Source organism: Lygodium microphyllum, chromosome 21 (assembly GCF_053477565.2).
Source record: "Lygodium microphyllum isolate KBCC chromosome 21, Lygodium_microphyllum_v1.1.10, whole genome shotgun sequence".
NCBI classification, from domain to species: domain Eukaryota; kingdom Viridiplantae; phylum Streptophyta; class Polypodiopsida; order Schizaeales; family Lygodiaceae; genus Lygodium; species Lygodium microphyllum.
The window spans coordinates 25,821,233-25,965,411 of record NC_141155.1 but is presented as its reverse complement, the minus strand read 5'-3'; the positions used below and the strand labels follow the sequence as shown (position 1 = coordinate 25,965,411).

The window sequence follows — 144,179 nt, the reverse complement described above, 5'->3', positions numbered from 1 at the left end:
GCAAAAGAGAATCACGCATCATGAAGCGAGTCATGGTGTTGCTGTCTATGGCGTTGGGGACAAAATAGAGGGGTGGGAGGTGGCATTCTTGGGGTGCGGGTTCTTGGTGGACTAGGATCCTAATTAACCTAAGATAATTACAGGTGGTGATGAATGCGGGGTCGGGGCAAGAGGTGAATTCGCTAAGAAATTTGTCTATAGAGCTATATAAGTCGGGGAGGGTGAAAAGGAGGGCATTTCTATGGGAGGTGGTATTGGCATTATAGATGATGGGGAAATCGAACCTGTCGTGGATGGACGGGTTGAAGTCCACCACTCCTACCCTTCGAGGATACGGCATAAAAGTGGGGTCGTTTCTCTCTGAAGGGAGGGTGCTGCAAAATGCCATCCACACTTCTAGGTTGACGTAAAAAATGTGCCTCCTCTAGGTGGGTTGGCAATTATAGCCTTCCACTGTTCGAGGCACCTGGAGGACTTTATCTTGCCAAAACTCGCGGTCCTCGGCTCCCCAAGCAGTTGGGTGAGCCTCGCGCTCTGCTAACCATTTGGCTTTGAGCCTGGCCCCCATGGCAATGACATCCTCCACCAGCTGAATGGGAAGCACCCTATTCAAGGTAGTGGAAAACTCAAAGCGCAGGTCGAAGGGGTCGCGGTTATACTCCTGCTATTCCCAGATAATCATTTCGGTGTGAAATTCAGCAGGGGAATCTTGGGTGCACAGTAGGAGAGGGGCAGGCTGTCTCTGGACAGGTCTGGCATACAGCTTTCTTCTTGCCTTCTCCACCATCTCCTTCCTATGGTTGGTTTGGGCCACTCTTTGCTCGGCAGATGTGTTAGGGGGATGTACTTCGGCTTGTTGTGGTTGAGGGGGTGGTGGGACATATTCCTCCTCTTAAGGTCCCAGATCGAGCTCCGGTTCACCCCCTTCTGCTTGCTCGTCTTCTTGTGTTTTCTCCTCTGTGAAACCGAGGTCGTCCATCTCCTATGCCTCAGGCCTACCTGTGCCAGATATCTTCTCTGCTCTTTTAGGCTCTACAGCGGGCCTCCTAGTTGCAGCGGCACGTGCAGGCCTGCTGTGAGAGCTCTGGGCGCAATGGTTAGTTTCCTTTGCAGTTGATCATTGGCTTCATCTCCTTCTGGTCGGGTGGCGTGGAGCAGCGTGTTGAGAAAGGTGTGCTGCTGAGCTATCATGGAGAGCTGGGCTGCTTCTGCCTGATTCTCAGCCAGCACCCTGTCTCCTTCGGCCTTGGCTAGCCGGCGTGCTAAGTCCCGTACTCTCTGCTCATTATGATCGGACCATTCCTTTGCCCTTCTCTCCATATCTTCCAGGCTCTCCCCCTGATGGAGGGTCATTGCCATGAGTTGTTGTTGCTGGGCCTCGAGCTCACGGTGCAGGCAGGACTGCTCCTGGTGTTCCTCTACGATTTGCGCATTGAGCTGGTCAAGCTTCACCTGCATCCTACACACCTGTTCTGCCCTTAATTGATCCAGCTCTGCAGCCTCCTGTCTGATTTTGTCAAGCTGGCTTTGCGCTTCTAGGTTGGCTGCAGATAACTGATCATTCTTGCGCCGAAGGTGGGCATTTGTTTCCCTCTCCCCGTTGAGACACTCCATCAGGATTTTCCTTCTTCCCTCCCAAGCAGCGTCGCGTTCCTTCAGGGCTCTTAGTTCTTTTGCCTCCTTAGTGCTGGCCTCCTCCCTAAGCACAGCGATTTCCTTTTGATATTCTGTTATCTGCTTCACTCTGTGCAGCTGGAGGGCGGCTTGTGATTCGCGTTCCGCTGCCAGCTCCTCCACGGCTATCCTCCTTTCCTACCTGGCTCTTTGCAACTGTGCGAGCAGCTCCTTCACATACTCGTCATAGTGGCCTACTGGAGGCGGGGGTGGGCCATGGTTGTAGTGGTGGCAACCTCTTCCAATTTTTGTCTTTTCACTTCCGACCCTGGCCGTGGCTGCCCTTTTGGCACCTGAAGCTGGGGTGGCCCCGGCCGCTTCCCTTGCCAGCTCCCTTTCCACCAGAAACTGCAGCCAGGTGACCATGTTGCTCACATCAATTTTTGGGGTGTGACCTTGGGTGGCGGTGGCAGGGGGTGTCACCATGATGGGGGTGGCTTGCATGGGTGGCATGAGGAGAGGGGAGGCTGGCCTGATTGGGTCTTTTCCTTTTCTTTCTGCAGGAGGCAGGTGCACAGTTTCCGACACACCCGTGCTAGGACCGGGTGCCTCAAGTTGGTATGGGCCCCTTGCTCCTTCCTCATCTCTTCTTCGCTGTTCCTCGATGGAGCGACGAGTCGCCAGCTCCAAATCTTCTTCTAACCTCCTTCTCAGCTCCTCCTCAGCCCTCTTTTGTCTTTGCTCCTCTTCCCTTACCGACTCCCTTTGGGCCCATTCGAGCTCTTCCTTCTCTTTCCTCCTTTGCTCCTCCTCTCTTTTTCCGTGTAGGGCCTTAGTCCGTTGTTCCGCCTTTCTTTTTGGTGTAGCCTGGGGTTCTCTCTCCTCGTCGGTGTCCATTTCCGTTTCATCAGACTGCTCTTCCGCATGAGGCTGGTACTGCGACGACAATTCGCCACTTTTCTCGTCACCTCCTTGGTTGTCTTCTCTTGCTTGTCCCTGTCCCATCGCTTCGTGGATGATCGCGGTAAGGGCACCTCCAAACCCTATCGTGGAGGCCTTGGAGGATGAGGCTTTGCGGGTCGATCGGGGTGAAGGGGATTCTCCTGCCACGACCCTTCCTCCTGTCGCCAGGGCCTTTGCCGAAGCCTCAATTGTCTTTCTTATGAACCCATTGAGGTTCATCTCATCCAGCGATTGAGCAGCAATTCTTTCGAGCAGAGGTACATTGATTCTGGACATGATGCTGTTGTACCACTGGCTCGAGAACAGGGTATGCATCATCTTCACCTTTCTGCAACAGCTGAATCTCTTGAATGGGGATGTTTGTCAGGCTAATTCCGTCGTTGGTGTGGACCTTCACTTTGTCCATCCCCAACATGGCATAGACGTCCCTTTTTGGTTTCTTCTCCACCTTGTTTGGAAGCCCTAGTGCCCTTTCTATTAGTTCGGGGGTTAGTTCGCCGTAGTGAATCTCTTGAATGGGGATGTCTGCCAGGCTAATTCCGTCGTTGGTGTGGACCTTCACTTTGTCCATCCCCAACATGGCATAGACGTCCCTTTTTGGTTTCTTCTCCACCTTGTTTGGAAGCCCTAGTGCCCTTTCTATTAGTTCGGGGGTCAGTTCGACCTGCACTTGTCTCGTGGCTTCCCTGTCCCACACCGTGACGGTGCCCTTGTTTCTGTTGAAGGTGCGCAAGAACTCGGCGCACAGGGTGTAGTTTATCCTCTAGCCCACTGCGTCCAGGTACCTTTGTAAGTGGCATTGCTCTATAATTTGTCGTACCGCCAGTTCCTCGATGACCACGTCTTCCAGGTTGAATATGTGGCGGAACTTCAGCTGGTTGAACGCCCTTGTTTCCACCGTGAGGCCGTACTTCACTTGTTCTTCCTCCGAGAAGGGGAGCTTGCCTGCTTTGTCTTGGCTTGCCATGGTCGCCACCTGCACATTTAGCCAATTCCCTTTTTAGTATTTTTTTGCAACCAATTTGCTGGACGACCACAAACATAGCAGATTTTATTGTCCATAGCCCTAACTTTTCCTTTCAGACTTCTATCACCCCTTTTTATATGGCATTTCAATTTTGAGCTTTTCACGCTTGGTTTACTTTTTAGTTTTAACTCCATTTATCCCCTTACTTACTGCCCCTTCCTCCTTGTGGAAAATAAGAATCCGTCCCAGGATTGGAGGTTGTGGGGCCAAGGCGTGCATGTCTATTTGTGTAGGAGCCAAGCGTAGAAGTTGGGGTTATATTCTAGGTGTGCAGCGCAGTCCAGGTCACAGGGTTGAATGCCTACATGTGTGATGTATGTGAGGACATCTGTGAGCAAATCACCGGAGTCGACCCGACTTGCGATGTGGAGCTCTTCCTCTGTCAAGAGGTGGTCGAGATAGGGGTGCCCTGAGATATGATCACCGACCCTGAAGAGTGGTTAACACTCTATACGAGGTAGGCACGACGTAGGTGGGATCATACTCGGCCGTTTTGATGGCTCGGCGTTGTTCGGCGTTGGTCATTATGCGGCATCCGTCGACTTCCCATTTCAACCTAAGAGCGTACCACCGCTTCAGGAAGGGTGATCCCATATCCACCAGGTGGGACAACCTTGCTCTCTCTTGGCCAGTGATGGCAAACATTGTCCATGGGTCAAATGATGTGATGAGGCGTTGCTTAATGGCTTGCTCTTTGGAGACCTCGCTAGCGAGCAGCTCGGCGGCAGAGCGAGAAGCTTGTGCAAAGGCGAATTCAAAAGTCTCCCAAGAGCAAGGCATATTGCGCACGTCGGTTTGCAAAGGGTTCTGCTAATAGTCCCAAGTCTAGGCTATCATAGCTGAGGGCCAGTGCAACAAAGGTGGCATCGAGCTGTTTGATGCAGTCCACCACATCATGTCCAGTGTCCTCTGCGAGGTCAGCGGGGCCAGCGTTAGAAATGACTTTCGTTCATAGGAGGGCTTAAGGCCGGCGGGTGGTTGGGGTTTGCTAGAGCTGGAGGTTCTGACAGTACAGAGCTGCGGGCTGGGGCATCCGTTTGAGTCGGGTTTGATCTTAGGGGCTATGCTGCTGCAGTCAGCTAGGCTACTGAGCAACGGGTTGGGTTGGTTGGATGATGCCACTTGTGGTGATGGCCGTTGTTTGGGCCGATGGGCATGTGCGACACTCGTGGGTTGACACGCAGAGGAGTCGGGTGAGTGGGGTGAGCCCTGCGATTCGTGGTCTTGAGGCATCGGGGAACAAGGAGTGATTAGACTTGAGGTTGACGTAGAACTAGTGCGTTTGACAGTTGGGATTTTAGGGATCCACAGCGAGGAATTCCCCTCATAGTAGCCTTGTGCACGCAGGAGGACTTTAGGGACCCATATTTTTTTAATCACGTGGCACTTGCGATGATGGCGTCTTGGTTTCCTAGATTTAGATTTGTAGGTCTTCCACGGACATGCGCGTCTAGTTCTAGGCAGTTCTCGAGGCTTCTTAGGTACCCATTGCAAGTGAGTCTGTTGGGGTTTTGCTTTGGGTGCGGCGGGCCGCGGTTTATGGGGATCTGGGTGTGGTAGATATGCATGGCCCCCCTCCTTAGTCCTAGCTACGGCTGTTTCTATCGGTGGCCCTGTGAGCGGTGATAGGGTTACGAGGCCCTTACTGAAAGTCGTGACAATAGGCACGTTCCCGATCGTTAAGTGGATGCGTTGCGACTCATAATCAACATTGCAGCGGGTCTACTTTTTAAAAGTTTGCCCAAGCAATGACTCTGTGCTTGCATCCATGGTACTTGGCAATACATAAAACATCATGGGGATAGTTTCAGACTCGATAGAAACGGCGACTCGGCATGTGCCGAGGATCGGGTAGGATTGAGCCCCGTATGGACTTAATTTGGCTGTTGTGGGATGAAGTATTGGCGCGCCAAGCTGGGTCCAATGCTCGTGTGTTAAAACGTTAAAATCCGCCCCCTCATCAATCAGGGCGTCGAAGGAGCACGTCTGCTTGACTGTGACCGTGACACGGAGGTAGGCGGGTTCTACAGGCTCCTCCTCATTTTCGCAGATTTCCGTAATTGTGGCTACTCGTATTTTGACGGGTGGTTCTACCATTGGTGGCTCATGCAGTGGATGAGTGGGCGGGTAGTACTTCTTGACCCGACTGCCATTGAAGAAGCCCATTGCCTCACCATCCAGTGTTTCCAGCTCGACATTACCAGTTCGGCTGATTGCCCGGACCTTAAAGGGTCTGAGACCTTTGAATTTCATCTTTTGCTTATGTCCTTTAACTGAGTAGAGGAGTACTAGGTCACCCTGCTCAAACTCCCGTTGCTTGACATGTTTGTCAAACTAGCTTTTGAGTCGAGCTTTCTCCCAGATAAGTGCGTGGGTGGCTAGGAGACGAACTTCTGACAGGCGTTCTAGCTCAACCAAGCGTTGCGTCCATGCCTCCTTCCCTTCCCATCGTTCTTGGAGTGCTATCCTCAGGCTAGGGACGAAGAATTCTAATGGGAGAATGGCTTTGGTCCCATAGGTTAGCCTAAAAGGAGTTTGACCGACGGCTGTTTTATAAGCTGTTCGATAGGCCCACAAGGCTGCCATCAACTTGTTATCCCAGTCACTTCGTGAGGCTGAGACTACTTTAGTCAGGACATTGATGAGAATTTTGTTGGTTGATTCAGCGTGACCATTAGCCTGAGGGTAGTATGGTGAGGATTTGCGATGGATGATGAGAAAGGTGGATAGGAGATGGGCTATCACTTCGTTGATGAAGTGCATTCCCTGGTCGCTGACCAGTTCGATGGGGCAACCAAAATGCGAGATTACTTGCTCCCATAAGAACTTGGCAGTCGTCCTAGCATCGTTTCTCCACGTGGCTCTCGCCTCTGCCCATTTGGTGAGGTAATCCATGGCCACCACGATGTATCTGGCTTGTGAGTATTGTGCCGCGGGGCTGATGGGTCCTATGAAGTCGATCCCCCATTTTTCGAAGGGTTGGCGAGCAATAACAGGGGTTAACTCCATCTGATCTTTACGAACCGGGACTTTTGTCCGTTGGCACTCATCACAATGCTTGACGAATTGTGTGGCATCGCGGAAGAGTGTGGGCCACCATAGCTGGGACTGCAGCACCTTCCGTGTTGTAGTGTCCCCGCTAAAGTGTCCTCCTACAATACCATTGTGCGTCTCTGAGAGCACATCGTGCATCTCATGCTCACATACGCATCTACGTAACAATCCGTCTTGCCCCAGCCTATAGAGCTGGCTTGCAATCAGTTAGTAGGGCTGGATTTTCAGGATTAAGCGCCTAAGCCATGCCCATTCTATTGGTCGTTCGGGCAGCCCATGCTCGAGCACTTGGACTATGTCGTCTGCCTAGTATGGTGTCAAATCGGCCCTGAATAGGTCTCCCTCTCTGGACATATGGAATAAATGGCTGTCCGGTAACTCGTCCATGATGCCTTGTCCAGCAGCCTCTCCTGTGGGTATACGGGACAGATGATCAGCCATGTAATGTTGTTTTCCCTTTCACACCACCACTGAGAAGTCGAAATCTAGGAGCAGGAGAAGCCATCAAGCTATACGTCTTGTAGCACAAGGTTTGTTCACTAAATAGAGCAGGGCTTGATGGTCTACGAAGAAGGTGAAGGGGGTGGCCAGTAGGTAATGCCGGAACTTCTTCACGGCGAACACCATGGCTAATCCCTCCCTTTCCGTTGTCGAATAATTCATCTCCGTCTCAGTGAGTTGCCTGCTAGCAAAACTCACTGGGTAATCTAGGTTATGCTCACCAGGTTGGCACAACACTATCCCCACAGCAAATTTAGAGGCATCAATGTGTACGTGGAAAGTAATGGTCCAGTCTGGGGCTCGTAGAATAGGTGTCGTTGTTAGGGCTTTTTTTAATTCTTCGTACATCCGTTGGCATGCTTCAGTCCACTCGAAGACAATTAGCAGTTTGTACAATGGCCTAGCGATCAGCATGTAGTTCAGTACAAACCACCGATAGTATCCTGTGTGACCTAAGAAGCATTGAACTCCCCTGTAATTACCTGGGGGTGGAAGGTCCACGATAACTTTGACCTTCGAGAAGTCCATGGCAATGCCATTCTTGGACACCACGTGTCCCAAGATGCATCCGTGCTTCACCCAAAACTGACATTTCAGGGGGTTCAGGGAGAGACGGTACAAGCGACACGTTCAAAGACTGCGCGAAGTTTGTCTAGATGTTCGATCCAGGTTGAATGGACACACACGTCATCGACAAAGACCTCTAACTCCTTGCAAAGCATGTCCTTGAATATGGTGCACATGAGGCGTTGAAAGGTGGCGGGGGCATTGGTTAGCCCGAAGGGCATGACTACGTACGCAAAGACGCCCCACTCAGTGGCGAAGGCGGTCTTGTGCCTGTCTGCAGGATGCACTTGCACCTGATTGTACCCCGAGAAGCCATCCAGGAAACTGTAGGCTTCCTTACCTGCCACTCTCTCAAGCATGTGCTCGGTGTATGGTAAGGGGTAGTTGTCTCTCTTTGTAGCGGCGTTTACTTTCTTGTAATTGACGCACACTCGAATCTTGCCGTTTTTCTTCATCACAATGACTATGGGTGACACCCAGTCTGTGTGCTCAATTTCGTAAATGAATCCAGCTCTCATCAGCTTGTCGATTTCCTCCTTGACAGCATGAGCGTGCTTTGGATTCATGGGGTATGGTCGCTGCTTGACCGGCATTGCATCCATTGTCATGGGTATGTTGTGAGTCACAACACTTGGATCTACCCCTCGTAGCTCTTCTAAGGACCAAGCAAATACGTCCCAGTACTCCCACAAAAGAGTGACAAGACTGGACTCTTCTTCCGTGGTCAAGTCCTCGACAATGAACACTGGTCGGGGTACTTCCCCTTCCAGGGCTAGGTTTACCTCCTTGACCTTGGCTAGCCCTTCGATTGGTTCGTTGGTTTGCCCTTGGCGCTTGGCACTTAGCAGAACCACCACCCTGTCCTCTTTTTTGAATTTAGAAAAGCGTTTAGGGAGGTCTTGCGGCTTCCTTTGTCCCTCTGATCGTGCATCGTTGGGACGCTTAGCCTCATCCTGCCGTAACCATCTGCACCTCAGGTGGACAGGTAAGTCCCCCTTGGTGCATCTGGTCATGGGTGGCCTAGGGATTTCTGGGTCACCATCCGAAGTAACTTCCGACTCAGAGTTAAATTTCCCATTTTCACTAGAGGAGGTGGTCTCCCCTGACGGCCGCAGTTCAGATGGCGATTCGGTTCTAAGAAGTGCTGCCGTTCCTAGTTGGGCTAGGCCTGCTTGCTCAAGGTCTACTGCTCCCATCCGTTCCAACCAAACACGATCACATTTCGTGCACATAACTCCTTGGTTCAATCTAAGGGCCGGTCTCGTCTGTGGCTTAGCATCTGCCCGGATTTGCTCAATTTCTCACCCTTCGGTGCCGTTTTCTATGGTATCTACCTCACCCTCACTTTCATTATCGAAGGATTGGCAATCTTTGTATTCATCACAGGAATCTTTATCGCTCGACTGCTCATCGTCCCCCAAGGCCTGCTCTGCCTCGTCTTGTTGGTCGGGAACCAAAGCCCAGTTATACCTGAGGTTTAGTTCATGTACCCTGGTCCACTTCCACTCGGACTCTTCCAAGAGGTCCTGGAGAGGCTTGAGATTGGCGGTTGCGTTGCCTGCCAGTCGGTCCATTAAGTGCTCCAGTATTCCCTGGAGTTCCCTCTTGTTGGTAGGCACTTGGAAGATGACAGGCTTAGGCCCTTCATGGAGGCTTGCTGCCATCATGTAGACAGGTGTAGGGAGTGTTTATTTTGGCTTGCCAATTGTTTTGACAGCCTGCTCGTACGCCTCATGGTCTGAGAACGGCAGGTCAAGTGTAGCGAGAACGTGCATCCAATCCCGCTCGTCCTCTGGGCATGGGATATACTTAGTTAAGGACCCATAGGGTTCCTTGTCCTGAGTGTTTCCCTTGAGCAGAGTAGAGATGGCGTCTAGGTTGACTGGTGAGGTCTTCCAAGTGTCCATCTATATTCTCACAGCGTTAGTTCAGTTGCAAAGGAAGATCAGGTTGTTACCCCAGTCTTCGATAACTCTAGCATTGCGCATCCAGGGTCGACCCAATAAGATATCATAGTCCACTCCCTTCATGACTATAAAGTCAACAGAGAACTGGACTCCTGCAATCTTCACCGGCCAATCCTTCAAGACCCCGAATGGCTTCACTCGCATACCATTTGCTACCGTGACATTAAACCAAGCAGCTTCGACAGGCGGGTTTCCCCATGCCTATAGCACTGCGTGGCTAAGCACACTAACCCCAGCTCCTGTGTCTACAATCCCCTTCCTCGTTGCATCTCCCAAGGCTAGGACCGGCAGGACTGCGTGCATCTCCAAGCCCTCCCAGAAAGCGTTGACGTGCAAGGATTTAGGCTCGGAGTGTAGCGTCAAACTTGGCAAGTGTGTTTCCGCATCCTGGTCTTGAGGATCTGCTGGGGCCTGCTCTTGCAGTCTCTCGACCCACTGCTTGAGGTCCTACCATAGGGCAGGGTGCTGCTTAAGCAGATCTCCCAGGCCAAACGTGACAGGGGTGGTTACTAGTGTGGTCAGGAGATTGCTAAACACTCGTCCTTCCCTTAGCCCAGACTGTCCGGGCCAATGGCCGTGGCTGCTCTGCAGGTCTGTTGCGTCTAGGCTTGGCCTCGATGGCACTGCTTGTGGCATAGTAGCCTCGACAGACTTAGGTTAGGGCGGTGATATTGGCGTGCTTATGCTGGAGAGATCATCAATCTCATCCTCCGTAATGGGTTCAACATCCTTGAGGTGCTGTTGAGCCTCCCTCACCCATTCCTTCACCTTTTCTATGGCTTCTAATTGCCGCTTGGGGTGTGGGTATTCCCCTACCTTAGCGCTTCCCTTTTGGGTTGTTTTAGGGGCTGAAGTCTCTGCCTCCGCGTCTGAGACTTTCTTCCCTTGGGGTAAGGTCATAACACTGTCGGTTTTTAGTGTGACCTTAGCCTCTGATCTCTTCTTTTTCCGCCTGCGGCTTTTCTTTCCTACTGGGGTCGCGTCAAGATTGCTAGGTCCTAGCAGAGAGATGCCTGCCTGCTTCGTTTGTGCTTGGGTCATAACTCGCAAGGGAATAGGTATGGCCTCCCCATCGGGGTTTTCAACACCAAACAGCCCCAGCGGGATGGACAACAAATTAGTTGAACCGGAAGGTGACTTCCATTTTGGGCAGTCTATGAAAAGATGGGTGATTCCGCACTCTGCGCACCTTTGGTCAGCTTTGTCCCTGTTTTGCTGCTCTCTTTCAGGGCAGTGCGATGAGACGTGACCAGGATGTCCACAAGTCCAACAAGTGACCGGATCCTGTGGTGGTTGCCCTCCTAGGCCTCTACCCCGTCCTCGTCCTAATGCCATCACCGGCACGGGTCGGTAATCCATGAGGACCGCATTGCCCTCGTCGTCATGCGAGACGTAAGGGTATATGTAGGTCTCTTCATCACTGGGCTCCTCTACGTTGTGTACGGGAGCATCACTCGATGGGTGGGTCACATAGGGACCAGGCGGTCTAGGAATGCCGGTAGGATTTATGTCCAGCCTAGGGACCACTGGTTTCATATTGTTAGGCGTCGATAGGGCTAGCGGGGCTCCCCATCCGAAGAATGGCTGCGGCCTATTAGCCGGATAAAGCTGGCCGTAGGGTTGCGCATATGGTAGTCTTCGTGGTAGTCTACAGTGCGCGGCATCGTGGCCAAACCTACCGCAGTTAGCGCAGGGTCTTGACCTAGGGTCCTGACACTCTGCTGGCAGGTGGTTTCCTCCACAGTACACGCACTGGACGTGCGGACGCATCGGTCGCCTCAACATGTCTTGTATTTTGGCAAATTCCGTCTTGACCTCGGCCAAGCAGTGGTCCGTCTTGGTGGCCTTTCCCTTATCTTGGGATGATGGGTTTGATCACTCGCTAGAGGTTGACGTTCGCACTAAACTCCTTGGGTTGGTTTCTTCTAGGTTTGAGCTTCTGGAGCTCCGCTCTTTCAGTTGGTCATCGACCCTAATGGCTTCCTCAAACACCCTAGCCACCACATCTCGTTGCAAGCTTGAGTTACCTGCCAGTAACTTATACAATTCCTCATCTCGAATCCCGCTTATGAATACGGTCGACACTGCCCTATCAGTCGGTCTCTCGCCTAAGGGGATTCTTTTAAGGAGGCTTCTCACGTGGGTCACATAGTCGAGGATGCCCTCCTTCTCCTTCTGCTTGACGTTCATCAGGCGTACTAGCAAGTTGTCAGAGTATTTGGGTTCAGCAAACTCTTGACAAAAAGGTCCTTGAGGTTATTGAAGTTGGCTCGTTCTATGGCGTCTAGGCTTGTATACCACGTCCTACCTTTATCGCTTAAGCAAAGTCCGAATGCTTGCGAATGTTGAGCCTGGTCGTTGAGGCCATTGGCTTTGCAGACTTGCTCAAACTGCTCAACGAAGCTGTACGGGTCATCCAGTGGTGGCTGGTACTTGTCGAGTTGCTTGGCGACAATAGGTATTTTGGCTTGGCTCTTTGAGCCCTGGTTTGGCCCCAGCCCTACAAGTAGCGATGTTGCTAGCGCAGTGGCACTCTGTTCTACTGCGGTGTTATCGAGCAACCGTTTCATAAGGAGCTCGCCCAGCGTCAGGTCTTCCTCTGGTGCTCTTTCCTGGTCTGTCCGGTTCCAACCAGCCAATTTCAGCACTCGCTGCACATCATGCATCTCCATGCTTTGCCTTAGGCTCCTGGCTTGTTGGTCTCTATTATACTCGGCTATGCCCTGCAATGCCTTGCGGGCTAGCCTTCTCTCCTCCTCTAGGTCCGCAATGATTGCATCTGCCGTCCTGCCATGGTGCTCGTAGCGGGCATGTGCATCGTAACTGCTCACCATCTGCTGTATAGCGTCAAGGAATGCGCTCACATCGAGCTCCCCTGTAAACCGATGGTCTGAGCCTCCCTCTGTCATGGTTGGATTCTTGTGCCCGCTCGTACGATAGATCCTTGTCGTTGACGCTCCTTGCTTGACTCTACCCTGTGCTTCGCGCATTTGCCTGCACCTTGGGTCTTCTCCTATTGGTGGGTTTGTTGGGCGATTTATCTGAGTGAGTGTTAACCCCAACACGAAGAAAGCAAAAAGAAGTGGAAAAGGCGCAGGGCAAAGGCGGAAAAAGGTAGCCCGACTGAAGAAAGAAAAGGAGAAAAGGCCAAAAGCGCAAGGGCAACCTTAAAAGTCCAAGGCAAAGGCAAAAGGGGAAAGGCGCGTTTTAAAATAAAAAGGCGCACCCTGAAATCTTGTAAAAGAGCGCCGGGCTCTCACCTGTGCAATTTGTAAATGAAGACGGGCGGGGGAAAGGAAGCTAGGAAGATAGAAGGACAATGGGAAAAAGGGCCTAGGCTACGGCCGCAGCCTTGTAAAAAGGGAAAAAGGGGATGACTGCCCAAAAGGGATTTAGGGTTTTGTATATAAAGTTGAAAAGTGAATGAGAAGCTCATTCTTGTGTGTGACCAAAAGTAGCTCTCCTCTTCTTCTTCTTCTTCTTGTTCTTGCTTGCTTGAGCTTGTGCTTGAGAGGGAGTGTGAGAGCGTGAGGAAGTGAGTGTGTGAGGGTGAGGGACCGAGGAGGAGAAGCTCTCCATCTTCTCCTCTCTTCTTCTCTTCTCTTCTCTTCTCTTCTCTTGCTCGCGGCGATGGAGCTTGGAGCGTGGAGCTTGAGGATGGAGCTTGCTTGAAGCTTGCACTTGGATCGTGGAGCCACCGGAGTGCGCGGGAGAGGTGGTAACTCGAACGGCACGGAGGTAAGCTCACTACACCCGTAGATATGCATTGTGCGTCGGCTATGTGAGAGGCAGCCATTAGTGCTCGGCTTGGAACGCTTGAATCAATAAGCGGTTCCTAGGTCTTGGCGGTTGAGTGAAAGCCCACATTTTGGTTCCGTTGCCAGGACACACGGATTCAAGCCTTGAGCGCTTGCGCGCTTTGAATCGAGCATTGGAGTAGGGTTTTCCCCGAACCGGTGCTTGAGGTAGATAGGTAGGAAGCTAGGGGGTTGAAGAGGGTATTCGATCTCCTTGGCAAGTAGGTTTTTTGCTTTCTGAGATTTATGTTGTGGAATGGAGTAGTATAGGTATTTATTTTGTGATTTGGATGCATTTAGGGTAGGAAAAAACAAAGAAAAAGAAGAAAAAAACAGGCAAACAGTAGGGTTTTCTGTTTGCTGGATAACAGGCTAAAACAGGGAAACAGGGCACCAGATTCAAGTTCTAGGTAAGATAGGGACAGGGAACTAGCTATGAGGTTCTGCAGTGTTGGGAGATGACCTTAAGAGGCCTGGGAGGCCAGGACAGACCTCATTTCCTTGGTTTGCCTTGTGTGTGAGAGAGAGAGAGAGAACTTCTGGTTCACAGGACGAGGAAGCGCTGCACAGATTTCTAGGTGCCGGTGATTCGTGCTGCTCCAGGTGAGTCTGGTGTTTTCCAACAAGTGCCCTGATCAGATCTAGAAAGTCTGTGGTGATTATGTGCACCAGACAGTGAGGAGGGGTCAAATGCGCGGGAATCGCGCCCACCGCCAACGCACTCGAACCAACTCGCTGTGGTCCGATTCCCAGAATCGGACCACCCGAGTTCGGGAGTCAAACCATCCAATTCCCAGAATCGGACCAGCTCGATCGGACGTGCCACGTGGCACTCGGACCAACCTGTCAGATTTTGAGAATCAGACGCTCGAACCAATCCGTCCGACTCGGACACTCAGACGAGTCCATAATCGGACCACTCACGAGTCCCAGAATCGGACCAGCTCAGAATCAGACCACCCTGTCCGATCCGATTCCTAGAATCGGACCACTTGAAAATCGGACCACTTTTTGATCCGACTCCTAGAATCGGACGTGACCAAAATTGGACCACTGGTCCGATCGGACCAACCCAAAATCGGACGTTCGATTCTGATAATCGGACTCCTGAAAATCGGACATCTTAGAATCGGACCAAAAACTGTCAAAATCAGACAGGTATCCAAAACACAAATTCTGACGCATCTAAATCCCAAAATTGACCCCAAAGGCTACGTATAGCTAAAGTCACATCACAGATCCATCATTGGGTTAAAATTTAGAGCACGTCGTTCAAAATTTGGCTATAAACGGTCCTCCAAATTGCATATGGCGTCTACCGTAACGACCCTGCAGGCCGAGGGGGACTGCCCCCCCGGACCCCCGCAGAGGGTCTGCCCCCTCCGCACCTCCCCCGAGTATGTTGGAGAGAAAACACGCACCATGACAGGTCCTCCAAATTGGACCCTAGTATAGCAAGGGCTCTACACGAGCAAGGATTCTCACTTGCAATAGAGCAACCAAAAGCCCATACCCGAATAGAGAGAAACAGAGACCCTAGAACATCAATGGGCTAATCTAGCCATCAAGGGCAAAAAGGCCACACCACGAGAACACAAAGACATTGTGTTCAAGCCGTCTAGTCAGAGCAAAATGCAACTTCAGCAAGCTACAAATGCGAAGATGACTAGGCATGACACTCTTGACGAGAGATATACCTTGAATAGCACTGCACTGACGATCCAAGACAGCAGTGGAGAATCCACATCTGGTCGTGTAGTCGAGAACTCAAGGGCATCTGTCAGAAGGCTTAAATTTACAAGCCAAGACCCGAAAGATGAAGACATAGTACCACCTGCTTATCTTAGGGTCAAGCTCACCGCGAAAAGAGAGCATACTATCGATGCTCTGATTGATGAAGGAGCAGATTTTAACATCTTGACCTATGAATCATGGACCCTACTAGGCCAACCAGAGCTCACACCGACTAGTGCAACTCTTAGCCCTTATGGGGGACACCCACAAGCACTCATAGGGAAGTGCAAAATCCTTGCGACAATTGAAACAGAAAGCTTGCCTATCCTATTTCATGTTCTTCCAAAAAGTGCTAGCTGCAGGAAAGAAACCCTCCTAGGAAGACCCTTCAAAAGGGCGACCAAATGTGAGGCGGACTATGTAGCACAGAGGATACACCTGACAGTACCGGGTGTGAGGATAGTCACCACCTTTAGCAAGGATGACCTCATCGAACCTCAAGGGAAAGGCAAGGAAGGTGATGACATAACAATCACGCCTACAAACGAGGGCAAGGACTTGTTGGAAGAGTTGATACAAGCACAGGTCGAACAACGAGAACCAGTGAGTGAGGCCATGCTGGAAACAAGAAGGTCAAGAGACAAGGCCAAGGACAGGGTTTGGACTCACAAATATCGTAGAAGACCACGAAGGAAGCCCAAGCTTATAGGCGAAGGCATCGATGGAGAGCTAGCACAACGCTGCGATGGATATCCAAAGCGTTGCTTCGTGCTCAAGGGTATTATGCAGGCAACCAATGGATTTGGGTACCAAAACCCCTTGCTAAACCGCTTCTATCAGCTGAAGGCCAGAGTGCCTCAAAAGCATGGCACTGGAGGAAATCTAAGAGAAACTCTAGGTCTCAAGGCAAGAAATCAGGCATGACTATTCGAAGGAAAGAGCCCCTGCCTAGCATGCTAAATAGACAGATGTCATACGTAGCCATTGAGCAGGCACAAAAATCATTCGCGCCCAAGGAGCCTTTGATTCCCCAAAGGGAGAACAAGCATCATAGGCACAACATTGCTCAAGGCAAGGCTGATCGCTCAACAAAGCAAATGGCACAATCATCTAGTAACCTCGAGCAGATCATTCAGCGAGTGCCAAGTCCACCCAAGAGTCCTAGATCTCCTACGCCCTCTTCTCCCAAACAGACACAGGAAGCACCGCAGTAGTTGTCAAGGGCGACTGCTCAATTCCAATCTCTATCTCCATCTAAGCTTCCAATCGTCAAAGAGGTGGGACATGATGCCATCTGTAGCTCTCGACCCAAGGATATGCCTGAGCCACCTAATGCGACTAGATCAGCTCATGTTCGATCTACACAGATGAGTGCTCAAAGGCCAACAAAAGACACAACCACTTCTGATCGCCCTAGGGACTTGACACCGCAATCCACCAAGGGTAGCCAGCCCACTAAACTAGTTGCTACTACTTCCAATCAGGGACCACAGCAGTCACAGCCCTTGGCTGTGACAATGCCCCTTGTGGAACGTGTTCTTAGTAGTTTACCTATGGAGGAGGTGTTGCAACCAAATCCCTCGACAACTCCAGCACCTTCAAAGTGCCTAAAGCCTAGGACGGGGGAGTTCAACGCAGGGGAGTTAGTTGAAAAGATAGACTCTCCGAAAAAGGCGACAGTTGTGCCCTCACAACTGGGCAAGGCTATTCAGCAAACCACAGCTATGTCCCATAAGGACACACTAGAGAAGGGAAATGCTGAGGCCCGACCAAGCACATCAACGGTCGATATAACCCAGGGTCCTGAGTTGTTGAGAGAGGCACCTTCATTGACCAAGAAAAAGAGGAGAAAGCAGAGAAAACATCAATTCATCAGCTCTCCAGCGCCCTTCGTCTCAATGTTCTTTGGGTCCATCCACCAATGAACCCACTGATGCCTCTCCTAATAGCGGTGAAACCCCAGACACATCCGTGTGTTCTGAGAAACCAAAGCAACCGTTGCCATCAACAGTTGCTTGCAACACTCTATCCACTGACAATAGAACTCACATTGATCAATCAAGAGTGGATACAACGCTGTCACAACAAGGTGACAAATCTATACCAGTCACATCCGAGAAGAACCATGACGAAATAGCAGCAAAACCTCAGGAGAAACGTGAGAACCCCAAGAGCATAAGAAATCCTAGCGTTGACCAATCTTGCTCATCTAGGCCTGAGCCCCCAGCCATGCTAAAGCCTAAGGAAACTCTTAGAACTTTGCATGAGATAGCAACCGAGCAAGCCGTCGTTGAACATAGAAGTGTCGCAGAATGCTTAACCAAGTTGGAGGGTAAGCTCAAAGTGGTCGCGCGTGTCTATCCCCAAGGAGCAGCTTGGAGATTACTTGACCTTTCCTCTATCATGGGAAGAATAGGAACATCTTAACGGGCACTACGACAGGCTCCTGCATGAACACATGCGACTCATCCTTGACAAGGAGGCTGACGAACTGCGCTTAACCGTCACATTCAATGAAGTGCTCTGCCGATCGAATCTCGTAGATATAGAGCTACTAAAGTGACTGTCAGTAGGCTAGAGTCAATTTGAGCAGCATTGGTGCGAAAGCTGCATTGTAATGGCCGAACTAGGGGCTCGGATCATGACAGTCTCTGAGGAGCGATTGGCCAAATGGCGATCCCAAAGGGACCCAACCTATGTGGCACCAACTTCCCTTCGAGTGCTCACTGACATTCGGGGTACGGACTTTGCTAGGACTAGGCTTCAGGGCCCTTTGATTGATAAGGTTCTCACTGAGGAGGAGTTACATATTGCCAGTAGACTCGGTCAAGGTTCCATGCTACTCAACGTGGCAAAATATCTATCAGTATTAAGTCAGCTGCCACGAATACTAGATGTGTGTGCCACGCTCTGGTACAACCTCGAGTTCTACACTTGGTTCTTATCCTCGTGATGTGACATGGATTCATAGATATGTATATAAATAAACACTGATTTTTGTGTCACCATGTATAAACAATATCAACACACACAAGCAATGATAGTCAAGCGCAGGGAGAAGAGTCGGGGTGGACAGGCTAAGCTCTCCAGGTCCTCCTCTCATCACACTTTTGAAAGTCGTGTGACCAGCCCCACCTCCAAGTGAAGGGCATGCAACCCACATTACCTCCAGAGGAAGCCTTGACCAACAACTCTGATGGTGTAGACAGGGTGGAATCTCTTTCTATACACCTTTCTTCCCTTTTTGGTCTATCCTTTCGAGGATGTGCCCTGTCCCACTCCATGACAACCAGACCACACAACTTAGCATAAGCCAATATCTGCTAATGACTGGAGAAAAAACGAACATCATCATGGGGGCCATCCCTCTACAACAAACACTGCATGCCTCACCCCTCCCCTTCTTGTCATATGCACCTGATAAACCACACTAAAATCCCATCCATGCGAACAATTGTATCCTGTATCAAGGTCTAACCCTTGGTTCGGTTTCCTTTTTTGGCGGAACGCATGGAAAATCATGGAGATTTGGCTTGCAAAGATGCTCTTCGCAAGAGACAGGAGCATGTGGCACGTGCCCCTCCACCGGAGCGCTACGTGCCCACCATCAAGAGGTATGCCAAGAAGCGAGGCCCTAAGCGACATTGCCCATGGTGAAGGCCGAAGAATCCTCGAGTCAAGAAAGTCGGGACTCGAAACACACAACAGGTGGCAGCACTAGTGGTACGCACTCCCAGCTCCCCCTCGGGCCCCAGGCGCTCAAAGGCAGAAAGGGCAGCTCGGGAAAGAGAAGAATTTAATGAATTATTTAAAGATATTCTAGAGACGGTAGCGGGCTGGGATTACACCATTCATGTCCCGGCCGACATGTTCCCTGCTCACCCCCACGGGAGTCCCACACCAGTAGAGCCCCAATCACCCGGTCATCCAGACTCGCCCCGCCTTGTACAAATCGAGTAGCCCATAATGCACAAGGGGCTTATCAAATGATAACTGGCCAGGACTTTTTGTTTTTAAATGGTTAAGTGTTCCCAACTTGTTAAGTGTTGACATGTTCCTGACTTGTATGAACTTATCATATCTGCGTTTAATATATGCTACGCCTTTAGCAAAAGAAAAAGCTAATCAAGCGTAGGTGATAAATATCTAGTCAACACCATAGAATTCAAATAAGTGATGTCTCCTTGCATTGCACTGGTTTATTATAGTTGCGGCATACACAATGCATATGCTCTCATAAAGCGACAAGTGGATGCAGGATAATACAGGTCCTTGTGCGAAAATGCTCAATGCCCAATCACTGCAACACCCACAACCCCACAACGAGCCGTGGCAAAGCCACGCTGTCGAAAGCACCCTTGCCAATAGCCCACATTGCATGGCCCACAAAACATTCCTGGTCCACGCCCCCTTTCTGGGTCAGGCTCCATAGTTGGCTCACGGCAATCATTACCTCAATTGTATCAACATCGCATGTGCCGCAAGGAGGGTTGCAATATCTCAAGTGTATCTCCCCCTTTCGCCAATTGCTTCTCTAACAGCGAGGCTAGGGCACCATCATCATTGTACTATTCATTTTCTGAGCCTTCGAAGCTTGACATTTTCCAACCCATTGAAAGGTTGATAGCCTCAACATATTGTAATGGTTGTACTCAGGCAAAAAAAAAGAAAAAAAAAGAAAAAGAAAAACAAATGAATGGAAAAATAAGAAGCACCCACGATCACAGCACAGCACCTAGGGGTCCTCAAATTAGGTACGTCTGGTGACCTTGGTCGACCAGCTTCGTCCCTAGTCCCCTATCCCCTTACAATCACCCACAATTGTTCAGGGCACATCAAGGGCAGGACATACCTGAGGAGCTTGTCTCGCCTAGGGTTAGACCTGTCACCCTGACCCACTTGCACAATTTTCTTTTGCACTCTGCCTTAGTACCATTGCAATCAGTGGTGATAAGCACCGCACGATTGGCCATGAAAAGTACACTGTACTCATCAAGAAAGTCCAATAGTTTCCAGCTACTGAAAGTGCGGTGTCCTTGTATTCCATTATGCTACATCGTGCAGTCACAATGCAAAGGATGTCTCATATGCCTTCACACATACTCCTCCTCCACATGGACAACTTTGCTTCATCCACGAATTGTTATGAGAAACTAGCCCGCGATCTTCTAACTATGTAATATCTAAGTATGCACGAGCACTCACATAATAATTTCACTAAAGAATATCCACAGTTTGGGTCCTCAAGTGCAGGACAATACTCTAGGCTTGCTTAGAATTCGACCTGTCTCCCAAACTAATCAAAATATGTCTTGTGCACGATGAGAAGCCTAGCACTACCCCTTAAGGAGAGATCACATGTGAGGTTTTCCAACTGCAGGTATAAGGTGTTGATTGCTCTTCATCAACACTCAACTTTGATACTTGTCCCTTACCATCCAACAAGCCCGCAAGGAATCGTCATGTGCAGAATCCCCAACAAACCAACACTCGTGCTGGCCATCAATGCAATCCCCAACACAGCATAGCCCTACCACCAACTCCAACAACCTTCCACCTGCCACCTTGGCCACCAATAGGCCCCCAGGACCTTCTGCCACACCACCACCAACACTCCTCCACGGAAACCACAGGCGTCTTTGGTGCATGCTACACCCTGCTACCTACGACGGTGAGTGCCATGGGACTGGCACTCGTTTAGGAGGGGGGTAATGTTAACGCCAACACGAAGAAAGAACAAAGAAGTGAAAAAAACGCAGGGCAAAGGCGGAAAAAGGTAGCCCGACTGAAGAAAGAAAAGGAGAAAATGCCAAAAGCGCAAGGGCAACCTTAAAAGTCCAAGGCAAAGGCAAAAGGGGAAAGACGCGTTTTAAAATAAAAAGGCGCACCCTGAAATCTTGTAAAAGAGCGCCAGGCTCTCACCCGTGCAATTTGTAAATGAAGACGGGCGGGGGAAAGGAATCTAGGAAGATACAAGGACAATGGGAAAAAGGGCCTAGGCTACGGCCGCGGCCTTGTAAAAAGGGAAAAAGGGGATGACCGCCCAAAAGGGATTTAGGGTTTTGTATATAAAGTTGAAAAGTGAATGAGAAGCTCATTCTTGTGTGTGGCCAAAAGTAGCTCTTCTCTTCTTCTTCTTCTTCTTGTTCTTGCTTGCTTGAGCTTGTGCTTGAGAGAGGAAGTGTGAGAGCGTGAGGGAGTGAGTGTGTGAGGGTGAGGGACCAAGGAGGAGAAGCTCTCCATCTTCTCCTCTCTTCTTCTCTTCTCTTCTCTTCTCTTGTCTTGCTCGCGGCAATGGAGCTTGGAGCGTGGACCTTGAGGATGGAGCTTGCTTGAAGCTTGCACTTGGATCGTGGAGCCATCGGAGTGCGCGGGAGAGGAGGTAACTCGAACGGCACAGAGGTAAGCTCACTACACCCGTAGATATGCATTGCGCGTCGGATATGTGAGAGGTAGCCATTAGTGCTCGGCTTGGAACGCTTGAATCAATAAGCGGTCCGTGGGTCTTGGCGGTTGAGTGAAAGCTCCCACATTTTCACCAACACTCCTCCACGGAAACCACAGGCGTCTTTGATGCATGCTACACCCTGCTACCTACGACGGTGAGTGCCATGGGACTGGCACTCGTCTAGGAGGGGGGTGATGTTAACGCCAACACGAAGAAAGAACAAAGAAGTGGAAAAGACGCAGGGCAAAGGCGGAAAAAGGTAGCCCGACTGAAGAAAGAAAAGGAGAAAATGCCAAAAGCGAAAGGGCAACCTTAAAAGTCCAAGGCAAAGGCAAAAGGGGAAAGACGCGTTTTAAAATAAAAAGGCGCACCCTGAAATCTTGTAAAAGAGCGCCGGGCTCTCACCCGTGCAATTTGTAAATGAAGACAGGCGGGGGAAAGGAAGCTAGGAAGATAGAAGGACAATGGGAAAAAGGGCCTAGGCTACGGCCGCGGCCTTGTAAAAAGGGAAAAAGGGGATGACCGCCCAAAAGGGATTTAGGGTTTTGTATATAAAGTTGAAAAGTGAATGAGAAGCTTATTCTTGTGTGTGACCAAAAGTAGCTCTCCTCTTCTTCTTCTTCTTCTTCTTCTTGCTTGCTTGAGCTTGTGCTTGAGAGAGGGAGTGTGAGAGCGTGAGGGAGTGAGTGTGTGAGGGTGAGGGACCGAGGAGGAGAAGCTCTCCATCTTCTCCTCTCTTCTTCTCTTCTCTTCTCTTCTCTTCTCTTGCTCGCGGCGATGGAGCTTGGAGCGTGGACCTTGAGGATGGAGCTTGCTTGAAGCTTGCACTTGGATCGTGGAGCCACCGGAGTGCGCGGGAGAGGAGGTAACTCAAACGGTATGGAGGTAAGCTCACTACACCCGTAGATATGCATTGCGCATCGGCTATGTGAGAGGTAGCCATTAGTGCTCGGCTTGGAATGCTTGAATCAATAAGCGGTCCGTGGGTCTTGGCGGTTGAGTGAAAGCTCCCACAGTGAGTTCCTTTAATTTTTGAATGCAGTGCTCAACTTATGGTCACTCGTGAGTGTGTTGTTCCTCGTGCACTTGTGCTCAATCAGGCTTTCAGCTTTCCTAAGTGTACTTCAAGTGCGGAAATTCAACCTGAGTGCTGTGAGAAATTCCCCGACGTCTCACTCACTCTCGCTCGTTTCAGGCCTGATAGGCTTTGCTACTCCAGTTCTGGCCATTCTACGGGTTCTAGGGTCCTGTGCTGCTTCCTGTTGTTCATGCGGGGGTGGGTCGCTGGGGGAGTGCCCCAGTGTGTCCCTGGATGGGTCAGGTTTTTTTTTGGTTTGACTCTGGGAATCGGACGTCCGATTTACCAGTGGTCCGATTTACCAGTGGTCTGATTTACCAAAGGTTCGATTTTGGGAATCGGACCAGGTGTATCAGGGCTGACTGGCAGTCTTAAAGTCCGCGTGTCCGATTCTCAAAAATCGGATTGGCAAGTATTTGAAGAATCGGTTAAGGAGGTCCGATTCTGGGCTGGTCCGATTTTGGGTGGTCCGATTCGTCCAAATGGTCCGATCGGACAGGGTAGTCCGATTTCTAGAATCGGGCAGACTGGTCCGAGTGTCCGATCCTAGCGGTCCGATTATGGGCGGGTCCGATTCTGGGAATCGGACTGGGCAGGTGGTCCGATTGGTGACGTGTATTAATTCATCCGATCGGACAGGGTGGGTCCGAGTCAAAGCGTCCGAGTCGGATGGGTTGGTCCGAGTCCGAGTGTCCGAGTGGTCCAAGCGTCCGATTCTCAGAATCGGATGGGTTGGTCCGATCCTGGTAGTCGGATAGGTTGTTCCGATAGGACGGTTGTCCGAGTGTCCGATTCTGGGAATCGGACACTGGGTCGGACATCCGAGTCCGTCGATCCGATGAGCTTGCGCACGCTGATTTACCCAACTATCTTCAGATGTTTATTCCTATTGACCACGAGATTCACCAGCGATGGAGTTGAAGTGGTGAGGGGAAGATCGGTTACCTGGGAATCGTCGAACGCAATGTCCTCCGTGCCCTGGTCGATCGGACGGTTGCCAAACTCGCTCTCTCTCTCTCTCACTCTCCGTTGGTTGGAAATGGGGGTTCTCTTGCCCTCCCAGAGTTTATACCCTGCTGGTTCTTCCCTGAACACTACAGATCCCTTTCCTGGCGTTTCCTACGCAATTACCTTCGCATTTACTCCATTTTTCCCCTTGTTTCCTGCGATTTTCCCCCTGTTTCATTGTAGCAGTCCTCTGCCTCTTCGTGTGTGATTTCCTACTGTTAATCTATCCTAAACACAACATAAATCGAAAGCAAAACACTGAACTAGTTTCTCCATGTTTTCTAATCATCAACAACCAGAATATCCCAAAATACTTACCTGTTCTGAGGATCGAAAACACCCAACTTCCTACCTATCTCAAGCTCTGGTTCGGGGATGAATACCCTACTTCGATGCTCAATATGAGGCGCGCAAGTGCTCAAGCTTGAATCCATGGTCCCAGCAATGGAACCAAAATGTGGGAGCTTTCGCTCAACCGCCAAGACCCACGGACCGCTTATTGTTCAAGCATTCCAAGCGAGCTCTAATGGCTATCTCTCACCTAGCCGACACGTCGTCAATCCTACGAATGCAGTGAGCTTACCTTGATGCTCGATCGAGTACCCTCCTCTCTCTTGCACTCCGATAGCTCCACGATCCTAGATGCTAGCTCAAGCATCCTCAAGCCTCCTCCATCTCCAAGCTCCATCCTCCATAGCCGCACATGCAAGAGAAGAGAAGAGAAGATAAGAGAAGAAGAGGAGAGAAGATGGTGAAGAGCTTCACCCTCTTGATCCCTCACTCTCACACACACTCACTCCCTCACACTCTCACACTCCCTCTCTCAAGAGCACACACAAGCAAGAAGGGGAGAAGAAGAGAGGAAGAAGAAGACTATTTTTGCCACACACCAAAGAATGAGCTCCTCATTCACTTTTCAACTTTATATACAAAACCCTAAATCCCTTTTGGGCAGTCATCCCCTTTTCCCCTTTTTACATGGCCGGTCATAGCCTAGGCCTTGTTTTCCATTGTCCTTTTATCTTCCTAGCTTCCTTTTCACCGCCCCTCTACATTTACAAATTGCACGGGTGAGAGCCCGGCGCTCTTTTACAAGATTTTAGGGTGCGCCTTTCCCCTTTTGTATTTGCCTTGGACTTTTAAGGTTGCCTTTGCGCTTTTGGCCTTTTCTCCTTTTCTTTCTTTAGTCGGGCTACCTTTTTTCCGCCTTTGCCCTGCGTCTTTTCCACTTTCTTTTGCGTCATTTCCACTTTCTTTTGCTTTCTTCGTGTTGGGGTTAACAACTATGGAAATCATAATTGTTTTTCTTGTTAATTTCTCAGTCAAAAAAGCACTCTCTATATCTTTCAATTTTAGCCCATTAAGTCTATTGGTATAGATCGCAGTGCAAAATACATCCCAAGACTCAAGTAAAGTGCCAAGCAGAAACAAAGGGTGCATATTGTCTTCAAACTCAATATCCCGGTGAAGTAGATTCTTCATGATAAAATGAAACTAGCTAAAGTGAGTGGACAATGGGGTCCCCTCCTTCATGTGGAGATCTATCAACCGTTTAAGCCAACACATTTGCAAAGCAGGGCTCTAGTTTGCATAAAGTTCCTGAATCTTTTCCCATAGATTCCATGCACTCTGATCTTCATCTTCAACAACATTATTGTGGACCTCTTTAGAGAGTGATAAAATGATAGTGGACTTCCATAATGTATCTAAATCAGCCTAGATGTCATCATCCATGTTCTCGAGTTTAATACATTTGTTTCTTAGTGGCTTAATCTGTATTTTTTGCACTAAAACATGTCATATTTGAGACTTCCTATAGCCATTGTTGGTGCCATTCAACTTGGCAATGTTAAACAAAGCTGTATCTTTAAGATGGCTAGCCATAATGAGTCAAACAAAGGTAGACTATGCAAAAAACATGCTACTATAATTAGTAGTAAACATGCCAAAACCACTACCCAAGCTAAAAATAAGAGAAATTGCTAAAATTATCAGTTGTCCATCAAGTATGACCAAAAGGGTGTCAAACAGTGATGATTGCCCTCAGTAATGCTCACAGTTTGCAATTTACAGCTTGCTATAATAAATCATAGTAGTAGGTAAAAGAAGCTAAAAGTAGAGCTATCATTGATACATGACCAACTGCAACACTGCTAGGAAGCAAATACATCTAACATTGAGTGAAAAAGAGAAATGGGCACCAAGAACTGTCAACCAAGTAGGGTGTCAGACAAGATACATCTCATAGAAAAAAAATTCATGCATGTATCAAGTCTTAGGGTAACAAAAGAGACTAAGCACATGCACAATTGATAGAGCAGTGTAAGTAAAGCTCAATACAAATCCATTCAAGATGCATATATAACTAAAAACACCATGACAGAGATAGGTGCCTGCCCAAGAGTAGGGTTAGATAAGCCTATTAAGCATGGTGTGGGAGCTCTCGCTCAACCGCCAAGACCCACAGACCGCTTATTGCTTCAAGCATTCCAAGCCGAGCACTAATGGCTACCTCTCACATAGCCGATGTGCCATCGGTGTAGTGAGCTTACCTCCAAGCCCGATCGAGTTACCTCCTCTCCCGAGCACTCTGGTAGCTCCACGATCCAAGTGCAAGCTTCAAGCAAGCTCCATCCTCAAGCTCCACTCTCCAAGCTCCATTGCCGCGAGCAAGATAAGAGAAGAGAAGAGAAGAGAAGAGAAGAAGATAGGAGAAGATGGAGAGCTTCTCCTCCCTAGTCCCTCACCCTCACATGCTCACTCCCTCACACTCCCACACTCCCTCTCTCAAGCACAAGCTCAAGCAAGCAAGAAGAAGAAGAAGATGATGATGATGATGACGACGATGATGAGAGCCACTTTTGGCCACACACAAGAATGAGCTTCTCATTCACTTTTCAACTTTATATACAAAACCCTAAATCCCTTTTGGGCAGTCATCCCCTTATCCCCTTTTTTACATGGCCGGTCGTGGCCTAGGCCCTTTATCCCATTGTCCTTCTATCTTCCAAGCTTCCTTCCTACAGCCCATCCACCTTTACAAATTGCACAGGTGAGAGCCCGCACTCTTAAAATAAATCACCTTGTGCTTTTTTACAAAAGTATAGACTCAAGCTTTTTCTCATGCACCTTTTTCCTTGATTTAGGACTTTTTTGCACTTCTTGTGTTTCCAAATTCTTCTTGGCATGCCTTCATCTTCTGTTTCACTTTTGCCTTGGCCTTGTCTTTTGCTTTAGATTTTCCAGCTTTTTCACCTTGTTCATTTGAGGGTTAACACATAGACTCCATACATGAAGCACAAAGAGAACATATACATGTCAATGTCCCATGATCTCAAGCTCAACTACAAAGTCAAAGCTCTAGGCACATCTAAATAGGCTAGAATCTCCCACTGGAAGAAAAGTCAAATGTAGACAAAGCAAGCACTACTCAAATACATCAAGTACATATCATTAGACATCCGACATCCAAGTAGGATACATCCGGAGCATGAATCCCAAAGTAGCTCAAGCCCATAAAGCATAAAGCACTGAAGCTTCCAAAGTCAAGTAGCTGGCAACCAAATAGAGTGTCCAAGATCTCCAAAATTCTCAAATGCAATCAAAGATGAAGCTCCAAAATTCAGTTAGACATAAACATTCCAAGTAGCATCCATTTTTGACATAAGCATCAAAGCATGAGGCCTAGATATCAAGCATAAACAATAGGCATAAACTGTCACAAAGAATGCCAACTATAGTCTAATGCCAATTAGTGTAGACCAAAACATAGCTTAATCACTACTCAAAAGCATTCTAGAACCAAAACAAAGCATTTTCCAACCTCCATATACATCCATATGGTCAAATGAATCACTCTGGAAGCAACTCTAAGCAATATGTAGAGCATACACTGACCAAATAGGCTTTAGCCTTGGTTATTACTGAGAGCTGGATTTTAAGACCCGATTTGGACCCGTTCTTGAAGCGTTGAAGCTTGTTTTGGAGCTGGAAAGACCCGAGAGGTGTTAAAGAGCCAATTTTCATGAAAAATCAAATGGTGGTGGATGGCTAAGCTAGAGTTTTCCTAGATGCATTTCGACATCAGGAATCCAACACAAGTCTCGATTCGTCAATCAGAGGTCATTTGACCCTCCATTTAATCCCTGCAAACTTTGGCATTATAAAGCAGCTACCGGATTGCGAAGCCATAAAGTGCTTGGGAGAGGCCAGGTTGATGGAGTTTGATGCCACGAAGCCACTGTCCAATCGGATTGCAAATCGGAGTTCATTTGGGCCTTCAAAATTGAAAAATCCACTTATGGGACTGTGTGAACACAAAAAGATGAACCGGTTATTTTAATGTTTTAAAGCTCAAGCTTAATAAAAGCCTTGAAAGTAATGCAAAAATTGTCAAACCGAGGGAAGCGTCAATGCGGCTCCTCATTTTTGCTCGTTGCCTCTCTAATTCAAACCCGTTTTTGCAGAGAGAGAGGGAGATTCTTGATCAGGGCAAAGAGAGGAACAAGATGGCTGCAAGCTTGCCCATTTTAATGGAGGATTTAAAAATCTCATTTTTTAGTATTTCTCTCTCCTCCCTCTCTCTCCTGCAAGGGGCAGTTCCTGTGTGTGAAGAAGAATGAAGCCTGGTTGGTGAATGCTCGTCCAGCATGGTACTGGATTGCTTCCAAACTGAAGGTGGGCTGAAGATTGCAATGTGGAGGCAGGCCGGGCATCAAACGGGCCCTAATTGGTAGACCCGCAACAAGTTTCAAAACCCAAAATAATAAAAAATACACGGTAATGACATTTTTACAAAGGAAATGGCTCTTTTTTCGCATTTCATGAGGTTAGCAATGTTCATATAGGCTGAAAATTGATAGACATGTTGTTTGCTGTTGGTTTAGCCTTTCATAATAAAAAAATCAAAAAATATACACTTAAAGTGTGGGAAATAAATGGAAAAAATCCGAAAAGCATTGGGTTTTAGAGTAAAAATGGGGTTTTTGGGCTTAAAATCGAGAAAGCATGAAACAAAACACCAATAAAATCTACATGTTTGCTATTTAAAGACTCAGGAGCCACAGCTCTGAAATAATGCTAGTTTCTTTCCATTTTTATTGATAATAAATAAGGAAAAATAAGAAAAAATAGGAAAAATGCTCTTTAAAAGGGGGGAAAAATAGGGAATGGACGAGGAAAATTATGGAAAATTATGGATGTGTCTGTGGGTGTATAATGAGGATAAAGTATGAGGATTTGCCTCAGTTTATCCCCATTTATATGTTTTTTTGAGTATTTACTACTTATTTCGTGTGAAATACACATAAAATCACCCCTTTACCTATTCAATGAGGCAAAACCTTAAACGGTAGGGGAGGATGGAAGTTTGAGCATTGAAATATGTTATGAAATCTAATTTATTTGTTACATTATTCATATAGGATGACGTTAAGTTAAATAAAGGGAAGTACAACACGAGTGTAAGGCTCGGTGTCTTCTCTCATCGTAGCAATTACGCATTAGTGTATGGAAACATGAAAAGAATGGATTTGCACAATGCACGAGGTTGTTGTTCAATTGTTTGAGCACTTAATCTTATACACATTTTCATCAAGCATCGTTAAATGGTATCAATTACAAGGTCTTGGATGCATAGCACTTGGTTTCTTTAGAACTTGATCCACATAGAGAGAGTGAGCAACCCGGCTGTAGGTCTAGACGGTGGGTCAAAAGGGGATGGATAAGTGAGGATAAGTGCATTCCTGGAACGTTAAATATATTGGCACTAAGAGGGGAGTTTGTTTTGAATGTGTCTATGTGTGGAAGCAGCACATCGAGGGGCCAATCCCCAAGATGTAGGAGAGCTGCAGTAGGGCCATGACAATCAGCGGTGGGGTGCCCTTGTGTGTGTAATACATGGCATTTAATGCCGATATATGTATAATCTCCCTTTGAGGAGATGGGGAAAGGGAATATCCGTTGGATTACAAACTATAAACGCACAATAATTAGTGTTTAGGATAGTGTATCCCTCAACATACGCTCTTGGTCTGCGAGGTCGTGTGGTGGGATTGTCTGTTGAGAGCATGAGATCCGGCTAGTGCCTTAGCCAGTGCCGGCCCATTTTAGGTCCCATCAGTGGTGCGTGTGCCAGGAGCTACCTATAAGTGACGGTCTCCAAATCTAGGTTGTAAAGGGACATAAGTTTATAATTTCCATTAGGAGTATGCTAAGCTAACCATAAAATGGGGTTTGTTCAAGGATGGAAAACCTTGGCTTTCCCTATACAAAATTTACTGATGGACTTAGTTAGTTATGTAGAGCATGAGTCCTCTACAGAAGATAATTTAGGTGATGAGAAGAGTAACCAGTTAGTGGTTACCCCATCCTCTAATGCGATGGCATGGGCCAAGGTTTGCCTTGGTGTGGTCTCTACCCAAGAGAAATCATGTATAACCATCCATCAACCTAGAGGGCATGGAATAAGTATGTTGGAAGCTATGGCGGTCATGGCATCAACAAGTGATTATGCTAAATCCGTAGTGCCATGGGAAAAACTCGACACACACTGGAGTGTAGTTATGGCTAAAACATCCCATGTGGTGGGGCATCGTGCCAAAATTTTAAGTATCACAAGGATGTTAGAAGCCCTAGATGTAAAGGGAAAATTGTTGCTTAAAAGACATGGTCCCCATGTCCTAAGTTCTAAGGATAAGTTTTCTTTTAATGAGGGGCAGAAGCTCCTAGATAAAGCCATCATGAAACTGCCTAGGAAGGGGCAAGATATGGAAGATCCTCTAAGAAAGGATCGAAATGACATGCTAAGAGCTATAGGTCTCCCTAGACCACTTTATGAGTTGGCAAAAAGGGACATTAAGGATAATATTAACCTTCCTACACTAGTAAAGGTGGAAATGGAAGAGGTTGGAGACCCTAAGACACTAGGGTTAGGCTATGATTACGAAGATTTTAATGGCCCAGTGCTGATCCCGAAGGAAAGGACTAAATGCCCTCCTCCTTATAGGGATCTCCCAGTGTTTCATGGGATGATTAATGAGGATCCGATGGTGCATTTACGAGAATACGGCCTAACTTACCTTGCAAGTTGGTTCAATGATATTCATCGGATGCTCGTATTCTCAAGTACCCTAAAGGGAGAGGCTAGAAAATGGTACTGGAGCCTCCCAAGGGGGTCTATTAAATCCTTTGAGGAGTTGAGTGATCGATTTTTAGATGAATATGAGAAGAAGGTGCCTATGATCCAAGTTTTAGGGTAGCTGATGCAGATTAGGCAAGAGTCCTATCCTTCTGTTAAAGAATACACTAGAGCCTTTGATGATATTCTGAGGCTTTGGCCAACAAGAGCTACTTCATTGCCAGGTGATGTGCTATGTGAGCTCTTTTTTAGTGGCTTAGAGACTAACATGTAAATCCAAGTGGGACTATGGAATCCTAAGTCCTTAAGGGAAGTAACGATGCATGCCATTGATTATAAGGGACATATTCAGAGATGTTGGGAAAACTTTTGGAGTTTTCCCCGCTCAGTACAAGTGCATCCTAGCTTCCAATCATTTCTACAAGGAGACATCTCACTTGTTGATACCAAGGTAGCCTATGAGAGGAACCTTGGTAGCCAAAATCTCGAAGCAGAAAATGGCAATACTAATAGGGATAATATACCCCCTGGGGACAAAAAGATTCCAAGCCCGGTAAGTCCCATCAAGGCTTGCAACACTTCCATGAGAGGTAGTTGTGACGGTGGAATTGATAGAACCATTAGGTCTACAAGCTTAGATGAGTGTTCTATGAGTGGTTCTAGTTGTGCTCCTAGTAAGGTTCTTGAGAGACCTTTCCAATTTATAGATGAATCATGCTTTCGAGTAGATTCTATTCCTTTTAGTAAAAGCATGGTTCCTGTGGCTATGCAGTTGTTGCAGAGTGGACAAAGGCAAGTAAAGACATCTCGTGTAGAGAAGATGCGGCATGCCAAAGGTCCACCTGTACTAAATAGAAGCCATAAGGCTATGAGGCCATCTGGTAATGGTGATAAATCCACAGTGAGTCCATTGGACCAATGTGGGTAGATGAGACAATCTAAGAATATGAAAAGGAATATGAGATGGGTTTGGAGACCCAAAACCCCTAAAAATACTGTTGGTGTGTCAAATGAAGGGCCAGGAATTGCATGTGGACATGCTTCGATGGATTCCCAAGAGGATGCGCCTAAAGGCCATAATGTGACATCTGACAATAGGGACTATCGCCCTGAGATGCATCTATGTGATGGGTCTAGGCTTGAAGCTTTGTCTAGTTTGGATCATATCATTGACATATGTAATGGTCCAATTAGAGAAGAGCTGAATGATCATAAATCCATGATTCTCCCTGTAGGAGGAGTTACTGGAAAGTTGGGACAAGCGATCCGTTTGAATGATGACCAAGGGTATGAGATATATCAACCTAATGATGTCATTCATTCAGCTCATAGTACCCAAGAAGAGATGGCCATTATTACTGAGATATCAGTAGAAAGGCTTGGGATAGTGGATCTACAAAGAGCGTAGATCAAGCTTTTAGCTGACTCACATGAGTAGCATGAGGCTAGTCCTCCTATTTTATGCTATCCTTGGTATCCGGATTAGTTTGATAGGATGTGTTGTATATGCCAAGGAGATCATATATTGCATGGATTAGAATGAACTATCCATTTTAGGCCAAGAGGGCCAACTAGTTTGCAGTGAAATGTTCTATTTCTTTAGGCCAAGAGAGCCATTCATCTATTTGATGCAGGTATAGTTAATGGTTTTTTGTTGTAGTGATTGCATCATACAGGTTAACAAAGTCGCTGGAGGGAGCCTTTGCTGCGAAGGAGCTTCTTGTGGCCATTCCAGGTGGTTTCATCCCCGTTTCGAGTCTTTTCCCTTAAGCGATTAATGATATATGTGTGCGTAAGGGTTACTTTCTTTTGTTTGGTAGGGACCAGCAATCGAGGCATGAAGTATCAGGATTAGGCTCTATATGTCTGGGGGAGGTTTGAGTAATCATTGCCTCTTGCAAGGCATTGTTAGGCATTATAAGACCTGTTTTAGATGGGAATTCTAGTGGCCCTATTCTACTAACCTGCTAGACATCCATTCTAGGAGTTCCTGCTAGTTGTGAAGCAGTTAGAGAAGCCTACTAAAATAATGATGGAAAGAGACAAAGCCCCTAAATATCTGAAAGACAATATATGAATATACGGCGGTGTGTAAAAAGGGGTTCTAACCTCTATAAAAATAGAAATGGAAAGAAAGAAAAATCTTTGAGTTGTTGTTTATCGCCTTGCGAAGGCTTGGTAGGTTCCTGGGGACGAGTCAGACCCAGGGTCGATGCCTTGTCTTCCTAGTAGGGGTGGCTTCTAGCAGAAAAACAAAGAATAAAATACGATTGGAGCGAAAATAAAAGTGAGTGTTAGAAAAGGATTAAGTGACGCCTTGCGCGGGCTTGGTAGATTCTTGGGTACTGAGATAGGACCTAAGGCCGATGCCTTGCTCTCCTTGGGTCACTACGCTCAGCTCCCTCCTTTTTACACGCTCGAGTATGAAAAATAAGAGGCTAAAGACCCAATGTGCTAAAAGACAATATTTGTTGATTTGGCTATAGGAGTCCTCACCTAGTAGGAGCTCCTAGTTGAGTTGGCCTTAGTTAGGTAGGTAGTTCAGACCACCACTGAGGATGACCTCTTTGATAGATCTTTTTAGCTTGACTGTGTTGGAGCAGTTGGTTAGTGACTAGCTTTCGACTTTTTATCAAATTATGCTAGGCCTACTTCTTGTGGATTTCATGCCTTGGTTTTGTCAGGGGGTAGGGTGAGAGCTGTGATGTGTTTTGTTGTGTATCTATTTTGTATCAGCTTGATGCTCTTTGTGGTTGTGTTTATGTGCAGATTCGTTTGTGGGATTCGACGGGCTGAGTCGCCCTATCCTATGGTCGCCAATGAGAGCTCAATTTTAGGACCCGATTTGGACCCATTCTTGAAGTGTTGAAGCTCGTTTTGGAGCCAGAAAGTGCCCCAGAGGTGTTAAAGAGCCAATTTTCATGAAAAATCAAACGGTGGTGGATGACTGAGCTAGACTTTTCCTAGATGCATTTCGACATGAGGAATCCAACACAAGTCTCAATTCATCAATCGGAGGTCGTTTGACCCTCCATTTAATCCCTGCAAGGTTTAGCGTTATAAAGCAGCTACTGGATCAGGAAGCCGTAAAGTGCGTGGGAGAGGCCAGGTTGTTGGAGTTTGACGCCACGAAGTCGCTTGTCCAATCGGATTGCAAATCGGAGTTCGTTTGGGCCTTCAAATTTGAAAAATCCACTTGCAGGACAGTGTGAACACAAAAAGATGAACCGGTTATTTTAATGTTTTAAACCTTAGGCTTAATAAAAGCCTTGAAACTAATGCAAAAACTGTCGAACAGAGGGAAGCATCAATGCGGCTCCTCATTTTTTCTCGTTGCCTCTCCGATTCAAACCCTTTTGGAGAGAGAGAGGAAGATTCTTAACCGGGCAAAGAGAGGAACAAGATGGCTGCAAGCTTGCCGTTTTAATGGAGGATTTAAAAAACTCATTTTTTAGTATTTCTCTCTCCTCCCTCTCTCTCCTGCAAGGGGCAGTTCCTGTCTGTGAATAAGAATGAAGCCCGGTTGGTGAATGCTCATCCAGCATGGTACCAGATTTCTTCCAAACGAAAGGTGGACTGAAGATTGCAGTGTGGAGACGGGCTGAGCATCAAACGGGCCCTGATTTGCACACCCACAACAAGTTTTAAAACCTAAAATAATAAAAAATACACAGTAATGATATTTTTACAAAGAAAATGGCTCTTTTTTCGCATTGGATGAGGTTAGCAATGTTCATATGGGCTGAAAATTGATGGACATGTTGTTTGCTTTTGGTTTTATTCTTTCATAATAAAAACTCAAAAAATATACACTTAAAGTGTGGAAAATAAATGGGAAAAACCCGAAAAGCATGGTTCTTAGAGTAAAAATGGGTTTTGGGCATAAAATCGAGAAAGTATGAAACAAAACACCAATAAAATCTACATGTTTGCTGTTTAAAGACTCAGGAGCTACAACTTTGAAATAACGCTAATTTTCTTCTATTTTTATTGATAATAAATAAGGAAAAATATGGAAAATTGCTCTTTAAAAGGGGAAAAATAGAGAATGGACGAGGAAAATTATGGATGTGTTTATGGGTGTATAATGAGGATAAAGTATGAGGGTTAGCCTCAGGTTATCCCCATTTATATGTTTTTGTGAGTATTTACTGCTTATTTCGTGTGAAATACATATAAAATCACCCCTTTACCTATGCAATGAGGCAAAACATTAAACAGTAGGGGAGGAGGGAAGTTTGAGCGTTGAAATATGTTATGAAATCTGATGTATTTGTTGCATTATTCATACAGGATGACATTAAGTTAAATAAAGGGAAGTACAGCACGAGTGTAAGGCTCTGTGTCTTCTCTCATTGCAGCAATTACGCGTTAGTGTATGGAAACATGAAAAGAATGGATTTGCACAATGCACGAGGATGTTTTTCAATTGTTTGAGCACTTAATCATATACACATTTGCATCAAGCATTATTAAATGGTATCAATTACAAGCTCCTAGATGCATAGCACTTGGTCTCTTTAGGACTTGACCCACGTAGAGAGAGTGAGCAACCTGGCTGTAGGTCTAGACGGCGGGTCAAAAGGGGATAGATAAGTGAGGATAAGTGTATTCCTGGAATGTTTAATATATTGGTACTAAGAGGGGAGTTTGTTTCAAATGTGTTTATGTGTGGAAGCAACGCATCGAGGGGCCAATCCCAAGATCTAGGAGAGCTGTAGTAGGGCCAAGGCAATCAGCCCGGTGGGGTGTCCTTGTATTTGTAATACATGGCATTTAATGCCGATATATGTATAATCTCCCTTTGAGGAGACTGGGAAAGGGAACATCCGTTGGATTACAGACTATAATGCGCAATAATTATGTTTAGGATAGTGTACCCCTAGAAAAACGCTCTTGGTCCGTGAGGCCGTGTGGTGGGGTTGGTTGCTGAGAGCATGAGGTCCGGCTAGTGCCCCGGCTAGTGCCTTAGCCAGTGACGACCCATTTAAGGTCCCATCAATTACAATAGTAAATTCACTATCAAAATTGAGTAAATCATTCCTCAAATCAGGCTCAAAGCCACCTCAAATCATGGGCATATGATATACTAGTGTACTAGCATCAATGGTATACATCAGTAGTGCATATAGAACACTCGAATCATAACTAGGAGCAATAGGCATATATAATCCCTGTTAAAAGAGGTTCAACTTTTTTGTGTACAACAATGAATACACCAAACCAAGCTATTTGAGTACCAAAATTAGCTCCAAATCCAACCCATACACTCGCATAGCATTCTCATACATGTAGACATCACCCCAACATAATTGGGCATCATAAGACCAAAAAAACTGACCATAGAAGCATCAAACAGGGTGCTACCCTATATTTCTAGCCAGTAAACCTCAGCCAAAACAGAGTAAATGAAGTGGTTAAATCAATCCAAAATCAACTCCAAGCAATGATATAGCATCCCCGAATATATAAGCATCAACCAGGCATAACCAAGCATCATCCAACCAATGGCAATGAGTGTAGACATCAAAGATAAGTGTTGCCCTATTTTATGACAGTCTATGGACTGTTATAATAATCCAAAACTAAAGCTTAACCAAGAATGGAAGGATCAATGCCAAGCACCAAAACCAAGTGTATAAGTGCTTGTATAGCTGCACAATGAAGAAGATATGCTGTAGGAGATGAAAAAAGTAAGCTGCTGCTAAAAAAGGACATGTTCCATGTAACATGATGCTCCATCAGTACGGTGAGGGCTATGGGGGGCTGCTCCAACTTGCTCGAGAAGGCTCAAAGAGTGGCCAAGAAGAATGCAACTGATAGGAAGCTCGAACGGAGTGGCTATGGCTACCAACAAAGAGATGACTACTGTAGGTATTCGAATGGAAGCTGAGAGTGTGTTGGATCATGCTTAAGCTTACGAAGAAGAAGGCTCTGATATTAGTTGAAGGGAGGTGAGCCCTGAAGTGAAAGCACGAGCGAGAGCAAGAGCTATGGTGGAAGGAGTATGAGCAAGAGAGAGAGAGACTCCAAATGTGGGAAATCCAATAGTCACAATGTGTGACTAGCTTTCCCTTTATTTAAATGTCACTGAAAGAATAAAGAATGAAGTGACAGTGATAGGCGCCTGTTGCCTCACCTGTAGTGTGCAAGTTGTGCGGGTACTGTCAGTGTAGTAATACATGGGTGGCTAGGCAGAGGCGCCTTTACCCCCAACAAACAAGAAGCAACCAAAGAAGCTATCTTCTATACTTATACATTAGCTCTATGCAAGCACATGCACTCATGTAATTGTTAGTGTTACATGGATTGGGTCCTCAATGCGGGATATATCTAAAGAGTTCCAACTTACCTAGTGTTGAACATGTCTCCCAACCCAATAAAATATTGCATGTGCATAAAAAGACTAGGACTCCCCTCATGAAGCAACTACATATGATGTTTTAATCATAGGTATTGAAGCTCATGTAGAATCCTAGATCTTTACCTCTACTTTTAAAAACAAGTTCTTTATTCTTCCACACCTTGCAATTCCTCCTTTATAGCACTTCAAGTCACAAGTATTATGAAAGGACTCATCAATCAAGCATATTGACATCAATAATGGCACTATCTTCAACAAAGCCTTATCGTTCAACACACTTCTTGACCTTTCATCTAGTAAGAAAGGCAAACTACATTCCTTATCCTCCATAATTTGAGCCACCTAACCTTGAACATCAACCATTTCTCCTCCATTTGCCTTTAGCACTCAAGTCCCAAAATTCCACATCTACAGTGTATGCTACATCATGCTATCTTTGATAAAGATCATCTAAAAGGAGGCACATGTTAGCCAATTTCAATAACGATAAAAGAGTAATAGTTTTTTAAAATAATACTTATGTTAAACTGGAAGAAGTAAGCAACATGCAATGTGCAAGCAAGCATAAAGAAGGATCCTAATTTTTTGAATTATTAGCCACAACATAATGTGCATGAAGCACTTGCCTATTTTGAATTGCCAAAAGGTTGTAACAATTGTATCAATTTATCATGTAAATCTACAAGGTGGGTTGATCATGTGTAATATATAATTTTAGAGTAGGCTCCCAAGGAAAAACTGCAAAGATTCTAGTTCTTTCTCACCTTAGGAAAAGTATATAATAAGAGATGACTGGACTTAAGGCCCAAAAATTGGGCTAGATGTCCAAGAGGGATGGGAAACCCCCCCTAAAAAAGTGTATAAAAAATATGAGAATGAATAGGACAAGATGTTCATGTGTGTTCAAACTTTGTGCACTTACCTTCTTACTTTCTTTGTGAGAGAGAGTGAGGGTGAGAGTGAGAGATTGAGAGAAAGAGACTGAGGGTGAGGTTGAAGCTCTCCTATTCTTCTCTCCAAAAACTCTCTTTCCATGCACATGCTTCCTCTCTCACATGTGGAGGTCATAGAGGGTTGAGGGATGAAAGAGCACTAGCTTGGGTCATGGATCTTGAATGTGCATCCATCATGGTTCGTGATATACTACACAATACTCACTATCAAATGGGTTTCAAATCACACGTGAGTGGCTAGGTGAGAGGTAACCCAAGGATTTCATGTGTTCAAGCTCATGAAATAATAGGATTGTGTTCAATGTTCCCAAGACATTGAGTGTGTGTTTCCCAACAACTTGTAAAAAGTATTGTTGGAGATAAAGGCGCCTCTACCTAGCTGCCCATGTATTACTACACTGACAGTACCCGCCACTGCACATTGCAAGTGGTGAGTGCCTATCATCGTCACTTTATTCTTTATTCTTTTAGTGATAGTTTGAATAAAGGAAGACCCGGTCACACATTGTGACTGTTGAAGTTCCCATTTGGTCTCTCTCTCTTTCTTGCTCTTGCTCTCCTGCCATAGCTCTTCCAAGAAATCTTCGATCCTTCTCGCCTTTCAACTCTAATCAGAGCCTTCTTGAGCCTTGCTTTGGTTTGATTGCCCGGAGCTTACTTTGACTATTTCTCGGCTTGCCAAAGTTATAGTTTGGATGTACTTGATATCTATGGATGCTATGTACGATTGCTACATGACCTATATGCTCATGAGGTCTTATTGATGCTTGATCTTGGATCTTCTGGCACTAGTGCTATCATATGCCCTTGTTGAGCTTCTTTGCTTGATATTTACGACTTTTTTGCCAGTGGGAGTTTCTTGATATGCTTGACAAACATTGAGCAGGTGATTTATGCTACTTGAGGATTCAAATAGTTGAGACTAGGATCTTCACTTGGATGTTGCATGGTTGATATGCGGTGGTCCTCACAGATGTACTTGGGCTAATTTGGGCTTTGCACTCCCTAAGCATACACCTCTGTGTGTCAGGTCTTGCCAGTGTTGTGTACACTTTGCTCTATTACACAAGGGGTGTACCAGCTTACTACAGATTCATTTGACATACTTAGGTGTTTGCTCGATGTGCATATGACTGTCACATGCTGATTTATGCCCACTTGATGCTTGTTATGCTTTGACAGTCAGTGGTTGACTTGGTGCATTCATTTTGCCTACAATTTTCTCTCATTGTACCTAGTTGTAATTTATTACAGCAAGCAATTATGCATGTACTGACATGGAATTTTCATGCTAAATCATTTTGATTTTATGTACATTTGATGGTACTTGGTGGGCATCATCATACGCTATCAATTAGTGTCATTTTGCCTTGGTTTTGGTGGTATTTTGATTGTTTACAGCAGAAAACAGCAAGGAGTTTTAAACTGTCTACACCGTTTTGGACTATAGTATGGAATCTTCTTCCACTAACCGTGCCATCTTCAACATCACTAAGCTTGATGGTACGAATTATGTCTATTGCAAGAGCCAATTTTGATAGGTATTGGTGCGGAAATCGCAAATAAAGCCATTAAGGATGCACGGCGAGTAGCCTGAAGCTATGACGGATGACGAATGGGATGAGCTTGATGAGTTATACACATCCACCCTCATCTTATCTCTCACTAAATAGGTGCATTACAATGTGGCTGAGGAAGCATAGAGTGCTTGGCAGCTTTGGGATAAGATCAAGAACCTCTATGACAAGAATAGTCAGGCAAGTCAGATGTATTGGTTGAAGCAACTTATGGACATACGCATGAAGGAGAATATGACGATGTCTGCTCATTTGAGCCAGTTCCATGCTATTCTCAAGAACTTGACTTTGCAGGGCATTACGTTCAATGATGAGGTTACTCCATTGTTTTTTATTGGGACTGTGAGTGAGTCATGGGATGTATTCCGCACTGCCTTATGTGCTCCTCCTATTGTTTTGAGCTTGCATGATGTAGAGAGTGCTCTTCTGCGCATGAAGAGATCAACCGTAAGAACTTGGATGCCTCTCGTGTGTCGCATGCTTTGACAATTAGAGGCATAGATGGTAATGAAAAGAATGACCGTGGGAATGGCCGTGGCAGAGACTTGCAAAAGTCTAGGTCTAAGTCACATGGTAAGTCGTGTAGTAAGTCTCCTGGGAGAAATGCTAATATGACATGTCATCATTATGGTAAGAAGGGTCATATACGCCCACAGTGTCATGAGTTGCGCAATGAGAAGCACAAAGAGAATGGGAAAGACAAAGTACAAGAAAAGTCCTCTGATCACAGCATGGTACCTGCAAAATCTAGTGTGTGAAAATAGAGGAGATAAATGTCATGCAAACTAAAGACTTTGATGGGGAGTACATACTTGTAGTTAGTTCTTGTGATTCTACACCGTTGACCAAGGTTCATGCTATGTATGTGTAGTTCTGGCTTTCGGATTATGTGCTTCATTCCATGTTACACATGTAGTGAGTGGTTCCATGAGAGCGGAATTTAGGAGACGGCAAGTGCTTAAAAATAGCTAAAAATTATGAATATCAAGGGAAAAATATTCACTGTCAAAGGCGGCGGCTCGATCTAGGACGATTTTAAGCGCCAAAGTGCTTTAAAGGCGCCCGAGTGACACTTGGTGATTTTTCATAATTTTTCAGACAGTCGTACGGGTTGACACGAGCTACTGGCCAATGCGGGATGCTAAGCCGGACGCCCAGGATTTTTCAGAGCTTGATTCCGAGTCCGGACGGGGAAATGGCCAAGAAACCGGTCAAGATGCGAAGAGGTGGACAAAAATTGGCCAAAATGGGCAAGTGACCCTTGGGAGCCCAACATTTAAATGAAGCATGACATTTCACATGAAATGTGGGAGATGAAATCGTGGAAGAAACGTGAGCAGACAGGCGCCGAAATTTGCGCCCCATGTTGATCATGGCTCCTCCCTGCCTGCAAACAACCCTCCTGTTTGACATTGGCCCTTGCCTACACTCTGCCTGCTGATCATATCGCCGCCCTTCGCTCGCGCAATGGTGGCCTGGTTTGAAATTTCTGATTCTAGTCTTTCTCTCTCCTCCCTCTCTCTCTTCTAAGAGGCAGTTCATGTGTGGGAAGAAGGAAGAAGAAAGAATGATGGAGACTTGTCCGGCATGGACTGGATTGCTCCACGGGCTGAGAATGGTGATTTGTGATATTGCTGGACATGAAGTGTTGCTGTTTTCCAAGTCTACAGCCATGGACACAAAACCCGAAACACGCGTTTAAGCGGTAAACCAAAAAATTTACAAAGAAAATTTAGTGTTTTATGCTTTTGATTGATGGAATGCCGTTCATATGGACTAAGATTTGATTATGCTGCTGATTCTTCTGAGTTCTTACTGTTTATAACCAGAAATTATGAAAAACATGCATTTCATGGCCCGAAATAATGTCAAGAAACCCGAAAATGCATGAAAAATGGGGAAAAACAAGGGTTTTGGGCATATAAATGGGGAAAACCGTCGATACACATCAACTAATCTTTCAATTTTGTTGCAAATGAACTAAGGGACACAGCCCACAAACTGGTTTTAATTTTCAGCAATTTAAAAAATACAAGAAAATGAAGAAAATGGGGAAAAATGATAAAAAAACCATGAAAAATAGGGGAAAAATACATTTGAGGCTACGAAAAATATAGAAAAATAGGATTTATGTTTGTTGATGTATAGCAAGGCTGGGGCATGAAGTTATGCTTCAGTTCAGCCTTGTTTATATGTTTTAGTGCGTGTTTCCTTCCTTTCTCCACATAAAATGACAAGGAAACCCTAAAAGAAATGAATGTAATGATGCACTATCACCGGGGAAGGGTAGAGTTGTGGAAAAAATGGTTAAATGCCGCTGAGCATGATGAATAATTTGCTGATTTTATATGTATTGCATCTAGGACGGAATAATAATGATAAAAATTAAAACCTAGTAGCACGAAGATCACTTCGGTGCTAGGTGTTGCAGCGAAGCACAAAGCGGTTAGAAAGAAAAGCATGAAAGAGATGTTTTGCACTTGCACGCTGCTGGTTTTTAAAATGTTTGAGCACTAGGCATCCACCTCTTTGCATGATCATTTAGAGGAAATTAGAAGTATCAGAGTTAGCTCCTGGATATGCATAGCAATTGTTTTCAGTAGGCCTGTGACCCACCGTTGAGAGCGTGAGGTTCCTATGCTGTAGGCTAGTCGAGGGTTATAGGGGAAGTCAAGTAAGGACAATGGTACATTCCTGGATACGTTTATTTGGTACCTTGAGTGACGTTTGTGCGAAATGTCTAAATGTTGAGCGACGCATCGAGGGGCCAATCCCCAAGGTGTAGGAGAGTCGCAGAGGGTTGACGGCATTCAGCCGTAGGAGGAACCCCATGTGTATGTGATTCGAGCCTTTTGGCTATGTGAAAGGGACTCCCTCTGAGGAGCAATATTGGGTTAGGATCAGTTGGACTACAACGTATTACAAACGCAATGTTTAGGAAGGCAGAGATTTTGATAGACGCTCCTGGCCGCGAGGCCGAGGGGTTGTCTTGCGCATAGTGACGAGGTCCGGCTAGTGCATGAGCCAGTGCCGGCCCGTTTTTAGGTCCATCATTCCATTCCTACGACACTGTCTCTAGTTCAATTTGCGTAGGTGATGACAGGTCACTTGCTATTGTTGGCATTGGAATGTACGTCTGCAGTTCTCTACTGGCGGTACTTTTCTGTTACATGATGTACGTCATGTACTTGCACTTACACCCAATCTTATATCTGCAAGGCAGCTTGATGATGTTGGGTTTCATGTCTCTTTTGGGGATTCTACTTGGAAGATCACCCGTGTGGTAGATTTATGCTTACTAAAGGTGCTAAGGCTAGTAACCTCTATCCTCTTGTAGTTGATGGGTCCTTTGTTGACCATGTTTTGTCTATGGGTTCCATCCCACATGTATCTCTTTGGCATGCTTGTTTGGGCCATATGTCATTGAAGGGAATGAAAATGCTTTCTAGTTTGCAGTACTTACCACCCCTTGACTATGCATGTTTTGATTCATGTGAGCATTGTCTTTATGGCAAACAGACTAGAAATACGCATAAGAAGTCTGGTAGGACACACATGAGTGAGCCCTTGGCATTGGTACATTCAGATGTCTGTGGGCCCATGCCCTGTGAATCTATGGGTGGTACAAAATATTTTGTGATGTTCACTAACGGTTTTTTGCATAAAGTCTGGGCTTATCCCATTAAGCTTAAGTTAGATGTCTTGGTTTTGTTTCAGAGATGGCTTGCATTGGTTGAGAACCAAGAGGCTAAAAATCCTTAGGATTGACAATGGGAGAGAATATGTGGCATGCGTCTTTGAGCATCTATGTGACGAGAGGGTATTAAGCGTCGGTGGTGGCTGCCCCCTATACCCCACCCCAAAATGGTTTGACTGAGCGGATGAATAGAACCATCCAGGATCGTGTACGCAGTATGCTTAGCATTCAGGCCTACCACAGAGCTCAAGTAAGTTACTCATGAATATATGTGTGCATCACGTGGGTTCAAAATAATGTATTTTTAAAATACCATTTTTATATAATTTTTACACACAGAAGGGTGTAATTTAAAGGGATTATTTACATATTAAATAGAAAAGGGTTATGTTTTATTTAGAAAAATTTCACATATAAAGATATTTATAAATAGGACATGAACGCATGTGATGTAGGGGACATACATATAGTAACTTCCTCGAGCCACAAAGCTTTTGGACTGAGGTAGTCATACAGTTGTGCATGTCATAGATAGATCACCTTCCAGTGGTTTGGATTTCCAGGTTGTAGAGAGGAGGTATGGATTGGGAAACCTCCGTCTTATGTGCATCTACGTGTCTTTGGATGTGAGGCATTCTGCCATGTGCCCAAGGACAAGCGTAGTAAGTTGGATCCTAAGAGTGTCAAATGCATTTTCCTTGGCTATGGAGATGCAAGCGAGATGGGTTACCACCTCTGGGATTCGCAGGTGCAGAAAGTCATCCCCAGCCATGATGTAGTCTTCCATGAAGACAAGATGCATAGGCAATCTAAAAAGGTGGTAGAGATATGCAGGATTATATTTCAAGAGGAGCCACATGCTCCTGCACAACCAGTTGGATAGCCTACAGCAGCAGTTGGTACACATGGACAGGGTGTCGGACAGGATGCTAGACATGCAGTAGAGCCTGAAGTTCTACTAGAGCTAGATGTCCACCTGATAGATTTGAGCTCTCGATGCATTATGTCTTGGTCACAGATACAGGAGAGCCTCTCACCTTATGAGGAGGCTATGCACAAGGGTGACAATCACTGGAGAGGGGTATCTAGTCTGAGATGGACTCCTTGTATAAGAATATGACTTGGGATTTGGTTGCATTGCCTAACAGTAATAAGAAGGCTTTGCCATGCAAATGGGTGTACAAGCTAAAAAGTACCTTTGGAAACCCCAAGCCGGCTTATAAGGCAAGACTTGTTGCTAAGGATTTTAAATAGGAGCATGGAGTTAACTTTGATGAAGTCTTTTCTCTTGTGGTCAAGATGACCACCCTACGCTTGGTTTTGGCCTTAGTTGCGTAGCTTGACTTGGACATGTATCAGATGTCAAGAATCGTGTGGTGGGGGACTTTGCTTGAGCTGCTGTGCCAAATACACACTGTATACACAAGAAGAAGCTCACTCAAGAACACAAGAAGAGAGATGGAGGCCAAAACGTTTTCTTGCTGATTTTTTCTTCTTCTTCCACACACTATATAATGCACACAAAGTATAGACAAGATACAACATAAAGGAAAGTGGCCTTCTAAGTCAAACAGTGCATAATCGACTACAGTAAAAATCGACTGGCGTTATATCTTTGCTAGTTGTAGGTAGGTGTAACAACCTAAATACAATAAGTGATAAGTCAGTGGACATGTGAGTGTCATAATGACCACCAACGTGCTAAGTGTAGACGTGCGGACCCATCTAGCCAAGCAGTCCATCATCAACGTCCGCACATGTTGAGCTTTCCATCTCAACACTCCCCCTCAAGCTCAACTCTATCTCTGCAACTCCAAGTAAGCTTCGAAACTTTCGAAGATTCTATGCACCCAATGCCTTTGTGAAAATGTTAGTTATCTGATCCTGTGTGCTGAAATATACCAAGTCAATCTCTCTTGCAAGTACCTTCTCTCTCACAAAGCGGTAGTGCATCTCAATGTGTTTTGTCCTAGCATGGAACACTTGATTCCTAACTAATTGTATGCTGCTCATGTTATCACAATGAATGACAACAACTAGACCATCTCCCTGCACATTCAAATCACCTAATAACTTTTGCAGCCATACCGCCTCCAATATTGACAAGATACTCTTCAATCTTGTCAGACCATGATCTAGGTGCTTGCTTCAACCCATAGAGCGCCTTCTTTAACCTGCATACATATGTGGAATGCTCTAAATCCTCAGAACCTGCTAGCTGCTCCATATATACTTCTTCTTGAAATTCACCATGCAAGAAGGCATTCTTAACATCTATTTGTTGCAAAATCCAACCTTTGGCTGCTCCCAAGGCAATCACACACCTAACAGTTGCCATCCTAGCAACAAGACTGAATGTCTCTTCATAATCTATGCCATATGTTTGAGCATAGCCTTTTGCAACCAGCGTAACTTTATACCTACTAACTAAACCATCTGCATTATTCTTGACTTTGTAAACCCACTTACAGCCAATAGCTTTCTTACCCTTAGGTAAGGGTACCCAATCCCAAAGTCTTATTGGCTTCTAATGCATCCATCTCCTCATCCATTGTTGCATCCCAATGAGCATGACCAACAATATCCTCAAAACAAGTGGGCTCAACCTCCTCAACTAGTTTCACCATATAAGCATAATGGTGAGCTACATAACCTTCAAAACCAAATCTTTTAATAGGGTATCTGACCATGCTAGATCTACGTACCTTTGGATCACTCAATGGAGCCTTTACATTACTATGAGCTCTCTGTACACTTGATGTCCCGACTGAAGGAATACCAAGCTCATCATCCAAACTCTCTGAACCACTAGAATCTCTGTCAATCCCAAATGACTCTAGTAGATGCATCATTGATATCCAACACTTTCTTCTTTCCTTTGTCCTTCCCTGCAACACTTATAGATCCACTTGAAGATGTGGGGCTACTCCTTAGTCTCCCAAACAAAGGGCTCACTGTAGGTATAGTACCAAATGACATTTCTAGTTCACTAAGACTCTGTGATTCTTGTTTTTATTTCTACACATAGTTATTCTAATCATTATCATCATCTAATACATCACCATTAGGTACATACCAGCTGCCCATCTCATCAAAGATAACATCCTTGCTCACTCTGAACTCACATGTGACAGGGTTATAACAGCGATACCCTTTCTACTCTAAAGAGTATCCAATAAAAATATTTTTTTCTGCCTTTGGATTAAGTTTCTTCCGTAGCTCATTTGGCACATGAACATATGCAACACATCCAAATACCTTCAAGTGCAATACATTGGGCTTCTTGCCAGTAAAGCATTCTTTAAGAGTCATCCCATGAACTGCAGTTGTGGGGGTTCTATTCATAATATAGACAGCAGTATGGACAGCCTTAGACCAAAAATGTTTGGGCATATTCTTTTCAGCCATTAATGCCCGTGCGACTTTTGCAATATGCTTATTTTTTCTTTCTGCAACCCCATTTTGTTGTGGGGTATACCTGCAAGTAAATTGCATCTTTATCCCATGAGTCCTCAAGAAGTCATTAAACTCATTAGAGAAGTACTGTCCCCCTCCATTTGATCTCAAGCACTTCATTTTTAAGCGTGTTCTGTTTCAACAGCTGCCTTAAAAGATTTGAAGTGCTCAAACACATCACTCTTTTTCTTCATGAAGTATATCCACAACTTCCTTGAACAGTCATCAATAAATGTGACAAAGTATTTGCTGCCACCAAGAGATATATTCTATGTAGGTCCCCAAATATCGTATGCACTACATCAAGTATTTTTCTACTCACTTCTCTGTCATGCGAGAAGGGTTGTCTTGCCTGCTTACCAAATTAGCATGCTTCACAGACTTTATCCAATTCTGCAACTCTAAATGAAGGAAAATTTGTAACCAATCCTCTGGACTGCATTAATTTCAGCTTTTGCACATTTGCATGTCCAATACGTTTATGCCATATTTCAATATCTGCAACTACTCCTTTTCCTTTAGCATACATATCAGCATCCATTGCAGGAATTCCAACATCTAAAGTGAACATGTGGCCAACTCTACTTCCTTTTGTGACCAACCGGCACTTATCATTAAAGTCTTCTACAAAACAACATTTTGCATTGAGTCAGACCTGCAACCCTTGCTCTACCATTTGGCCAACAGACACTAGATTCTTTATGATTGATGGCACATGTATTATATATGTTAGAATCTTTGTCTGGCCATCATACAAGGACAAGGGAACCTTTCCAATGTGTGGAATTGGATGGCATGAATCATCACCCGTCTGCACATAACCTGGATTTTGTAAGTCATGCATCTCTCCAAACCATTCAATATGACTGGTCATATAATTAGATGCACCTGAATCTACATACCATATATCATCATGTGTCCCCTTTCTTGTAACTGCATTCATCATATGCTGCATAACAAACAAATGCTCATTTTTGTCTTCATTCTATTGAGATTGTGAAGACAATGCATAGTTTCCTTGCTGTAATTTACCACTGTGAATATCATTCTTCTTAGCATAACAATTGGCTGCAATATGACCTGTTTTGCCACAATAATGGCAAACAATAGCAAAATTTCCAGAACCTCTGTTCTGCCATCCACCTCTTCCTCTAGAGCTCCCCCTGCCTCTAAAGTTTCCTTGGCCTCTTGAAACCTGCATTTCACCAAATTACTTATGGAACCTGTTTTGCTGGTTATCGCCAGCACATCCCATACCATGGCCTCTCAAAGAGGATCTACCACATTCCCTTCCTGAACTTGAGTAAAATGCTTGAACCTATTCATCATTTCTTTCAGATGAGTCACCCTGCACATTGATCTCTTCGGTAATCATGAGAGAGATCAGCTCATCAAAATATGGAAATGGCTTTCGTATGTATACTGAAGTAACAAATGATTTCCATGCCTTCTCATTATTAAGACCACTCAAAGTGGATGAAACCAAATCATCATCATCAGGCATTGCATGAATCAGTACTAAAGCATCTACAATGCTCCTCATCTTCAACACATACTCATTGATAGACATTTTTCCTTTCTTCAAGGAATTCAACTCTTGCTTGAGTTGAATCTTTCGTGCCTTTGCATTTACTAAAAACATATTCTCAAAAATTGTCCAAGCTGCATGTGAAGTTTATGCATTCTTGATATGTCCCAACATTCTATTATCAATGATTGCAAATAACCAGTACATCATCTTTTTGTCTTTCTCATTCCATTATTTCCATGCTTTTAATTCATCTGCAGTCGGAGGGATACCCAGCCCTGGCTCCTTTTCTTCACCTGAAACAAACTCATAAAGGCCCTTTCGAATGAGGAAGTTCATCACATGGAGCTTCCATGAAGGGTAGTTGTTCTTGTCAAGCTTCTCAATAATGGGATTTCCACTATTCTATGCCATTATCACAAACAAGGATATAACACAATAAGCTAGTCTTCTGCAATCTTTCACAACACGTGCACATCAATACACCAAGTAACCTTTTTTACTAATTGCTCAATAGTACAGGTAATCTACAACCTGTTTGCAGATAAACCTTATGTTTGTTTCCTGCAAACACCTCAAAAATTACAAATTCAAAATCTGTAACCTGTGCACCCACTTTCGGCCAATATAGCCGAAATCACAATGTACCTTAAAACTACTGTCCGCAACCTTGCGGCTCTAAAATGGGGCTTGAAACGGCCTCAGACACCCAAAATAACTATGGGCAAGCCCTAAAGGCCCTTAACTACAAAATATATAGTGCTTTGCTCGCACACCAAATCTAATAGCACTCTGAGATTTTTGCTCTACCCTGCTTCTAGTGGCTCCACAGGCACTATCCAAGAGAGAGAGAGTGGAAGAATGGGAGAGCTTCTTACCCATTGCTTGCTTGCTCAAACCTTGCATCTTCTCCTTCACTTCAGCCTTCAAAATCAGCCTCTCTTAGTGGGATGGCTCTGATACCATGTCAAGAATCATGTGGTGGGATACTTTGCTTGAGCTATTGCACCAAACACACACTGTATACACAAGAGGAAGCTCACTCAAGAACACAAGAAGAGAGATGGAGGCCAAGACGTTTTCTTGCTGATTTTTTCTTCTTCTTCCACACACTATACAATGTACACAAAGTATAGATAAGATACAACATAAAGGAAAGTGGCCTTCTAAGTCAAACAATGAATAACCAACTACATTAAATCGATTGGCACGATATCTTTGCCAGCTGCAGGTAGGTGGTAGGTGTAACAACCTAAATATAATAAGTGGTAAGTCAGTGGCCATGTGAGTGTCATAATGACCACCAATGTGCTAAGTGTAGACATGCGGACCCATCTAGCCAGGTGGTCCATTATCAATGTTTGCACGTGTTAAGCTTACCATCTCGACATCAAATGGATGTTGCATTCTTGCATGGATATTTGCATGATGAGATTTACAAGGAGCAGCCTAAGGGCTTTGCAAAACTTGGCAGGGAGCACCTAGTGTGCAAGTTGAAGAAAAGTCTCTATGGCTTGAAGCAGGCACCTAGGGAGTAGTACCATAAGTTTGAAGCCTTTATGTAGTCATAGGGCTACAACAGGAGTGCTATGGATTCATGTCTTTACACTAAGATAGCCTGTGATGGCTCATTGCTTATTTTGGTACTTTGTGTGGATAATATGTTGATAGCAAGGAAAGCTCATGATGAGCTAGATGCTCTTAAATCTCAGCTGAAGAAGAGCTTTGAGATGAAGGATTTGGGATAGGCCTCTCATATTCTTGGTATGCACATTAAGCACGATTATAGGTATCAGGGACTACTCTACCTCTCATAGAGGGAATACATTCATAAAGTCCTTGAGGATTCTACATGTAGACATGAAGCATATTGGATGTCCATTACCTTCTTATGTGAAGGTTTCACAGGACGATTGTCCACAGACAGACGAGCAAAGGACCGAGATGGCCAAGATCCCTTATGCATTAGATGTGGGTAGTTTGATGTATGCCATGATAGCCATTCAACCAAATATTGCCTTTGTAGTTTGGTGTTGTGGCGTGCTATATGGCTACACCTGGCAACAAGAAACATTGGGATGCCGTGAAGGGTATCATGAGATACTTGAAAGGCACAGCAAATATGTGCATTTGCTATGGCAGCTAGGATACAGGAGTTGTGGGGTACATAGACTCTGATTATGCAGGACATGCAGATAGTAGGAAGTCCAATTCTGGCTATGTATTCACCTATGTTGGAAGTGCTGTCTCTTGGATGTCCAGGGTTCAAAAGTGTACGATTCTCTCTACCACTGAGGCCGAGTATGTTGCAGCCCTGAGGCTTGCAAGGAGCCCATATGGTTGGGCCATTTGGTTCATGACCTTGGGGTTGATTCTATACCTACGCTGGACTCGGATTCTATGAGTGCTATTCAGCTAGCCAAGAATTCGATCTTCCATGCGAAGATGAAACACATTGAGGTGAGGTATCACTTCATACATGGGGTTGTGGAGGACAAGTCTGTTGACCTTGTCAAGATCTCCACTGACAAAAATCCTGCTAATCTACTCATGAAAAGCCTCACTACTGAGTGATTTGCCTTTCTCAGGAGATTGATGGGCGTTGGATGAGATGACATTTTTCATCATCCTGTTGTACATGTGTACATTGTACTGTCTTTTCTTTTTCTTTTTCACTCCTCACTAGGACAGATTCGCCTTTAAGTGGGAGGTTGTTGGGGGTAAACGCACCTCTGCCTAGCCGCCCGTGTATTACTACACTGACAGTACTCACCACTGCACATTGCAGGTGACGGGTGCCCATCACCGTCACTTATTTTTTATTCTTTTAGTGACAGTTTGAATAAAGGAAGGTCCGGTCACACATTGTGACTGTTGGAGTTTCCATTTGGTCTCTCTCTTTTTTGCTCTTTCTCTCTCACTATAGCTCTTCCAAGCAAGCTTCGATCCTTCTCACCTTTCAAGTATCCCACTAAACTCATCATGAGCTTGTAAAGCCATTATTTTCAAAACCTACAAGGCCTTCCAAGCCCAGTTTAATGAGTGTTATATGTCTGTAAGGGCATAACCTCAAGGAAGATCATTAGATGTGACTATTGCAAAGGGAGAAACCTCCAAAGTAGCAAGCTAGAATCTCATAGAGAGTATAATTGGTTGGACCCATTAACAACAAATGGCTAGAAATAAGATAGATTAGGACATGGATGAAATGAAGAAAATGAGCAAGCTATCAAGAGTTGCTTGAACCTCCTTTGAATCCTTAGCTAATTTATACCTTAGAAAGCTCTTGTATATGTCTATAACTAAAACTAGCATCATCATGCCAAAACAATGCTAAATGGCTTTAGGAATTAAAGAACAAGCAAATATTCCTGTTATATCTAAGTTGCTAGAGATATATATGGAGCTAATGATGATTCTTATAGTTTTCTGGTGCAATTCAAGAAATTTGAGTGGGTAGCCTTGATGATAAGTAAGAAAAAGCTCTCAAGATGTGCTTAATAGGAAAAAAAGACAAGGACATGGTTTATGATCTTACATGTTGTAGAAAAGAGTAGCTTTAGTATGCTCAAGTACTTATTCATTTGGAGGTTCTCAAAAGCTATTTATGAAAACACTCTCTTAGTCAAGCTTTTGAATGTAAGTGAAAAAGAAAATGAGAAAATTGGATAGTACATGACTAGTGTCAATGGTCTATACACAAGTTTTTCCATCCTAAAATACCAATGCCAAAGCTATAGCGATTGTCATCATCAATGGGATCAAAGATAAGGAAGTATAAAAGTCCTTAGCTAGAAAGTCAAGCTTAAATCGGAATGATCTTAAAAAAGTTTTGGAGTAGTGTACCTAGTGTAAGAACTAATGAAGATAAGTATCAAACCTAGGTCGGCGGAGCTATAGATCCAATGTCTATTGCATCCATTGTGATAGCGATTTGACATTACAATTCTAAGAGCCTAGAGAGAACCTAAGGAAGAGTCTACAATAATTGTGAGTAATTATGGGTGATATAGCCATGATGCAATTTGGCTACCTTCAAAGGATGAGCACCATCACCATTGTCTACACCTAATGACTAAAGACCTATAATACCTAGCTCCACTAGCTTTGTCTACTCCTAATGACTAAAGACCTATAGCACCTAGCTCCATTAGCTTTGTCTATTCCTAATGACTAAATGCCCATGGCACATAGGTGTAAATTTAATCCATCAAATAACCCAAGACCACTCAACTAAATAATTACATATCCACCAAGATAAACAATGTCCCTACCCCCACGACCATGTTGAGGAACCACTAGAAGAGGAAGATTACAAAATCCCTTATATCATGTACAATAAAAATGGTAAAGACTAGCTCCAATAATGGTTCTTGGGTGAGGTGAGGCCATGAGATCATCTAGCCTCTAGAGAAGACAGATCTCACATTAGTGTTACAATCAAATATGGCACATCGCACCTCAATATCTAGAGAAGTAGGAGCAAAAAAAGTTAGAGTAATGATACCTTTAATATTGTATCATGCATCTATTTGTAGATTTTCATAAATGGAAAGCTTAAACTAGTAAGGCAATCATGCTTGGGCGCCCTTGAGCCTAATTGAAATTGAGACACTACATGAGAATGTGGATCCATGCTCCTATACATAATCACAAAAGATTAAATCGAATGGTTAAGTATCAACGTCCCTAGATCCTCAAGGATGGATAGTTTATCAATCTTGATGAAGAATCACAAGAAGAGGTTGATGAGATAAGCTAACAAGGTCAACCTAAAGAATAAAAGTGAAATAATTTTAACATTTCAAAAGCATGTTATATAGAATGAGAAACTTACACCACTACATTGAAAATGGAGAAACCTAAAAGCATAAAAATAGATATGTATCTTGATCCAAAACATCAACTCCAAGTGATTGATAATGTCAAATGTTGGATCAAGGAAGATCAAGAGCAATTTAAAAGCAAGAAGTGGAGTTGGACTTGAACACTCGAGGATTGTTGAGCATGGGGCCTCAACCAGCCCCTAAAGAGGGCATGGAACCTTTGGGAGACTTTTTTCCAATCCACAAGTAGAGGATGAGTTATCAATGATGTCTTCCTAAGGACTGATTTGAATGACTCACAAAACCAAGAAAATTAGTTTCAAACATATGGATCCAAGAATGATTGCAAGATTCCCACACACATATAATTGCAAATAGGACTTTTTCTTAAATAAACCACTACTTTAGAGAGCATTTAAATATTTGATAGAAGGATCCTACAAGCTTGTAACAATATAAGTAGCATTCAAAGATCTAACTTCAAATAGAAATATTCCAAGTATAGTACCCATAAAAAACTCTATCCTACCAATAGAGAGGGTACATTGATAGTGATTGATGGGTCAGATGCAAAATGTACTAGATCCTAAAGGACTAATCAGTCAATATTGGAGGATTTCAATTCTTCATTAACTTTATGATGAAAGGCATAGACTATGATCTCTTTTAGGATGTATATGGATGAGAAACACTAGGCTCATAGAGTATTCAAGTAAAAGACTATCATTCTTCATGAACCACACACATGCAATTTATGTAGGGATGGAAACTTGGAAGACCTCTTGACTCTATCTTTATGATGCTTAAACTTTACTTCCAATCATCAATCCACCCTTCTTAAATTTTGATAACTAGAGGTAAGCAAGCGAGAGAATAAGTATCAATTATGTGAGAGTAAATGCAAACCAAGAAGAGCTTGACTTCATTACCTTTGTGTTTGTTTGTACAATGCTTTGTTCTTCATAAAATACCAAACTACCAAGTTATCATATAAGACACATCAAAACTTATTTGAACTAATTAAAGTACCCAAGTTCATGAGGGAAGATGAAAATAAAACCCCTTAGCAAGCATGAAGCCGTTAGTTCGAAACTATGGAATGGAGCTAGACTAAGATGCATGACTTGAACTTCATGTATAATTTTTACACTCTTAGTAGCTCAAGACCTTGTAAGACTAATGATGAATCTTCAAAAAAAACCTATAAAGAGGATGAGACTTATGAAAAACTAAGAATAAACTCTTCAGAAAAACCTCAATATTATGGAATATGATACCAATGGATGGATCATAGAGAGCACATTGTAATTGATCTTGCTATAAAAGAAGCAATATGAATGTTGGTCCATGGCAGAGTGGCCGATTTAAGCATACAATGGGAATGGCTAGAATTCCTTGATGTCCTAAACTATGCAACATTCAAACTTGAAGTGCTTGATCTGCCCACCCTCTTTGATGTTGGAGCACATGAAGAAAATGCCAAACTTAATGAAAAAAAGTAAGCATACAATAGGAATGGCTAGAATTCCTTAATCTCCTAAACTATGAAACATTCGAACTTGAAGCACTTGATCTAGCCACCCTCTTCCAATGTTGAAGCACACGAAGAAAATGCCACTCTTAATGAAAAAGATTCAACAAGAAACTTTTTGAATTCTTTCTTAGATTCTAAGGTAAGTAATGATAAGGGCCTAGAAATATTTCAATCTACTAAGGATAAATGCATGAAGAGAGACCTACCATGTCACTTACAGTGGAGAAATTTGCAATAATTGAGGAAGGGACAAAACTCTAAAGTAGAGGTATAAATGATCTTCAAGATCTCCCAAAGTGATTTGTAAATTTCAAGAAAAGAGACCAAGTAGTAATGATGTGAGTGGAAAAGTGAATGGTGACAACAGTGAACTAATACTAGGACACACCAAGGTGAAGGAGTTAAGTTAGTCACATTTAGAGAAACCATGACCTATGATAATTGCTAACAATCTGAGTAAGGAGGAAGATTTTGAGCTATTGAATCTACTCAAAGAATACTTTGACATGAGAAGAATTCCTCCTAAAGTCATTATCCTCACAATACTAATATGGATATTGATACCATATCTCTAAAACAACGGCCATAGCTAATGAACCTCAAGTAAAAGCATGTAGGAGTTGGACAAGCTCCTCAAAGATGGGTTCATTTATGACATTGAGTAGATAGAATAGGTATAATCCATGCTAGTTGCACTAAAGAAGAATGGTAAGATTCAAATGTGTGTTAATGACAAGAAGGCAAGTGCCACAACAAAGCGAGACAATTGCACACTTTTGTATGTGGAGAACATGCTAGAATGTGATAGGCAAGGAAGCCTACAACTTACTTGATGGATTTCTTTTTTCTATGGGGTAACTCTTCAAAGGTCCGGGTTATTGTGAATCTTCCCCTCCAACTGCTACCAAGAAGTTCAATGCTTTCTTATCCATATGGGATACTATAGGTAACTTTTCTTGAATTATGTAATTAATGGTAGACCCTTTTATAGTTCGCTTATAATATTCTAATTATTACCACACCCTTTGTCACTAAATTGATTGCTTATTACGTATTCTCTATTTAATAAATTCATGTCAATAAATTAATGACTTGCTTTTCTTTAAGTGTTGATGATGATCTAGCATGGCCATGAGACCATTTAGAGACCAATATTCCTAGTGCATCACTTAATGGGGTGATCAAAGCACTGTGACAGCGATATTTGGTACATGCAGTACAAGTTATGAAGGGGGGAAGAAGTGTCTGCCAAGTGTAAGAGTGTACACAAGAACCAAGGAGTTACACATAAATGAAGATGGATTGAGTTCTAAGAAGAGGAAGTGCATTAGCATTGTGTTATGTATTTATGTGTGCATCTAGGGACGCCTAGGAATATTTCACTTATGTGTAATTAGCATTGGATTCATTTGGGGTCATCCTCTCCCCTACAAGGCAAGATTTAAGGCCTTTTCTTTCATTAAGAAAGATGAGAGAGGGAATTCTCTCATTAAGAAAGACGGGAGTCGTGATTCTTTGGAGGATAGAAGTGATTTTCTATTTCTAAGGTCTAAAATGACACAAGCTTTTGTGTGGAATTCAATCTTAAGGTTGAGGCCCAAGGCAATCTAATGAACTCTCCTTATCTATGACTCAAGGTGGTTGCATGGACCACAAGTTAAGGGTACAGTTTAAAAAGCTGTTTTTTGGAAAATCCATTTTTAAAATATCTCGCAATAGAAAAACGATCTCTAAAACCGAGCCGCGCGGGTTTTCGGAAATACGAGATCTACAACTTTTGTGTTGGACATTTTTTCATCCAAACAACACACAAAGAGATATCTCAAAATCAGTGTTGTAGAGTGGAACAACCACATCTTGCATGAAGAACAACTCAACTCTCTCTCCAAGAAGAGAAGCTCTTGAAAGCCTATAAAAAAGGAGGCTCTCTTTGGGTGTAAGGGAGGGGGTGAAGGAAGCATCACTTTGCATGTATTCAAGAGGAGAAGAGAAGGTGCAAGTGCTACGGAAGCCCTATTGGAATCAAGTGTTGCGGAAGCTCTGCTGAAATCAAGTTCCAAGAGGAGAAGAGAAGGTGCAAGTGCTGCGGAAGCTTTGCTGAAATCAAGTGCCTAGAGAAGAGCCCTACACATATTGTGTAGGAGAGAAGGAGACTCAAGAAGAATTAAAAGGTGCCAACTTCCAAGTTGTGCAAGTGTTAGCCGGTTGTATACCGTACAAGGAACAATGATCTTGTTTCCAAGATCTACAAGTAAGAACTGGCTAATGTGTAATGGAGGAGCTTGCTCCTTGTCAATAATATAACTCCACAAGGGGGGGGGGGGGGATGGCCCATCTTCCAATCCCTAGTATGTTCCCAATTTCTCTACCTCTCTCTCTACATCTTTCTTTTCTCTCATCTACTCTTCCTTTGTGCCAACATAATATTCGCCATATATATTTTAAGTATATAAGAAAGTCGAGCGTGTATCTCGGATTTTATAATAGTGGTATCAGAGCAGGTCTCTTTGCTTTTCTCAAAGTAAAGGCAATCCTTGCAAGAAGAAGGTCAAGATGGCAACTGATGAAGCACCTACAAGTGAGCAATTACAAGCTCAATTGACAGAGTATCGTAGCTTATTGGAGATTCTTGAAGTATGTCAATTGACTGACAGCTTAAGGGCAAGGGAAGAAGCTACTTATGAAGGACCGAATCCTCCAAAGATGATGATACTGGAGGAAACACCATTGCACCAATTGATGGTGAAGATGCAAAGCATCCAATTGCTGAGAAGCTTCTTAGAAGGAAGAAGGATTCTCGGGTTAAGAAGAGTAAAAAGACCTCACCTCGAGTGAGGCGGATAAGGAGGGACTCATCTCCCTCCCGTCCAATCCACAAATGGACAAAGAGGGACCATAAGAGGAGCAAGCTTAAGAAGACTAAGACTTTCAAGTCTAGGGATAAGGACATAAAGTTTGACTCTTACTCCGGTAAGAGAGATCCTGCTAAGGCATTAGCCTTTGTCAAGCAATTTGAAGTTGCTTTTTCTAATGGTAATTTCTCAGAAAAGTCCAAGCTAAGGCATGTAGGCATGCACTTGAAAGACATCGCTAGTAATTGGTGGTTGACTCTCATTTTGGAGGGAAGGAAACCTACAACTTGGAAAAAGTTCAAGAAGAAGTTTTATGCTCAGTTCTTGCCTCCTGATTTTGAGAATGATGTCAAGAAGGAGTGGGATTGGCTACGCGAGAAAGAGCATGAAAAGGTCACTAGTTATGTGGACAAGTTTTGCTCTACTCTTCTCAAGGTTACTCCTTTCATGGAGATCACAGATGAAGAGAAGAAAAGGAAGTTTGAAGCTGGCCTACTCCCTCATTTACACAGAACCATGAAGGTGTATCCACATGAAACCTTATCATGCATGATGGAGTCTGCCATCATAGCTGAAAGTTTGCATACACTTGATACATCTCAAAAGTTGGAGATGAGTTCTTATAGAGCTAGACAAGAGCAGCTCTATGATCAACCAAGAGACAGGACTAATTGAAGAAGACCTGCCTTTACCCATTACCAATATTCAAAGCCAGGGGGTAACAAGAAGAAGCGTAAGTATCTCTCACACTCTGAGATACAAAAGTACAAAGAGGAAGAAAGGTGCTTTCTTTGTGGTAAGTTAGGGCATATGAAGCCTGATTGTCCTCACAAAAGGAAGGAAGCAAATGTGGTTAAAGATCCTCCTCCTCCATCCTCAAATTCTATTCCGAATGTGCAAGCTAACACTCATTCAAATGAGAAGAAAAGACAACTCTTAAAGGGTTGGGGAACACTCAACAATCAATGAGTTTTGATACTCTTTGATCCAGGTCCACAGATAATTTTGTGTCATCAGATACTGTTGAAAGGCTACAAATTCCACTGGATTGATTGGGAACACCAATTGGATCATGTTTGGCATTTGAAGGACTTACAACCAATTCTACTCCTATTCAATGGAAGTTGAATCTTAGAATTGGGGATTATCATGACCAAGAATCTTTTCTACTTGCACCCATAGGTAACTATGATGTTATCTTAGGCATGCCTTGGCATTACAAAATTAGATCTCTCCCCGATTTTGTTAAGAAGACCCTTGCATTTCAATTCAAGGGTCGGAACATAGTATGCATTGCTGATGCTAGAGATTGGCGTGTGCCAATGGTTAGTCATGTTAGCATTTCTAAAGAAATGAAGAAAGCTATTTCTGCGTACATGATTTTTGTGAGAGAGTCAAAAGAAACTAATGATTCAAGGGCACTTAGTGCCTCTAATGAACACACATACCAACTAATGCTTCTAAGTCTCAGACTTTAAAAGAACCCCTCTCTTTAATGATCAAGCTAGACATGATTTTGTTAAACAATACGAAGATTGTTTTAGTGATTCACTCCTAGGAGAGTTACCTCCTAAGTGCCCGGAAGATCACACAATTGATCTTATCCCAGGCAATTCACCACCTAACCAACCACCTTACCGAATAAGTGCAAGTCAACAAGAGGAGATCCTAGCACAAGTAAATGAATTGTTGGAAAAAGAGTTGGTTCAACCTAGCTCTTCTCCATACTGCTCTCCAGTCTTACTTGTTCAAAAGAAAGACGGTTCTTTCCGTATGTGCATAGACTACAGATCTTTGAACAAGATCACAATCAAGAATCATTTTCCTATCCCAAGGATAGATGATATCTTGGATAAATTGCAAGGGGCTAGTATCTTTAGTCGCATTGATCTCAAGAGCGGCTACTATCACCAGATACGGATAGCACCTGAAGATGTTCATAAGACAGCTTTTCGTACAACATTTGGACTAACGAGTTCTTAGTCATGCCATTTGGTTTGACTAATGCACTCACCACATTCAATCGAATGATGGAGAAAATATTCAGACCTCACTCAAAGTTCACATGTGTCTTCTTTGATGACATTCTAATATTTTCACGGTCTAAAGAAGAGCATAGAAAACATATATCTATTGTTTTTCAAGAGCTTTGCAAGCATAGATTACATGTCAATGCTAAGAAGAGTGAATTTTTTTTGTTTCAAAAATTCATTAGGCCATATTGTTTCTCACAATTTGGTGAGAACGGATCCTAAGAAGATTTGAGCCATTGTTGAATGGCCTACACTTACTTCTGTATATGAAGTTAGAAGTTTCTTGGGCCTATGTTCATACTATAGGAGGTTCATACGAGGTTTTGCATATGTTGCATCTCCTCTACATGACCTTACTAAGAAGCGAATGCCTTTGTGCTGGGAATCAAGGCAACTACAAGCCTTTGAAAGAATTAAGTTTCTTGTGACTCAAGAACCAATTCTCATAGTCCCGGATCTTCAAAAACCTTTTGAAGTTCACTGCGATGCTTCTGGGGATTGCATTGGAGTTGTGCTTAACTAAGAGCATCATGTAGTAGCATTTGAGAGCTGATGCCTCAAGGACCATGAGCTACATGCTCCAGTATATGAGAAAGAGCTTATGGCGGTGGTACATGCTCTTCAAGTGTGGAAACACTATTTACTTGGTGCATATTTTGTTATTAAAACAGATCACCAAAGTCTAAGATACTTCCTCACTCAAAAGAAGCTCTCAGAGAAACGGATGCATTGGGCCAATTTCTTATCTATGTTTTGTTTTCAAATCCTTCACACATCTGAAACTAAGAATGTGGTAGCAAATGCTCTATCACGACGACCTCGAGTGAATGCAATCACAACTGTTTACCATAACGAGTTCATGGATTTACCCAAAATGTATGCAACTGATTTCGACTTCTCAACCATATGGGATCAGCTTAACTCAAGTCAGTTAATTACACTTTACTCGATTCGAGATGGTTATTTGTATCATCATCAAGCAATTTGTGTAGCATTACCATTGCAACATAAGGTAATGGATGAAGCACATGCATCTCCATATGCTGGACATAGGGGTATTCTACCCACTACTCAAGCATTGGAAAGATATTTCTTTTGGCACACTCTTAGAGCTGACATTGAAAGATATGACCACGAGTGCAAGATATGCCAAAAAGTAAAGTATGACAGGCATAAACCACCTGGTCTACTGAAGCCATTACCTATTCCCAATGAGCCTTGGGAAAGTATAGCCATGGACTTTATCATGGAGCTTCCTCGCACACAAGTAGGCAATGATGCAATCTGGACTATCATTGATAGATTCACTAAGCAAGCTCACTTTATACCTGTGTGAAAGACAATCAAAGCTAATCATATGGCTAAGCTATTCATTGCTCATATTTTCAAGCATCATGGCAAGCCTAAGTCCATTATAAGTGATGGAGATCCCCGCATGACCAGTCTCTTTTGGCAAGCTCTCTTCGAGAACCTCGGGACAAAGTTAAAGTTTTCATCCTCAAATGGATGGGCAGAGTGAAAGTGCTAATTCTATTGTTTTGGACCTTTTGAAATCCTATGTCTCTAATAATCAAAGAGACTGGGAAAAGTATTTGCCTTTAGTAGAGTTTGCATATAATAATATGGTGCACTCTAGTACTGGTAAGGCACCCTTTGAGATCATCTATGGTAAGCCTCATTTACCACCCATTCTTCTTACGAAGGATAAGATCTTTGCAAGCGGATGAGTTTGTTAGAGACATTGATACAACTTTTACTCAAGTAAAAGTTGCTATCCAAAGGACACAAGAAAAGTATAAACGCGAAGTAGATAAGCATCGTCATAAGTTAGATCTCAAGTTGGGACAGTATCTTCTTCTTAAGTTTGAGAAGGCTCGCTTGAAGAAGTAGAAAGGTCAAAAGAGTAAAGTGGTTAAGCTTTATATTTGCTATTATGGCCCTTTCAAGATCACAGATAAGATAAACGATGTGACTTTTTGTTTGGATCTACCAAGTCATTGGAACATTCATAATGCTTTTCATATAAGTTTGCTACGTCCCTATATTGGAGAACCTCCAATGGAACCAATCAAGATTTACCTGACATAGAAGAAACAGAAGGGTTCCTTGTGCCTGAAAGAATCTTACACCATCAAGACAATACTCTAAGGTTAGGTAAGGTATTACGAAAGTATCTGGTTAAGTTTAAGAATTATCCCCCATTGGACGCTCAATTTATGACTGAGAGAGAACTATAAGACTTTCCAGATCTTCTTAAGGACTATGTATCCCCTCTACATTTGAGGTCAACTGTTTAGAAGCCAGAGGGATGTTACTAAATTGATTGCTATTACGTATTCTCTATTTAATAAATTCATGTCAATAAATTAATGACTCACTTTTCTTTAAGTGTGGATGATGATCTAGCATGGCCATGAGACCATTTAGAGACCAGTATTCCTAGTGCATCACTTAATGGGGTGATCAAAGCACTGTGACAGCAATATCTGTTATAGGTAGTACAAGTTATGAAGGGGGAAAGAAGTGTCTACCAAGTGTAAGAGTGTACACAAGAACCAAGGAGTTACACATAAATGAAGATGGATTGAGTTCTAAGAAGAGGAAGTGCATTAGCATTGTGTTATGTATTTATGTGTGCATCCAAGGACGCCTAGGAATGTTTTACTTGTGTGTAATGAGCATTGCATTCAATTGGGGTCATCCTCTCCCCTACAAGTCAAGGTTTAAGGTCTTTTCTTTCATTAAGAAAGACGAGAGAGAGAATTCTCTCATTAAGAAAGACGAGAGACGTGATCCTCTGGAAGTGAGGAGAGAAGTGATTTTCTCTTTCTAAGGTCTAAAATGACACAAGCTTTTGTGTGGAATTCAATCTTAAGGTTGAGGCCCAACGCAATCTAATGAACTCTCCTTATCTATGACTCAAGGTGGTTGCATGGAACACAAGTTAAGAGTACAGTTTAAAAAGCTATTTTTTGGAAAATCCATTTTTAAAATATCTCGCAATAGAAAAACGATCTCTAAAACCGGTTTGCATTGGTTATCAGAAACAAAGAGATCTACAACTTTCATCCACAACTTTCATGTTGGACATTTTTTCATCCAAACAACGCACAAAGAGATATCTCGAAATTGGTGCTGTAGAGTGGAACAACCACATCTTGCATGAAGAACAACTCAACTCTCTCTCCAAGAAGAGAAGCTCTTAAAAGCCTATAAAAGAGGAGGCTCTCTTTGGGTGTAAGGGAGGGGGTGAAGGAAGCATCACTTTGCATGTATCCAAGAGGAGAAGAGAAGGTGCAAGTGCTCGGAAGCCCTATTGGAATCAAGTGCTGCGGAAGCTCTGCTAAAATCAAGTTCCAAGAGGAGAAGAGAAGGTGCAAGTGCTGCGGAAGCTCTATTGAAATCAAGTGCCAAGAGGAGAGCCCTACACATATTGTGTAGGAGAGAAGGAGACTCAAGAAGGATTAAAAGGTGCCAACTTCCAAGTTGTGCAAGTGTTAGCCGGTTGTATACAGTGCAAGGAACCGTGATCTTGTTTCCAAGATCTACAAATAAGAACTGGCTTATGTGTAACGGAGGAGCTTGCTCCTTGTCAATAATATAACTCCACAAGGGGGAGGGGATGGCCCATCTTCCAGTCCCTATTGTGTTTCCAATTTCTCTACCTCTCTCTCTACATCTTTCTTTTCTCTCATCTACTCTCCCTTTGTGCCAACATAATATTCGCCATATATATTTTAAGTATATAAGAAAGCCGAGCGTGTATCTCAGATTTTATAACACCCTTATATAAGTTGCTTGTAATATTTGAATGGACCTAAGAGTGTTAGCATGCATACAAAATATTGAAAAAATGTCTTATACCTGTATCAATTTTATGAGCCCTATATTGGTTGCTTATATTCCATATTCATACTGATGCTTCCAAGATTGGAATTAGAGTAATATTGTGCTTGCTTGGTGAACACAACATGAATTTTTCAATGAACTTTACAAATAAGTAAATCAAAGATGCTAAGAAGAATCGTTTTATCATAAAATGAGAAGAATTGGAATGGTGAATAGTCTTAGAAAGTTTAGACACCATCTTTCAACTATCCCATTCACATTCTATGTAAACTGTTAGGCATTTTTGTATCTCGTGAAGAGATGTGTGCAATTGGACACAAAGCTTGACGACACTTTCTACTACTTGAATTTGAATTCTTTACGGGTGTGCATAAATGTAAACATCATCATGTGTAGACCACGTAAGAACTTCAAGCGGGAAACTTACACAAGGCAGAATAGTTGATGTTTTGGATGCCTTTTTAATTTTCATGTCATGTAGGTTCCCCACTTGGAGTTCTTCATATGTACTCACTATCCAAGGGAAAGGGAGAGAATGGGGGAGAGCTTCTTATTGCTTACTTGCTTGCTTGAATCCTTGCTTCTTCTCCTTCACTTTAGCTTTGTAAACCAACCTATCTCAGTGGCACCGCTCCAAATACCATGTCGAAAATTACGTGGTGGGGGGACATGCTTAAGCTACTATGTCGAATATACACAATACACACAAGAGGAAGCTCACTCAAGAACACAAAAAGAGATATGGAGACCAAAATGTTTTCTTGTTGGGTTTTTTTCTTCTTTCTTTCTCTCACAATATAATGTACACAAAGTATAGATAAGACACAATTTAAAAGAAAGTGGCCTACTAAGTCAAAAAATAAACTAACTATACTAATCATTGGTACTATAACTGCACTAACTATGAATAGGTGCAATAAACCAAATATAATAAGTACTAAGTCAATGGCCATGTGAGGATCATAATGACCACCGATTAGGTCCATCATCAATATCCACATGTGTTGAGCTTGCCATCTCAACACAAGTCATTTTTCAGTCTCACAAATCCTATCATGCTGTAATAGGATTGAAAAGAAGCCCCTGAATCAAGTAGTCAATACTAAGAATAAGTAGATGAAGCATTGGTCAACTAAGAAGCATCATGAGAAAATCCATATATGTGGTAACATATATGGATTGAAACAAAAATCCATATATGTGGTAACATGAAAAGAAGCCCCCGAATCAAGTAGTCAACACTAAGAATAAGTAGATGAAGCATTGGTCAACTAAGAAGCATCACGAGAGGAAGTTGCCAAGATGTACTCATCATTTGACTTAACCTATACTACATTTATCTCTTCAATCTTTACATTGGACTTACTGGGGACAATGCTATGATCATTAGAATTTTCCTACACTTTGCCCTTACCTTTCTCTTTGTGCTTATCATTGCACATCTTATGACACTATAGCCAAATATGACTCTTCTTTCCACAGTAATGACATTTTAGAGAGGCCTAGGACCATTGGACTTACTACGAGACTGCCCACGAGACTAAGACCTTTGTGAGTCTTTAGTACAGCGGTCATTACTGCTCTTATAATCATGTCTGCCCCTAATAGTCAATGCATGAGAAGCACGAGCTGCATCTACATTCTTTTTGTTTATCTTCTCTGTGAGTAAATCACCCTCAACATCTCGGAGTTTCAAGCCATCCTTAGACATATCAGCACACATGGTAGTATGGAAAGTGTCCCATGACTCCATAAGTGTCACAAGCAAGAACAAGGGGTATATATTATCCTTAAACTTAATACCCTGTGAAGTCAAGTGGCTGAAAATCAATTGAGATTCATTCAAATTGCGCAGACACACTGGTCCCTTCTTTTATGCAAATGTCCATGAGCTACTTCAACCAATACATCTATGATGCAAGACTTTGCTTGTCATAAAGATTTCATATATTTTTCCAAATTACTAGATACTATCCTTAGGTCCAACAATATTGAAATAAACATGTTTAGACAATGATAGTATAAGAGTGGATTTATATAGCTCATCCAACTCATCCCAATCATCATGATCCATGCCTTTGGACTTTATACTCTTGGTTTTCAATGGCCTCTAACTTGCTTCTTTTGGACCATTACCCTGCTATACTTGTATGTTCCAATAGGTGAAATTTTGTGCCATTAAACTTTTCAATATTGAAAATAGCACTATCATTCAATGAACTAGTCATTATGACAATATACCAATGCAAAATCCAAGAGAATGGGCTGTTGTAAATGATTGTAAATCAACCCCAAAACTCAATCAAAAAAGGGGCAAAATAGGAGGGAATACCAAAGTAGAGAGTTTCCACCAATTGCAAGCAAGAGACTACTAAAGTACAATATCTACTCTCCATGACAATGTTGAAAACTCTAATTATAACACTACTGCAAGAAATATAGTATGACCAAGACCATGATGGAAAATAATCAAGAAATACCAAGCTTCCATTGTCAAGAATATTTGAGTAACAATTGGGATATATAAGAGCAACAAGCAGTGAATAGGCATACAACTAGTACTAAAATCTATCATAAACTCAAAGAGTCAATAACAAATACATCCCATAGGCATAAACATTGTGTATGTAAGAGATCTCAAGATCAAGTGCAAAGATCCGTTAAATACACAATTGACTGAGAAAAAAGTAATGAAGCTCAATACTTAACCAAGAAACATGTATACATCAGTGAATCCTTCTGACAAAAATAAGTGCCATTGTCCAAAGCATATAAATCAAATCAACCCACTAGTAGGTATAATTGCATCTAAGGCTATCCAAGAGAGTAAGTACATAAGGAAAAAATCCCACTATCTCAATAGACCAAGCTCAACTGCATTGAAAATCCAAAGCTCTAATGCAACGTATCCAAGTAAATGCCAATAGCTCAAATGTGCATCCTAAAGCATACCAGGAGTGTTAAAGATAAATATATGGCTCAATACATCAAGTATATAACTTTTGGGTGCCCATAGACATCAGGCAATACATTTGAGAGCACAAAAATCAAGTAAGTCTTCAAACCTGTAATGTCAATCAACTGTAATTATATAGCCAAAGCTCCAAGACATTAACTACAACTCAAAGCAGAGCCTCAAATGTCACCATGTACATATCCAAGCCCATACATTAGTGCCAAGTATGCACATAAGCATATGGTATAATTAAAAAGCATGCAAGCCTTTAATATATATAAGTTTTTTTCAGTTAAATGCTTACTGCCCAAACAATGTACAATAATAAAACCCTGCATAAACTAAGCTACTGTTGGGGTAAAGGCGCCTCCGCCGTGCCGCCCCGTGTATTACTACACTGATAGTACCCGCCACTGCACAACACTGCAGGTGGCGGGTGCCCGTCGCGTTACTTTATTCTTTACATTCATTTTAGTGACTAGTAAATAAAGGAAGGCCCGGTCACACATTGGTGACTGTTGGAGTTCCCATTTCTTGTCTCTCTCTTTCTTGCTCTTGCTCTCCCGCCATAGCTCGCATGCAAGCTTCGATCCTTCTCACCTTTCAACTGGTATCAGAGCTTGGCTTCCTCTTGCTCGAGCTCAACTTCGTGCTTCTCTACCTTCTCATTGACTCCCTTCACGCATTGGATCTCCATCTCGGCAGCCATATCCGATCTCCCCGAGCTCCCGTCACTCCTCGGCTTCCCGAGCACCTTCCCGGCCTATTGAGGCACCTTCAAGGCATTGGTACTGAGGTATTTGATCATTCTTTTAGGGTTTTATTTTAGTCTATAGGTTGCAAACAACAAGGGCAGCCATGGCTTCAAACCCTTGAAGCTTATTCCCCTCATATTGTGCCTTACACTTATCAAGGCTCAAAGAGGCTTGTCATAGGCCTTTGATAGGCCCTTCTTGAGTCCCCCCATTACCCCCTTTCAGCCCATGTGGAGCAGCAGCAAGTTCAGCACCAATAGGGCAGATTGCGCCATTTTTTCCAGGCTATTAGCACTCGTCTACTTCAGCTCCACACTTGGCCATTGCTTCTTGCTCTCTACCTTGATCAAGAGGGCTATTAGACTTCATGTTTGATGTCATTCAAGTTTTGGGCATTGGTCTTGATCATTCGGGGCTGATTTCTTCAGATTTGGGACTATCATAAACTGTCATAATAGGCTGAAAACAGGGCAGCACCATTGGCATTAGCAATTGTTGCTTATATTCCATTCCGGTTGTGCTATTTGATGCCCGTATGTGGTCTACTTGATGCCCGAATGCCTTGGGAATGTATGCACATGATTATGCCATGATTTTGGCCTGAAATATTGGCTGATTTGGGACTGTCATTTACTATTATACAGTGCTGGAAACAGGGTAGCCACACTTGGCATTGGCATTTGATGCTTATACTCTACTCCGGTTACCTTGTTTGATGCCCATATGCGGCCTACATGATGCCTAGTGCCTTGGAAATGTATGCACATGATTATGCCATGATTTTGGCCTGAAATATTAGCTGAAATTTCTCAATTTTGACAGTCAAACTTGGCTGTAATAACAGTGGGCTGAAGGTACTTTGGATGCTTTGTCACTTACCTATTGGTACCGGATGTATGCTTTGGGATTTGCCATCATGTATCTGACATTTGGGGACGACTTTGAGCTCATGTTTGAATCTATGGAATGTATTTGAGCTATGCATAAGCTCTGTCTTGGTTGGTATTCACTAGCATTTGGACCGACTTGGCATGCTCTTGGACTACTTATGCCTCATGTCTATGCTTGACAGTTAGGCTTCATACATTACATGCTTTGGTTCGTGATATATGCCGCTTGGTTCGTCTATGCTTTACCGACATTGGGAGCTTTGCCTTGGATGTATTTGAGCATTTCCGACTCAGTTTGATCATTTACTTGGTTGCTATCGGATGTCATTGAGTTGACAGAGATCTTATTTTGGAATTATGTATTGCTCGTTGGTTGCTTCCATCAGTTGCTTCATGTATGTCATGCTCTTGGGATGCGTATGACGCATTGACTTGGTCACTTGTCACTGGTACTTTGTCTTGGGTTGCTTGAGCCCTTGAGCTCGTTTGTACGCCTTTTGTGTCAGTGGGAGCATCTTGCATGCTTACTTGACCTTGAGCAGGGATTACATGCTATTGGAGCAGTTACATGTATTGGAGCAGCCTATGTCATTGAGCAGATGTATTGAGACTTTGAGATTATACTTCGACAATTGGATGTTGCATTGAGTATATGTCTTGGTTCACAGGATGCTTATGAGCTGAGTCTTAGTTTTGGATCCACTTTCTTTTGAGCAGACGCCTATTTGTGTCAGGTTTTGGCAGTTGCAAGTACATTTTGCCTAGATTGTCTGGGGGTGTGCCTCTTACTGGAAGATGCTATTTGACATCTCTCGGTGTTATGCTCATATATTTTCACTGTCATTTAGCTTTTCTTTGTCCTCTTTATGCCGGCTTTGGACCTAGCGTTGTTTAGTTGACATTAGATCTAGTTTTGGGACAGTTTGCTCTCATTATTGCAATTCTGAAATTTATTACAACAAGCATTTATTGGTGGACTGAGCAGTATTTTTTATGCTGAAATATCCTGATTTTGTGTACTGCACCTAGTACTAAGTGGGCAGCATCTTTTGGCACACTTTTCTCGCCATTTGGAGCTTATTTCAGTGGATTTTTGGCATTTTCTGCAGTAAAACAGCCAACAGTTTTACATTGTCTATGCATTTCGAGCCTGCATTATGGCGTCCTCTTTGACTGATAATGCCATATTTAACATCACAAAGTTTAATGGTACCAACTACTCCTATTGGAAGAGTCAAATTTGGCAGGTCTTGGTGCAGAAATCTCAGATTAAGCCACTTCGGTTGAGCAGGGAGTAGCCTGAAACTATGGACAATGACGACTGGCTTGAACTTGATGAGCTATGCAAGTCCACGATTGTATTGTCTCTCACTGAACAGGTACGTTATAATGTATTTGAGGAAGCACAGAGTGCATGGGATCTATGGAATAAGATCAAGAATCTTTATGATAAGAAAAGTCCGGTGAGTCAGATGTACTAGTTGAAGCAACTTATGGATCTACGCATGAAGGATAATGCGACTATGTCTGCTCACTTGAGCCAGTTCCATGCTATATTGAAGAACCTGACTTCGCAGGATATCACCTTTGGAGAGGAAGTAACTCCTCTTTTCTTGCTTGGGACTTTGAATGAATCATGGGATGTATTCCGCACTGCCCTATGTGCCTCTAGTGCTACTCTAAAATTGAATGATGTTGAGAGTGCTCTTCTGCAGGAAGAGGTTAATCGCAAAAACTTGGATGCCTCTCGTGTTTCACATGCTTTGACAGTTAGAGGCAGGAATGACAGGAATGATCGTGGTCATGGCCGTGGCCGTGACTCGCAGAAGGGTCGGTCTAAATCTCGTGGAAAGTCGCGTAATAAGTCGCGTGGCGCAACGCTAATGTCACTTATCATCATTGTGGGAAAAAGGGCCATATTAGACCACAGTGTCATGAGTTGCGCAATGAGAAGCGCAAGGATAAGGGGAAAGAGAAAGTGTAGGAGAAGTCCTCTGATCGCAGCATAGTACCTGCGAAGTCCAGCGTTAAGATTGAGGAAATTAATGTCACGCAGACCGAGGATTCCGATGGTGATGATGAGTTCATACTTGCAGCTAGTTCTTCTGATGCGTCACACTTGACTGAGACACCTAGTATGTATACACAGTGCTGGTTATTGGATTCAGCTGCGTCCTTCCATGTGACGCCTTACCGTGAGTGGTTTCACTCTTACCGTACTATATCTGGATCAGTCAAACTTGGAGATGACAGGTCTCTTGATATTGTGGGATGTGGAGATATTCAGTTGCAGTTTTCCACTGGCAGTTCCTTTTTGCTCAGGGATGTACGTCATGTACCTGCGCTTACGCACAGTCTTATGTCTGCAGGACAGTTGGATGATACACGGTTTCATGTCTGTTTTGGGGATTCTGCCTAGAAGATTACCAGAGGAAAACTTGTGCTTGCTAGAGGCACCAAGGCTAGCAACCTCTATCCTCTTGTTGTATCTGAGTCTTCTGTAGACCATGTTTTGGCAGTGGGTTCTATCCTACATGTATCACTTTGGCATGCCCGTTTGGGGCATATGTCTTTGAAGGGAATGAAAATGTTATCTGGTTTGCAGTATCTTCCGCCTTTGGACTATGCACATTTTGACTCATGTGATCATTGTCTTTATGGTAAGCAGAATAGGTCTACGCATAAGAAATCGGGTAGGCCATGCATGAGTGAGCCCTTGTCTTTGGTGCATTCAGATGTTTATGGGTCCATGCCGTGTATGTCTATGGGTGGCGCGAAGTACTTTGTTACCTTCATTGATGATTTTTCTAGGAAAGTATGGGCTTATCCCATAAAGCAAAAGTCCGATGTCTTGGCAGTCTTTCAACGTTGGCTTGCTCTTGTTGAGAACCAGACTCGGTATAGGCTAAAATGCCTTAGGACTGACAATGGGGGAGAATATGTCTCACGTGCTTTTGAGAAGTTTTGTGATGACAGGGGTATTAAGCGTCAGTTGACTGCCCCTTACACCCCCGCCCAGAATAGTTTGGCTGAGCGCATGAACAGGACTATTCAGGAGCGTGTCCGCTCTATGCTTAGCCACGCAGGCCTACCACAAAGCTTTTGGGCTGAGGCAGTTAGTACGGTAGTGCATGTCATAAACCGATCGCCTTCTAGTGGATTGGATTTCCAAGTTGCAGAGGAAGTTTGGGCTGGTAAGCCACCCTCTTATGCGCATCTCCGTGTCTTTGGATGTGAGGCATTCTGCCATGTGCCCAAGGACAAGAGGAGTAAGTTGGATCCAAAGAGCATTAAATGCATCTTTCTTGGTTATGGTGATTCAGGAGAGATGGGCTATCGCCTATGGGATCCACATGCGCGAAAAATAGTACGCAGCCATGATAGGCTTCCATGAAGACAAGATGCACAGGCAGCCTGAGAAGGTGGTTGAGGTCCACAGAGTGATCTTTCAGAAGGAGCCTAGAGCTCCTGCACAGCCAGTTGGACAGCCTACAACTGCAACAGATGCTCATGGTCAGGGTGTTGGGCAGGCAACTAGGCAGGCAGTAGAGCCTGCAGTGAGATGATCTACTAGAGATAGACGTCCACCTGATAGATTTCAGCCCTCTATGCATTATGTTTTGGTTACAGATGCATGAGAGCCTTTAACTTATGATGAGGCTATGTGCAGGGGTGACAGTCACTCCTGGGAGAGGGCTATGCAGTCTGAGATTGACTCCTTGAATAAAAATGAGACTTGGGATTTGGTTGCCTTGCCTAAGGGCAAGAAGGCTTTGCCATGCAAGTGGGTGTACAAGCTGAAAAGTACCCCTGGACACCCCAAGCCGGCATACAAGGCTAGATTGGTAGCAAAGGGTTTTAAGCAGGAGCATGGTGTAGACTTTGATGAGGTCTTTTCTCCTGTGGTTAAGATGACCACCCTGCGCTTGGTCTTTGCTTTGGTTGCTCAGCTTGACTTAGATCTATATCAGATGGATGTCAAGACGGCTTTCTTACATGGGGACTTGCATGATGAGATCTATATGGAGCAGCCTAAGGGCTTTGCAGAACTTGGCAGGGAGCACCTAGTGTGCAAGTTGAAGAAAAGTCTTTATGGCTTAAAGCAAGCACCTAGGGAATGGTATCATAATTTTGATGCCTTTATGCAGTCACAGGGCTACAACAGGAGTGCTATGGATCCGTGTCTTTACACGAAGAAAGCCCGTGATGGTTCATTGCTTATTTTGGTACTCTATGTGGATGATATGCTGATAGCAGGGAAAGCTCATGATGAGCTAGATGCTCTTAAATCTCAGCTGAAGAAGAGCTTTGAGATGAAGGATTCGGGACATGCCTCTCACATCCTTGGTATGTGCATTAGACGCGACAGGCATCAGGGACTCCTCTACTTGTCACAGAGGGAGTATATTCATAAAGTCCTTGAGCGCTTCCGCATGCAGGACGTAAAGCCTATTGGCTATCCATTTCCTTCTTATGTGAAGATATCACAGGCCGATTGTCCGTAGACAAATGAGCAGAGGGCCGAGATGGCCCAGATCCCTTATGCTTCAGCCGTGGGCAGTTTGATGTATGCCATGATAGCCACTCGTCTAGATATTGCCTTTGCAGTTGGTGTTGTGGCACGCTATATGGCTACACCTGGCAGGAAACATTGGGATGCCGTGAAGGGTATCATGAGGTACCTGAAGGGCACAACAGATATGTGTATTTGCTATGGCAGCCAGGATACAGGGGTCGTGGGGTACACTAACTCCGATTATGTAGGACATGCAGATAGTAGGAAGTCCACTTCTGGCTATGTATTCACCTATGTTGGAGGTGCTGTCTCTTGGATGTCCAGGATTCAGAAGTGTATGGCTTTGTCTACCACTGAGGCCGAGTATGTTGCAGCCACTGAGGCTTGCAAGGAGGCCATATGGCTAGGCCGTCTAGTTGCTGACCTTGGGATTGATGCTATACCTACACTGCATTCGGATTCTATGAGTGCCATTCAATTGGCTAAGAATCCGGTCTTCCATGCGAAGACGAAACACATTGAGGTGAGGTATCACTTCATACGTGGTGTCGTGGAGGACAAGTCTGTTGACCTTGTCAAGATGTCCACTGACGAGAATCCTGCAGATCTGCTCAGGAAAAGCCTCACTACTGAGCGCTTTGCCTTCCTCAGGAGATTGATAGGCGTTGAATGAGATGTTGCCTTTCCTCATCCCTTGTACCTATGTACAGTTGTACTGTCTTTTTCTTTTCTTTTCTCTCTCACTGGGGCGGATTCGCATTTAAGTGGGAGGTTGTTGGGGTAAAGGCGCCTCCGTCGTGCCGCCCCGTGTATTACTACACTGACAGTACCCGCCACTGCACACTGCAGGTGGCGGGCGCCCATCGCGTCACTTTATTCTTTACATTCATTTTAGTGACTAGTAAATAAAGGAAGGCCCGGTCACACATTGGTGACTGTTGGAGTTCCCATTTCTTGTCTCTCTCTTTCTTGCTCTTGCTCTCCCGCCATAGCTCGCGTGCAAGCTTCGATCCTTCTCACCTTTCAGCTACTTGAGCTCAAATGAAGCCAATAAACACCTCAATACATCCTCATGACATCCCCACCAATGTTATAGGTACTACTGAATAGGCATAAGTAAGAGCATATATGGGCTTCACGCTCTAAAGTAAAACTATCTCAGACATGTATACAACAAGTCTGTTGTATTTAATAACAATGATAGAGGTTGTACCACTCCAAACGACCAATAGATGGAAACAAATGATGAGGGGAAATGTCAAGATGTCTGCCTAAGTACTACAGAGTTTCCAAGAGTTAGAAGTGACTATTGCAAGTCGAGAGAGGGAGCCAATGGATAGCCAAGCATAAATCACATTGAGATGGCTAGCATGCTTACTAGTCTTGCTGCTCAATACTGAGACTCAAACACTAATGAGGAAGACCTTTTGCATCCTTGGAACAAGCCTCAATTGGTAGGAATAAGTTGAAAAAAAGAAGAAGCAAAATGCATACCTCAGGAAAAAGATGACTAAACTACCATGAAATCTTCAAGCTATAGATATTTGAATCCAAGCTAAAGCAAATGATGAAGATGCTCCTTGAATGGTTGGCTCTAATATCAATTGAAGGAAGAAATCCAAGTGGAAATACAATCAAGAGGAAACAAGAGAAATATAAGCTATGGAGAATGGAGCAAGAGAGCGAGACTCAAAATGTGGAAACTCCAACAATCACAATGTGTAACCAACCTTCCCTTATTCAATAGTCACTGAAAGAGTAAATAATCAAGTGACAGTGATAGGACCCCCCCCCACCTACAATGCACAGATGTGCGATCCTGGTGTATGTAGTAAATACAGGGTGATGTAGGCACAAGCGCCTTTATCCCAATAAGAACTAATATTGATTTGTTTAATTAGTCTTTTACATCATTTTTAAACATACAATTTTGGAGGTAATGGTGTTAGAAGTGATGCAGAAGCATAGATAAGTGTTGAAATAAACTATTGAACACAAGACAAAGAGAGAGAAAATAAAAGAACATTGCAAAAGAAGAGAACTCAGAGGTGTGCTCAAGAAATGAAATCCATATACCAAACAAGAGAATGATGCATACAACAATGAGTCATTAACTGCATGGGCACTAACACTTACTCCTTTCTCCAATAGGAAGACCCCTTGATGATTGAATGAGGAGAAGGAGGAGCCCTTGAATAAATAGGCCCAAAATATGCCAAATATATCAACTGGTTGGCTAGCACTTAATGCTGGCTAGCTTGCATAAAATGCCACACAAAAAATCACTAAAATAATGCCTAAAGAATGACTAGTGTGGCCAGTCTGGCATGCACAAACTCACACGAGTTGACAATCCTATTAACATCCTCTCTTAAATCATGGGTTTTCTGATACAAGACAATGGTAATGATTCATCACAATCCATACAACATAGAACCACTAGCGAGCAGAACCATGGATACCCAAGCAATGGGTGCTATCAAGCCACCACCAAGGTGCCTTAGAGATAACCTAATGTCGATGTTGATGTCGATGTCCATACAACATAGAACCACGAGAGTAGAACCATGGATACCCAAGTAGTGGGCGATCAAGCCACCACCAATGTGCCTTTAAGAGAACCTAATGTTGATGTCAATCGTATACCAGTTCCTGAAAAAACTAACCAACTTGTCATAAACTTTGATATCAATCCCAACTCCAGGATTTGAACCTGGTAGACTTCGGTTGATGTGTCAAGGATGTCCCTCTAGGAACCTATGCACCAGTATACATGTATAGATGAGGCTTGGCTACCCCATCTCACGACCTTCTCACACTCCCTCTCTAGAATTAGAGAGTTGTGAGGGATGACCGCATCATCTAGATTAGAAAGCACTAAAGGAAGGGGCAGTTAAGCATGTCCCTCAGTTTGAAGAAGTGGATCCCTGCCACACCATGGACTTCTCCCTGGCTAGAGGATTGGAGTCAAAGTTTGAGGAAGAGGATGACTCGTCGAAGGAGTCCGCATCTCTCTTCTTCTTCTCCTTCTTTTTCTGTTAGATTGCTAACTCATTGTAGTCCTTTCACAACAAGTGTCCCTTCTTACCACAATGAAAACATTGGGCCTTCAACTTATTCTTCCTTTCACTGCTCTCGAAAGCTGTAAAGGCCTCACTAGAATCTCCATAATGAGGCAAAAGCCTCCCTTGTAAATGCAAAGATGCCTCATGCTCAAGCAGCATGGAAGACATATAATGTAAGCTCACAAGTGTAGAGGATGTTTGCACTTGCAAAGCATTCACCACTCCATTAAACTCTGGGGAGAGCTTGTAGATTATCGTGTCTTTGGAAGGGCAGACTGCATGTGTCAAAGTTGGTCTTGTATCTATGTAACACAGAGAAAAAATGACTGAATGGTATCTTTCGACTCAAACTTCATCTACTGAAGCTATCCATAAAGGGTCACAACACACATGGGGGAAGGTGCATCGTACAACATCTGAAGTTTCAACCATATTTCTAATGATGTTCGGAAAGAGGTAACCACCAATAGAACTTCTTTAGAAATACACCAAAGCAATGTAAAATACGTACGTATCCAAATCACATGTAAGCACAACTTTCTCATGGTTGTCCTCATCAAAATCTTCGAGAAGAGAAAAAAGATGCTGATACCGAGAATAGCTCGACATACAATGTACCAAATCTACTTCTGCACAAACTAGGCTTTCATCACAACACTCCATGTAAGAGAGTTAGGTTCATGTAACTTATCATATATGTAGAAGTTCACGCAAGAGCCATCTGGAGAGGAGAAGAAAAGAACATAGATAATAGAAGGTATATAGAAAGAGAATACAACCAAACCAACAAAGACTTCACAAAATGAGAGTTCACATGCAATGTAACAAAAAATTTGATAAAAAAGAAGGGCCAACTATTGCAAAATAAAGAAAACCCAATAAAAAATTTGTTAGAAATAGCAAAAATGGTATGTACAAACAATCACCCAACCATGGTTAGGGGCAGAACATGAAACATGCTAGTCGAGGGAGCATTTAATGCAGCAAACTGATGGTTGCAAGCTGGAATCCAAGCACACGCTGAAAACGCAAGTTGTTATTTTGAAAAATGCCTACTTGATCAGCACGAAAAAGAAAGACCTATAATCAACAAAAAAATCACAATAGGAACCTAGATCTTACAATCTAAAACCAAGTCAAAAGTGATGCAACAATGGAAGCATAGACAAGTGCTAAAATAAACTGTTGAACACAAGACAGAAGAGAAAGAAAATAGAACACTGCAAAAGAAGAGAACTTAGATGTGTGCTCGAGAAATGAAATCCATACACCAAACACGAGAATGACGCATAGAATAGTGTCACTACTTGCATGGGCATTGGCACTGGCTCTTGTCTCTAATAGAAAGACCACCTGATGACTAAATGAGGAGCCCTTGAACAAATAGGCCCCAAATATGCCAAATATGGCAACTAGTCATCCAACATTTAATGCTAGCTAACTTGCATAAAATGCCACATAAAAATTCACTAAAATAATGCCTAAATAATGACTAGTGTATCTAATCCAACTGCCATGCACAAACACACGAGCTGACAATCTTGCTAACAAATGGCACACTTAAGAGCCAATAATGTAACATTGTTTAGTAAATCAATGAGTGACACCTAAGTAAGATTCTCCATATATTCCCTTTTTTTTGTTACATTACTAATCCCAAGGTGTTTGCCTTGTGACACCACAATTGGCCTTCTTACCCTAGTCCATTGTGTTTCTATTTGTTTAAGTGAATTGAACTCGATCTAAATTGAGCCATCTCAATTACCTTTAGGCTTTTGGATCTTTAAGGCAAAGCTCCCTGATAGTCCCTCTTGGTTGGCATTGGAATACTAGCGATGATACATTTTAAAAGTCACTTGAAAGCTAGAAACAATAGCTTTCCAAGAAAAGATGATGCATAATGGTTAGTCAAATAACACAACATGTGCATCATTGATGACATTACATTTTCCAACCTTTGTGCATACAAGGTCATCATGCCCAAACTTGTATGGTTCAACTTCTTGTTGCTCTAAAATCTTGTTTATATACACATTTCTCCCCACAATGAACGAGTCCAATAATTGTTATGTGTGACTTTTAACTCAAATTTAAGAATTTGGTAAATTGAACTAAAACATTACTGCAAGTTATAATTACATAGTTCCTAAGCATACACTTGACACTTCAATATCTTACTTAAAAGATTGCATTGATATTCATAGGGAAAATGGAATTTGTTAGATGTATAGATAATCCACAATCAAATAAATATTTGAAGTGATTGGCGTTCTATTGTCTAAACAAAAGAAAATCAAGATGGCCCAATTGCCTATTGGATTTTCTATTTGGAAAATACCAAGTGGGATGATCCTCTTTGCTTCAATGTATTTGGACCTTCTCTAACGCTTGTGATCCTCCCTTCTCTCCTATACCAACCCATCCTACGGTCTCCAAAGAAATTTATGGCAAAGGGTGAGAAAATGGTTGGATATTTGAGATGCTGATCAGCAATAACTTTTACCCCTCCATAGAATCTGTTCTCAATGATGAATAAGAAAACTGGTTTTTGGAGGCTCTTAATAAGTTGGAAGGTGGCTAAGTTTCTAGTCTCTTCTATTGGAAAAACTCTTTGGAATCTCAAGAAGAAAAGGGGCTTTCACACAGGGAAGGTAAGCTGTGGTTGGAGAGCTACACCTTCAGCAAGGCTGAACCTGGTGCTGTGGAAGGTTCTAGTAAATAAGGTCCCTACCCAAGACAGGGTTATCAAGAGGATGAGAATCTCACAAATATGTCCTCTTTGTAGAAAGAGGGATGAAGCTGTAAAACACCTGTTCTAGGAATGTCAAGAGGTCAAAGTTGCTTGGCGAATGGAAATAAGTGGATGAGAGGTGCAAGACTCTTTCATAGTCTGAATATGAAGATTGCTTTCTTCGGTGATGTTGGTTTTCTGGGAATGAAGAGTCTTCAAAGCTCGGAATCTCATTAGGTAAGTCCTTAATAGGTTTGTATGAAGGTTCAAAAAGTTGAGGGTGTTTAGGAGTAGCCCTCCTTCAATGGGACTGATGGGTTTATGGATTCTGCTGGCAAGCTGAAGGAGAAGATCATAGTAGCCTCTAGAGGTTCAAGAAAGACTGTTCCAGTTTACACAATAGTGTGTAAAAAGATTGGAAGTGCTAATGCATCTCCTCTTTTTTGAGTGGTCCTGTCTGTTACATCACAGATCTGTTTATCCAAGATTTTTCATATGTAAATATAACTTTAATCTAATTTTTGCATAGTTAAAAAGAGAACAGGCAATAAATTATGGCATTGCTCTAGAAAATCTTGACCTGAACAATAGATTTAACATGTAATCAAACTGAATAGATTGCCTTTGTGCCCATTAATCAAGTCAGGTTGTCAAATGAGTATTGGAACCCTCACTTGTATCCTACTCAAGTTGAGTCTCAAATTAGCAAACGCTTTTGTACAAGTTGACACACTTTACGAGCTGTTGGAGGAGTGTCAGTAGATTAGGTTTGGTCAGCATGAATTATAGTGAAGCTTTTTCTGCTCCCAATAACATGGGTTTTGTGCAGATTGATGAAATAAGTTGGGAGATCCCAAATTTGGAGTAGCTAGGGTGCCACTGTTAGAACAAGCCTTTGTTTCAAGCCTGCATAATTTATCCCAAACTGATAGGTTACAGGAGTTACTAATCTGTCCTCTGTAAGTTTTGGCAACTTAGGTGGTGCTTCTTGATTTGAGGGGTGCTTTGGGTGCAGCATTCTTGGAGTAAATAGGCTGAGAGTAATGGTGTTGCGGATGCATCTTGTCAGACTGCCGATGTGGAAAATTACCTCTCCAATGTGGTGATGGAGATTGTTGGAATGCAGTGAGCCTGCCCCCTTCAAGGTCTTGGGCATCTCGCAACTCTTGCAAGACATCTGCCATTACTGGCCGATGCACTGAACTTGGCTCTACACATGCCATCGCGATTTCTGCAACTCTCCACATGGCTTCTTCATTGTAGTCCCTTCCCATTGCTGGATCAACCACATCCAGGATCCTGCCCTCTTGTAGAAGCCCTCTAGCCTGCAACCATTTCCCACATCAAGAATATTTAGAGAGTTTTAAATTTCTAGATTGCTCTGGGAGATGCTTAACTTTACTGCACTAACCCAGTCACAGAGCTTCATGTGTGTCTGACTTGAACCACTCATCAATGGCTCCCTCCCTGAGATTATTTCAAGCAGCAGAATTCCAAAGCTATAAACATCACTCTTCTGTGTTAGCTGCTTTGTTTCGAAGTATCTGAAATGATGACCTTACTTCAGTGAGATCATCAAGAAGACATGCGAATGCATGCAGTTTCATGTGTGCAGAAATCACATGCAGGCCTAAACACATATGCACACATACAAGCAACATAGACAAGCATGTGCACATAGATGATCACACCCCTGGTGAGATTAGCTGGACCTACTCTGGATCGAGGTACCCTGATGTGCCTCTTACATCAGTGACTACATAAGAGAAACCATCACCAGGTCCAAGTTTTGAAAGACCAAAATCAGCAACTTTGGCAACCATGTCCTTGGTGAGCAGGATGTTGCAGCTCTTTATATCCCGGTGAATAATTGAAGGGTAACAATCTTGATGTAAATATAACAAGCCTAGCAACATAACCAGGAGAGTCAATTCGGACCTAAAACATAAAATATCAACTGCTTCTAATAAATACCAAGGCCACCACTTTGTACACCTTTTGCTGCATCAACAGCTATGCTCAATCTCTGCTTCCACGGCAAATGGTAAGTGGAAGATGCACCATAAGCTGCAATAAGTTTCAAAGGATGACTACAAGGCCACTGAAAGATGTTATAATAAGAGAAAGTGGGAATTACTATACCAAAAATGTGCTGCTCCAGATTTCCACCTTCCATGTATTCATAAATCAGAATTTTATTCTCTGAAGAAGCACACCAACCAATAAGTGCAACAACATTTCTGTGATGCACTCTGGACAGAAATTCCACCTGAGTAGGCACATCAAGAATGTTAAAAGAGAAACTCCATTAGAGCTGCATCCATTTACAAAGTTCTCACCTCATTGAAAAATTCAGAGTCTCCTTGTGAAGATGTTCTAGAATTAACTTTGACAGCAACTTCCTGGCCATTTTTCAACTTCCCATAGTAAACAGATCCAAAAGCCCCTTCACCAATCTTTGTGGAGAAGTTATTTGTGGCTGCAGTTATGTCCTCAGGTTCAAACAGGTAAACTTTTCTCACACTGCACATTTTCACTGTCAACAAGACAAGCTTCAAAGTAAAATGTTATGTATTGTGTGTGTGTGTGTGCGTGAGAGAGAGAGAGAGAGTTATATTAATGTCTATAAAAGGCCAAATCAGCCTATAAGACCAGAATGTTACATCTGAAAGTCAGGGAACTTTTCCAAGTCCCAAAAAGAAATGTCATCTAATGCTATGACTAACCATATAGAAAGTAAATAGTACATAGCTGGCAAGTGCAACATGGTGTCCAGACCAGATGCAATGTGGTCTAGACAAAAGAGAGAGAGAGAGAGTGTGTGTGTGTGTGTAACATCTCGAATCCCCACTCAGTGTAGGGAAATTGGAAGCTCCCTCGGAGGGGGAGGAGCCTGCAGAAGGTTACTTATAAAAAAGAGTGTAACATCTCCAAAAAGCCAAAATGGCCTCTGAGAAAAAGAAATGAGTACATCTGATCGTCTCATCTGGACTGGAGAACAAAAATGAAAATGAGAATGACTAACTATGATGCCTGCAAGTATAGGCTACCATCATGTGCAAAATGATCTCTCAATGATCCTTCAGCTAACCTGTAGGATCCCACCCTGATCAATATAACTCTCTAGAAATGATGTACCCTCCTCTTAGTAAGAATATCTGTCCTGGGGTGGGCCAAGACATGGAGTCCACCAAGGGGAGGTTCTCATCTCTGATGGTGAGAGAGCTTTTAAATTTCAATGCATGAAAAGGCATAAAAAATGGAGTGCTATTATGAAAAGTGAGTTGACAAAAGGCCAAGCAAATCTATGAGATTAGGTTACAAAGTTCACTAGTACATCATACAAGAAAACCACATGAAACTGAAGTAAGATCAAAGGCACAGAGTTCTAGAAAGGAGGAAATCAATGAAATTTGTATGTTCTTTCTTGACTAAAGTGGTACACATATGAAAACAAGATGTTAACATAGGCCTACTGAAAGGAGAACATTCACCTTACAAGGGCCTAACTAAACTGGAGGTTCAAGGATCGCTCTATTCAGCATCAACATTTTCTAATATTCAAGCTCAGATTAAAATTATATAACCATGTAGGGAATGTGAAATTTGTAGGTGTTGTGTATGTCTACTTTAAAGATTTAGAATTCTCTGTCAATTTCCTAATACATTCACAAATATAGTCTGCATGCTATGCTTTACGACACAATTTATTATCTCAAAGCTTAGGCTAACATGAGGTGAAATAAAGTACCCGCATGGCAAGCAGTGAATTTGTCATTGGCTGTTGAATTCTGTTTTATTCGCCTCCAAATGACAATAAAGGCACAGGCAACAAGCAAAACTGAAGAAGTTGCAATCAAGGCCCCCGCTAGTATATTCCTGCTTGAAACCATAGTATTTCTCATCGATTCCTTAGGTCCAAATGATGGCGTGTTTGATGGTTGGGGGACAAAGCATGTCCCATTTGAGGTGCACAAAAGAGGATTTCCATTAACCCTGTGGGATTGTGTTGTAATAGACATGGCTGAATTTAAATCATATATACAAGCGAAACATAGTGTGCATTGAAGAGCTTTTTCCAGAAGAAACAGTAAGGCATCAAAAGCATGAATTTGATCAGCAACCAGAAATACCTTATATCCAGACCAGTTCGATTTTCCAATCCAGCTGGAAGAAGACCATCCAAATCATTATTTTCCAAATACCTATCAGATTAAAAGCACCATGCAAGTATTGGCAGTTTCAAGCGTTGATCAGTTCAGTGAGATAATCTACCAACGTAATGAACAACTAGAAACATTGAGAATATTTTGTTTTTGACATGGTAAGAATTTGGTAACATACTCACAATTGTTGAAGATCTGGAAGAGTGCCGAGAGATTCTGGTATGTGACCACTAAGTCTATTATCTTGCAAATGCCTGCCAAGAGTGTTAACTATTAATTGAAACATAAAAAAGAACTAACCTTCAGTGCAAAGGACACTTCAATGCATGTCTAATTCCATCCTGGTAAAGGAATGTACCGAAGTGATCTTGCTAAAATTGCATTATTACAGACATGTACTTGAGTAAGCTATAGGAATACAAGTGGACAGCAAAGTAAAAGAAAACTGTATATATTTTTACAAGTAACGAGTAGAAGTGAATTCAGTCAGAAACAAAAAATCCAGGAAACGGTAAGAATGTGTGCCTTTTCTACATCAAGCTCCCATCTACGTCTAATCAATGTGTCTATAAACTTGAAAGCCAATTATCCGTAGGGTTGATTATGGTATTCCCTTCTTTTTTGCAAAACTTGGTGTGCAAATCCCAACTGGATGAGAATAACGTGGAACTAAGATAGAAATGAGGGATAGAGATGGAAAGAAAGTTGTGTGAGGGAGGAGAAAGGAATAAATCTAGATGGCAATTCTACAGGTAGAACAAGCTGTCAAAATGCAGCTATTGCACAAGAATTGGTCATATAATCAAGTAATGCTACAATAAGAAAAGGATGCAGCAAGAGAAACAATAGCCATTGCTTCTTACACAGACTTCAATGATGATGAGACTTGCACACTCCCATCAGTATCCAGATACTACTGGAAGCTGCTCTCCCAGTGGGACTCCATGTACAGCACAAGGTCACAGTTAGTGATGTCTCTGGAAATACGCCTACATCTGTCCTCATGAAACCATTAGAGTTCCAAATGGCGGTCTCAAGCGGGGTCTCATAGGTCATACACCCCTGTTTGGGGTCAAGTGGGGGTTGTCCCAATGAGATGTGTATGCACTCATCCCGGTGCATTGCTCACTTTCCTGCCTCTCAAGCTTGTCAAATCTGCTACATGTAGGACTCCGTATAGCACTTCTGTCCTAGTAAGATCATCTCCCATATATAATGTTCTTAGCTTTCATAGCTCCTGTCCTTCTGAAGAGAGCTTCTTGGTTAGTTCGGTCAGGAAATTTCAGGATCAATGCTCTCTTTACTTCGATCTTTTCTTCTGCACCATGTGTCCATGAAGGTCTTGTCCATCACTCCAAGCATGGAGCACAAGGATGAGGCATCACTAAGTGGTGATTTCTCCTCCTCCAAACCTACCACTTGTATGTGTAGCACCATCACTTTCCCCCTTTCTTCCTCCAGTGCCTCATGGACAATGAGATCTTTTAGGTTCTTGTGTTGTCTTTCCTGCCCCTTCAAGAGATAGAGAGACAGATTACATAAATGTCTCTAAAGAGGCCAAAGTGGCCTATGAGACCCCAAAAAAAACAATGTCAAGATCCCAATACCTACATCACTTGGACAAAAGAAAGGAAGGTTGCCTAAGCTAGATCTAACATGCTGAAACAAGGATTGTCTCCGTACGTAGCACAGACTGGTCCATACCATATGGTATGGTATGTATTTGTACAATTTTGTACGAACAAATAGGGCATTTTTTGCCACACCCCCCCAACCCCCCTTTTTTCAAGCCTCAGCCTCCCCCCCCCCGCACACACTCTCTCTCTCTCTCTCAAGCCTACACTTCTCTTATTTGTATGATCGTTATGTATGATGTATCGAATCCCATCTATGTATTTGTAGCTGTATGTTGTAGCGCATATTGCGCATGACGCGTATACCATAGAGGTTTTAGCATGTTACCCTAATCATCTTCTATACTCTAATAGTATTGCTATTTAGACTTTAAACATTCATTCTATCATCTTTAGTCCAAAATACCCAAGATGTTTTTTTTCCCTCCCTAGACTAATATCATTATGTACCTTATAAAATCTTGAGGTACCATTTAGTACTATATTTTATCATACCATACAGTATCATGCCTTTCATACCTGACAACTATGCCCAAATCAAATCTCAACCTATGAATACCAGCACCCTAAGCTAGCTATGGTAACAACTCAAAAGGCTAGGCTAGATCGTACAAGTTCATGGGGGTGTACCAAGTCAATGTAGAAAGCACAGTATCTCAAATAAGACCTTTGCATGAAAGGCTAGTGTGCCTGTGCTACTTGGGCTGTGCTACCCCCTGCTCTGCCACTTGACGACTGTGCCACCAGCAACCAAACCCACCATCACCTCCACCAAAATTAGGGAGAGAGGGACCACCTGTTCGTTGCCACTGTGCCTGACCTGCACATGCGCTGCCCTGCAGTAATCCTCCCGCATTGTGCCACAGAATCACGGAGAGAGGGAGTGCCTATTTGTTGCCACTGTGCCTAAAGGTCTGTGCGCTGGTCTCTGACTCCACTGACCTGATCTACACCCTGCTTGGGCGCCCCTTTTTCTGCGTCTTCCTGCCCGGAAGTTCCCTAACACGTCCCGCTGCTTCTGCCCTAGGCCTGCTGTGTGTAGCAGTAGGCAGCATCTGGACCAAACAGACAGAAAGAGTGAGAGCATGGGAACTGCAACTCTAATCTGCAGCCCCCTGTCCTGCAGCTCCTGCAGAGCCCGCCTGTCTGCTGTGTCCTGGAACCCCTGCAGGGCATAGGAAGAGACAGTCGCCCCTTGACCATAGACCTGCAGTGGTGGTTCCGCCCTCTGCCTTACGCACAAAAGACCTCCCCAGTTGACTGCTCCAATGCGTCCATCCTATGCTGCACGTTCATACTACTAGCATTCATTGCTCCCTCCGTCTGCAGCAACATTCCCCCCGGTATCACAGCACCTAGATTGGTAGCCCCCAGTAGTGACATGCAATGGAAACCTTTGGTTAGACGCCGAGCATTTTGCGAGGTGCCCCCCATAAACACCTTGCGCGTCATCCTCTCTGAGAAAAAGCTCCTTTCTGTCCGTGCCACAGAATTGGAACTGAAAGAAACAGCAATCTATGGACAGGCTGTAGGACACTCTCCATCCAAGGCTTAGCTTCGGGATTAGCTTCACTCCACGCTACGTATTGACACAACACAAATTGTGGAGGCAGCTCTCATGGGTCAGGGGATCTTCATGGTTCGACTCACCTCCGTGGATGCAGCCCACGAGCTAGTGGATAGCTCACCTTATGCCTCCACGAAGGGGGTCATTTACATGGTTCCCTGGTATAGTGGCTTCATAGTGGAGGAGTTCGCGCTCCACAATAGGTTTCCTAAACACCTAGTCACCCTTCTATTCCCTGGACTAGCGGTTAAGTATCGTCAGTTAATGGAGGACTTTGGACGGCTTTTCGACACAGTTCTTCCTCCCTTCTTCGCAAATGAAGCGACAACGCAGGAGTCTCGAAGGTATGGGTGGCTCTAAAAGATACAAAGAACATACCCAAGTTTCTTGAGATTGAGGCAAGTAGACACTCTTTTGGGTAGCAGGTTATTGTGCCTACAATGCCATGACTTTGGGCATCGGGCAGTAGACTGCACATGCTTTGGAGCCAAGGTGGCTCAGCCAGCAGAACCACAGGTGGATGCTGACGGTTTCACATGGGTCCAGCGACGACAGAGACGGAGACGGCAGGGAGGGCCCTCAGACACAACCATTGTAGTAGAGAGCAAGAGTGCAGGAAACAAGTCCCCCCGTCAAAACACCCCGCACCACCCCCCCCCCCCCCCCCCCCCCCCGGCCCCCGTGTTCGTCCCACCCAACAGGATCACAAGCCTCCACCCCCACCACCCACTAAGGTGTCTCAAAACCCCCCCCCCCCCCCCGCCCCCGTGTTCGTCCCACCCAACAGGATCACAAGCCTCCACCCACTAAGGTGTCTCAAAACCACCCCCCCCCCCAACCCGAGATCCCCCAGCCCCCATGTCCCTCCCCCCCATCCCCTCATGGATCCCCCCCCCGACCCTATTCCACAACCTCCCCCTTCCGGGGCCACTCGCCCCCCCTCACACTTGCCTCATACATTTGATCACCCCACCACCCCTTACTCGTCCACTTTCCCACCTTCTCCCCTGCGGATCAGTCCCCCCCGATCTTCACCTAGTACATGTGCCCCCCCCCCCCCCCCTTCCCACACAACCACCAGCTCATCAGGTCCAGCCGCCCATCACACCTTCCCTCGACAGGCACAATTGCTCCCCCAAGAGTTTTTCCGCAGTGGCCCGTGGTCTTATTTGAGAGTTGTGGAGCACTGAGAGTTTCCACTACCTCTAGAGATGGAGATCTTCGTGGTCTGCAAGTCAAGGAGCATCAAGGCCCATTTACTAGCACCATCGGATGGACCAAACTATGCTTTCTTCTTTCAGACCTCTCATTCAGGAGACTGGACAATGACATTGATAGAGGAGGAGGTGAAGGGCTAGGTTGCAAACCACATCTCCCAGTGGATGGGAGAAGGAGGACTAGCACTTTTTTCCCAGCAGTGGCCAGGGTGCATGATGGATATTAACTGGTGGGCTGGAGCCGAGGTCCCACATCTGAGCATTATTTTTCGAGCCCATCCATAGCGTTCACAAATAAAGCATTTATTTGCAACCATCAGCTCCTTACATTGTGCATCATTTTTCCCACTCTTTCTCCACAATCTGTTTCTCTTTCTAGTCCTATTTTCAGATCTGCCCTAATTTTCAGCTTTATTTTCAGATCTACCCTTTTCTTAGCCTTGGCCTCAGTGACGTGAGGCTTGGTATCACTATCTTGGAATCGTGCATCCTTTCCATGCAACAATGTCTCGCCTAGTAGTAATTTCTATAAGTTAAGACATGCTGAAGACATTAGAATTAATGCAAAAATCCTGAATACCCTTTGGCAAAACACAAATATACTTCTCCACCTCCTCATGGAGGGGTATTGTGCGATAAGAAGTAATTGGCAGCAATGCATCCCAAAACTTCTGATTATATTGATCCAAGTTCTTACAATCTTTGGAATTCAACTAATTCCAAGGTATCATAATGTCTACTTCAAAGGTACTTATCAACCAATTTGAAGCAAACATCTGCTTGAGCTAGACCCAAGTGGTAGGTGACTTCCCTTGAATAAGAAGTGTAGACCACCACTACAATGCATTTTCCTTCAAAAATGTGGCTACCTTTTGTATCTTAGATGCCTCTATGAAGTTGCCTCCAAAGTAGGCTGCATCAAACTACTGAATATAAACAAGTGCTTTCAGTCTATCTTGTGGACCACTAAAAGGCTCAAAATTTACACTTGCCACCTTCATCATAGTCCTTCAACAGACCTATGGAAGTCAAGTTATTATAAATAGGTTGTTGCAAAAAGGGTACATTTGCTGTATTTACATGATAACCAACACTATTAGATCCTCGTACATGACCAGCACCAAATCCTTCTACTCCAACAGTCCTTGGGGGTGCATATACATATCCATGTGGCTCGCTTTGTGCCCCATGCATCATGCCCATGTTGCCATACATGAGATCAAGCATTCCACTTGCATTACCCGGATACATTGGATGTTGTGAGCCATGCATTGGCTGCTACATACCATATGGATTTGAGCCATACATTCCCATATGTGGTGCCTCTCCAACCATAGCATGAAAGATAGTAGCACTACCAAAGTATCCTTGTTGTCCCATACTTGCATGTGCATAATTACCTTGATGTCCATATTCACATGGATTGGCACTACCAAGTTGGCCATGCATTTGCACTTGCTGCCCCACGGGAACCAACAATTTTTTGTGCTCATCATGCATTTTGGGCTCTTCCAAAGAAGGCTTAGGCATTTCTTTTGGTTTTTGTGGCTATCCAAAGCTATAGAAGGTGTCTTCTTCTCTTTGCCTTTGCTGTACTTCCTTAGGGCATTCACAAATCAAGAAAACTGGGAATCCTTTGCAAATTCAAAAAAAAGATTTGCTTTTGTACGCATTCGATCCTTAAATCTATCATCAAATTCACCCCTTGCTGGTGATCAATCTCTTTACGCATCGAAGTGCCAACATTTGGGTCATTTTCCACATTTTCAACTTGCTATCCATATTGAGAACCATGCACAACATCAGTCATTGCATTTTCCCCTTCACCACATGACTAACCAAGGAGTGATGCATCCTCTCCACTTGATCCCATATCACCCAGTGAAGACATGCTTGCTGTAATTCACTGCTAAGAGCAATTTCAGCACTAATGTAATAGGCTGTAATCAAGTGCCACAGGCCCATCAATTCAAAGGATTTAATGGTATCTCGGCAATGAAACCATGAAACCAGCCTTTCTTCCATGGATGGGTGGTAACTCTCTGATTACAACTTAGTTACACCAACACTATTTATTACAAAACTGAGAAATGCAAATTAACTCACAATCTTGGATAATGGACACCCTATTGGCCCCAAAACTAGCACTCCTTTCGGAATTTCTTTAACTTAATTGAAGAAGAGGTGGATGTACAATGGGATTTTCCCAATCCCTTTCGGTATTCCAACTCCCCTTGCTATCCAAAATGACTAGCAAGTCTTCAATATGATTTGCCTCTTAATTCAAGTAGTCAATTGGCCTTCACCTGCTTTGATGGAGATGAAAAATGCTCCAAATTCATTGATTTGCTAGTCCCTCCACTTGAATTTAACTAAAAATAGCTTCAACCCAATTGAATCCAAATCTTGGAGCTTCCAATTTTTCGCACGCTTCCTGAGGTTGCTACTAAACCCTAACTTCTACTGCAAGTTAGGGTTTACAACAGAGAAATCAAAAATTTATCAGTCTCTCGTGATCTTAGTGCTATAATATTTGGAGCAAGGCTATAGAAAGATGGGGAGATAAGAGAGGAATGCTGAGGAGAGAGAAAATTCAGACTTTCTTTGCGAAGAACTGAAGAAAATCGGTCATTTACTCCTAGTGCCTTGTCTCAACCACCTGTAGATGTTGTCGCCTATTGTTGAGAACCCTCTCCTTGTTGTCGCTGCAATAAATGTTTTTGTCAACAGATGTTGTCGGCTGCAATTTGGGGTCCCCAAGAGTTGTCACCTACAACTAACCTACTCTTTTGTGCTGAAAAATGGAGGAAAAATAATCCCAATTAGCTCCAATAGCTCCCCACAATTCACAACAGCAGAATGGTCACGTTTTTTCTCTTCTTTAGCCTCCCACCAACCTTCATGGGCAAGTTTGCCAAATGGCAAGTCTTTCCAAATGATTTTTCCAACATTATCTATAATTAAATATTAATTTTTAATCTTTAAATACTAAAAAAATAATCTAATAATTATTTTAGTGTCCAAAAAAATAATCTAACTAGCCAATAAATAAATTGGTCAGACAACTTCCATTCCCAAATGTCTCTGCATCATGTTTGACCATCAGATTGACATTAGGTACCATAAAATGACTCGTGTCACCAACTAATACTTATGGCCAAATGAATGACCTAGGCTAACAATTGAAACTAGATACCACCAAGTACCTATACAGCAAACTTATAGTAACTTTTTCCTTTGACATCCCATGATTTCCTTGAGTCTTGGGCTCGTAAATTTACTCTAATCCCAGTTACACCTCACATGTGCAACATTTACTTGACCATGTGATTAAAAATTAATCCACATGTTAAGTAACGTTTCAAAAATACCTCTCTTCATGATACCGTAGCAAAGCATTGCTATGAATTTTACATTTAAGCTTCCTAGGACACCTACAAGGAATGATGAGATATGGGCCATTATTTGCATGTTCAGTAAGCAGAACCATTTCATTTCGGCGAGAAAGAAGCTAAAGACTAATCATATGGCATGCCAAAGTCAATTATCAATGATCAATACCCTCAAATGACCGGTTTATTTGGAAAGGGGCTATTTGAAAATATGGATACCATGCTGAAATTTTCATCGTCTTTCCATATGCAAATAGATGTTAGTTAAAAGAGGCAAATTCTACAGTGCTTGATCTCCTGAGACACCATGTATCTAAGCATAAGTCAGAGTAGGAGAAACATTTTCTTGTCATAGAGTTTGCATACAATAATATAGTGCATAGTTCCACTAGCAAAGCTTCATATGAGATTGTGGAAGGTGGTAAGAAAGTATCTCCTATTTTGCACACAAATGACATTGATTGGTATGTAGAAAGCATGGTTGCAACCTATACAAAAATTCAATATGCTCTTTAGAGGTCTTAAGAGAAGCAAAAGAAAGCAGCTGATAGCCATAGATGTGCTTTCATTTTGCAAAGGCCAATTATGTGTTGCTACATTTTGAAAAGGCAAGTCTAATAAAGATGAAAAGTAGAGAGAGATTATATCCAAAGCCGAGTATGAGACACTATGGACCCTTTCAAGTGTTGGTGAGGATCAACGATAGCTTATAGACTAAAATTGCCTCAACACTAGCAGATACACAATGCCTTTTATGTGAGCTTGTTAAGGCATTTTTGTGGTGAAATGCTTGAGGAATTCAAATATGCTTATGAGAAATGCATTCTATGGGTTTTTAGCAACAGTATTAGATTCTTTATGAATCTTATGTTTTATGTTTGCTGGCTGGAAATTTTCAGCAATTGTTTGGCATTAGCATGGTTCAACAGCAGTGGCCAGTCTTGCTTTTACTATGATACCTTTTGGAAAATTCTAGCACAGTATGTTTTGCTTTCACATGTTTTGCAATGCGATCGAGGACGATTGCAAGGATTTCAAGGGGGTGTTCTATCACGAGGATGTGAAATTGTATTGCTTTGCTTTGTTGATTAAAAGTTAATCAAATATACAAATGTGACTTACACGTGTGAGATGCACATCAATTATTTCATAGTGTGGAATCCAAAACCCCAAGATATTAGTTGGTGCCAAAGGCAAAAGTTGTAATAAGTTATACTTGATAAGTACTAGGTGATACTTGGTGTCAGATTTCCTAGACCAATTGATTAGCCGCTAATGTCAATCATTGACATTAGAGACTAGACATTAATTACTTAAGTAATGTCAATCTAAGGGTCCATGACTACTCAAGGATACTTAGGAGACAATTTGGCCTAGCCAATTCAATTATTTGGCTAACGACATTAATTTTTGGAGCACTAGATTAATTATATAATTGATTTTCAGAATTAATATTCCGAAAATTTAACTTAATAAGTTGGATCATGTTAGAAAATGGGATTAGAAGGCTATCACTTGGCAAAACTTGCCCATACAAGTAAGAAAAACGTTTTTCAAGACTAGTGGAAGTATTCTAGCCATTGTGAGAGAGGAGGAGGTTGTTGGGAGACGGAGGAGAGGCTGCTGAACTATTCTACAGCATTGGACACCCGCCCAAAATCTAGAAACAACTATTTGAAGGCCTACAACAGTAGGCAGCAACACCAAAAGAGCCAAAATAGGTAGGCAACAACAGTTGGAGGCTAGCAACATCCATTTTTGGCTCCTAAATTGAAGGCGATTCCAAGTTGAACTCTCCTAATTAGGGCAACAACAAATTGTAGGTGGTTTTTAATAAGAAAATTTGAAATTTCTCTCTCTACAGCATTCTCTCTCATTCTCAAGCCATTTTGCAACTTCCCTCGCAATTTTCCAGCAACTTGAGTCATTAGAGAAAGAGAGTTCGATCAATCTCTACTGTAAACCCTAATTTACAATAAAATTTAGAGTTTTGACAATTGGCTCAGGATACATGCTCAAAATTAAAGGCCTAAGACTTGGATTTCTAACAAGTGAAATTTAAGAATTTTAGGGAGATTCAAGAGGCCAGCCAACCAATTTCAATTTGGGGCTAAATTTATCTCTCAAGGATCAGGGTGAATGCCAATTCCCCAAGCAAACCAAGGGGAAATTTGGTTTGAAGGCTTGTTAGTCATTAATGACAGCAAGTAGCACCTTAATTAGTGGAGGGGAACGGTGAATCTCAGTTGTACTCCATTCATTTGCAATAAAAGATAAAGAAATAACGAAAGGAGCACCAGTTTTGGGGCCAATAGGTTGTTCATTGTCAAAGATTTAAGAGGTAAAGTGTGCATTTCAATTTATGTGAATTAATTACTTGATGTATTTACTATTAAATCTAATTTTTACTACCCTATCCAAGGAGGAAGACTCGTTTTAAGTAGTCTATTGTAAATGAACGAGAGAATGTACAAAATGCTCAAGGGCAGAGCTGTCCAACAACCAGTATCTCTCGTGGGAGTGGGATGAGGGAGGTATCAATATGTGTTATCCACCAGAGACAAATCCCAAGTGCAATCTCACCAATCAGAGCAGAGACTGATGAAAGAAAGTGCTGAAAACACACAAACGGCCTACTATAGATGCAATGCAAATTAGACCGATGCTGGAAATGGAAGGGCAATAGGCTAGAAACCAAAACGTACGAGACTCTAGGGCTCGAACTAGTAAATGCAGCAATGTAACCGCATAAAGATGATGGCAACTAATCAGTGGTAGTAGGGGGAGACTGGGGCGGCAGTTGTAGACCACATAGCAGCAATCTCATTGGGGGATGGACAGCTAGCGGAAGAGGGTTAATGGCCAAAACTTGCAAGACAAGGATGAGAAACCCGCACAAAAGAATGAGTTGAATGGTGGTTAGCATGTCTATTTATAGATGCAGAAGGATTCTCCCAAATTAGGGTTTTACTTATGGGACACAAAAACTCTCTAAGACCATGCACTGTTTAATAAAGCTTTTGGTAATTTACATGTTTTGGGGCTCGAACTGGTAAATGCAGCAATGTAACTGTGTGAAGATGATGGCAGCTAATCACCGGTAGTAGGGGGAGACTCCGGCGACAGTTGTAGACCACATAGCAGCAATCTCATTGGGGAATGGACAGCTAGTGGAAGAGGGTTAATGGCCAAAACCTACAAGACAAGGATGAGAAATCCGCACAAAAGAATGAGTTGAATGGTGGGTAGCATGGCTATTTATAGATGTAGAAGGATCCTCCCAAATTAGGGTTTTACTTATGAAACATAAAAACTCTCTAGGACCATGCACTATGTTTAATGAAACTTTTGGTAATTTACATGTTTTGGGGCTCGAACTGGTAAATGCAACAATGTAACTGCGTGAAGATAATGGCAGCTAATCATTGGTAGTAGGGGGAGACTGGACGACAATTGTAGACCACATAGCAACAATCTTGTTGGGGGATGGACAACTAGTGGAAGAGGGTTAATGGCCGAAACCTGCAAGACAAGGATGAGAAACCTACACAAAAGAATGAGTTGAATGGTGGGCAGCCTGTCTATTTATAGATGTAGAAGGATTCTCCCAAATTAGGGTTTTGCTTATGAGACACAAAAACTCTCTAGGACCATGCACTATTTAATGAAACTTTTGGTAATTTACATGTTTTGGGATTGTTTTAAAGAGCTAATAAGTTTGTAATGCATTTTTAGCTCAACAACCCCTCTCAAGCCCAAAATTGAAATCAAGAAGGGACTAGAAGAAAATCTCAAACCCATTTTTACCCCAAAGCAGCCAAGGAAAGGGTGCACATTGGCTGCCTAGTGGCCTACTAAGTCTACAAAGGCAATAGTTATCTTACCAAGGAAGCCCAAATTATCACTTGAGAGAGGCTAGGGCATAAAGGGTGCTTGTCAGCTGCCCAATGGCCTACAAGACCTACAAAGATAGATGCAATTACATGAACCCTTTTTTCTTTTTTGGATGGAGAATATATGATTTGTGGCCTACCAAGTAATTGTGCCCTAGGGAGAGAATAAAAAGGGATGGTTAGATTCAACAGATCACAAAACAGACAAGCTAACCCGACCACTCCAAGGTATCGACGATAAGAAAAAAGGTGAAGAAGTATGGAAGATGTAGTCCTAAGGAGGTAGAAGAACCGCCAATGGAAACAGCTTGCGATTTGCTCAAGGGTGCTCTACAAAATGAGATGAATAGAGTAATGCTACATGATGAGAATGTGCATGCAGCAGGTGCCACTTAGACAATGTCCCTCGTGGGAAAATTGTTCACTTGCCCAAGCACCCTTTTACAAAGATGATGATAACCATGCAATGCAAAGGGAAGGTACAACAAGCAAAGAAGGCCAATGTCGAAGACAAATGTCTAAACCTGTAGAATGCTGATCAAGTCGCATAGGCAAGCCTGAATCTAAACCTCGAGAGATGACTCCATGCTACTTGAAAAAATACCACGATATCAATCCACAATGCAAATAGATCAAATGGATAAAGGAGGAAGATCTGGACCTCCCCAATTGAAAGAGCAAGGAAAATTCGGCCACCAAGGTAGTTGGACTGTACTTAAATCTCGAGAGATGGCTCCAATGTTGACCAAGTGTCATAGGCATGCTTGAAACTCAACCTCAAGAGATGGCTCAAATGCCATTCAAGTATACGAAGGCACCACCACTAAGGTAGCAGTCCACTTGTCATGAAAAAATAAACTAAATGTGTGGAAAATGATGGTTAAAGTATTAAAATACCTCAATTGAAAGGAAAGAAAAACAAATGCCAAGAGAAGAAGGATACCCAAAACCTGAGAAGAAGGATACCCAAGACCCGATCTCGAGAGAGAAAATACTATCTCAGTCTCCATGTTGATGGAGGTAATACTTATCAAGGCAAGAACCGAAAAATAAACCTTTAGCCTAGGTAGGACCTGCAATGTTAGACCTAACTGAAATACATAACATAGCATGAAAAGATCGAGAAAAAAATCAAAATACCAAATGTTTCATATTGAGATGATTTAGATGTTGTGAGAGTGAGATGGAGCTAAAGTAAATGAAAGAAGGAAGTGAGCTGGGGAAGACTTGGAAAAATATGTCTAAGCCTAAAGTTAATGTAGCCTAACTAGCCTGAGGTGCTTAAGAATAACCTAGGACTCCTAAGAGACTAGCCTAGGGGAAGGTAAGGACCAAACTAGTTAGATATACTATGAGGCATTAATTGAGGGGGAGATCCAAGATCCATTGCACTGAAGGCCAACCACGGATGAGCACGAATACCAAGGGGTGGAGAAACTACACTAATTCCCTAGGGAAGACCCCCTCTCATCCTCCTTGGAGGGGCACTACCACTGTCGGAAGGGGCTAACGTTGGTTTAAGAATGGGGATAGGATTCAGCTTTGGTGTGGGTAGGACACCCTTAGTTAGGGATGAGGTGATTTTGGGTGTGGGTCTAAGACCCTTGGCCTTTGAGTGATAATTGTCATCTTCATGGCCCGATTTTTGGCAAAATGTACAAAACCTATTCTTTTTAGGCAAAGAAGTGCCAAGATGGTCTTTGTGAGGGTGTGAGCGTACCACTCCCTTTTCCCTTCAAAAAAGGAGATTGACCATTGGCATCAAAACGTGTTCCGTGTTTAGGGTCAATTGAGGAAGGCGGAATTGGGTCTAAATGTGGAGGCAATTCCTTTCCACTCCTTGTTTCCTTCAAAGGAGGTGACTCATCAGCACCGGATGGAGATTCATACATTTGAGCAACCGAGGAGGGTGGTACAATGTACAAGAGAGGGATTCCCCACACAACAAGACCAGAGGATAGAGAGTAACACTCTCGCGGGTGTTTGAGCTTTCTGGAGCTACAATCAATCCTGAATGTTGAATGATTTGGCTCACTGATTTAATACGACAGTTTTGCTACAAGATAAAAGTCTGTAAAGCAGGGAATATCTCCAATATCTTCCTCAAAATCAGGTAGAAGTGTTGAACTATAGGCTTATACTATAAGACGCCCGACCCTGAGACGTGTATCCCTGTATTATAACACTTTTGTATAAGACACCATTTCAATCAAAGAAAACAAAAGACAAAACCCTGTAAAGCAGGGAAGAGAAGCAAATTACAAGTATTGGAGCTGTTCAAGGGAGCTCAAATCAGGAATTGATCTTGTTAACATATTTCGATCCAGAAACCTGCCAAAAGAGATAACATTGAAGAGGTATCAACAAATCCAGAACCAAGCAAACAAAATGGGACAAACTTACAAGTATGACATGGCAGATAAGTTAGCTACTGCAGGATCTATGAAACCTTCCAACTGCATAGAAGAAAGATTCCTGTTGCAGACAATAGCAAATAAATAATACGGAACAAGATGGCCAGCATAATAAAACATAAGAAGATGAAACTTAAGTATACATGCTTACACTGCAAGAATTCTGTGTGGTACATCAGAGCTACAAGCTATCCAGTCCCAAGGGTAAGGCAGGCATGGATCACCAGTCCACTGCAGCAATTTGAGTGTATTCTTGAATGCATAAATTGCATCGACTGTAAGTAAAACTTTACGTCAAACTACCTCTTAACTCCCTAACAACTAATCAAGAATATTGCTGGAGAAATCTCAGTTTAAAACAAGGAGGAAAAGAATAGTTTTTACTTAGAATCTCCAAATTCTCATTTTGGTTTCAAAAATGAAGGTCAATAGCATACCATCTTGCTGATATGTTGCACTATTGAATGGTACAATGCTGTAAAGCTCCGCTGCATTTATTATTGGTGGAAGGTTGGATAACCCAGTCCTTGTGAGATTAATAACTAAGCCTCCTGATACTGAGGTGAACACTCCTGAATACTCAAAAGTTTTCAGATATCCCACCTCACTTTCAAGGTTCAGTTGCTTAACAGGCATATTATTGATGATAACATCAAAAGTTCGAGCTTGTGTTAAATTTTCAATTTCTGCAAAGTAAAGATAGATGGAATAGTTTTCAGATGATCTATATAATGGCAAATACAGCTGCAATACAGTATCAGTTGTGGTGACTGCAGTTTCCATCACTACAGCTGGCGGGTTTTCCATAACTTCTGTGGTAACAGACAAATTTGTGTTCAAGTTTTTCAAACTCCTGTTTCTCTTGAAAACCTTACGATCTGATTCCCAAATTCTATCATATTTGTCTAAAGGCATCCTGCAAGGAAGAAGGACAAAAGTTCTCATCAGGAAGTTAGCATCCCAAGCGATACTAGAAAGGCCTACTAAGATCTCCAGTAGACAGTTCAACACTGACTGAAAATGAATAACAATGACCATGCCATTTTTAACTGGAGACAGTTTAACACTGATTAAGAATAAAAAACAATATTTAATGCCATTTTACATCCAAAGTTCGTGCATTAAAAGACAGAACTTGTACTAGAAACTTCTAATTCAAGCCCAAGCCTTGAAAGAAATGGGCCTGTAGTATGAAATTCTTACAGAGCTTAGGGTTCTAATATCACTGTGACCTAGAGATCTTAATTCCATGCTATTGAAGTCAAGCTACATAAAAGAGGTTCAGCATGGATGAAAGAACTCACCTAATAGAGGAGTATTTAACAGCCCCAAAGTTGATTCTGTATTCTTTCTTGAAGTAGGTGTCTGCTGTGACAACAGTGTACATGCTGGCAGCAAATATACGAAGTTCCAGAGATGAGATAAAGGGTATACTATCGGGGTCCAAAGGGGCAACACAGATACTTAATGTCTGCAATGCTGCAAACACAATAATTTCGACTGTCACCAGCAGTGTTGCATTCACGTTCTCAACCACAGTCCCATCAATAATGTATTGAAATACTGGAGGCTTATTTTTCCCATCATAGTTCCCATAGGCAAAAGTTGCCCTTATTAAATATCTATTCCCTGTGTCAACATTCAGCGTGTAGCAGCTTTTGGCTTGGCTGGTAAAGTATCTGACTGTTTGCATGTTGCGAGGAACTTGTACAAGGGTAGTATTTGCACTGTCACCTATATGAATGTAACTCTCATCAGACATCCAGATTACTCCAGTCTCAGATGCTGTGTAGTTTGCAGGGCATCCACAATCTAGGCTTAGAAACCCTGTTTGAACAGAAAGCCACCACACTTCAGCAACTCTTTTTCACATATTCACATGACAGCTCTGTTTTTCCTGAGTTCTGCTGCTAGAATGAGAATTTATTTTGTAACATGTCCCACAATTGCACATGCATAGAAGGTAGCTAATGGAGATGTTGAAAACCATTTTTTAGCTGGAGCCCTAGACATAGATGATATATACACAGACATTGGAGCCAGGTATAAAGCATAACCAACTATAAGGACCAAGCACAAAAATGAACCAGCCACTTCAGGAGCCTAAAAATTCAAAGAGGGGTTAAAGAACGCTTTGGACATTACTGATGGTTGTGTCTGTTGTCTCCAGAGACACGGATTTCCTGCCTCTATTTTTGACACATGCAATCCAGATACATCCTGCAGTGTTATTCATGAATGAAGGTTCTCTCTACCACACTTTTTCAAACTGCCACCCAATGGCATTGTCATATCAGTTTCCAGATCTCAGAAAAGTGATATGGTAGATGGCTGAGCAGCTTCTGTTGTGCTTTCTCCATTACCAAAGAAAAGCATAAACCTAAAGGCGGTCTTATATACCAAAAGATCTAATTTTGTGAGTAAGGCCTACTCTAAGATTGAGGGTAATATAGATGCATGTTTGTTCCTACTGTTGCTCTCAACCCACTTATGCTCAAATAACACGAGAAGAAAGTAGAAGAGAGAGACTAAACTTCTAAGCTGAGTTCTAAACCCTGCATTCAGAATCCTGAAGCTTCACTGACTTGTACATTATTGGATCACAAAGATGTGATGCTCGTCTCATGTCATGCTGGTCAATCATCAGTTATCCTATGTTCAGAATACACGATAAAATCGATTGTAATCTTTCTTGGACTGTTTTGGGAAAAATCAATTTGGTTGCTTGGTCAAATAATTTGAACACTTTATAAAACCCTATTGCAGTTGGCCACCTCATAATACAGCACACAATGATTGAGGCATCCTCTGAGACTGTCTCTAATCATGTGCCAAAATAATTCAGTATGTATGTTGTAGGCTTAGTCATGAGGGCTTGTGTCATGCTAAACAAGTGAACTTGCAAAAGTGAATTTCTGGAGCACTAGTAGGTCCTGTAAGTCCTAGGAATCCAACATATGCTGCATGAGGTTAGGCCACATTGTGTAATTCAGACCATTAAGATAAGACTTATCACTAAACATATGCTCAGCTGGAGCAACACGGTGGGATAAGGAGTGAGGGATGTGCAGGAGGCGAAACATAAATGGGCACTCCATGCGGCACCAAACTGCTCACCATAGGAATTCCAACATTGTGGATAGAAACAGAAGCAACATGGTGATTAGAAATGAAAGCAATTGCCAGAATAGAATAGGAGGGCCTACTAAACATTAGCATGTCTGCAAACTTTGTGGTCAATTGAGTGATAGTTGGGGCTTGACACGCATAGGATGAATATCCTAGCATTTGAGCTCAATGGGGTGCATGATTTGGGGAGTGGAACTCTTCTCATCATCACACCTGGAACACCTGGCTGAAAGGGATATCACTTATGAGTTGCATGCCTAAATGAATGGGAACCCCCGAGTGCATAGGTGATGAAGATAGGTCAAAAGAAGGACGGTGGATTGGAGCAGCGGAAGATGAAAGGATAGGAGAAGAGGGTGGGATGGATGGGTTTTGAATGTGAGAGGGTGAACCAAACACAAATTCATCAGAAGAAACTTGCACATCTTAGAAGTTACCTGTCCTTCTACCTCTATGACCTCTTCTTCTCAGGTTCACATAATGGTATGCTTTTGAACCTATGTGATAACTTATGCCCAAAACCTGCATGTTAGTGGGAGTAACAAAGGAAGGACTAACAGAATACGAAACATGCGTACATGACGACTCTGACTCTGGAATATATGAAAACATGAGATAGCTCAACATGCCTCATGTCAGTGTGTCCCCCAGCTTGTAGCCCCAACCATTGTGCAGGTTATGCTGAATATGCTGGAGGGGTATAACATGCAGAATTCAGGATGGAAGGATTTCAGCTCCTGATTGTCCATCGAATCTCTGTCTCAAGACATCCAAATATTCTTCACATATTATGTGATAAAGATCCTCGTGAATGTAAAATTCCTGGGTGCCAATCCCTCAAAGCCTATAGAGATGGAGAAACAGGATCCGTGGAGCGTTGCCCTATGAAGGATGAGACACCTCTAAAAGTATTTCGGTGTGCCCTTGACAGCCAAGATTTTTGAATCAATGCTCTAGTGTCAATCAAGAGCACCTGGCGCTCATACAATTGAGGAAATGCTAGGGCAAACAAAGAAGACACTAAGTGTATGACTCAAAAAGCCACAATCTTATGAATGCTCAATGAGGGAAGAGTATATAGAAGAATGAAGAATGATGCAAAGGGACCTCAAACCTCTGTGTCTCGAGGACCCAGGATGAGGCTAGCTGATGTAGGAGTAGGCATTGGAAATAGCTCTAAGAGTGTGTTGCACCCTAATACTGATCCCACATGCAGCAGTAGCAGTCCACCAAGACTGGAAATGCAAGCAGCAAACCTTCTCGAGTAAAAACGGAGGTCTGGAGTCCTCCGTAGGGGTAGCAACAGCAGTACATCAGATCAAAATGATGGCAGCATGTCAAGGCTGCTAGACACAGCTGACGACAGCCTCCAGCAGCAGCACATGGTCCGAAACGGAATTGTTGAAGCCATCAACAGTCCAAATAGCAGCAGGTCCACAAGGTGACAAGGAAAGGTGATGACAATGACAGGCTGAATGGTCGCTCAGCAGGTCTCAGAGCAAAGGATATTGTGACATCTTATGTCTACCTAGAGGTTACTTTTTCTAGGCCACAGTTTCACATGAGGAGGGAAACTAAGAACCAATTGGCACAAGGGTATGCAGCCTTGAGTACCTTGGATTCTAGATGTGCTTATATGCAGTTCTAGGAGCCAAGGACAAAGTTTGTGGCTATTTGACATATAGTGATGATGATCTCCCATATGATCCTGAGCAAGGCCTTGATTCAACATGCAGTTGTATGTGCAAAGCTGGGAGCTGCACCTATAGTGACCCAGGCCTTGTTTGAGACTCTGCTTTTTACATACACTCAGGAAACCCCATGGCTACACATGCTCAAGTCCCAAGCCACTGCCATTTTTCTAGTATAGCTTGGAGGGAACACCTTATGCACTCAGCCGTCATGAGAGGAACCAACTGATCAAGCTAGACATAGTCAAACTGGACATGGTCAAGACTTGGCAAAGACCAACGTGACCCTTGGGTACAAAGATGGCCTTCTATGGGGACCCAAGACATGTGGACATGAATCTATATTATGAAATTCAGTGTTTCATTGGCCAACTTCCCACGTCCTCACACTAACACCGTGTTGAGACAAGCTAGACACCTTAGGAGCAAGCAAACTCTAGCAGTCACCCAATGCCAGCTTTGCTAGGAGGAGATAAAAGTCAAAAGATCATTATGCATACCACTGCGTGGCATATCAGGAGATCAAAGGCAGCTACATTAGCCTCTCCGCCAAAAAGGCTTCCTTTTCACAATTGATGAGGGTGACAAGCAAGTGCCAGCTCAAGACTCTACCTACTTATACTTGAGAGACGCAGAGATCATCCATCAAGTACAGCAATCTAAACTATAGAAAGAAATTCTAGTAAAATAAGTCATGACATAGATTGAAGAAAATCAGCAACAAGAATGGACTGCTAAAGAAATCAGAGTGGCTGAAAACATAGGATAAGGTCAAGGCCCTAGAGCATGAAGAGATAGAGAAAGACTACTTTTGTTTCGGAGCACAAAATATTACAAAGAAAGGTGTGCAAGGACAATCCCTTCATTGACATCGGAGATCCTTCAATCATGGTTAAAGGAAACCATTTGGGCTTACAATACACAAAAATGCAACAAAAAATCTAGTTAATGAAGCAAACTAGATTCTTTAAAGGAACTAAGATATGATGTAGATGAGCTCACACCCACTCAGCTTAAGAACAGCAAATAGTACCTAGCTAAAGTACAGATAGCACAAAAGCAATTGAACTGGGCAGTCTATAGCTAAGGTAGAGCCATCATTGTAGAGTTCCAAACATCCAAAGTAGAAGGAAGTGATCATCCTTGCCAAAGACCTAATTAGAGGGACACAACAAAGCTCCCACCATAGCTCTCCAAATGTCAGACAAGGGAAGTCTAGATCTTCCTAGCTATGGGCACAAAATACATTTGTGGTGAAAAGATTCCAAACTAATAGTACAAAAGAAACAATTGCCATTAGAGATATGGCACCTAGAAAGGGTTGAGGTAAGGGACAGACCACCAATCAATATTCTCCGAAGAAAAACTCTGCATTTATTAATCCACCCTTCCAAAATAGTCAATTACCACCAGGCTCTGCTTTTATGAAGTCCCAAGACACCATTGACCTTGGTCACCAACCAATGATACTCTCTAATTAAGAGGTGATAAATCTAGTTAACCGAAGCACCCTCCAAACATAGCCAACCCACAAGTTTCCATTCCTACCAAGGATGATCTAAATCAGGGATGGGGAAGGGCTGCCAATCCTGCAAATGCGCTGAGTTCACATTCCACGAATCACGGTACCCACCAAGGATATGGAAAACCCATCTGGTTGTGCAGAAACACATCAACATACTACAAGCCAGCTGTGGGAGCTTTCGCTCAACCGCCAAGACCTACGGACCGCTTATTGTTTCAAGCCTTCCAAGCCGAGCACTAATGGCTACCTCTCATATAGCCGACGCGCCATCCATATCTATGGGTGTAGTGAGCTTACCTCCATGCCGATCAAGTTACCTCCTCTCCCATGCACTCCGGTAGCTCCACGATTCAAGTGCAAGCTTCAAGCAAGCTCCATCCCCAAGCTCCACGCTCCAAGCTCCATCACCGCGAGCAAGAGAAGAGAAGAGAAGAGAAGAGAAGAAGAGAGGAGAAGATGGAGAGCTTCTCCTCCCTGGTCCCTCACCCTCACACACTCACTCCCTCACACTCTCACACTCCCTCTCTCAAGCACAAGCTCAAGCAAGCAAGAAGAAGAAGAAAAAGAAGAAGAAGAAGAGGAGAGCCACTTTTGGCCACACACAAGAATAAGCTTCTCATTTACTTTTCAACTTTATATACAAAACCCTAAATCCCTTTTGGGCGGTCATTCCCTTATCCCTTTTTTTTACATGGCTGGCCGTGGCCTAGGCCATTTTTCCCATTGTCCTTCTATCTTCCTAACTTCCTTTCCACCGCCCGTCTACATTTACAAATTGCACAGTGAGAGCCCGGCGCTCCTTGAATTGAACCATGATGCACTTGCGCTCTTTTACAAAAGTATTGACTTGCGCTTTTCCTTGTGCGCCTTGTTCCCTTATTTAGGACTTTTCTACGCTTCTTGCGTTTCTAGATTTTTCTTGGCGCGCCTTCGTTTTCCGTTTCACTTTGCCTTGGCCTTTGTCTTCTACTTTAGCTTTTCTAGATTTTCCACCTTGTTTGTCTGAGGATTAACACCAGCAGAGCCACATTTGCAATAGAAACCAAGCCTAAGCATGCCATCCAATTGAACTTGCAGTGATCATCTTGTTTTCCTTCCCAAGAAAGCAGCTAAGATATAGCCAACAACTCAATCTACAAGGAATTAGCATGTAACCTATCCTCTATCGGATACCAATTCACCTTCTAAAGGACACATTTCCATGAGCATGCCAAATGGGTCAAGAGAACAAAAGAAGGAACCAAGAGCTAGAAGTCAGTTTTGAGCACATGTCACCACAAACCTTGAATTTTAGTATTCAAATGCACAACTCCCTTGCCCTCAAGAAAAAAATGAACAATAGCAGCCCAAGACTGATGTCCACCAACATACATGGCTTGAAATAATGACCAACAGAGGGCAACCATGTGAGTCTCAAGCTCCAAAACAACCCCACCACCCATGCTTTTGGGAGTACAAACATGGCCCCACGAAAACGAAGAAATGTCAACATGCACGGAATCCTTTTTCTAGTGATCACTTGGACAAAGTTCAATCATGATTGTGCCTTTCTTTGCTTCATATCAAACATAATAATAATGCACTACAATAGGTTTAGAATTGTTATGTTGAACATAGTCTTTAGCAAGACTAATAGCACTTTGGTTATCACATCAAAGCGGTGTGCTAGAGAGAGAAGGATGGCCAATATCCAATAGAACTTGTTGAAGCCATACTAACTCTTGAGCCGTAAAAGATGCAACTACAGATTCAGCCTCTGTAGTGGAAACAACAACACAATGTTGTTTCTTGCTAGTCCAAGAAATACGATAACCATTGATAAAGAAACAATTCCACTTGTAGAACGCATAGATAAGTGACAGCTTGCCCAATCTGCATAGACAGCATAATAGTTTATACCATTTTGAGGCACACATGGAAGGGCCATGCCTGAGATTAAAGAAACTTATCTTCTAGCTTCTAAGAAATGCCGCACAATACTTCCTCATGGAACCACTTCATCTTGCCATCCCAAGGCCTATAAATCTAATTCAATGCAACTACTAAGAGAAGATTTAGTAGTATTAATTAAGTGTCATCAGCCAATGTTTACCCAACAAAATGGTAATTCAATGGGAGGGATAAACCAGCCAGCTACCCAATCTCAACTAGATGTGGCAACATGGTGAGAACTAGATGAGTAGCATGGGCAAAAACAGGGCACTCAAAGGACAGCCTTGTCTCACCAAATGTGCAAGTGTAAAGGCTTCAGTAATCCCACCATTCAATATGACATGTGGAGAAGCATCATTGCTAATAGTGTATATCAATTGAGACATGCATGGCTCAAAACCCATGGTCTACACAACCTTCACTAGAAAAGACCAATCCAAATAATCAAAGGCTTAGTTTCAAATTTTGGCATTAAAACAATACATAGGTACTTCAATATAAAAGTGCACTAAATGTATGTGGTAGTGTAAAAGAGGGCAAATGTGGTTTCTTTTTTCCTTTTTATGTGCTCATTTCTGGCTAGAATTGTTGTACCATCTCAAAGTCCTTGAAATGAAGTTTGGGGAACTATGTTTCCATAGCATTGCTTCTTAGAAGGAACATGCTCATATCTTTTCATTTGGTGAACCATATCTTTTGAATTCCACATGGAGACATAACTATCTAGGAGCAGCTCCAACCTAGCTTGACATTGTTTCTATTCATCTATGAGCTTGCACTTGGATTCTACTCAACCATGGATGGATTGGGTACTTAAAGGGTGCTTGACATTGACACAACATCAGCAAGCACATTTATTACTTGCTGATAAAAACAAATAATTGGATGGACAAAAAGGCTAACAAAATATGGTTGACACTCTATTACCATATAAAGTCTTTGCTATAATAGAGGACAATGGATGCACTTTGCTGATAGAGGACAATGGATGGAACACGTACTTCATGTTGAGAGTCCCTTTGTCAAGATTTATTAGATGCCCGTTAGCATGTCTTTTATCTGGACCCAAGTACCTAATGAGTGCATTACCCCAAAGAGTTGGGTATTCGGATGGCTCTCTACTGCTCAATGTCCATCACATTTTAGGTTGCTTTTTGACATACTTTGATAGTGGGGATTATGGCACAATAAGACTACGGGAGCTTTTATTTTTCAGACCAGCAGTGGAGTGAAGGCCCACACTCGATGCTTACAAGGCATGCTACTTTGGCAAGTGTCTTCATATGTTGTCGTATGGTTTGTGGAGTAGAGTATCGAAACTCTATGAGCAATCTATTTGTACGATCTTGTAGAACTTATGAGTGTTTATATACATACTAAACCCCCTTACAAGTGGAAGATATGGATTGCCCAAAACCTAGATGTGAACTTAAATGCGTGATGGTTAGGATGGGGATAAAATTAGAATGGTTAAGTATGACCTGTGTGGGAATTTAGGGGAGAACAGCAATCGTGGAGCAAGGCACGAGGATCCGCACAAATCGGGGTTCATTTTGTGGGCTTCCTACAAGCCTTTTCTTCTTTGCATTGAGGAGGGCATATTCAGCATGCTTTGTTGGCTTAATACTGGAGAATATTAGGGCTTGCTTTGGGCAAAAACACGGCTGAAGATTGGGCTGAGAACAGAGTATTTCAGGGCTGATCTACAGCAGGGCACTGCTGTCTTGAATTCTACTGATGTTATATATGCTTTGATGTCTTGAATCAAGGGAGATTGTGGGCTGAATTGATGTACATGTGGTTCACTGTTGTCCCTAAATCAAAGATTGATGTTTTGGCCTGATCAACAGCCTTATTCTCGATCTAGTGTAGGGTATTTCATGAATTTATGGGCTGAATAAGTCCAGGCTGTTCATATACATGTAGAGGACAGATTTTTCTCCATAAAAGCATTGTTTGCTATCCATCCATATTCATGTATGGTCGCTTATCTACATTCAAGGTTGATCATAGCCAGGTTAATGCTATTCAAAAGTCTCAAAAACTAATATACTTACAAACATATATGCTGATATGTATTGGTTGCAAGATTTTATGGAATACAAAGATGCTATAGTTATACTTTAAACCTATCTGTTTCCCTGTATTCAATCTCTTAACTCTTCTCTTCTCTTCTCTTTGTTATGCCTGAAAACCAATTTTCCTTAAGCTGAACTCTAAACAGGAGATATCATGGCCTTCTTTAAGCTCCAACAAACAAGGATAGAACCGGGTATAATCATGGACTGCATGCACAAAAAAATTAGGGGCTACTTTATAGCATAACAAGTTGCCTTTTGGGACTGACTAGGAGCAGCTTTGGGCTGTTCAGGAGAAAAAACAAGGCAGATCTGGACAATAACAAACAGGGACAACATGTCAAGATTGTGGAAGAGAAGGAAGGAGTCTCACTTGTAGCTTTCTTGCTTGCACAATGGGGAAATACACACAAAGGTGGAGGCTGAAAACAGTTTTCCTCTTCTTAGTTGTATAAGCCAAAAAGAACTCAAGTACAAAGAAATAGAAGAACCCTATAACTTAACTAACTAAGGTGGCATACTAACTGAGCCACGAACTAGAGTAGATAAGGATAGCTGTCATCTAGCTATTATTCATGGGCGGTGTACCAACCGCATCTGCAACTAACAAGTCGGTGACATAAATGCACAACGGTCACCCTGGCATATCACGAGTGGAGCTCGATATCTCAACACAACATACGGGCTGACATAGGTGCCTTCTCAGGAGAGAAACAGCGGTCAACATGCCTAAACTATGTGGGCTGCTTTGTGGATACAAAGGGCTGCTCTTTGAATGCAAAAAGCAAGAAGAATAGAGCTGGGAACAAGGCAAAAGAGGGCTGAATTAGAGCAGGCCTGAATTACCGAAAAACAGGTATACACTGCTATACTTCATCAAGAGAGGTGGACTGATCAAAGGACTATCTTTTCATTGCTGTTCATCTTCAAGAGAGGCTAAAGCTTGGAAAAGCCTTCATGCCTATGAATAGGACTGTTCATAGAGAAGAAAAGAGGATTCTAAGTGCTGTCATGAACTGTATAAAGAGTAGTGGGTTGTTTTCACTATTGTCCTGAAGCATAAAAGGGGTATTTTGGGCTACAATAGGGCTAATTTTTCTCAAATCAAATATACAAGGCCGATCATTTTTAAATGAAGTCTAGGACTGTTTTAAGTCAATGTATACAGGTTGTTCTTAACGAAGAAAGTGCAAGGCTGATCTATTTCAAAGCCTATGTCAAGCTGTCCATAAACCTTCTATGCTAAATTTTCCATGTTAGAATCATACTCCATGGACTATCTGCTGCAGTAAATTAAATCTCTTTAATTTTCTCTTTTTCATGAACTCTCACAGCCAAAGACCCTAAGTTTGTATTTTCTCTTAACCACATCACTATTGGTATTTTAATAAAAGCATGCTTATCCTTCGATTGCAGCTCTTTCTTTAGTTTCTTTTCAATTCTGAGTCCTTGCTCTTTATAATAAGGGGCACCCTTTACCTTAATATGCTCATATAAAGTGCCCATGGTGGGTCAAGCAACCTCAATACCTTCTCTTTTTCATAAGAATTCAATTACCTATTGCACAGGCACACGTGCACACACACACACACACAGAGAATTGGAGCTCTCTTGATTGGTGATATGGTGCAAAATGTAAGATTGCTAGTGGCCATTGTATATTTTGCACTAGATGTGTGGAAATTGCATCTCATCTTTTTGCTTCCTACTCGGTTGCTAGAAAAATTTGGGATTTTATTTCCAAAAGTTGGATTAAGTGACACCCCAACAAATTACTAAATACGCATGGGTCCCGAGAAGATTACACCAGATTGACACATTACAGCCACAACATTCTCATTTGCTTCATTTCGTGCATTGGATTGGACTTTGGCACATCTAGCATATTAGAAATGCTTTTATCTTCGATTGTTCCTCTGGTATTCATGGTCATATTGGTTGTATTAGAGGCTTATTGTTGTGGCAAGTGGCTTCTATGATATCAGTAGAGGTTGACATCCACTATGTGGCTACTCCATGGTTAAAGATTATTTGCACGGCTTTGATACACCACTCATACATGATGGTGCAGGACACTCTTACTATTCAAGGGCTTCAACAAGTTTTCCATTTCGTGGTTTCACACTATTGACTTTTTTGGGTTTTGTTTTTCCTAGTGGTGAATATGGCTTTCACACGCTACCTTGATGACCTCCTAAATATCTCATTATTTTTTTATTTCAGCAACCGCTACACACACACACCCACAGAGCAAGAGAGAGAAGGGAGGCGATGGTGAATGGCTACTCATCCTTGACTGCATGTTTGGCTCACCAAGGTTTCAGCTTTTGTTAGCTTCTCTTTGTCACACCCAAAGCTAAACTAACAACCTAGCATGAAAGGACAACACCTATCCTCCCACAAGACACACGCGTGCATGCGCACAAAATTGCTGTGTTTCTAAGTTCTTTGTCATAGTGTTTGTCATACACACTCTGTGTTCCTCCCTACAAACCCTACTCTTTCTCAACAAGGGGTTCTTGCTCTCTGATGCCTATAGCTTATCCACCACACTTGTCAGGTGCTCACACGGATCACTGGAGACCTGCTGGTCATATGGCCATTGGACCACCACCTCAACCAGGCCATATCATGACACTAGAGGGGTTATCTAACTGATTTTCCACCCCTCCCATGGACTTTGAGTCTTTAAGCACATGTCTCCTAGGCAGACACTTGGATAGGTAGCACTCCTATATCAGTTTTTCTCTTTGGTTGAGCTTCACATTCTTGGACCAGCATGGAGGCTTCCCTTCCCAAGGCCGAGTTACAACTTTCCTTGGGACTACCATGAAGCTTTTCCATTTCACAAGTTTCCAATCATGACAAGCACTTTACTCTTCTTCATTGGATGCTTCTTATCCTACCCCTCCAACATGATGGGGTGAGAGGTGGTACATCTCCTTCCACCTTTCAATAGGGGGAGGTTTCCTTCTCTTGGTGCCTTCAAGATTTTAGTCCTTGTATTGATATCATAATGTCTTTGCATCATTATCTATTAATGGTCATTCTTGTAAAAGGGCACTTGGGCAAGTGAGCAATTCCCCTATGAGGACACTCCTAGAGTAGCACTACTACATTTTGCATTTCACTCTTGTTTTGATTAACATCTTGGATTACCCCTTACATCTACCATGCATTGCCATTTGTTTATGTGAAATAGGATCCTTGGAATAGATGAAAACCTACGAGAGTAAGCATCCCTTCAAGGTGGAAACTCTTGCATTGTGTAAGCATACTCCCTTTTACCTCATTAAAAAGTGGTCAATTTGGATCCACACATTTGCAAAAATTACAATTGAGCAGTCACACTTACGTAGTTCCACCATAGCTTACTCTCATCATCCTCATCATGTACCTCCTCACCAAGACCCTTGCCACACAATAATTCTTTATGATGATAATCTGGTAATCTCAGTATACATGTATTACCTTTTAAAAGAAATTAAGGCCCATTAAATTGGGCTACTCAAAGGAAAATATCCATCACCTCTACGATCATGGTAGGCCTTTGGTGGTCCATTGAGACACCCTTGATCCAATGTCTTGGTTTCTTTGGGATGAGACCTGGAGTAAAAAGAGGATGAAGGAATGACTCTCTCCATCTTGGGATCCTTTTTGGGCCTAAGACAGGTGTTGAGCCACTAAAATTAAGGAAAACTTGGACTCCTTAAAACAGCCCCAAACAGCAATTAAAACCATTTTCAAATATAAAAGGCTCTGTTTTGAACTATAGTAGAAATGCCCAAAAATCCACCATAAAAGAGTATAGAGTGGGCATCCATCCTTGATCATTACCAGCCAACTTCATCCTCTTGCTGCCCATGCCCACTGGAGGTCATTGCCAGCTTGAAGGAAGTCTGCCCCCCAGCCATCAACTGCTCCACCTAGCCTCCTGCTGTTGCCAGCCCTTCAGGAAATCCACCCAGCTGACACCATCATACAACCTGCTTTGCCTACCTGATTGGAGCAGTTGCCAACCATTCTATATCATCACCTAATCATCTGCATGTACGACTGGCTGCTGCCATCATCATTTGAGCCGTGCTCTGTGTTTTGGGCTGCCACGGCCTGCATTTTCTGCTGCATGTGGACAACAAGCTGGCATCATCATTCCTCTTCCTGCTATGGAGCTGCCATCTCAGTGAATGAACCTTGTATTTTCCTGCCCAGTGTTACCGCCAACATCCAGCTGCCCAGAGGACTGCATTTCATTTCCTCCATTGCTACTCACAAGATTATTATCACTGGTGAACTGTTGCCACTACATTTTGGGATCCCTCACGAGTACAACAACTCCAACATCATTCTCTATTAATCTCCACCTTGGTCCTCGAGACACAAAGGTTTGAGGCCCCTCATTGTATCATTCATATTCTGATCCACTCATTCTCATTGAGCATTCTATAAATCATGTTCATTGTGTTGTCATACATTTTGTGTTTCTCTATGTTCACCATACCATTTATTTATGCAAGATTGACTTGGTCTACAAGCCTTTGTAGAACATAACAAACATTCACAGAAGTTGTGTCTAGATTTCAGTTCTTCAACAAAGCTTTCAGCTAACTGTAGTTGAGATATTACGTCAGCTGAATTTTGGCTGCACACATACTAACCCTTGAGACCCTAATTTTACCAAACTCACACAACTAGAGTTGCATTCCTCAGTCGTGAATGTACTCCTTATCTTTGCATACCCATTATTATCTCAAAATGGGGAACCATTTTTAGGGCACACTGACACAACTACAGTTGCATCTATTAGACATGCATATAGTCCACATCATACACTCACTATTATCACAACATCATTGAGTTTTTGTTTCCCCTGGGGCTGTAAGTTTCAACTGTATTTTGATCAAGCGAGACAGCAGAAGTCTGTGCTTTCATCTAGCATGATAGCATGACAACAAGAGGCTAATCAACAACAGCAGAGGCTGCATTTTTCATCCAAACAAATATCAAAAGACCATTCAAGGGGATCAAGTGCTACATACCCTTTTTTTAAATAATATGAAACCGTTGTTCATTAAAAGCCAAAACTATAGAGTGAATAGACTTCATTATAACATCTACTCAGAAAATTTAAAAACAGTGGTAAAACATGTCCATAGCTAAAGCATCCAGATCCAACCATCAGCATGGCAACAATCACCAAGCACTACGTACACTCCCAAACGTGACAAAGCAAGCAATTGATCAGGGCAACATACATCTGTATTTTACCTAATCAAGGCAGCAAGTGAAGTATTAAGACAGCAAAGGTTGTGTTTTTGCTGAGATCATCACTGTCTCAACGGTGGGCATACCAAGCTGCTGCATTTAGGCCAGCAGGGGACTGCTACAGCAGTGCTTCAGCCCAAAAGGCTGACCTTTTACTGCATTTTTTGACATTTAGAGCATTCAGATTTCACACCTGCATTTTCCAGCAAGTGATCGTGCTATAGCCTTTTCTTGAGGGCAATGCAAAATCTAAGTTAAAAATGATAATTACACTGTGGAAGAAGAGTAGTTGACTTGCGCTTGGTTAAGTCAGTTACCATGAGACTATACAGGCTTGGAGCTTGCCCCCTATGATCCTACTGCAAAAAGGAGATGGGTCTAGAAGGATTACCCAGTCATTGTTTCTTAACGTTTCTTTCTCATACCTTTACTTAAAACTTGGATGGACTTCACATGAGATATGAAAGCTTCTGGAGAAAAGGTTTGCAGAAAAGGAGATTCTCAATGTGGAGGGAAGTTGCATGATTTGAAGCTTGAGGCTGGACCCAAGCTGATGGATCAGGTTCATTCGTACCAAGAGTTGCAGATTATGCTCAAGGTCATCAGTAAGCCTGTTGATAATGACACTATGGTGCATGAGTAATGGGAAAAGCTTCCAAATTCTTTTCAGAATTTTTGACTATCCTCTGTTTGGGAGAATACTTTCCCCCTTCAAGGATCTCGTGTTTATGGTGGTCCAAACACTCTTCGTCCTCCAGGAAAGAGGGGGCCCTCATTGTCAAGGGTAAAGAGTGTGCTCATGGGATCCCGAGGGCAAGAAACAGAATAAGAACAACAACAACAACAAAGGTGGCTAGTGACATAGAGCCAGAGGTCCTTCTTCATACTCATCTTGCTGGAATTATCATGTTTGGCAGCCATTGGGCCAATGATTGTCAGCAGAGGATTGAGACAACAGAGGCTAAGGACGAGGCATGGGCCAGTTCACAGGCCCATGACTGGGGAGGAGGTTATCGTGGTGCAGTGGCCATGGATATACCTCTAAGATATCAGCTTCCGCCCCCTACAAACGAGAGTGCCTTCAGTGTTATACAGGAGACAGATGATTCTGTTGAGACTCTATCTCTTCAGCCGCTGATTGGGCTTTGTTGTGATATCGTATTACACCATCCATGTTTTTTTAGAGTTTCATCGTACCTATGACAAGATTGCGTGTGGTGACAATCAGCACATCCCCTTGCTAGGAACGGGCATTACTCCAGTGTAGCATTCTCATGGCCCTACTAGACATGAGGAAAGTTTGGGCCTCAGTGTGAAACAAGGTATACATCAATCAACTTCTTCATACATCTCCAGCAATGAAGCTTGGTAAGCAAATATCTGACTCAGGAATCACTCGCATGTTTAAATCAATCACCTTCTTCATACATCTCCAGCAATGAAGCTTGGTAAGAAAATATCTGACTCAGAAATCACTCGCATGTCTAAACTTATAAGACTCGGACAACAACACTAAAGTAAGCTGCATCCATCCAAATGTTGAACAATTCTATCACGAAGGAGAAGCAGAAGGGAGAATTAAGTCTCATCCTAGATCTGCAGTCATGATTCTGAAGAAGACAAACAAAAAGGTCCCTTAACATATTGAATCAATGGAGTTATCCAAAGTCGGAATACTCAAGAATCGACCTGCTTGGGCTGAGGCAAGCGATACATTGTGCATAAGCAGAAGCATGAGCGCGGCTAGCCAATGGGTAGAAGTTGAATGCTGAACTGTGACTGCCATGCAAATAAACATAAGAACTATCCTGGCCTTCTTCTGCCGAGACGATATCCAGAACAGGAAGCTGTTGCTCAAATTAGCAGAAGGGACCAACAACACGACCCTCTGACGAATTGATTTTCTGGCTATTCAAATGGGTCTCTGTGATCCAATTCACCACCAGATGCGTGTCAGGGAATGCATACTAAGGCATGACTGTCCGACAATGAATGTAAGATGAGAACTTCTGCACGGCAGACTAAAGAAGCTGGCGTTGTAGTAAGTCGGGATGAGCCTGAGCAAATGGAAACAGCATCATCTGATAGAGAGAGGGCCGGCAGGAAGCTTGAATCGCAGGCATCAACGGCGTGCTTGACGTCAGTGACGCACGTTGCGATGTCGTACTCGTACAACACTATCTGCTCCCTCTGTCACAAGAGGGTTTTGGAATGCCACGTGGCGGGCGCCCAGCAACCCCAAAAGCTTCTCTCTGTTTTACTAGGCGCTCCGCACCTGCACTCGTGGGGGGCTGGTGCTGGACGCGTGGCACCCGCCCCCGCGTTCTCTTTTTTTTTGTGGGGAAGGTGGGGGGCTGTCACATGGCTCTCGTTAACTAATAGTATAGATTTTGTCTAGTAGCCTACTTGCAAAGCAATGTTGTTCAAACTCTCTCTTTCTCTTTCTAAATACATTTCCCGTTACTTGTGGTTGCTATACCATAGTCTTATCAACTTACTTCACACAAGCCTGGGTCAGCAGGGCTCCTATAATGCGATGGTGTTTAGCTCCCCCCCCCCCCCCGGCCCTTACCCTTTGCCTGCATTTTATCTCCCTTTCTCAATTTATCTTTTAACCCCACAAAACTCATTTGAGTAACTCTTTGATCGGTTATTCAGTGGTCAACTTGCACTCATTGGGTGTGATCCTTACATTTTGCACACTACTTGCACTTGATTAATGCTTGTAAGTGCAAATCTTGCGTATAAATCATTCCAATTTAATACATACAAACTTGAAAGCTCATATCATAAATCACAGCAAAACAATGAGAAAAATAGATAATTAAACAAAGTTTGGGATGCTTTGATCTCATGCAAGACATGTATGTGTGTGTGAGTGACAAATTAATCATGAATCTATTAAAAAAGTAGTGAGAGAGTCGAAGCCTGAAGGTCCACATGCAAGCTCGCTATTAAGAAGATAGAGACAATTAAAGAATAAAAAGAGGTTTGGGACGTGTTGATTTCATGTGAGAGAGAGAGAGAGAGATGAATCTATTAAAAAAATAAAGAGGGAGCCATAGTTGGTGCATTTAATTGAAGCAATGCTTCATAGGTGGCCCACATGCAAGATAGGAGAGACACCCTAAAAAGAGATGAATCTATTAAAAAAGTAGAGTATTTTCAAAAAACTAAAGAGAAAAAGAGAATATAAAAAAGGCTTGGGATCCATTGCATGTCATGTAGGCTCAGGTTTCTCTTTTGTCAAGTTTAATAGATTCAAAAATAAGGACTAGTGTAGATTAATAAATTGAAAAAGTTTTTTTTTTTTGTTTCATCTTTCTCTTTCTCTTTCTTTCTTGAACATGTTCCCGCCAAGCTAAAATTTGTAGCCCAATTAGGAACTTGTCAACCAACCCACATAGTCACATGTCTTATGATTCACAACAGTTATGAACTAAGCACGACATCGGGCAATGGAAGATGGCATGGCTCGAGCAATCTACATTAAACTCATGTGCAAGCAGAATGTGGCAAACATCGATTGATGGCAGCAACATTTCCCTTTTTCATTTCCCTTAAAAATTCAAATTTTAAATTTTTCTACTTGGTTGTTACAAGTCAATTTATAGCTAGTAATAGGTCAAATTAAAGGCATGCAAACTAAAAATTATTTTGGTGTTTCAAACCAATTTAATACCTGCTTCAACACCCCAAAGCTAGTGCAAACATGTTCCTTTATGTCTCCCTCAAGCTTTGTGTGTGTGTGTGTGTGTGTGTGTGTGCGTGTGTGCGTGTGTGCGTATGTGCGTGTGTGTGTGTGTGCGCACGCGCGTGCATGTGTGTATGTGCACATGTGTGCGTGTGTGCATGTGTATGTGTGTGTGCGTGCGCGCGTGTACATGCGTGCGTGCGTGTGCGCGCGCATGCTTGCAAGAGCCCTTTATTGACCTCATGCCTTCTCACCTCTATTGTATATACCTCTCTCTCTCTCTCTCTCTCTCTCTCTCTCTCTCTCTCTCTCTCTCTCTCTCTCTCTCTCTCTCTCTCTCTCTCTCTCTCTCTCATACTCCTAAACGTTGCCAAGTGATGGTGCACACTACAGATCTAATCCACACTACATACCACCTAATGCATGCTTTCGAACAAAAAGGTGATCACAATGGGTGACAGTAAGATCTCACGCCAAGTCTAGGCAGATGTTGCAATTGATCTTACCGCAATATTGCAAGGCAAGATGTCATTGGGAGGGCAGTTTTGGGGAGAGAAGTGAAGGGGAGACATGATAGGATTAAGGATGGCTATCATAGGGGAAGCTACACAAGCTCCAAGAAGGGGTGAGCGATGGATGAGTGATGGGGAGGGAGGGGGGAAGTTCTCTAAGGAGTGGGTGATGATGATGCAAAAGGAGAAGGTAGGGACCAGGGTAAGGTTCAGAAAGAGCTTCTAGATGTTTGAGGGGTTTCTTGACTATTATTTTGATTTTAGTTTTTGAAAGTGACATTACTATGATAATTTATTTAAAACGAAAATATTAAACCAATAGGTCAGCTCTGTGTGTGTGTGTGCGCGTGCGCGCACGCGTGCGTGTGCATGTGTGCATGCACACACACACATATGTCCACTCCCCATACTAATTTGCCCCTCCACGTACCCGCTCACACCATCCTTTGACACTTCTCAAACCATGGTCACTAACATAATAACAACTCCAATGCTTCTGGCGCACCTACTAGCACACAAAGAGAGAGACAGAGTCAGAGAGAGATTATAATTCTAAAATTTAAAGTTGCATAATACATATAAATGTTACACTATGCGTAACTGAGATATTTTTTTATTCGAGAAAATGCCAATTAGACATACATTGTCATATGGTAATTAATATTATAACAATATGGCATAGCTCTTTAACATAAATATATGATTCAAGTTGAAATTTTACCCTCAATAGTTGTGGATATCATTGGAGAATCCATAAGTCTCTTTTGTTATGACTATAGAGGTGGATCAAGCTATTACGATTTCAATATGCGAGCCATTGAGCCAAAATACAATACCTTTATGTGAACCCTCTTGACATATGGAGTGTGCCTTGGACACAAAGCGCCCTAACTATTAACAACACTAGTTCAAAGCATCGAGAGAATCTAGGCATGAAGTGCTTAGTACATTATTATTGACATATTCTTGTCCATGATGGTAATAAATTGAGCTTTTATAAAATTAAACAAAATACCCCAAAAAGTACAAAAAATGTGTGGATTTGTGAGTAAATCACCATTAATAAGGTCAAGGCATAGCCCCCTTGGTTAGAGCTCAAGGATTATGAGCAAAGGGTGTGTGAGTTTGATACTAGCTTCCACAAAGGACTATCCCCATTTAAAAACTCTAACCTATATTTTTTTCAAAGTCACCATTAATGAACTCAAGAACTCTAGCATTTATCTTCCAATCATGAGCTACTTCCTAAGTTTCATAAGTGCACAGTTACCATTTTTAAACTTCCATCTCTCATTCACATTGATGAAACATCATCATCATTGTTAAACTTGCATTTGATTTATACACTTAGCTTGGTCATTTTCTTGAGGGTAGTAAGTAGAGAAATCCCTATGAATGATTGTGAAGATGGATAAGAGGTGATCATCACTTTGTTAAGAAAATGAGTCCCCTAGTCACTCACAATATCAATGGGAAAACCAAATCACAAGATGACTTACTCCCACAAGCACTTAGTGGGGGTTTTGATGTTGATATTTTGCTCATACTTTGTGTTTTCCTAGCATCATCCCATTTTCTAAGATAATTGGTGGTAAATATTTTGTATCATGCTTATAAGTGCTAAGCTACGAGGCTAATTGGTCCAATTAAGTTGATTTCCCATTTCTCAAAGGATTAATGAGGTATTCTATATGTAGCAATTCCCTCTTGTTCTTTTGAATTGGTACCTTGAGGCACTAGAAGTAGGGCAAAGCAAAAATCTCAAATTGTTGTGAGATTTGGTGTGCAAAACGGTGTATATTTTGCAGATAAGCCCTTTAGGACATTTTTGTTGTGTTTTTGGCCATTTGGCGCCATTTTTGGTGGCTCTTTAACTCATATGGTTATGAATAGCAATTTCAAGATATACTATAAATTTGCTTGTGTCGACATGTACAAGTTACAGATTTTATATCATCACCATGCATTGCTTTTATAGCTATTTCTATAGTTTGATGAGTTAGTCTCTCTCATGATCACACTGAAGAGAGCTATAAAAAAGCGGATATACTTATTGTAAAAGTTTCTTTGTCTTTGCATGATGGCAAGACAATTTGTTTGTCAAATATTTTACATGTGTCATCCATCACAATAGAATTTTGTATATGTTGGTCAAATGGTAGAGCAAGGACTTCTTGCTAGATTTAATACTAAGGGCTATTTTATTGAAGTATTTAACAAAAGTGTAGGTTGATTACAAAAGAAAGTATCTTGGATGCTGAAAATTTTGCTATAAATGTTGTTATGTATGCTAAAGGCAAAGGTGTGGTTGTAGACATTGCAATATGCCATGAATGTATTGGACATGCAAATCTGCAAAGGGTGAATTTAATGTAGTCCAAAGGATTTGCCTACATTCAAAGTTGCAGAAGTGCATAAAGAATGTGAAGCATATCAATTTGGAAAGTTGATAAGGTAACCATTTTCACATGACAAAGATATAAGTAAGAATATACTTGATGTTGTGTATAGAGATGTTTCAAGGCTGATCTAGAATGTATCTCTTGGTGGCGATAAGTATTTTATTACATTCACTAATGATTGGTCTACAAAACTCTAAGTATATTTCATGAAGGAAAAGAGTGAAGTGTTTGAGTACTTCAAAAGTTTCAAGGTTGTTGTTAAAATAAAAATAGACTTAAAAGCTAAGTGCTTGAGGTCAAATAGAGGGGGTAAATACCTCTCTAATGAGTTTAGTGACTTTTTGAGGTTTCACGTCATAAAGGACAATTTACATGCAGGTATATCCTATAACAAAATGGGGTTGCGAAAAAAAAAAAACATATTGTAGAAGTTGCATGGGCATTGTTGGCTAAAAAGAATATACCCAAACATTTTTTGTCTCTGCCTCTTCATATTGATGTGTCTAGATTATGAACATGTCTTCTATAACTACATTTTATGGTATGACACCTAAAGAATGTTTTATATGCAAGAAACCTAATGTATCGCACTTGAAATTGTCTGATTGTTGTATTGCATATGTTCATGTGCTTGATGAGTTAAGGAAGAAATTAGACCCCAATGCTTAAAAATATATTTTTATCAAATATACTACTTAACAGAAAGGGTATCACTATTATAACCATGTTAATGGTGAGTTTTGGGTAAGCAAGGATATTTTTTATGAGATGAGCAATTGGTAGGGATGCATTGGATGATGTTAATGATCATGATAGTCATATGCAGACAGAAAAGCAAGAAACACAGACTTTTAGTGGACAAGAGACATCATTTAGTAGTAGATCTACATCCAATCCTTTGTATGGGAGACTAAGTTGTAGTCCCACATCTTCTGGTGCATCTACTAGTGTTGTAGGTAATGACAAAGGGAAGAAGAAAATGTCACATGGTAATAATGCATCTACTAGTCATGCAGTTCTTAATGGAAATTCTAGTGGCTCAGAGAGTTCAGATGATGAGCTTGGTATTCCTTCAGCCAGGACACCAAGTGTACAAATAGCACATAGTAATGTAAAGGCTCTATTGAGTGATCCAATGGTACGTAGGTCTAGCAAAGTGAAATACCCTGTTAAGAGGTTTGGTTTTTGTGGTTATACACCTCACTATTATACTTACATGGTAAAGATAGTTGAGGATATTAAGCCCACTTGTTTTTGAGGAGAATGTTGGCCATGCTCATTGGGATGTAGCAATGGATGAGAAGATGGCTATATTAAAGGCCAACAAGACTTGGGATCTAGTACCATTGCCTAAGGAAAATAAAGCTATCGGTTGTAAGTGGGTCTGTAAAATAAAGCATAATGCAGATGGACCTATTAGCAAGTATAATATCAAGTTGGGTGCAAAAGGCTATGCACAGATGGAAGAATGCCTTCTTGCATGGTGACTTGAAAGAAGAGGTATATATGGAGCAAGAAGCAGGTTATCAGGATGTAGAGCATTCTACATATGTGTGCAGATTAAAAAAGGTACTCTATGGATTGAAACAAGCGCTGAGAGCATGATCTAACAAGATTGGAGAGCATCTTGTCAACATTGGCTTTTATGTTTTAGATGTAGATCACTTACTTTACATGAGAGAGGTATTGAGGTGATCATATGTGCTAATGGTATATTGCTCTATCCCAAAGGCAATATGGCTTGGACATGTTATCCAAATATAGTATGACAACATGTAAGCCTCTTTCAGTCCCACTGGAGCAAAGTGTAAAATTAAGTGTTGATGTTGGAGATGAGATATAAGAACCTACTATGTTTAGGAAGATAATAGGGAGTTTGATCTATATGACTATTAGAAGGCTAGAGTTGAGCCATGTTGTTGGACTTGTGAGTCAGTTTATGCAAGTACCTAGAAAGCCTCATTTGGATGCAATCAAATGCATATTGAGGTATGTGGGGTTCACCTTGCATTATGGATTTTTTTATGAGACATGTAAGGATGTGCATTTATTTGGGTACACAGATGCAAATTGGCTAGTAGCAAGTTTGATAGAAGATATCTACTAATGGATTCAAGTTTTCCCTTGGTAATGCAACACTTACTTGGAGCAGCAAAAAGCAACCAAGCGTTGCCTTATCAAGTACAGAAGCTTAGTAAAAAGGTGCTACTATGGTAGCATGTGAGGTAGGATGGCTACATAAGTTATTGGGTGATTTGGATGTGCAGGGAGTTAGTCCAATTGCCATTCATTGTGATAACATGAGTGGCATATAGTTAGCTAGGAACCTAGTGTTTCATGTTAGGACAAAAGCCCAACATGTGTAGACATTGATAATGGACCACCTAGTTAGATGGATCCATATGTCTACAGTTAGCATATCAATGGTCATTATGATCCTCACATGGTTGCTGATTTAGCACTTATTATATCTTGTTTGTTAGACCTACCTACAATTGGCATAATTATAGCGCTAGTTGATTAGTATAGTCAGTTATACATTGTTTGACTTAGTAGACCACTTTCCTTTATATTATATATTATCTATACTTTGTGTACATTGCATTGTGAGATGAAGAAACAAGAAAAAAACTAGCAAAAAAACGTTTTGGCCTTCATCTCTCTTCTTGTGTTTTTGAGCGAGCTTCCTCTTATGTATATTATATGAGCTCAATGCAATAGCTCAAGCAAGTCCCCCCACTATGTGATTTGTTGACAACTTTGGGGATATATGACTACAGTTTCTCTCAAGCAGCTCTTTTACTCTACATAATGCATGTTATGTGCCAGCTTTGATCAAAAGCCTTCTATCTACTACTGGACTATTGGATGATGTAGGCTACTATCTTTTGGTAGCTATGTATAAAGATTACATGTGGGAATCTTGTGTTTCTCGAGGTGCCAAGGCTAGCACCCTGTAGTCTTTATTTGTATATGGATAGCTTGACATTATTTTGGTTGTGACTGACATACCACATGTATTGTCTTAGACACATGTCCTTAAAGGGAATGAAAAAGCTTACTCATTTGCAATATCTTCTATCTCTTGATTACAAATGTTTTGATTGTTGTGGGAGAGAATATAGGGTTATTCAGAGAGTATGAGGATGAGAGAGGCTTTTTCAGGGTATTATGCATACTCTCATTCATGGGAGATGGGAGAGATGCTTTTACCAACACATGGGGTTCCAACACTTTCATTCTTCTATGAACCCACATGGTCTAGTACTACCAACCTCATGATAGGTTGTTCATTCAAGCTTTGTTATAAACTTTCCCTTGTTACATGTTTTTTTATTTGGAAGTCTCTTACTTGTTTCTTATAAGCTTATGGGATTGCTTTTTATTTTGCTTTTTGCCTTGGGATGTGTGTGTGTGTGTGTGTGTGTGTGTGTGTGTGTGTGTGTGTGTGTGTGTGTGTGTGTGATGCCTAAAAGGTTGTGTCCAAGCACCCATCTACATGTGTACATACCACATGCTCAAATCGCTTGGGTTACATCCCTATTACATGCCATACCATCCCTTAGGCCCTCATGCAAACTATTGTCCAAATTCAACTGCCATGATAGATATTGCACATGAAAAACGGTGGTAGGTTGGTCAAATTGGTCCATGAACAGCGATTACTAAACTTGTTTAATTATGTACAAGACGGTTGGATCAACTTCCATAGTTAGGTTTAGAAGGTCAACCAAAACATAAAGTGTTTTTTAATTTAAAGATGGTTTTGATTGATCAAATCAACAATTCAAGGAGGGCCACTTGGCACTATGTCTTTGCCATTGTAATGCCCTACTACTTCTACTTACCTCTAATCATCTTAGCACTACCATCCCATTTTCTTCTCTTTTTCTCTCCTCCCTTTCATCCTCCATAATTTTCACATCCACCCTCGCAATCACTACCATGCTTTGCATTCAAAATAGCCACTTCAACCCTCTTCATCACAAGTTCATCAAATTTTAGCTTTAATCTTTTTCTTGTGTCTCCTAGCCTTTGTCATTACATCCTCCATCAACATTCATTTTTTTTCCTAGTCTAATTTCTTTTCCAATCTATTACCTCTCATATTCCACATTTTTTAAAACCACACTCTTACCTCTTTAGTGGCATGTCTACATGGACCACTCCCTCAACATGTATCAACTTCATACCTTGTTGGACATATTCAAAGGAGAGGAAACCTCATTACCTTTCACAATTATTCTTTCTATGTATTAGTACTTCTTCATTTTGTTCCAACAATTGTAGGAATAGTACATCATTGACCATGTACTCTGAAAATCAACGGGTATTTCCCCAATAGCACACATTCTGGCTTGGAGTTTAACAATCCATATGAATTCATGAACTCAATGCATGTGACTAGTTGTTTTGCAAAAGGTTTAGATTTGATAATAGATCCTTTTAGTATTGTCTACAACTCATGTGGCCTCATTGGCCAAGATGAGGTGATGGAGATATTGTTCGTGTGCCTATTATGCCGAGTGAGCTCTTAGTTGTGCATTTCTACAAGTTTGGACTCCACAAATCATATTCTTGACACCTTTGGTATTGGTGGGTTAATGGTGCACAAATATTATTATATTGTTGTTCACATTCTAGCCACAAATCTTAAGGCAAAATTCTTATATGTTCCATTAGGTGAGTGCATGTGAAATATCATTGCTGATTTTTAGTTCATTTCTATGTTGCCCAATTTTTATGGTTTTATTGATGGCTCTCACATCAAGCTTATCCAAAAGCCCAACATCAAATATAGTCTTGCTTAATGTTGATGCATACACAATTTCCACTCTATTCTTGTGCAAGGAATCTCCAATGCATAGAAGCATATATGGGATGTGTACATCGTGGCAAGCCTAGTGGTACCAATTTTGCTATTCATTGGAAAGGCTCCTCCATTTACACATGTCTAAGGAGCAAGCAAGTTCTCCAAGGACTAGGAATGATGCTTCAAGGTGTCCATCTACTCCCTTATCTATTGGTGGCAAATTTAGGATATGGGGCTTGTGCGCATCTTATAAATCCCTTCAAGGAGGGCCGCCCTCTAAGATTTGGAGATTGGAAGCTCTTCAATTGCCACTTATCAAAGGGAAGGGTGCAGATTGAGCATGTGTTTGAAATGGTCAAAAATATATAGCACATTCTTAGGGACATAAATGTTGACCTGAATCATGTGACCTGATACACTATTACTTGTTGTATCCTTCACAATCTCCTTGTGGAAAATATGCAAAAGGAGTTAGAAGATAAGGATATCGATTCCCATCCCAATGATGTCAATGTCATGTGCAATGTCATGAGGTTTAGGTAGGCAGAGGGTCATGCCCTATGTTCAGTCGTGTTTGACAAGTAATGCCATCATATGCAGATTTCTTGATACCTTGTAATTGCTTATTTTGGTGTAATCAATTTTCTTGTGCAATAATTCTCTCTCTCTCTCTCTCTCTCTCTCTCTCTCTCTCTCTCTCTCTCTCTCTCTCTCTCTCTCTCTATTGAACGTTGTCATTGTATTTGTTTCATTGCTTTTGAATAATTGTGTATGTATTGATTCTACGAACGGTTGGTTCACCTATCTACACATGATAGCACATGTATATTTCTTAAGCTCTCTCTCTCTCTCTCTCTCTCTCATGTTGTCATTGTATTTGTTTCATTTTCTTTTGAATAATTGTGTATGTATTGATTCTATGAACGGTTTGTTCACCTATCTACACATGATAGCACGTGTATTTCATAAGCTCTCTCTCTCTCTCTCTCTCTCTCTCTCTCTCTCTCTCTCTCTCTCTCTCTCTCTCTCTCTCTCTCTCTCTCTCTCTCTCTCTCTCTCTCTCTCTCTCTCTCTCTCTCTCTATGCCTCTCTCATGTGTACATGTGAATATATTAATTCTCTCATTGTTGTGTTTTCATTTCTATACATGATAGCACATGCCAATGCCCTATGGGTTACCACTAATTATATGTGTATAACATCACTTTGTTCCTTTAGCTTTCAAAGTTACACTCCTCTTTTATTTGAATATGGTAGAATAATTTTTCTTTAGAGTTTCTATATAATAGTGCAAAAGCCCAATATTTACTATCAAGTTTCTAGCCATGAGAGATATTGTTACTATCAAGTCTATAGCCACATCTCTAGCCCAATCTTTACTATTGAGTCTTAGCCATATAGGTTGTTATATATGCTATATTCACCAACCTTCCAAAGGTTGAAATATGCAGAGCAAGAGTCTTAATTAAGATGCAATGAAATCCTTTTCTTATCTTGATAAAAAGCAAGATGATTTGAAATTAGGAATAACTTCTCTTTGAATGAGATTGATTTGTAACCTTTCTAATAAGTAATCCTTTGCAACCACAACTTCAAATTTTAGATTTGATAAGGAGTGTATTATGCGAATAAGTGATTGATTCATTCCTCATAGTTGAGCTTCACATTTCAGAAGACAATCATCAAAAGAATGCATATTAGACATTGAGATTGTTAATTACATTTACCTATTATAATATAAGAATGAAAAAATAATAAGCAACTTATGTTATCTTGGCCCATTACTAAATGGAATTAATGGATGCATGCAAATGTTTTTGAAACATGACATTTGATTTCATCAAGCTTGAATGAAGTAACACCAAATCTTAGCAATAACTAAACATCAACAAACCACAATTATGCTCAAACAATGGGGCTACATGTATGCTTATTACAAGCATCCAACCTTTCTGTGTTTTGACGTAGAAGATCTGCCAAGACCATGGAGCTCTGCAAACCTAAGTTGCATCTTCGGTATTTTCTCCTCCAATTCAATGTGCTAAATCTCCAGTCACTCTAAATAATTTACCAAGGCCCCAATTAAATGCTCCATAGAAGCTCCTAATCCATCTAGTGCAAGAATTATCTTTCACTTCCTTGTCTTCTATCCTTATATCACATGAACAATGGCTCGGTCTCAAACTCCCTTATCATTGTTATGTCAAGGTTCTCATCAGCCTCTCACTTGGAGGAGGACTGTTTACTGCAAAGCAAAGGAAGCAAAAAACGAGGCATCAATAGGAAAAGAGCAAGGCAAAAAAAAGGAAAAGATGCCCTACAAGAGAGTGGGCCCAGAAGAAATCTAAAAGCATGGGAACAACCACCAAGAGAACAAGATGCAACCATGGAAGCCGCAAAGCAAGAAGGCACACCTTTAAATATGAGGGTGCAACCAAAAGCTCTGTAAAATAGCGTTGGGCTCTCACCTGTGCAAATCTTAAAGGTAGATGGGCGGTAGGAAAGAAGCTAGGAAGATAGGGGAACAATAGAAAAAAAAAGGGCCTAGGCTATGGACGGCCATGTAAAAAGGAGATGACCGCCCAAGGGAGAGAGGGTTTTGTATATAAGGTTCAAAAGTGAATGAGAGCTCATTCTTTGGTGCATGGCAAACTAGATTCTTCTTCTGCTTCTATTCTCTTTCTTACTTGTGAGTGCTTGAGGGAGGGAGTGTGAGTGGGTGAGGGAGTGAGTGTGTGAGAGTGAGGGATCTTGGAGGTGAAGCTCTCTACTATCGCCTCTCTTCTTCTTCTCTTCTCTTCTCTTGTCTCGTGCATGGCTTTGGAGGATGGAGCTTGGAGGAAGAAGCTTGAGGATGCTTGAGCTTGCGTCAAGAATCATGGAGTTATCAGAGTGCTTGAGGGAGGAAGCAACTCAATTAGGCATCAAGGTAAGCTCACTACACTCCTAGAGAGGGATAGTGCGTCAGCTATGTAAGAGGTAGCCATTAGTGCTCGCTTGAAACACTTGAAATAATAAGCGGTTAGTGGGTCTTGGCGGTTGCCCTCTACATTCTAGTTTTGTTGCCGAGACAAACAGATTCAAGATTGAGCGCTTGGGCGCTTCAAATCAAGCATCGAAGTAAGGGTTTCATCCTAGACCGGAGCTTGAGGTAGATAGGAGATTTAGGCATTTCAATCATCGATGCAAGTAAGTATTTTGGGTTTCTGATGTGTAGATGAGTAGGCTAAAGAAGTATGAATATTGTCTTATAATTTTTGTTTGCATTTAGTTAGGATAGGAGCAAAACAGGGTGAGCACACAATAGGGTTTCTGGTGTTGTATAACAAGCTCAAACAGGAAAAAGGATAAGCTTCCAGGACTAATGGCTAAGGAGGGTGAGTTGGGAGGTAAAGGACTGAGCAAGGCAGGACCTCCAACCGCAAGGATAGGGGGAAGAAGCTCGATTCTGCACACTGAGAGTGAAAGAGAGAGCTTGTGTGTTGATGGGTCCTGAAATGGGCCGGCACTGGCTATGGCACTGATGCATTCATTGAGGTTTAATGCTTATTTGTACATTACGCGTGAATTGCAAAGTGACAAAGTTTGTTTGAGTACCATTTCCACAACAACATGTGCATAGCATTGAGTCACAATTGCTTGTGGAAAATTGAAAGCTTGATTGTGGATTGTGTAGTGACATTCATCTACATAAAGTGGTGAAAGGATTGTTTGCCCAAAAGACACACCATGGAGTAGGTGCATCTTCATCTAGTGCATTTAATAGACAAAAGGAACCAATCATGTTTCCCACAACAATATCAAGTTTCAGGTGTTTTCAACTTATTGCCCATACCCCTTTCACAGAGGACATCACAGCCTCAGCTGTCCCTTGCTATACCTCATGCTCATAACAGACAAACACACCCTCACGGCCTCGCGGACCAGGAGCATCTATCTACTGCTAAAGGACAAACTATCCTAAAGCCTAATCTATGCATTTATAGTTTATAGTCCAATGTTTCCCTTTCACAAACTCCTCAGAGGGAGAACCCATACACATTGGCAATGCCACGATCACACACATGGAGGCAACCTCTCGGTAGAAACACCACGGCCCCAATGCAGCTCTCCTATATCGCAGGGATTGGCCCCTTGATGCGCTGCTCAACATATAACACAAACGAACACAAACTCCTCTCTTTATTTCGAATCCAGGAGATATACCATGTGTCCTCACTTAACAATCCCTTAGGAAACCGCCCCTCTATCCTACGGCAAGGGATAACCTTACACTCTCAATCGTGGGTCAAATTCCTAAGAAAACAATTGCTATGCAGTCAAGGAGCTTTTCTGATACCATGAACCATGCATGGTGCATAATGTGAACGGTTTAGTGCATAAACAGAAGAAAATCAGCATTGTGCATCGTGCGAAACAATTCTTTTCATGATTTCCATGCTAGCGTTTATGGAATGAGAAAAGGCACCGAGCCTAATGATCATGCTGCCTTTCTCTTTATTTTAAAACAATGTCCTATAGGCATGATACAATACATAAATCAGATTTTAGTTTATAACCTTCCCTCTTACCCTACCGTTTAAAGTTTTGCATTCGTTGATAGGTGAAAAGGTCGTTTTATGTGTATTTCCTTACAAAGAAAGCGATAAACATGAATGGAAACATAGAAACGAGGTAAACTGAGGCCAACCTCGTACTTTACCTTCATCATATGCTTCACAAACACAGATGTGATTTTCTAGAATTTTCCTTTTACTGTTTCCTAATTTTCTCCCATTTAAAATCTATTTTCACCATTTTTTGGTATTTTTCCTCTATTTTCTTCAATAAAAAATGACCAAAAATTAAGATTTATTGTGGGTTGTGGCCCTTAGGTTCCTTGACAGCAAAATTTTAGGTTTTGTAGGCATTATGTCTCATATTTCTCATTTATTTTGCAAAAATCCCATTTTTACCCCTTAAACGCATGGTTTTCGGGTTTTATAACATTAATTTCAGCCATATCACTTATGATTTTCTGATTTTCAGAGCATAAACTATTGAAACTCATAGCAAACAACATCATAATGAATATTGAGTCCATGGGAACAATGTTTCATCAATCAAACAACATAAAAACTCATTTTTCCTTCATAAAAATTGAATTACTGCTTAGGCTCTATGTCTCGGGATCTCGGTTTTGGTGCGGGATTGCGGATCAGTCCACATTCAATGTCAAGCATGTTCACAATCAGCAATCTTCATGTCTACATTGATCCGGAAGCAATCCGGTCGTAATCGAACAAGCTTTCCTTCACCATTCTTCATTTTCTTCTTGCACACAAGAACAGCCCCTTAGGGGAGAGAGAGGGAGGAGAGAGAAAGACTATATCTGGTTCTTCTCATTCCCACAACTATTTCACGAGCAAAGACAAGCGATAAGACCAGCCAAGAGAGGGAAGATCAGCCCCATGATCGATTGTATGGGTTGCTCTCAGTCTGCATACTCCATCTCCATCATGAGAGGGTGCAAAAAACGGTCGCCATGTTGCTCCACGTTTTTTCTTCATCTTCCTCATGTTTTTTTCATTAAGATTGCATAAATTTTGGTGGGAGGGGTGAGGGGGGGGGGGGGGGTTCCAAGGCTCCCAAAAGGCACACCCAATTTTGGCCTTAAACTTGTCCACCTCTTCAAATCTTGCCCATCTTGTGGCCATTTCCTCGTCCGACATCCGATTCGAGTGCTGTAAATTTCTGCGTGTCCGGCTTGACATCTTGCATTGATTGGCAACTCCTGACAACCCGAACGACAGTCTGAAAAATTATCAAAAATCCACAAGTGTCGCTCGGGCGCTTTTTAAAAGTCATCTTTCACTTGGTGCTTAAAATCGTCCTAGCTGGAGCCGCAGCCTTCGATGTTAGATATTTTTTCCCTAAATTTCGGATTTTTGGGCAAATTTTAGGCACATCACGGGCTCAAAACTCCGCTCTCATATGTGAGAGACCTGTTGATCACATAGGAGATCACACACCTTGATCATGGTGTTTTCAACCGATCCAGGTACGTAAGGATCTTCTTTATGTGCCATTGATGTGATTTGGAAGGTAGGATAGGGGACTATGACAATGGCTAGGAGAAATCACCCAGAAATCATCACGGCGATGCACCGTCGAGTTCGTAGTGTCACACCACTGTGTCCTAGTCTGATTCCCAGAATCGGGCAGTCGACCGTCCAACTGGCAGGACCATCCAACCCCAAGAGTCAAACCACTAGACTTCCATCCAGTTGGACACACTTTGATAGTCGGACCAACCACTTTGGTCTGATCAAACCAACAGTTCGGATCGGCCCCATCCAATTGAACTACCTTCTTAGTTGTCGAACACCTCATTTTTCCAGTTGGACCACCACTCAATCAGACACCCAATTAACACTCTGATCAAACTCTGAGTTGGACCAGCCCGGTCCAATCGGACCATCTGACTTCCATAGTCGGACCACCAGAATTGGACCCGTCCGATTTTGGGAATCGGACCCAGTCAGCGGGCAAAAGACAGGAGAACTAGGAATAGGACCATCCCCTAGGTTAGGACCTATTGGGACACATTCCTGAACACCCCTAAAGACCCAACCCGGCTTGTCGAAGCCAAGAACTAGAGAAAACTGCAATTATATAGTCTAGAAGCAGCCCTAGTAGCCTGGCCAAGGGCCCGCCTAACTTAGAGCTAGAAATTGACCTTTATGTGGTGACCTAGCCTTGATAGAGCATAGGAGGAGCAGCATAGACCTCGGATAATCCTTAGGAGTGACTAGAGACCATGCTTAGAGCCATATTGGGTCGTAGACAAGCCAATGGGGTAGCCACACCTGTAAGATTGTTTTGTGTTGTTTGCGCACCCCACAGAGATTTCTTTTACATAAGTACACCAAAAAGATAAAAAGTGTGAATTTGCAAATTTGCATCATGTAGAATAGAGCACCCCACACTAAATGTACACAAGTTGAGGATTGTTTTTTATAACAAGGAACACACTCAGACGTATTAACTCAGGGGGATCCACCAGTGGGAGGAGACCCCAAAGACATAAACAAGTGATCGAATCCCCAAGGTAGGCCCAAGTGAAGAACACATCCAAAAATAATCGAACGCAACAAGGATAGACACTATCGTGGAAGTAAATCTACCCGGCCTTATCAACTTGATCGACCACTTGATAGAGTAGGAAACTTTGGACATGGAAGAGGGCATCTCAGGCCATAGAAGCAACAAAGAGCTAGACCTAGGTGATTTTTTGGAGGATGTCCAATAGTTAGTGCACAAGTACGATGTTCAAACCTGGCTAGAACACCACATAGACCTATAGAGGATGTCATAGCAGACCTCAAGGAAGAGAGGAAGCTGGCTTGGAGGCCTTTGCAAGGCCTAGCTACGTACAACCAAGACTAGCAAACTAGGAGCTTGTGCTAGAGTGTGGAAATGCAAGAGATCCAGAGAGTGCTAGCCCTAGCAGGAAGAAATTAACTGGATAGCGAGAGAGCACTGGATGGAGACCTCACACTGAGTGAGCTCCTAACGAAGCGACTGCTAGATAATATGGCAGCAGAGTAAAGCATGACAACATTAGTAACATCACTACTAACAAGGTTAGGATTTAACCAAGGCTCTAAGAGCCAATCAAAAATCCCTGTGATAGCAAAGCAGCTGGAGAAATACCAAGCAAATGACGATTTGTACAACTTTGTGGAACAATTCAAGCAGGTCTGCGAGGCCAACGGCCTATCAACCTTGCTCAACGATCCCAAGCTTTTGGACCGTGCTTAGGTGACAAAAGCCAAACTTGGTACACAAGTTTGGATGCTGCAGAGTGTGCCAATTTCAATAGCTTGAAAAATCTCTTCATCAAGAGATTTTCCAAACATGGGTACTTTGACAACTTGCTAGTGCGACTCATGAATGTTAAGCAAATAGAGAAAGAGGACATTCAAGATTACGTGACCTAGGTGAGGAGCCTCTTCAAGAGAATCCCAGTGGGTGAGAGACCCAACCGAAAGCAGTATCCATGGTATTCATCACGGAATATAAAGTGAAGAGCTCTACAAAGCCTTGGCCAACAACTTGAGCTTGCAGCGAGATGCATTAGCAAGGGTCTTTGAGGAAGCTATTAGAGTGGATGACCAGCTCAAGGAAAGAAGCTCCAAGTGCTCGAATTGAGAAGAGTCCAATACCAGGAGTTCCGAGAGGGCCTCAATGCCGAGTGAGAGAGCAGGCCCAAGTGCATAGTAGGACAAAGGCAAGGGCATTAGCTTGGGATAGGAGCTAGTGGAGATTAGGATGGACATAACCAAACGGCAGGAGATGATGAGACGACCAACACATCTACATGTCTAATGCATGCATTGTGGTGGGAACCACTTTTCAACCGAGTGCCAGGACCCTAGGTCACAACCTCACACTAATTATGGTAGGTTCGGCCATGATGCCATGTGTTGTAGACTACCTTGGAGGCTCCCATACCCGCAGCCTTACAGTCAACCCTACCTTGTGAATAGGCCATCAAACTTCTTTGGAAGGGGAGCCCCATTGGCTCTCCCGGCATCTAATAATGCTAAGCCGCCCATCCCTAGGATGGAAATAAATCCATCAGGTATCCCTAGGCCACTTGGACCCTATGTAACCCACCCACCGAGTGATACTCTAGTCCACTTTGTAGATGAGCCTAGCAGTGATGAACCTTATGTAAACCCATATGTGTCATACCATGAGGACGGCAACGCAGTCCTTATGGACTACCGACCAATACTAGTGATGGCATTAGGTAGAGGGCGAGTAGATGCCTAGGAGGGCAAACCCAAGAGCCAATCATGTGTTGGGCTTGTGGTCACCTAGGACATATCTCTTTGCGCTATCCTGAGAGTGAGCAAGCAAATAGGGATAAAGCGGACTTGAGATGTATTGAGTATGGAATCACTTACCTCTTTGTCGATTGCCCTAGGCGGAGACCATCCTCTAGTTCAGGAAACGAGCCATTGGTTCCATTAGGGTTGGTGTTGAGACACTCAATGGGGAGGCCACACCTATCCCATTGCATGTCATGAGCCGCGTGTAGACGAAATAGGCCGGCATATCGTTGCCAAGGCCTAGCAACTAACCTTGACGCAACCTTGGTTGGAAAGAAGAGTCGGAGACAAAGGAAGAAAGGACCAGACAATAAGGTCATCCTCAAAACCAAAAGTTCCACGACGCTGCTAGGCAACCTACTTAGGCAGCATCCAACTCTATGGCTAGAGTTGAAGCAGTGGGTTGAAGAACCAAATGAGCTAATTACCACAGACTTGCCTGAGCACGACGTAGAAAATCAAATATGAGTCTGATGCTACACTCCATGCCTAAATCTTTGTACATCAATGCTTTCTGGGAAGGCATGGAAAACCATGCAATCTTGCCAGTCCTAGCTCTGGGGGACATCACAAGAAAGGGAATTGTAGACACAGGGGCAAGAGTGAGTGTGCTAAGCCATACAATACTTCAAACTTGGGGTAACCCACCAGTCGAGACTCCTAGGTTCAATTGTCACTCTGGCTAATGGAATGAAGGTGAAACATTGTGAAGTGTTGAAAAATTGGCCAGTGAAGATTGTAGGAATCCAATTCTCGGTTGACTTTATAGTCATGAAGAGAGTGGACTACGACATCCTGCTAGGCCGACCTTGGATGCGCAACATGAGAGAGTCGTAGAAGAATGGGGCAATGGTCTTATCTTCTTAGGCTATAAGAGTAGAGATGGACACTTGAAAGACTTGCTAGTCAACCTAGATGCTATAAGAACAACGGCTATAAGAGTAGAGATGGACACTTGAAAGACTTGCCAGTCAACCCAGATGCCATCTTCACCATGCTGAAGGGCAACAGATAGACTAGGGGATCCTATGGGGCCCTTACCAAGTATATCTTGTGCCCTGAAGACGAGCAAAATTGGATGCATGTTCTTGCTACTATCGACCTGCCATTCTCAAACATTGAGGAGTACGAACAAGCCATCAAGCAACTGGCAAGCTCAAGGACACACCCTTACCGCCAATTTTTATGATGACTGGGAGTCTACATGGGAGATCCAACCCTGTTGCATTCCAAGTCCCAACCAATAAACGAGAGCTCCTAGAGATCCTAGGGTACTTGACCAACAAGTTGACTGGCAATCTAACAACGAATCTTAAGCCATTCCAAGACCTCTTGGACGAGCCTAAATGGCGATGGTCCAAGGTCCACAATTTAACCTTAAGGTGCAATTGGGCCTTAATCCTCGACTAGAAAGAAGAGATGCATCAGAACTTGGAAAGTGATGAGCAACCAGACAAATACAGCTCTAATAATGAGTATGAGGACTAATGTTCCTTCAATGATGAGAGTGAAGGGGAAATCGATACCATAGAATACGATGCTAGGGGTTGCATAATTGAACAAAAATGAATAGACTCCAGACCACGCAAGGAGAGTGCCCTTAGAGTAGAGAAAGGAGTCAAATACATGGATTGCGATCGAAGTTGGTTGGAGCACACAAGTGCAATCGAGTACGAGCAGGCAGGCCTAACCCAACCGATTGAAGCACCACTATTGCAAACAAGCTCACCTTCTAAGCTACGACCACCAAGAGAAAGCCCCTCTTCTGGCGAAGATGGGGAGTTCGATTCTGAATCGGAAATCTACTTAGATACCCTAAAATACCTTGACCTCCCAAGACTAGACGCACCAAGGGAGACCTACTCGTCCGCCTAAGATGCCGACGGTTAAGGGAGGAACGACGAAAACTACCTAAAGAAACACATAATGAAGAGCAGCAAAAACTGCAAGACCTGCCAAAATAATTCACAAAGTTCAAAAAAGGAGATAGGGTGGTAATCTTGCTGGGGGCTTCCCTAAGCCCCCCTTCCCACCAATCATCCCTACCCCCGGGTTTCTGTAGAGAAGAAGAGGGGCTTCCTTAAACCCCCTTCTCACGAGATTCCCCAATAAACCCACCCCTAGGCTCAGGATTTGAAGAGAAGAAGAGGAAACCTATAAGGGCCTTCCCACCAATCACCCACAAGCCCACCCTGGGACTTTGAAGAAGAGGAAGTCTATAAAGCCCCTTTTCCACCAATCACCCACAAGCCCATCCCTAGCCCGAGATTTTAAGTCTCCATTTCTACAAGGCCCTTCACAAGAATCCTTTCGGGAAACCCTCTTTTTTTGAAATAAAGAAGTCCCAAGCTCCAAACCCTAAGGCCTTCCATAAGCCAAATCCCACAAGTCGGTACTTCAGTCAAGGATCCATACTTCAAAGGGAATCTCCACGTACATGGGAGACGGGCAAAGATCTTAAAGCTGTGAAGTAAGGCGAGTAATTCATAGACCACGGAAGCATACTAGAAGCCAAAATCACATCTGCGATGGCCTGCAGGAGGATCATCTCCTAGTATTCATGTGGATATCTCATCGAGCCCACAAGTCTAGGTTTTCTTCCTATTTTTGATTTCATGTAGAAGTATTGGAATTATGCATGGTTATTTCATGGACTAGGATGCACTTATGCTTCTCAAATCCACCTAGCTAAATGCGATTGAAATAAATTGGCTATTTGAAATTTACTTGAAGTAACTCACGATACGAAGTGGGTCATTTGTACTTTCAATGGAATGAACGAAAAAGAACATAAGGTATCTATGCATTTTAGTACCTTATTAGCAAGTTGCTTTTGTGCATTGCAAAGTGACGAGTCTAGAACAACTAATGACTATCATTACAAAGTCAAAATTATTGTAGTACTCCTTTGATTAGGCATGGAAAGATTAAACCGCATGTCACATTTTTAGACAAATCTTCTTCGTAATGATTCATTAAGGAAGTTGTTATCAACCGTAGGAAATAACAAAGCATGGAAAATATTTTAAGGGTTGCATGAAATAGGTTAACTCTAGCTTAAATTGACATGAATCTCAATTATTTACGTAGTAGTTAGAAAAGGTCGCATAATGCACATTCATCGTACGAAAGAATTTCATTCATCAGGAGTCGTATTTAGGAAAAGGCTACATGGTTCATTTAAGCGTAAAATCCTAAAAGCTTAGTGGCAAGATTCGTGAATGCAAGTCCTAGTAGGATCAATGGAAATTATGCCGTAATTTAACATGTGCTTTGGTCTTAATAATAAAAGTTAGGGATCGTGAATCTAATCATACGTAGAGACAATGAATCGCGTGCTTATGTGAATTGTGACGTAATGCAACTAGTTTTCCCCTTTTAGATCAAGACAACATCTTTAGGAATGGTTTGCCCTTGTCGTAAGACAAGTAAACTGGATTACCTAAAACACCTAAACCACAAAGGATTCGCATAGGAAGGTTAAATGAATACAATAAATACTCCAAGTGCTAACTAGGGTTTAGCACGTTGAGGATTTGACCTAGTTTTGCACTTGTTGCCAAGTCGAAACCCTCATACCCAAAGGTCCTACCCACATTCACGAAATGTAGGGACAATTGGACGCGCTTGCAAGAAACGATCTAGGGTTTCTACCCTAAGGATCACTCGATCAAATATTGAAACTCGGATTGAGTTGGAACCCCTAGGACCAAACGTTGTCGGCCTAGTGCAATTGGGAATGGGTTGGATAACAATACACCCTAAACCCTGCTTCTTGTCTAATCATGATTCCGTGACTAGAAGACACCGTTCGATGGGTGAAATGATCCCATGGAATAGATGCAACACTTGTGCAACAAGTTGCAACGTCGCATGATCTTGTGGTTTGATCACAAGAGAGTTGCCAATTCCTTGGAATGAGATTGGCAGATTCTTGCACAAGTTTAACTTGCAAGAGGATGAGTAGCCGTTCTGCTATAGCACTTTTCTTGGGGAAAAATTGCCAAGATAAGGGAATTAGGTATTTGCTTGGAAGCAAAGGACCAATCAATAATTTGGAGCGACATGGTCGCCATGATTCACTGTTAATAAAACCTAAGGTATTGGTTAAGTTGGGTTAATAGGGTACGGCCCTAATCCAAGGACAAAAGGGAGAACAAACAAACCCTTGGGGATCTTACCAAGTCACAATTGATCCCAGATTGAATGCTGGATGCATTCGGAGAGAAGGATTCACTCCTTAGTAGTTGGCCAAATATCGACCACTGGAAATGATTGTGCTTGTAATAGTTTAGGAAGCACTATTTTCTTTGTTTACTCGAGGAACTAAAGGATGGAAAGATATCTAATTCTTTATGTTGAATGACTGAAGGGAGAGGCAGCCTCAGTTACCCCCGACTGTCTGCCTGACCCTAACCAAGGGGATTGTTAGCCGCACCGGGAATGTGGACCGAACCCGCCACGTGAGGTCTCTCCGTTGGGCACTACTTGGAGCAAGAGGACGCTTGGGTGCCAGGAGAGGCTCTGGCCATAAATCCCTCGCCTTCCGAGCCCTGCACAAGAGGCCGACGTGACTCGGGATTGGGTCTTGAGGCCCGCATACTAGTCTACGGGCGGAATCTTGGATTAGTAATCCCTGTGGATTGCTGGATAGCCTTCGGGCAGATTATGGATTAGCCTGCTCGCTGGAATTTATGGATATATTCCAAAGATAAATAAGATAACCTGTTGAAAAGGAACTTATTTGACACTGCTTTTGTATGTCAAGTGCTAAGATTACGTGAAGGAACCAATGTCTAACTGGCTAATTAATGAAGCTGCTTGATGCATGTCCAACTAAATGTGGTAGGTAATTAGACAACTAAAGCAACCTTGAGGAAAGTGCGGTGGATGTGGCCATGGCTCCGTCCTACAGATGGGTGGTCCTTGTTGGCCGGGAACTTTTCTCAATCGTAATGGACAGCAAGGAGATCTTCTCAAAGGAAATGAATAGTAAGGGCACTGACCGAGAGTCTAGGTTACAATAATCCTGGTTTATGTTGTTTTAAGGGAATGGAATGGGACAATACCTTATGGTAGAGAGGTCGAGCCTTGCATCCCTCTCGTTTCCCATTCTCCTTGAACCAAGTGCAGCATGAATCCGCTTCAGCCCTGGCATTTGTGCGTAAAGTAGTTCGCTTGGGGTTTGACGCTAGTTGCCATTTAGGAAAATGACCATTAGGGGAAACCTTGATTCAAGTCGGTCCTAAGTGGGAACATCTGGAATACTTCCGCTACATGGCAGACACGAAAAGATCACAAATCCCATAACATTCCATGGGAGTGCCGGGCGGAGCTTTCTAGACTCTCTTTCCGATGCACTGCTAAGACATGTCTTGAAAGGGAACAGGTGCACACGTTAGAGTTGGTATTAGAGCGAACCAACCAAGGATTTGTTTTTATAAGAAACCTTAATAAGAAGAAGTAAAGCAAATTTTGTTGTTAATAACATTTCCTTACTTTCGATGCCGTCTTGCAGAATTATGAGGCATGGAACAGGTTCTTAGTGTTCCGAGTCATGTTTATGACCGCGATGCACTCCCCGGATTATCAACAAAGGATCGATATAATGAACATCCTAGACCGTATTTATAATCCATTGCCTTTATACGTGGAACGGAGGTGGACAGGTGACTCAGGAATCTACTACATAGCTGCCCACCGGTTTGCGTACCTTCGAACCAACCTAAAGAGGATCAAGTGGTTGGAGGACCTAAAGATCATGAAGCCATTCATTTTTGTTCAAGCTCACGTAAACTCAACTTTACATATCGAAGGTCGGAGGGTTGAGCTGAACTCATATGTATACGAGGAAGTGACTCGCATAATCCCCGCCGGACAAGATCAAGGTGTTGGGACGCTACGAGAAGAATGGGTACCAAAAGAAAAGGATACCCTAATCTTTCGATGACTTGTCAATTCTTGAAGATCCATGACCCGAAACCATACTATTATCCAGTCCGCGTAGCTAAATGTAACACAACATTATTTCCCCAAACTAATGTAACAGTTGCTCTATCATCCCAGGAATTATTGTACTCCGAAAGGGTTATGCCCATATAAATGAAATAAGACTTCTTTTTATCAATGTTTGTCTTGTCTATGAGAATTGATAAAAAGTTAGGTGGCTTGGTTTCTTGGCTGAAAGCTGAATTGGGTATAAGATATAATCATAACGATTAGCGAGTTGTAATGTTAAGAATCCTCTATCAAGGCACAACCCCAGGTACAGATTCCCAATCCGCCCCCTACATCAAGTACGATCGTGATCCAGGAGAAGAAGTTTCTTCTCAAGCAAATCAAGCCGCCAGAATTTGACGCGAAAGGTAGGACTATCCAAGTGGATGCTGAGATTTGGATAAAGGAAGATTACTTCAAAGCGGCCCGTACTGCACCCGCCAAGCAGGCTATGCTCGCCAAGCTGAAGCTCATTGGCGAAGCCAGGCTTTGATGGAAGCAATGGTGCAGAGATCAAGGGATCTCGGAAGGATCTGTTACTTGGGAAAAGCTGAAGAAAGCTGTGCAAGGCAAATACTTACCACCTGCACATCGCACACAGAAAATGAATGAGTTCTACGAGATGAAATAGCTGGTCTCACTCTTGACGCATACTACTCAAAATTCGTCTCACTTCTGAAGTATGCGCCACAGATGGATATGACACAGCAGGTGTCAAAATTTTGTGCCGGTTTAAACCCACCAATGAATACCCGCCTTAAATCTATGCACCCAACAGATCTACAGGACTGATGCACTCATTCGAGCTGTGCCCATAATTCAGGAGGTGCAAGCTAGGCCAAGAAGTAACAAAACTTGGTCTTATAATGATCAGAATAGAGGAGCATATAGGCCCCAAGCAAAGAGAGTTCAAGGTCGAAATTGGGGATAAAGAAAGAAAGCAAGGACTAATAATGTCAATAACTTTGTCCCTATCCAAAACAATGGCCAAAATCTCCATTGTTTCCACTGCAACGAGCCCGGTCATTTCAAAAGGCAATGTCCTAAGCTTGGTGGAGGACATCGTCAAGCTCCTTTCCAAGGAACTAGCCGTGGCCAGGGAGCCACCACCCGAGGTAGAGGGAGAACCGCCTATGTTGCCAACAGGGAAATAGGCAAAGAGGAAGACCCGACCATGAAAGCAGAGTTTAAGAGGGCAACAATCCATACTGCCCTTCACAAGAAAAGCCCAAATCGCCAGTTTTCGGTGATTGAGACACCATCGGACTATCAAGGTAAAGGTTTCAAAACCTTGATTGATTGTGGCAGTACACATTCCTTTATCTCACCGGCTGTGCAAGAAGATTAGGAATAGCCATAGTAGAAGCACCTACCTTGCTTGTGGAATTAGCAAATGGTCGTGAGGTCACTTGTACCAGGCAAACTGCTAAGGTGAAATTCTTTCTGGGAGGAAAGTCGACTTCGGTCAAATTCAGGGTCATGAACCTAGGTATCCATGAGTGTTTACTCCGGAATGGATTGGCTTAAACCTAAGGATGCCCACATTCATTGTGGAAAGGGCCAAGATTCGTTTTGAAACTCTGGAGGGGAATCGGTCACAACTCAAGGAGAGGATGGAAAGCCGAAAATTCAATTGGCTAAAGCATCTCGGATCATAAAGGGAGTTAGAAAGAGACTATCTATCTACTTGATTAAGGTTAATAAGCTAGATCAGAAGCAGGAGCCTAGTGAAGAACCCTCATGGCTAAAGGAGTACGCGGACGTATTTCCTGAAGAGCTGACAGAACTCCTGTCTTAAAGAGAAGTGGATCATGAGATCAAGCTAGTGCTAGGAGCTGCGCCAATTGCAAAGAGGCCTTATAGGATGTCCATCCCGGAAGAAATTGAGCTGAAGGAGCAACTCAAGAAACTGTTAGATTAGGGCTACATCTGTCCTAGCAATTCACCATGGGGAGCTCCAGTGCTGTTCCAAAAAAAGAAAGATGGAACTCTTCGACTGTGTATTGATTACAGAGGGTTGAATAAATCAACTGTTAAGAACAAGTACCCTATTCCTGGAATAAATGAGCTTCTTGATCGTCTTCAGGGTGCGAAGATCTTCTCCAAGATTGATCTTAGATTTGGTTACTATCAAATAAGGATCAAGGAAGAAGATATCCCAAAGACGGCCTTCAACACAAGATATGGACACTTTGAGTTCCTAGTTATGTCATTCGGGCTCACGAATGCGCCTGTCACCTTCAATAGGTTAATGCAGGATATCTTTAGGCCATATCTTGATGACTTCGTACTCGTCTTCTTCGGTGATACCCTAGTCTATTCCAAACAAGAAGAAGATCATGAACCCCAACTTCGCATTGTCCTTGAGACAATGAGGGCACACAAGCTCTATGCTAAGATGAAGAAGTGTGCATTCTTCAAAAGTCAGATTGAATATCTGGGATTCATCGTATCAGTGAAAGGAATCTCAGTGGATCCGGCCATTTATAGATGTTCTAGAATGGTCAATACCAACAACTGTCAAAGAAATACACAGTTTTCTTGGATTGACAAGATGGTATAGGGTCTTTATCAAGAACAATGCTTTGATTGCAACACCTCTGACGGATCTACTAAAGAAGCAAACATCCATTGCATGGTCAACTGCTGAACAATCTAGCTTTGATAGATTAAAGCAAAGTTTGGTATCAGTACCTATCTTGAAACTTTTGGACCTCAGTAAGGAGTTCCAAGCGTAGGATGTGTGCTCATGCAAGAAGGTCATCCTGAAGCATACTCTTCAAGGAAACTGAAGAGCCATGAGAAGAATTATACTACCCATAATCTAGAACTATTAGATGTCATCCATGCTCTAAGCTTTGGAGACACTACCTGTTGGGTAACAAGTTTACTCTAGTAATGGATCATAAAAGTCTCAAGTGGATCTTTACCCAGAACGAGCTCAACATGAGGCAAAGTCGGTGGATTGAAGTGCTGGAGGAGTATGATTTTGAAATCAAATACTGACTTGAAAAGGAGAATGTAGTTGCCGATGCACTCAGTCGCAAGGCATTCCTTAATTCTCTAATCTTGCAAAATCCATCAACAGCTAGATCTCTAGCCACAAAGGTATCCATGCCAAACAACCCAATACTTGAACTAGCTAGAGAAGAAGCATGCCATGATCCAGCCTATCAAAAGATGCTAAGGGAGATCCCTATCAAGGAACAGGGCTAGAAGCTACAGGCTAAGTATCATGAATTCTCTATCAATAGTGGACTTGTCTACTATAGAATGAGATTATGTATATCAACAAGCCATTCACTCAAGCAGAAGTTACTGTGGGAAGCTCATGATTCCCCTTTCTTAGGACATCTTGGCTATGCCAAGACTCTCAATGCAGTTAGGAAGAGCTACTATTGGGAGAGGCTTAAAGGTGACGTTCTCGAATATGTCATTGAGTGTTTGTCTTGTCAATATATCAAAGCCGAACATGTCAAAATGCCAGGAAAGTTGCAACCACTTGACATTCCCCAAATGAAATGGGAATTCATCAGTATGGACTTTGTTGTTGGCCTACCCCAAGTTCAAGGAGGATACAACTCCATCATGGTTGTGGTTGACATGCTTACTAAGGTTGAACACCTTATTCCTGTTGAGACAAACTATAAAGCCTCAGACATTGCAAGGTTGTTTATCAAGGAGATATTCAAGCTACATGGACTGCCCAGAAGAATCATTAGTGATCGTGATTCTCTCTTCACATCACACTTCTGGAGATCTATCTTTGAAGCCATTGGGACTCAACTCTGTTTTAGTACAGCCTACCATCCCCAAACTGATGGTCAAACGGAGCGAGTCAATCAAGTCATCGAGGATATGCTAAGGGCACATTGTTGCCATAAACCAAAAAGGTGGATTCAATACTTGCCTTTGGTTGAATTTGCCTACAATGCTTCTTACCAAAAAAGCATTCAGATGACCCCTTTCCAAGCATTGTATGGGCATGACTGTCGAAGTCCCCTAAACTTCTCAGATCCAACCTTGAGGGTTGAAGCTTCAAGGCAGATGCTGGAAGAGATGGATGACCAAATGAAGTCAATTAGAAAGGACATCCAAGCCGCCAAGGATAGACAGAAGGCATACGCGGATTTGAAGCATCAAGATAAAACCTTCGAGGAAGGAGATATGGTCTTCGTTCGCGTATGGCCAAAGAAGAGTTCCCTATCCTTAGGAGATTGCAAGAAGCTAAGTCCAAGGTATTGTGGGCCATACAAGATCCTCAAGTGCCTAGGACCCAATGCTTATAGACTACAACTCCCTGAAAACCTAAAGGTTCATAATGTATTCCATATCAGCCTACTAAAGAAGTATGTACCTAATCCTAGCCATGTACTTGATGACCAACAAGTTGTAATGCCTAGCCAAGGAGTCCTTGAGCTATGGCCTGACAGGATCTTAGATGTTAGGGAGAAACAATTGAGATTTAGAACCTTGAGAGAATGCCTCTTCCAGTGGAAAGATTATCCCGAGGAGGATGGCACTTGGATGGATGAAAGCACTCTCAACCAACAATATCCCCAGTTCCTCTCGAGATGAGGACATCTCGATTCCTCTAAGGGGGAGAGAATGTAATATTCCCGTTGGAAAAATATTACTAGACTGACCTCACACGCACCGTAAACTCGTGCAAAGTTTATCCCTAGTGCCGGCAGTTAATCTATAACCGCACGTGAGAAATGGAGAATTCCGTCTTGGCAAAGCAAGGCCATAGGTTCAAAACCGCATAGCCGCGGGGAAACATCCTCTTGGGAGGAGGTTAAGAGGATAATTGTGCAATTAATTTTAATTTTTTTTTCTATTATCCCTTCTCCCCCAGCCCATGCACGGCTGGAGGAGAGGGAGTGTGGGGGGGATGGGTTAGTAAGGGCTGCATGAGGAGGTGAGGGGAGAGAGCCATGCAAAGGGCCACGTGGGCAGAGGTCCCCTCTCCCCCCTTGACCTATAAAAACCTCCCTTGGGGGGGGGAGAGAGGAAAGGAAGGGAGAGGTTGTGTGAGGATCCGAGCTGCTGTTGTCACCGTAGAAGAGGAGTATGCTGTTGTGCTGCTGCAAGCCACCGATTATCACCACTAGCTGCCATTGGCCATCTGACCGCCACCATCCCTGTCATGTCCACCTTGCTTCCTCCTGCGAATGATGTCATCTACCTCCACACCATTACATGGCTGTTGTCTGAGTCAGAAGCTTCTAAGGGGCTTCCCTAAGCCCCCCTTCCCACCAATCATCCCTACCCCCGGGTTTTTGTAGAGAAGAAGAGGGGCTTCCTTAAACCCCCTTCTCACTAGATTCCCCAATAAGCCCACCCCTAGGCTTTGGATTTGAAGAGAAGAAGAGGAAGCCTATAAGGGCCTTCCCACCAATCATCCACAAGCCCACCCTGGGACTTTGAAGAAGAGGAAGTCTATAAAGCCCCTTTTCCGCCAATCACCCACAAGCCCATCCCTAGCCTGGGATTTTAAG

General features: G+C 42.8%; 1 protein-coding gene across 2 annotated transcripts; it reads right to left on the bottom strand.

Annotated features, from left to right (window-relative positions):
* Window positions 1-79,100: 79,100 nt before the first annotated feature.
* LOC148017829 (putative LRR receptor-like serine/threonine-protein kinase At1g67720) lies at window positions 79,101-114,623 on the bottom strand. 2 transcript variants are annotated; one of them, XM_087662093.1, is made up of 15 exons: window positions 114,071-114,623; window positions 98,066-98,588; window positions 97,199-97,677; window positions 96,913-97,036; window positions 96,751-96,822; window positions 96,610-96,678; window positions 82,827-82,898; window positions 82,612-82,683; window positions 82,230-82,474; window positions 80,818-81,014; window positions 80,621-80,747; window positions 80,474-80,545; window positions 80,195-80,384; window positions 79,890-80,022; window positions 79,101-79,803 (listed from the first exon to the last, which is right to left on the bottom strand). In XM_087662093.1, the coding sequence occupies exons 1-15, from the start codon at window positions 114,177-114,179 to the stop codon at window positions 79,453-79,455; spliced, it is 2,835 nt and encodes a 944-aa protein (XP_087518219.1). In that variant the 5' UTR covers window positions 114,180-114,623; the 3' UTR covers window positions 79,101-79,452. The 2 variants fall into 2 exon arrangements, with proteins under 2 accessions (XP_087518219.1, XP_087518220.1); XM_087662094.1 differs by lacking the exon at window positions 98,066-98,588 and having other exon boundaries at window positions 114,071-114,621.
* Between the last annotated feature and the right edge of the window lie 29,556 nt (window positions 114,624-144,179).

Bases quoted from the DNA above. Each gene is read 5' to 3' on its own strand.
- LOC148017829 (XM_087662093.1), bottom strand. From the start codon at position 114,179: ATGTTTATTTGCATGGCAGTCACAGTTCAGCATTCAACTTCTACCCAT. The intron at 96,823-96,912 runs GTAAGCATGTAT...TGTCTGCAACAG, and splicing joins CCACACAGAATTCTTGCAGT to GAATCTTTCTTCTATGCAGT. The intron at 81,015-82,229 runs GTACTTTATTTC...TCTTGTTGACAG, and splicing joins ATTCACTGCTTGCCATGCGG to TGAAAATGTGCAGTGTGAGA.